Below are 144179 nucleotides of genomic sequence, written 5' to 3' on the forward strand. Positions count from 1 at the left end.
TTTTTACTTCAACTTTTTTTTAAACTTGATAAGGAGCTTTATGATGTTGAAGTCAACAGACAGTAGATGATTACACAGAAAATCACTAGTCTCTTACCCAGGAGGGTAAAGCATTGTCCCGATTTTGGTTTGGAAAGAGACAATTTTCTTCATAGTAGCTGATAAGGTGCTGTGTTTTTTACTTAGGGTGAAAATAATGTGGATAACACACCAATGTTTTAGTTGTTGCTAAATAACTCTGTCAAGGACTTTTCAGCTTCTCATGCTCCTCCCCCAACAATAAGGTTGGGAATGTATGAGAAGCTGTGAAGGGACAAAATAAGGACAGCTGACCCAAAATGGTGAAAGGGATATCCCATACCACTGTATGTCAAGCTCTACAATGAAACTGAGGGGAGTTGGCCTGATGAGCTGCCACTGCTGGGCATGAAGTTGTAAGAAACTGGGCTGAACATCTCTTTTTGTTATTTTTTTTAATTTTTATACTATTGTTTTTATTATAGTTTTTTATTATTCTTTCTTTCTCTCTCTTTCTTTTTTTATCCTTCGCTTCCTCACTTTTCCTTCCTTTTTCTCACTCTTTTCCTTCCTTTTTCTACTTTGCTTCCTTTTCACAGAGATAATCATTTGTATTAACTTGAGAGAACTCTGAAAGAAATGTGCAGATGCAGTCTATGCTCCGTGGAGGCAGAAATTTTGAGATTAAAGCATGGCATAGGAGCACTTCATAGTTTTTCAGCTACAACAAGCATCGTCTTTCAGAGGTTTTAACTTGGTAAAAAGTGGGCCATATGGTCCACAGTGGTAAGAAAAGACACACATAAGCAGAAGGGACCAAACTCTGCTCCAAAATAAAAATAAAAATTAAAAAAAAAAAAAAAAAAAAAAAATCCAAAGAATGAAATTTCTTAATTAAACATAGATTAGCGTTTTCATTCCTGAGCAGTTTTAGTTGAGTATTTTGAAATAAAGAGCTAAGCTAGTAGAGGCATGGGAATTTAACTTAAGTATTTAATTTAGGAACTGCATCCCTCTATTCAAACACTGAGGTTGAAATTGTTACCTCATTTCCACCAATTAAAAAGCTCTTTGATGTAATTGCAGTTAGTTAGAATTTGCCATGTTTGTGACAGCAAAATCTGCTCATTGTAATTCAAACCACTTTATTTGATTTGTCAAGACAAATCAACTAAGATCAATTTATACCTCTTTTGCTGTTACACAGCTGTGAGACTTTTCCAAATTAGGAATTTTTAAGATACAAAAGTTATGTTTATGAAATTAAATATGAACGTCTACATGTGTACCCGTACACTCACAAATAACATTATGTCCTATTTGTACAGGACAATGCAGCAGCAATCTTACACAGCAAAAATATGAAAAGACAGAATACATCTGCTTCTGTTCAATTACCCAGACAAAAACCTCTGATCTATAAAATACATGATAGACAATACCAGAAAAAAAGAAAAAAAAAAAAGAAAACATCTTAAAGTTTTCTAGGGGGTTGTATAAAAGACCTCCATTTTGTGATTAAATTAAAATTTAGGAGTGATGTTTGATAGATTTTGAAATTCTGCCCAATCATATTCGCTTAGTTTGTGAAAGGTTGCTTGTCAAATGCTATGTCAGTGATACAAAAACAGACAGCCAGTAAATCATTCTTCCAATATAAACACCAACTAAAAATAAATAAATGTCTGCAGTAGAATGCCAACTTGATGCTCCATTAAGATGAATGTTATAAACCATGAAGCAAACTCAATATTGATAACAAGAAATCTGTAAAAAGAGACAGTAGCTCATGGTCAAATTAGGAAACTTAGTAAGACTAAGGAACAAAATAGTAAACAGAAAAAAAAAGATAATCTTTTAAAATCAAAATTGCTGCAAGTTATATTCATTGATACTATAAGAAAATAAACTATAAATATATTAAAGTATTTATAAATATTTTAAAATTGCGTTATGCAGTGTATACTGACTTTGTGTGAATCCTAGAAGTGAATCTTTCCATGTGTTTATTCTTTTGAGAACATATTTCATTATATGTGCATGCCATTGTTTGCTTCTAGCTTGAATAACTGTGGAACTGGTTTTTCATGGTGTTAACTCCTAGAAAGATAATGAAAGCAGCTTCTATCAAACTGCTGTGACAAAAACAGAAGTAAAAAGGTCATGGGAAAGAAAAAAGAAATACAGCAGGTTAAATTATAGAATCATTAGGATTGGAAAAGATCTCTAAGATCATCTCCTCCAACCATCCATCTACCACCAGTATTGCCCACATAGAATCACAGAATCATTAAATTTGGAAAAGATCTCTAAAATCATCTTGACCTCTAATATCATCTAACAGTAGAATGGCAGGAAATAAATCAAGTACAAAAAAAAATAGGCAGTAAACTAAATGACATTCATTAGCACAGAACTCCCAAGCTTCACAAGTTACTGGATCTTTTCTCTGGGCTTAAAAATGAATGAGAAAGAAATATAATTAAGACAGGTTGTGTAAGTTAATGCACAATGTTCAAACTTCAACTACAGCAAGTTATTAGTCTTGTTATTTAATCTAAAAATTAATGAAATGGGAAAATTACTGAAAAACACAAAAGAGTAAAACAGGAGGGAGATGGAGAGCGTGCAGCAGCAGGGCAGAGAGCGGAGATGGGCATTGAGTCACATGATGATACTGGAACCTGCAGGGAGACATCAGTGGGAGAAAATGCAAAAGAAGATTGGAGATGATAAGAATTCCTAGAGTGCTTGAAATTTCTCTTTTTTGAGTCAGCATTGCAGATGAAGATGCAAATCCAAGCAGTGTGCAATAGCAGTGTGGAATGTGCCGAACACCCGCTGCTCACACTGCATTTAAAACCACACGTGCTTGCTCCTAATCAGGCCTCTGATGACTTAAGACAGTAAACAACTGGACTCCTGTGTGTAGGAACAAGGGTAATTTGGTGACCAGGCCTTGTGGAAGAGAGCTATGAAATGCCTTATCAAGCTATGACCTACAAACTGTACTGATTTGCACAATGAAAGGAATAAAAACTTAGGCATAGACTTAGAACGCACAGGCGCTGTAGGTGGGTGTAACACTGTTCTGAGGCCCCTGTTACGAAGACGTTCTAGCAGGCGCTTACGAGCGTCTTACCTACAACAGATCACCCCAGTAACACCCCGGGTGTGGGACAACCCCTCTGCGCCCACACCGCCCTCAGGCGCCCAGCGGGGCGGGCCAACGTGGCGGGCGGGGCGTCCCGCCGCCGCCAATGCAGGTGGGGCTGCGGCGCCTGCGCTGCTTCGCTGCTGTACGGCCCGGCTCGTCCGCAAGGCTGACGGCCTGCGGCGGGGTGCTGAGCCATGTGGAGCCGCTACCGGGCGGCCGCGGGGCTGCTGAGCCGCGGGCGGTGAGGACGGGGGTGAAGCAAGGGAGCGGGTGGGAGGCCCTTCATGCTTTTCTTCTCGACCCCGGGCGCTAGCCGCTCGGCCCTCGGCTCGCTGCGGTAGGCGGCCCGACCTTCCCTGCCCTGCGGGCCCCACGGCTCCTGTGCCCGGAGAAAAGCTCAGCCTAGGGGCGGGGAATGGCGCGTTGCTCCCTTGGCGTGGACAGGAAGGCCCCGTGCTGGCTGCCCCTCAGCTCCGTGTTTTCCTCAGCAGCACCTCCGCTCCCCTCCCCAGCGCCAGGTGGAGGGAACGTGCCTGGCTCCCCTTCTTGTGGCCCTGAGGTGCTCCAACAGGAGATGTGCTGTTTCAGGTCTCTGAATCAGAAGTCATGGAGGTGGAAGAGCGTTCCTGCCAACGAACGGGCACTGCTGTATAGGGTTGGAGAACAAATCCACGGCTTCACGGTAACTCAGGTGAGCATTGCCTCTTGTTTGTGTTGCTGGTGCAGGTAAATTTTCCCTTGATGGGAAAAATGTCAAAATGAGGGCAAGAGTTTGTATGCTATGCAGGTATTTGCATAGATGCCACAAGTGGTCTGTTAAAAATGATGCAGTAGTTCCTTGTATTTATCTGTCTGTGACTGAATTCTTTACGTATCATTAACACATGTCCCTAAGGGGATTTGCTGCTCCAGAGTAAATGCTGCACAATGGGAGTTTGTGTGTTACAGACATTGAGCATTCGGTGTGGCCTGCTGAAAGTTCAGACAGTTGATTGATACCCCGCTGTGTGCTGGTTTATAGGAGACATTTAAGTGATATGTTATCCCCAGAACTACTTCTGTTGCTTTACTGAAAACTCCCAATAGGAATAATATGGGGAATTTCTTTTTACTTCTAAGGAAAAAAAGTTGAAGTAGAGAATGAAGGTATTCTACGGTCATTAGTAGTAACAGAATCAATAGTAGAATTGAGTTCTTTTAGTTTCCTTCTGCTGTCCTGACCACTGATGTGTGAATATATGCCTTCTCTTTAAATTTTTGAGCAGTTTATTCTGGTCCTAATAGTTACACCAGATGAGTAAGTCCTCCGATTGTAACGTAGTGTATTTTTTAATATATTTTCTATTTAAATACATACAAATATTTCATAAATCATAGAAACACATGATCAGTGAACTGATTGTTGCTATGTCATCCTTAATTTATTTGATCTCTTAGCAGTCAGTTTGTAATACAGATGTTTTCTTCCAATACAGGTGACAGCTGTTCCTGAGCTGTTCCTGACTGCAGTGAAGCTTAGTCATGACAGTACAGGAGCCAGATATTTACATGTTGCTCGTGAGGATTCCAATAATCTATTCAGGTAAAGCATGTATATGTATCACATCCAGCATCAACCTGTGCTTTATACGTTGTAATTCAGCTTCGTAATTAGACTTTTCTGAGATAGCAAAGACAGAAGTACTTCCTGTATGGTTCTTGCTTACAGTAATTCAGATTGTAACAGATGTTACAATGTCTGTTGTTCGGCATGCTGCTCAAAACAGAACCAACGCTTAACTCAAGTGAAGTTCCTCAGATACTTAAGTGGACCTTTAAAATTTCCGAAGACAGAGATTCCACAGCTTCTCTGAGCAACTTTTTCTCAGGATTTAACTGTTTATATGTAGATTTTCTTTCTTCAATATCATGTTAGAACCTTCCTTGTATTATTTAATGGTCATTGGTGCTGCTCTTTCCATCATGTGTATCTATGCAAATAACTTGTTTCCACTGTAACCTTGTAGGCATTGGAGGGTAGCTATTGGGCAAGCTTCCCTTGTCTCTTGGTACAGTCAATCTTTTGTAGAAGGCCATTAGATTAGTCAGGCACAATTGGCCCTTGGTGGAACCATGATTGCTCTCTGTAATCACCTCCTTGTTTTCCTTGTGCTTCCACATAACTTCTAGGAGGATCTGTTCCACGATCTTCCCAAACACTGATGTGAGACTGACTGATCAGTAGTTCCTAGTGTGATCCTCATTACTAGTTTTAAAAATGGGTGTGATATTTCCTTTTCTTAAATCACTCTGGATTTTTCCTGCCTGCTGTGACTTTTCCAATATGATGGAAAGTGGCTTAACTACATCTGCCAGTTCCCCTCAGGGCACTAGGATGCAGTTCATGTCCCATGGAGTCATGGATGCTTGGGTCTCAAACCTGATTTTCTGTTATGATGGAAGGAACTTCATTCTCCAAGACACTGCCCTGAGGTTCAGAGACATGACAGATGTGGAAAGAGTGCTTGGCAGTGAAAACTGAAGGGAAAAGACTGAACACCTCTCTGTGTCTTCTCCACCTTGGTTGTCTCTAGTTCTGTCTCATTCGCTGGGGAGAAGGGTGTACTTTCTTTGGTCTTCCTATTCCAACCCATGTATTTGTATTATTATTCTTCACCATAATTTCCAAATTCAGGTCCAGCTGTGCCTTAGCTTTCCTTACACACCTCTACATTCTTGAGCAGTATTACTGTATTCTACCCAGGAATGTATGTCTATACTTCTTGTTTGTGCAGTTCTGTCTTAAAATTCAATATTGGAGGTCCTTACACGGCCATGCTGATCTCCTGCCCGATTACCTACACATGGGAATTGAAAGGTCTTGTGCTACAAGAAAAAATTCCTTAATAAGCAGCTAGTTCTTTTCTACTCCTTTATCCCTGAGGATGGTTTCCCAAGTGGTCCCATTCATTAATTCCTTAAACAGTGGAAAATTCATTTAGGATTCAAGGTCATGAATTTACTCTTCTGGCCCATGTCCTTCAAGACTGTGAACTCTGACAGGCCTGATCACTGTAGCCCAGGCTGTCACCAGTACTGACCCCTCTCCATTAGTTAGTTTATCTATGTTGGTCCAGTAATTCTGCTCCTGTAATTGGGCTTTCTGTCACCTGAATTAAGAAGTCAATCTTAACACACGCCAGGAATCTCTGGCTTGCTGTGCTATTTTTCCAGATGTCAGGGTACTTGAAATTCCCTTAGAATGATCAGAGCCTGTGAGTGTGGCAGTGCCTGTTCTTGCAGTATGAATGCTTCATCAGCATCCTCCCATTGATCAGGCAGCCTGTGGTAGACACTAGTCAGAAGGTTTTCTGTGCTGGTTTGGCCTCTAATTTTCATTCATAAGCTCTTTATGTGCTTTTTGTTGCTATTTATCAGTGACATAAGACGTAGAACTTCTTTTTTACCATAAGCTTCCACAGGCTTTTCTTGAGTGTTTTGACTAAAAAAAATGTGTGTATGTGAGGTTTTTCAGCTAATTAACTGAATAGAAGAAGAAAAAGATCGTATTTCCAAGTAGGATATAAATGTTATAAATGTAACTGTTGATATTGGCAACTGTTACAGTTTTGACAATTGCTTTGTTACATTGTTACATTGGTTGGCTTCTCATAGCAAGTAAATGCGTTCTTCTCTGTTCTCTCTTTCTTACAGTTTGCAATTCCGAACCACTCCAATGGACAGCACTGGGGTCCCACATATCCTTGAGCACACAGTATTATGTGGTTCTCAACAGTATCCCTGCCGAGATCCATTCTTCAAAATGTTAAACAGATCACTGTCCACTTTCATGAATGCATTCACAGGTGAGCCTGAAGTAAATGAATTTTGTCTTAACATGGGTAAGGTGGATCTTTTTTTTCCCCTTTGGGGAGCTATTATCATTAAGTGTGAATGAGAGGTTCAGAAACTGTGAATGAGGGGTTGAAAACTAACAAAGCAAGATGACAGATTATTTGCAGTTACAAAGGCCTGGTAGAACTAGAGCTTTATAGTACACAATAAGGCAATTGTTTCTATGCTTGCATGTTTGATAAATAATTGCAGTCTTAATATATTAGTTAACTAGTGAGCTTCTTCACCAATTGTTTATATTGGTGAATGATTCAATATAAATGAGAACAGAATACACCTCAGACTTCCTAAAATTCTGATCTTTTATGTCTGTTTGTATACAGCTAGTGATTACACACTCTATCCATTTTCAACACAAAATCCCAAGGATTTCCAGAATCTCCTGTCAGTGTATTTGGATGCAGCTTTCTTTCCGTGTTTGCGGCAGCTAGACTTCTGGTAAGCTTGAGATGAAAAGCAAACTTGAAATCTTTTTTTTTTTTAGATTTATAAACAAAAATACAAAATCAAACAAATGATCTCTTGAGCTCCCAAGCAATGTTTCCTGTTATTAATTTTTTTTCAGGCAAGAAGGTTGGAGGTTAGAACATGAGAACCCAGCTGATCCTCAGACACCTCTAATTTTCAAAGGAGTTGTTTTTAATGAAATGAAAGGGGCATTTGTAAGTTTTGTGGATTTTTTTTTTCTTTTTTCTTCAGTGAAGTCAGCAAACTGAAACTTTTATCCATGAGGTTAGACTGTTGAACATTTGTTTGCATGTAAAAGAATACCTTGCTAATGGATTTTGTTGTAAAACTTCTAAGTTGACACAATAACAGAGCTATTTTTATCAAAGTATATGGGACTATAGAGCAAATTCTAATGTGAGAAGTTCTAGGAGTGTAAGTTAGAACTCAAGTCTTACTATGGACCACTTTTTATATTTGAAATGTGCTCTAATGACTTTACTAAAATGTGGTATTTTTTTTCTCTTAAGACAGATAACGAGAGGGTATTTGCACAGCACCTGCAGAATAAACTTCTTCCTGATCATACCTATGGTGTAGTATCTGGTGGACATCCCTTAAGTATTCCTGATCTCACATGGGAGCAGCTTAAACAGTTCCATGCCTCACATTATCATCCCAGCAATTCCAGGTATCTGAAATTTGTATCTTAGTAGGTTATATAGCGAGTTAGCATTGTGGTTTTATGAGGGGAAACCAGCTGTACGGTATTCTCCAGCAACTACCACAACATCATAGAATCACAAGGTTGGAAAGAGCCTACAAGATCATCTAATCCAGCTGTCCTCCTATCACCGTTACTACCCATTAAGCTACTAAACCATATCTCATAGCACCAAACAAGAAAGGAATTTGTTTTAGGGAGAGAATTGAAAGGTGATTGGAGGCAGTGGCCACTGAATGAGAGGTGGCTAATGTACACTTTCTAGGCTACGTGTGCCTGCTTGATTTTGATGATTTCTATGGAGTTTTATTTACGGGTGATTCTCCATTAACTTATGTGTTGTGAGGAAATGAACATTGTGTAGGTACTTGGCAGTAATGCAGAATTACAGCACAAGTAGCACAGATGAAGTGGTACAGAAACAGATTCAAATCAACACAGATTAGAAGTTTATAAAGAAATTGAGAGTGCATGACTGTTCATTTGCTCTTGAGTATGCTCTACTATTTTGGGTTCTAAACATTGGTTATCCCTTTGAGTTGGTATTCTGTTGGTATTGCTGCATCTATTCTGTTGGTATTGCTAAGGTCATTAAGCTAAACATCTACTTGAAAATATGAGGGTATTCTTTCTTCTGTACTAATTCTGTGGTCGATCTAATTCATTCATGGAACATCAGCTTGTGACATGACTTTGAATTCACCATCTTTTGGGGTTTTTTTTTTATTCCAAATATTTGCTTGTACCTGAGTTTAGATTTTAAATGAGGAATAACATTTACCTGAGACATACACCATGCCCGTATTTAGTCCAATGGAAATTAGTAATATTTCTTGTAGGTATGGGAGTGTACTTTGATAGACTGACTTGCACAACTCAGCTGTGCTTTACAGGTTGGTTCAGAAATGTATAATCATATTTTATATATTATGAGTGAGGACAATAACAAATGTCTTCTGAAATGTTAGAGCACTGGAGTTATGGTTCCTAGTTATTTATTAGTGTTTTCTTCTTGCAATATTGCATAATACTGCAGCTAACTGAATTTGAGTTTTTGTGGACTCTAAAGCATAACACAGAGACTGAGAAGTGCTGTGGAATTTTACCAGTACAGCTGTGGGTTTGATGTATGTGGCAACCTGTGGTAGGTCTTAAATCTTAAAATAATGTTCCTTGTAGATGTAACAGAGTCATTGGAAATCACATTGAATTCATAATGAAAGAAAAATAAACAAACAAAAAAAAGCCCTGTAGATTTTCCTGTAAAAATCTGTTTCTTAATTCTAAGCTTCTGTTTGAAATGCAGATTCTTCACTTATGGTAATTTTCCACTGGAACAGCATTTGAAACAAATTCATGAGGATGCACTGGTAAAATTTGAACGAATTGAATCGAAGACTGACATCCCAAAACAAAAACTCTGGGAAAAGCCTGTAAGTATTAAAGATGTCTTTATATCTCTATATGTATTTAAAAAAAAAAAAATGCACATCCAGCAGTGAAATTGCAGAAACTTGAGTATAACAGCATAACATTTTAGCCCAGCCTGCTGGGGTTATTTTCTTTGTTTGTAAGTGTATTAAGTGAGCTAAAACTTTTTGTTGTTGTTGTTAAAAGGGTTAAAAAAGAATGTTTACTTTAGCATTTCAGTAATGTAATTATTCCATACCTTTGTTCATTTTCATTATTTTAGTTTTCATATGCCCTCAGCATTTAGAGAACTGGAGCATTTATTACTGTGAAGCACCTAGAACTAGGGATAAGAATGTTAATACTTTGTATCAGGAGATGCTTCTTTAATGTTACCTAAACTTTGAAAGGTTGGTGTCAAAATAACGTTTTCCATTCATTTAAAACCTTCTCTTCCCTACTTTGCCTGGAAGCTTAAATTTTAGTTTGAAACCGTGCTTAGGGTGTTGTTTATGGACAGATTTTCTTGATCCTGTTTATTTCTCCTCTTGTAAAAAGTGAAGTTACCAGTCTTGTCTTTTCAAGGTATACTGAGTAAATATTGTGTGTCTGTATGCATACTTGTGAGTAAATATCTGCAAAATCATTTTAGGTTTTTGTGAGGAGGATTTGAGGATGTAAACAGTCATTTTTTTTTTAAATTTGTAACTCTATTCTGAGTTTAGTCTCCCTCAAATGTACTTTTTTAATACTTTACAGCAAGAACACCATATAACATGTGGTTTAGACTCATTTGCTGCTGATCCTTCCAAGCAGACGACTGTCAGTGTCAGTTACTTGTTGACAGAGTAAGTCTTATCAAAAAAATTTCTTAATCAGCCCTGTGGGGGAGAACTAGACAAATCCTTCTTTAACAAAGGAGAGTTTAATTTGCTGAGAGTTTTTTCTTGTCTTTTTCTTTAGCTGGCAGAGTTAAGGAAAATCAGCCACTCTCTCACAGAATTATTCAGTGGGTTAGGCTTTGAGAAAACTGGCTTCTTGTTATTTTGGTTGCCTTCCATTTTTTCCAGTTTTTCTTTCTAAACCAATTGCTAACTTTTGTCCTTGTCTACTAAGTGAGCTTACAGAGTTTCTAGAATTACTGTTTATGATGAGTGAAAAACCCAGAGCTCTTAATTTTCTAAGTTCGGTGTGGTGTTCATAAGTCATAATTATTTCTCCCTTGCCTCCATTACATGGTTTTGTAGAAGTAATTCTTCTGAAATGAAATCAGAGACGTTTGGTGTTACATATTCATAGCTTGATGATTTTTAATAATTAATATTTTTTTTCAGTATTACAGATGTTTTTGAAACTTTCACGCTAAGCCTCTTGTCTTCACTATTGGTTGATGGACCAAATTCTCCATTTTACAAAGCCTTAATTGAGTCTGGCGTTGGTACAGATTTTTCTCCTGATGTTGGGTAAGTGTTACAATTTAACTTTCATCACTATAAAACAATGTTAGAGAAGATGTAAACCAGTATGAAGTTTGAAAAAGCTGTCTCTCATACAGACAACAGATACCACATCAGAAGAATCTGAATCGTTTTTCCCGATAAAGCACTGTCAGGTCTAAATTTTAGCTTGTCAATATCTTGTTAGAAGCTGTGTTAGTTTTAAAGAAGTTTGGTGTTAACTATTCATGTTAACAAGAAAATATGTACATAGGAACACGGTGTGCCTTCATTACTCTAATTTACTTGGAGTTTTCATCTTTTGTGTTTGGTGTTACGCAAAAGAATGATAAAAATGAGTTGGCTTTTTTGGTGCACTGTTACTGTTGTTTTCTTACTTCAATTCTATGATTAACACTAGATCAGTTTGGCAGAAATGTGTTTTAATGCAATTAGATACCATTCTTTTATCATCTCCACAGTGAGAGAAGGGTATATATGTCAATGTTTATTTATTCAGAAAGTAGTATTTGCAAGCAGTCTGCTAAACTAGCTAGTTCTGTACTGCAACCTATAGATGAGTGGGTTCTGTTAACTTCACTACAGGCTCAGCTGCTCATCATAGCTTGCCTTTTTTGTCAGCAAAAGGAAGCAATTTCAGGGCATGAACATCTAACTGATATTAGATATGAAGATGAGAAAAACCATTCTTTGTTTCCACTATCTCAGATGTTTAAGTGCAAATCCTAAACATAATAATAAAGTATGAATGTAATGCCTTGGGATAATCTGCTTGGCTTGAAGTTATCTCTTTCGGGTTTGCTGCAAGTCCTTTGTCATGAATACCAGTGCTGTGCAGATATCTTGATACCACAGGGCATGGTATCTGTCTTCAAACACTGAAGAAATGATTCAGTTGTATGTTTTGTCAGCTAAGCCTTTTGTATGTTTAATGTATCTTGACTCATACAGTAAGTTGTCTTCAGTGTGCATCAATGACTGTGCTGATGAGTCCAGAGTTTGGTATTCCTGAATTTGACATCTGAATCTGTCATTGAATCTATTCTTTTTTTAATATGAAATAGTGAATTTTTAGATTTGATTAACGCTAATTGCTTTTTGCATGTTGGCTTTGATCCAAATTATTAAATGCTGCATTTTTATGTGAGTAACAGTTTGTCTCTGTAAAGAAGAGTTCTCATAGTTAATGTCCCTGACAGCCTGAGCAAAACTGTTTTTTTCTTTTTTTTTTTTTTTTTTTTTTCTTCCATCCTCAGGTGCCATTAAAAGTAATTACAACAAAAACAAAATACTTGACCTTCAACATTTACTCTGCAAATACTTCTTTAAATGTACTAATTAAAAGTACTGTTCTTCTTGCTTGCTTAGAAGTGGAATATATATCTTCAGCTGTGCAGGTAGCTGAATTTTTCACTTAGGAGGTTTTATTACCTGAAGGTACTTACTAATGAACTAGAAGATGAACAGAAAAGACTAGCTTTCTTCTGTAACTGTTTGTCTTTCTCTAATATCGTATACTATATCATTTCCTAACTGTGCTGCTGCTGCTGAAATTGAACAAAAAGTTCTTTTAAGTTCAATTTCTTCAATTTCTTTTTTTTTTTTTTTTTTTTTTTGCTATCTAGAATTTAATAATCTGTGTATGTGAAAAGAATATTTCCCCCTTGCCTTTGCTGGCAGGTTTAATGCTTAAGTTGTACTAGTTGTTGCTGAGTTAAATGTGTTTTATTCTAGGTTTAATGGCTCAACAAGAGAAGCCTATTTCAGTGTGGGTCTACAGGGTATTGCTGAGAGAGACATTGAGACTGTGAAACAGATTATTGCCAGAACAGTTGATGAAGTTATTGCGTGAGTAATGTTAAATTTTGGAGACTACTGTTCTTTCATACAGTCTTTTACAATTAGAGATATGTCTTTATATATAACTACTACTAATTACACAAGAATACATATATATATGTGTGTGTGTGTGTGTGTTAATATGCCTTGAAATTTTAATTAAGTTTCAAAAAAAAATTGCTGAAGAAGCAGTTATATTGCTCATTACCCTTAAAACTCTTATCTGTAACTTACTCTATTGTAGCATATTCATCAGCATAACCTTCAGGAGTTCAATGACATTGGTGCTGTTTCACTAAATAACACATCACGATAAGATTTTCCTATCAATTTTAATTCAGTGTGTAAGACATCATGGTGTAATATTTCCCTTATCGATGCCATAATTCATTTTCATAACTTCACTAAGAGCAATTAGTGCTTATGGATACGATTTCCTTCTCTCTTCACGCTTTCTCAAAGGAAAGGATTTGAAGAAGATAGGATTGAAGCTCTACTTCACAAAATTGAAATCCAGCTGAAGCACCAGTCTACGAGTTTTGGTCTTGCCCTGACGTCAGTAAGTTTGTATATGTGCTTGTGTGCGATGTTTTCTGTAGAAATAAGTTAGAAATCTGTTTGGTACACCTTTATAAAATATGGGGTCATTTTTTAGGTATCAAAAGCCTACAACTTCTCACTTTCTGGCTTTTTCTTTGTCATATCATATACATTTGTTCTTTTCAGGAGTCCTCAAGCTATTGCTAGACTCTACACTGCATGGTTTAATCAGGCAGTGAACCTGCTGTCTTTGCCTGAATAGGAGCTTTGATTAAAGTAGGACTGTACAAATCAATAAATTTGATTAGTTTAGTTAGCAGTATGGTATGTTTAGGCTGGTATTTTACAGGTTTTATAGTTAGAAAGATTATTGTGGTGGAAAGAGGCAATCAAAAATGAAATGCTCACCTGTATCCTAGTCTCACAGTAGAAAGCTCCAAAAGGAGGGATCTCCAGAAAGAGATCCTTCCCTAGTGGCAGTCAGCCCTAAAATGGGGTCTAGGAAAGGTGCAGCCAGGCTGTGGCTCTTCTGGTCACACAAGTGAATTGCCTTCACCTGTGCTCCCATGGCTGACTCAGTGCTTGCCTCAGGTGATCAATCGGTGGTTCAGACTGTGATTCAACAGTTCCCATACACGTTCTGATTACTTTTTTAAGAAAGAAATGTCATGCTGACTCTTGGTATGTTTTGGCCAGTTGCTTATCTATTTATAGAAATCAAATCAAAGGACTGTATTTTTCTTTGGAATGTAGGATTGTGCCGCTGTAATATAATAAATATAATTGCTAACACTGCCACTGGAAGGATTGTACTCTGTGTGATCTCTTCATTTAAAACATAAGTAGGAGAATTCAGAAACTGGTAGCTAGCTTTTGTTTTTAGCTGTAGGTTTCCTTTTCTTTCTGAAGTAATTAAGACTGTAGAAATTGTATTCTAAAATGATGGCCCGTTCCAGCTTGCTTATGTTTTATCTGTGCGACTGTTCAAAACAATCAAACAGTCTCCAGATCTCTTTTCTTCTTAGGTTCTGCATGAAAAGTGTGTGGAGAGTCAGTTTATCAGGGAAAAGAGATCAATGTCTCCCTCTGTGCTTCCCCTCCTTTGAGAGCTGCAGAGAGCTGTGAGGTCATCTCTTAGCCTCCTTTTCTCTCAACTGGACAATCTGTCTTCTGCTTCCTCTGATAGGACTTACCTTCCAGCCCTTTTACCAGCTTTTATTTCCCTGGACATATTCAGCTACCTTAACATCCTTCTTATAAAGTGGTGACCAGACCTATATACAGTATATTTGAGGTGAGACCTCAAATGCTAAATATGGCAGGAGAATTGCCTCTGTCTGGCTATGCAGTGTTTAATGCACCCTAAAATGCAGTTTGTCCTCTTGGGTGCCAGGCACACTGCTGGTTCGTGTTGAGCCTGCTGAAATCAGCACCTTTCTCTAGACTCTGTGGGGCTGCTCTCCTACCACTTGCATCTATCTGCACTTGTCTGTCATTCTGTCATCACTCCATCCCAAGCGTGGCATCTGGCGTTTCTCTTGTTAAACTTCATGATTTCTCTGTACACCCAAAGATCCAGTCTATCTAGATCCCTCAGCAAGGCCACTTGTCCCTCAAGTGAGTCAATACTACCTCTCGGTTTATTATCAACTTGGAAACCTTTGTAAAAGATGCATTCAACTCCTGCATCCAAATCATTGATGGAAGTGTGGAACAGAACTATCCTTAGAATTGAGCCCCATGGAACACTCCTGTTGATTAAATCACTTCATCAGACTGATAGGGTAAAAGACTGTAATATTCATGAACTGTTTTGTGTCCACCTCCTGCTCTGCTTTTCCTTGTTTCTTGGTCTGAAAAAATACGTTTATTTTAAAACGGGGAAAAAGTATTGTCACAAATTTCCAGAATGCAGATGTAAACACCTTTTCAAAAAAAGAAAGTAAGTTTATTTTTTACGATAAAGTCGGAGGAGAGAATGGAGGGGGGCAAAGGACAGATGATGTTGGTGGTATAGTCCTTTAGTCTGAATAAATATTTCAGCTTTACAGTTCTATTCAATCTAATAAAAGTGTTCATCAGTTACTACATGTCTACAGTTCAGGTATAGATGGTAAGGTAATTTTGGAGCACAGATGCTGCCAGTTACGGAAACGCACACGTAGATTGTCCTGCTTATTTAACTACCCTTTGCCTTTCAGTATATAGCCTCCTGCTGGAATCAAGATGGGGATCCAGTGGAGCTACTGAAGATTGCAGATAAAGTGTCACGGTTCAGGCAATGCCTTAAAGAAAATCCCACATTTCTTCAGGAAAAAGTTAAAATGTATTTTAAGGTAGGAACATGTTCAGGAAGATAACTACAGTATTAATTTTTGAATCACAGTTCTGTGGTTTTAACTGAAGGGTACTGAGTTGTTCATACTGTCTGTTTTTAGACGTAGATAAACAGCAGTGCTTTTTAATGAAGCATGTTAATTTTAAATGGTTAAAGTGAGAACTTAAAACTGGAAAAATTGGCCACTTGGCCACTTGGTAATGCACATACCAGAACAACAATAAAATACTAGTGTTTAATTGAACTCTGATGCCTGATGCTATAGAAGGGCATGTGAAAAGACATGGATAGAGGATTATGGGCCTGGTTGTGTATTGTGTGTAGCTTTCTATTCTTCCTTGAAAAGACTTTGGCTGTTTAAATAAGATTGTTTTAGTGCACTTCACATTCCTTCACTTGTTGTCTGAATTTTGCAGTTGGCTTTCTGCTCTTTTTCATGTGTACCTGTGTATATGTTTTACTGGAGTGTTTGCAGTTTCAAGAACAGCAAAGGCATTATGACATTGAACGATTCGAAGCCCTCTGCATTAGCTAGTAAAAACCCAGTGACAGCAGTGCTGAAGTGTCTTTCTTATTTTTGTTTTGTTGTGTTTTTTTTTTTTTTTTTTATTGCTTTGCTTAAATTATTCAAGTTGTTTTGAAGGACTCATCTGTGATACTTAACTGTCAGCTCGATTTACCTTTGGGTAAATGCTTGTTCACATACATCAAAGGTGACAGGAAACAGTGGCATCTGTTTTCCTAAAGGCATTATTAGTGTATGGAAGTAGTAAGGAACTGTCAAATTTTTGGCCATTAAGAAATACAGACACAGTATTTTTGAGAATGTTCTTGACTATGCAGTTCTGCTGAGGGTTCTGAGATAAAAACACTGCTCAATAGAAGTAATGAGAATTGTTGGATTTTCTGATATCAGAAGATGATGCACCTTATGTTGTACGTTGTGCCAGAAGATTAATAAAGCAGGAAGGCTGGAAGCAATGGAGAGGATGCTGTTTATCTGTCCTTGGCATTTTACTCTTTAACTCTGTAGTCAGTCATGTTTCCTTTGTCTTTCTGTATAACCACAGGGGAGATAAGCTCATAAAACAGGGAATCCAATTACAGTGTTTCAAATTATTGGGTGTGTCTCTCAGTGTTTGACTCCTACATTGAAATGGGCATTTTTGAGGTCACTGTCTTTTAAATAGCCCCCCGTTGTTATATAAAATGGTAGCTGCTGAGTAATTTTGTTATGAGTTTTCCACAGTGCAGTATAAACAAAGAAATTTGACAGCAGTTGTGATGCTTGCATAATGCATGGAGTTCTTTAACAGCAAGACTGTAAGGCATTTTTGAGCAGGACAAGGCATGCACATTTTACGTCATTTGGGATCGCTATGCGCTCAAGCTTGGGCAGGTTGAATGAGATGTTAAATGAAATTCTCCTGCAGTTAACTGGATTCCTTATCTTAGAACATTCTCCAGATATAAGTTATGGCATGCTGCTCTGCAGTGTCATACACAGTTGTTTCACCTAGATTTAATTACACAAGTATTGTATGCTGTTTGGGGAATCAGACTCCATTCTAAAATTTCACCAAAAGTTGTTCATTCTTGTTCATGTTCTTGTTCATGAGCTGCCTCTCATATCCTCCCTAGCAGCAAACTGCTTCATTAAATGAGGAGTTTAAATAGCCTGTTTGTGATTCTTTTGATAATATGGTAGAACCAAGTAATGCATGGGCTGTTCTGATCTACTTCTGATGAAGCAATACTCTGAGACAACACAGGTGGAAGCAGCCCTCAAAATTAATAATTCTCTGTTTTGGGATGCATTTCTGCAGGATAACCCGCATAGATTGACTCTGTCGATGAGTCCAGAGAAAGACTACTATGATAAGCAAGCAAAACTGGAAGCAGAAAAACTGAAAAAGAAGGTCAATGCTCTTTCTGAAGAAGAGAAAACACAGATCTTTGAAAAAGGTTAACATACTTATACGTGGTTTCTGTTTGGGTAACTGTTTAAAATACACTCGGTTGGTTTGTTGTTGTGTGTTTTTTTTTTTTTTTTTTTAAGCTATTGCTCTGTAAACTATTTTAAATTCTTTAAATATATCAAACATGTTCCAGCATTTGTTCTGAACTGAATTTTTTTTTTTGTTATAGTTGGTAAGCTTGTGTAATACACGTGTTAGGAAGCTATGCAGTTTATACTAAACTATGTGGTTGGTGTATTCCATTACCTTTAGCAGTTAGAAAATGAAGTGATCAAAGATTTCAGCCAACAGTCAGTAGGAAGAATGTTTTAAAATTTATCTGCTTTTTCTTCCTACTAACTTGCGATTAGTACAAGGTGAATAGCACCGTTTACCTTCAAGCTCTTTGTTTCTGAGCACGTGAAGTTTGCTCCATGCTTCTATAAAATTTACATTTTGTAATTGTATTTCTTTTCTACTTAAAAAGCCAACTATAGAAATAATATTGTTTGGCTTATTCTGAGGAATAACATGAACTTGGAAACCTCGAGCAGTCATGTCTTTTTGTTAAAACGTTGATTTAGACACAGAAATCCTATAAAAAATGGAGTTAATGTTCAGAAGCAGTGTCCCTGGGAGGGGAACAGGGGAAGGCGATCTTTCAGATGAGTTTGTCTACATACAAAAATAATTTTGAGAATACTTATAGGCAGCCAGCTAGAATCTGAAAGAGGCTGAAATGTAAGATAAAGCACAATGGTTTAGCTACATCAGAGTACTGACAATACTTGAGAAAGTTTTCCTATGAGTTAGAACCAAGGTCTGCTTTGCCTAATGGTGTCTGCAGAGCTGGACAATAGGGCAGACTGACAGATATCACTTCTTCAGGGTTTGAAATACATGTAAGCAGGATGTGAAAGAAGGGGGTGTGTAGGAACGAATTTACAAAGGTATGGTGTTTTTTGCTGACACAATAGTGTGCAGAACTTGTTTCAGTGCAATATTTGAAAGAACAGTTGATAGTAAATACTAGACTAAAACACGTTTTTCTGATCCGCATCACCTCAGAAGATTTAGAAGATGAAAATGGTGAACTTTAGTATTCTGCTTTCTTTATTAGGTTTGGAATTAATTGATCTTCAAAGCAAACCTCAGGATACCTCTTGTCTCCCAGCTCTAAAAGTGTCTGACATTGAGCCCAAAATCCCATTCACTGTGCTGGAGACAACATTTGCAGGTTGGTGTAACCAGTATTTTCTCCTGTCAAGAACTACACTATTGGATTGTTATTCAGCACAACTATGGCACTTCTTCCATCTTAAAGAAGTTTATGTACATGCCTGGCTGTAAATAGTCATACTCTGAAACAGAACACAAACAGCTATAGCTTGTGGAGAAGGAAAAGGCAGTCATTTTGGTCTGAGTTGTTTGATTTTGACTGTTTGTCAAAGTCGAGGGTGTTCCAACAAGCTAAAAGCAATATCCAAAACAAACTGCAATAGCACTGTGGGTCAGGCAAACGTCTGGACCATGTAGCTCCTGCCTTTTTTGTCTGCCAAAGCCAAGCTTCCAGATGCCTTAGGCTTCAGAATTGTAGACTGGAATAAAGTTTTAAACAAGGAGTGCCTAGAATTCTTTGGGTGAAATTAATTTAAAAAAAAAAAAAAAAATCCGAAAGTGATTCTCACTGTTTGTTGCCCGTAGCTGTGAGCTGTTACCCTTTTTCTCTAGTCCACCACCTCTGCAGTAGATTGCAATGGTGTGTAGAAAATTCTTGATGTCACCTCTGAGGGGTGATGTTGAGGTACTCCCAGCTGCAATTCAGTTGCCTGCTCTTTGTTTAGCAGTAGAACACCTGACGCAAGCTCCCTGCCTCCTACTTTCTCACTGCCTGCCCTGCCCTGCAGTCAGAGAAGTCACTAGGTATGCTCAATTTTTCTTGAGCAGTCCTGCTGCTTTCCAGAGACTTAAGCATTGTCCAGGGTGCAGGAAGCATTTGTTAGTGCTCTCTTCCTACCTCCTACCTGTTTTTAAAAATAAGACGTGCAAGAACCATGGAGAAGTCGTCACTCATTGTAACTTCATTGAAAACGTGTCCTGCTTTGCTCATGGCTCTCCTTATGGATTGATAGGAAGCAAGAAGTCATAGCTCTCAATTTTGTCATGGTTGTGCTCAAATCTTGCAGGTGACATTGCTCTGTAGTATATTTTTAACAGAAATTTTTCTGTCGAAATTGTCAGCAAGGGTCAAGTACTGGATAATTTTGATACTAAAATGACCTGTGTTGTGAGAACTGTGTTTATTCTAATAGCTGTTGTTACAGTAGAACGTACAAAGTGGGAACCTCTTTTTCTCAGCCTTTGAGTAGAAAGACCAAAAAAACAACAAGTAAAAGAGAAAAACTTCTCAAGTCATTCAGGAACAAATTATCATTCCATCACTTGAGTGTTATATGTAAAATGTGTAATTTCTCTCTTTAAATTTTCCAGGCATGTCTTACTTTACCATGTACAAAACTAAACAAACAAACAAAAAAGAAACAAACACAACCCCCACTGCAGTCCAGCATTCAGTGCAATATTCCAAGTTGAAACAAAAAGTGGATCTGAAGTGATTACAGAAAATAACTCTAAATTCTTGTAAGAAGTGGTTTTGCTTTCATGTACTTACAGAGGAAACCTTTTCTTTTCTTGTTTATTCATCCCTAGCTGATGAAGTTCCTGTCCAGTACTGTAGTCAGCCAACCAATGGGGTTGTGTACTTCAGAGCTGTTTCCAGCTTGAACACTCTTCCTGAGGAGCTCAAACCATACGTGCCACTGTTTTGCAACGTCATTACGAAGTGAGACATTTACTCTGCTAGAATCTAAAGCAGTAAGATATATTACAGCTTACTGAAATAACACTGCTGCTAATGATTTCAGTGGCTGTTCTTGTAGGAAGGAGACAGTGATAAGTTGGTGTCCTTCTGAAACACTGATTCTTCCCTCTCCTCACTGAGTTGCCAACTCCTTTAGCCTTTGTTATTCTCTGCATTCCTTTGTTCCTGGGTGTCAACATGAGCATTCTCCAGATAGATGGGGAATTTTATCTGAATGGAAAAAAGCCTCACTGAAATTTAAGTTTTCATGTAGATTTTTCTTTGTCTGGTTTCACAATGTGGTCAAAGGAACACTCATAAAGGGGCAAGAGTGGCACCGGACATATTAAGTGACCTGGGCCAGAAGGAGTCTGTTCTTTTTAGTAGTGATAACAGCTTATGTGATGCTACTACTCTAGCTCCACGTGTATGTTGGGAGCAAGCCTGTACACTAAGCACCCTTTTTAATACTCCATTTTGAATTTGCAGTGGGTTTTAGCTGATGGCTTGGTGTATTACTATTTTTTTTTTCTTTAGTAAGTTGTGAAGTATTACATTTGCTTGATAACACTGCAAATTGCTTAGTTGCTGCATTGTATTTGCCTAAAAAATGTGAAGTTTCCTTCACATTTGGTCTATAAGCCTTAGTCTTGCCATACAGTGAAAATGGAAATAAATCTGATTATTTTCCACAGGCTGGGATGTGGAGCCCTTGATTACAGGGAACAAGCCCAGAGGATAGAGCTAAAAACAGGTGGGATGTCTGTCAGCCCACATATCATTCCAGATGATTCACACCTGGATGTGTATGAACAGGTAAATTAATCATAAACTTACTGATGTTAAATTGCAATAACAGCTCAATAGTTAAGGTCACTCAGGGCTCCCAGTAGAGCATCAGTTAATGTGCATTGAAAACAGTGCAAAAGGGCTTATATATTTGGGTAAAATATATATTTGACAATTATAATATCTTAATATTTTGCATTAAAGGAAGCATGTGACACAGTCATCCATTTTAAGGCAGTGTTTTGCTAACATATGACTATATTTTTAGGTTCTGCAAAACTTTGGAAACAAAGAGTTAGGGACAGAATGGAGTAGTGCTGTGCGTGGAGATTGCTATTGATGTGTATATGTCACTATTAACTGTGATTGGGAAACATTCAGTGCTTTTCAGGTTTGTTAGATCTTAGCATTGGGCACTGTAGTTTTAGCAATAAATATATGTTAAGATATTTCAGAGTTACTGAGGTCTGCTTCCTGTAGTCTGTTCCCCATTGATCATGAAGTTGAGTAAGGGAGATTCTTTGCAGGAAGATTCATCCCCAGAACAGTTCCTTATTCTTCATATAAAGAACAGCTAAAACTCTACTTCTAAGCTTTTACTTACTGTTGAGAATCAGTAATCAGCAGGCTTGCTTTGTGTGATGGTCAATCACATTTCATGTCTGCTCTGATTTTAGTAACATAGCCTGCACTGAAGTATTTTTGTTTTGTGAAATATTAGGTTGGCACCACTGCATTGCTTCCATGACGAAAATTCTTGCACGTTTCTCCATTGCTTTAGTTATTTGTCCAAAGGAGTTTTTTTGTGTATGTTTTCTTTTTTTTTTCCTTCAGGGTGTGCTCTTTTCATCTCTGTGCTTGGATAGAAATCTGCCAGACATGATGCATTTATGGAGTGAAATATTTAACAAGTACTGTACATTGTTTTTTGGGTTTTGGTTTGTTTTATTTTTTTGCATGGTTTTGGGGATTCTCTTTTTCCCTCTTGCCCCAGTCACTTCTTACAGATCCTACTTTGAGGTTTATTTTCATAACTTTATCTTTGAGTGACTCCCAGACACTAAATCATACAATGATTGAGATTGGAAGGAACCTCTGGAGGCCTTCTGGTCGAGGTCCCCCAGTCAAGCATGGCCATCTAGACTATGTTACCCAGGATCATGTCCAGACAGCAAATCTAAGTACTCCATCCTTTGATGACTGTATAATGGATTAAATGGAGAAGGTGCTCTCTTGAATGAAAGATGCAGTATTTTTTAAGCCCATTGGTGTGGTTTTGCATGAGATGTAGAGACCTATTTTTACTCTTTTTCAGCCCTCGATTTGAGGAGGAAGAGCACTTCAGAGTGCTGGTTAAGAAGACTGCCCAGGAGCTATCAAATGGGATTCCAGATTGTGGACATTTATATGCTTCTATTAGAGCTAGCAAAAACCTTACGCCTTCTGGAGAACTGCAAGAAATGTTCAGTGGGATGGATCAGGTGAAAAGTTAATGGTGTTTTTAAGTGAGGCTCAAATTCTCTACTGTGGAATGGCAGTGCTAATTTCTGTTGAATCTTTCTAATGACTTCATCTGTAGTTCTGCCCTTTTATTGCAGGTGAAGTTAATGAAGAGAATAGCAGAAATGCCTGATGTTAAACCAGTACTACGCAAACTACCACGGATTAAGAAGTACCTGCTAAATAGCGACAACATCAGGTGAGTTCTAGCTTAAACGGAAAGAAACACTGTGGTAAGAGAGAGGCCATGACCTGTCAATAAGGCATGTCTCAGTATTGTAGTCCTGTGAAACAGAAGACCTGAGGAAATACTGCAGAAATGTTCAGTCCATGTTTTATGTGCTTAAGAACTTGATGGTAGCTGTGGCTTTTGTTATTTTTAACAGGTGAAATCTACAACAAATGCAAAATTCAGATGTTGGATATTCTGTCAATATACTACCTTTTTTTTTTTTTTTTTTTTTTTTACCTTGAAAAGTGCTCAAGAGCTACTGTTAGATTGCATTGTCATAGTTTAATGTGGTTTATTTTTGTTTTATTTTTTCTCTGCAATAAAAAATAGGGATGTTTTGAAACCTGCTTTATGTATCAGTTGGGCAAAATAAGACATTAGTTTCAAAGATAGTTCAATTTGATGTTAAATTGTAGTAGATTGTTTTGCAAAGAAAATGATGAGTAAAATTGCTGAAGTATATGTGCTGTTCAAAATCATGGTAGCTGCACTAGTAAAAACAGAATACAGAGGAGACATTTCTGTTCTATGAAATCTGTGTAGTCATATTTTGTGCTGAGAAGTGGTGGATAGCTACTACTGGTTTGGGGCAAACAAAAAAATAATTAGGCTGTATTTTTTTTCGGCATATTAGATGTTGTCTTAGAGTTATTATGCTATTTTCTGCGATAAAGATTATCCGTGATCACAGGTGAAATTTTCTGATGATTTAATAGAAAGTTCTTAAGCACAGTGGTGCAAATTATAATGGACTGTGCAAATCCACAAAAAGGTAGTAAAAAGTGTTTTTTGACAGATGTTCCGTGAACGCAACACCTCAACAGATGTCGGAGGCATCGAAAGAAGTAGAGAAATTCATAAAGGGCATAACTAGAAGTAAAAAGGAGAGAAAACCTGTCCGTCCCCATGTGATTGAGGTAGGAAATCACTGTGACTAATGCGTCAAATATATCTAAATTTGATCTTCTGTAGTGGCAACTGTTCAGTCTGAAGACAAACACTATCCATACAGAGATGTCTAAATAAATTGGCCAGTCAGCTCTGCAATAGGCTGGCTTTGTGGCAAAACACACAGCAGCTTGTCTTCATCCTATAAAACAGACAACAGTAATCCTGTAGATCGCCTGCCTGATCTTATCCTTAGGTGACTGCGTACGCATGAGATGAAGGAAAATTAATTCTTCCTTTCTCTATCACATGAAACTGTAACTTCTTTTTTAGCTGTGCATTACTTGGAATGCTGGCCAAATGGAAATAGGGAGTAAGGTAAAGTTCCTTAGTTGTGTAGGAATTTGCTTCATTATTTGGATGGATGTTTGGCACAAAGTGTACTTGGTTCGATCCAGCTGACAGAGAATCTACTGTCTTAATTTCTAGAACTAGAGTAGGTTCCTTCACTACACAGTTGGCTGGAACTTTTGGGGACTCTAATATTTCTCCTGGTGTCTTTTGGTACAAAATTACTCTTGAAAGTAGATTTATTTAGCATTTGCTTAGAAATACAAATATAAAGAAATAATCAAGTAGCTTGCTTATGTTTGTGAAGACATATGGGCTGATGGTGGTTTCAAAAGCTACCACAGGAAATATGAAGGAGTAGGGATTTCAATTATAGTATTCTTAGCTTAAGTCATCTTCTAATATGAGGACTGGATCTTTTGTAGAAATCTTCAGAAGTCAGACCTGTGGGAAGCAAAATGCTTAGTAGTTTGCAGATCACAAGGAAGCTAATTAATGTAAGTACAGTATTGGTTGAGGATACCAGCGTGTGTGCCCTTTATCCTACACTGTATTGTTTAAACAGTTCCTCAAACTTCATCTGTCTGTCATCCTTTTTGTTGTTTTGCTTTTGGTTCTGATTTGGAGATCATGTAGCTGACTTCACATCCATGCTTGCAGAAAATACACTGTAAAAATCTCTGTATTGTTGCTCTCAGCTATCCCCTTCTTTTCCTTCCTTTACTTCCTAAATGATTTTCTATCTGAATGACACCAGACAAAAGAGCATCAGTGACAGTTCAGTGAAAAATGAAAACTTGGTTTGGGTGTAGGAGAGAAATGCAGCTTTGTGTACCCGAGTTCCCATGGAGAAAAGGCAGTGAAAGCACAACCGAAGATTTTTCTTGCTGACAGGTCATGCACGTGGTACTGTACTTGGCCTAACCATGCAGAGATGTGGGGAAGCTGAGGAGCTGGGGAACAGATCTCTGGAGTTGTGAAACATTTGAGAGTATTGAAATGTAATTGTAAAAGCTTTTGAGAGTGTTTAAGGCTCTGTAGTTAAGTAAGCACACAGGAATATGAGTGAAAGAGAAAACTGAGTGCTTTAGGAGCCTGGAGACATAAGAAGGATTGGAAGTTCTGATGTGAAGGGATCTGCATCTCTGAAGGTATTTGAGAAATGTGTGGTGGTGGCACTAAGGGACACAATTTAGTGATGAGGCTTGGTAGGTCAGGTTGTTGGTTGGGCTTGATCTTTTGAAGGTCTTTTCCAACCTAAGTGATTATGATTCTGAATAAGAATCAAGTTTACTGCAGGAGATCTGTGAAATTCAAGTAACTGCTGCTTGTCAGAAAACAGCTTTTTTTTTTTTTTTTTTTTTGTGGGGAGAAGTGTTGTTTTTAGGATTCAATACATGTAGTTGGATAGATGGACTCAAGTGGGATGGATGTAGAAGTGGAGAATTATGAACGCTTCGATCAGAGTAAAGATGTGACAGAGAAGTATGCATCTCAAAACTCTTTGGTAATAATGTAATGTATGGACAACTTAGAAGCTGGTGAGCAAGTAGTAGCTGATGTACAGTGTCTACACACTCTGGTTTCCTAAGGCAGTTGTAGTTCTGGATTGCTAACGTGGGCAAGCTGAATGTATTAACACTGATTGCAGTGTAAGTCACCTGGCAGCTTTAGCATATGTGTGTCTGTCTGTTTGGCAGTTTCACAGTTATCAAAAAAAAAAAAGCCAGAGCTTTCAAAAGAATAAATTATCTCATCTCTGCTGTGGCAATAATGTTTTCTTTCCTCTTAGGATCCTACATTCAAACCATGCCCAATGAAGACACATTTTGTACTTCCCTTCCCAGTCAACTATATTGGGGAATGTGTTCGAACAGTTCCCTACACAGCTACAGACTATGCAAGGTAGGAAGCAGAATCAGCAGGGAGCTCGTACTTGTGTGCTGCATAACACTAAACAAAATGGGAAGTTTTAGGTCGACCGTTGAAAATGCAGTGTCAATAAAAGCTTTGTGGTGTATTTGTGACAAATTCTTTACAGAACATGGTTAAATCTGTGAATGCCCTGTTTTAGTAAGCGCTGAGATGAGGTAACTAAGGGCTACTAACCCCTAACTTTGGAATAATAGCCCTGCTTGCTTCAATGTGTCTGTAGTGACACTCCTATCACATGTAACAGAGTTGCAGTTAGGAAGCTGTTTCTGTGTTTCATTAAGGGGAAGCAATTGGAATTAAAGGATTGTTCAAAAGTAGCAACTCTTACACCTATGTCACTTTACTCAGCTGTTGTTAAATGTTACTTAATGTTGTAGATTACAAGAAGCAGTGCGTTGTAAATTGAGATCTTTTTGAATAGTAGAGGCAGAGAATATTAGTGTTACCCAATTCACTTAATATCTTTTCTATTATTTCTGTCATTACAGTCTTCGAATTCTTGCACGGTTGATGACATCTAAGTTCCTACATAGAGAAATAAGAGAGAAAGGAGGGGCTTATGGTGGAGGTGCTAAACTTAATCACAATGGAATATTCACTTTCTACTCCTACAGGTAAGTTCATATCTCAGGGGACCACTGACTACACTTGTATGCATCTTTGACTTAGTTGCAGCTCTCCTTCAAGATTAAATGAAACAAAACAAATATTGAATGACAAGAAAGTAATTCAGCACTGAGTATGCAGTTAAGGTTAATTGCTTAGTGTGTATCAGTTTTGTTAACAAACCTCTCCTTGCTTTCTCTGGTTTCTATCCCTGGGAAAGTCTAGTTTATCTCTGCTGGTTTAGCAGTCAGTGTTGCCTTTGCACCAGGTTTGTGTAAGACAAGTTTTCATTTATTTTGTCATGGGTTGAAGAGACTCGTAAACTTTTGAGATTCTGGAGTAGAAGGGCACTTTTTCTGCTGGTCTTATTTTTGAAAAAATAAGCCTCTTTTGGTGACCGTGGCTGGAATCATCAGAGATTCAGCAAAAACCATTCAGAAAGCGTTGCTAGTAATGAGTTAGATTAGAGAAAGTATATTTTCTTTTCCATTTTCTGTCATTCTGGAACAGTTAACCTGCTTTAATTTTACAAATGTATTTACAGATAAAAGTTTGAATTGAAAGTATTGAAAACTAGCTATAATTCCCAATAGAAGTGTCATGAGTCTGATAGAGTTCTGTTTTAAATCATTTTCTTTACTAAAGATAGACTAACACAGTTCTTGGGCAAGATTCCTGGCTAAAATCTGAACAGCATTGCCTCTCTGCAAAGTTTTCAACGTGGCAGGACTTGTCTTGGTTAGTATTTCAGTAGTTGTTGACCTGTTGCACCTGTTTTACGGGGAGCAAAAAGAGGTGTAGCAGGAAAAGCAACTTAAAGATACGGTATATCATAAATACTGCTGCTGTTCTTAATGAAAGCTATGCCTACTAAGCTGCTGAAGCAAACTGATAGTGGATTATGAAGTGCTGGTTTACCATCTCTTTCATACCAATTCTCTGCACACTGCCATGAAGCTGCTTTTAGCAACTGAGCTTGCTACCCTTGTGTACTCAACAATTCAAAATACATTTGGTTCACTCTATTCTACAAAGTTTGGTTTATGTATGCATGTTTTGTATAATGCATAGTAAACTGAATGGAGTAAGAACAAAGTAATTACTGTACTTCATGCTGTAAGACTCAAGTCAGTAATTTCTCTTTTTTCTCCACTAAGGGACCCAAATTCATTAGCCACCTTGAAAACATTTGAAAAAGCAGTTGAATGGGCCAAGTCTGGAGAGTTCACACAAGAAGACATTGATGAAGCTAAATTGGCAGTATTTGCTGCTGTAGATGCACCAATAGCTCCTTCAGATAAAGGTACGTTCTCACCAGCCTCTCAGCACTGGGATATTTATTTGTTTTTAAATTTAAAGGAGAGAAAATAGTTCGCTAAACTAAATCATATGGTGAAATTTGTACTTGGTGGATGCTGATTACCATTGCTCCTTTTCATAAATGCTGAATGTGTTCAGTCTCTCTACTGAGGTATATATATTCAAGCTGCTCCTCAATATTAGGTGAATGAATACAGTTAGAAGATGAAGGTAGAATAGAGGAAAAAATTTTGGCTTGGAGTTAAATATAAGCAACTATAATAAAAAATTGCCTTTTTTTTTTTTTTTAAATAGAAGTTACAAGAATTATTTTCCAGGCATAAATGTCTTAATTTTTCTTTTTTTTTTTTTTTTTAAGAAGTTAAAACATAGAACTGTATCAGTTGCCAAAAAAGAATGAATTTTTTTTCTAGATAGGTACTTTACCCAGTCTATGATCTTTGGTTTACAATTAAATCTTGTCACAGAATGGCTGTCAAATTGTAGTCTCTATTCTTCCCTTCCTGCACAAGTACTTGTCTTACTCTGCACTCCTTACATGCAGTTGTAGCTGGGATTCCAGTACATTATTGCAGTATGTGGCTTTGTTTTCTTTTAGGTATGGACCATTTCTTATATGGGATTTCAGATGAAATGAAGCAATCACACAGAGAGCAGCTTTTTGCTGTTAACAAAGATAACCTGGTTGATGTAGCAAATGAGTAAGTCTGTGCTTAGAATATGGGGGAGGGGGGGAAGCTGCTTATTTGAAAAATTACACAAATGCTGAACTTGAACAAGTTTGTAAAAGTTGCTACAATTATGTTCTTTTCTTTCTTTCATTGGCCTTTTGTCCTACTTTTACTACTTGCTTTTGTAACCGAGAGAGATTTAATTATATCCTGTATATTGCACTCTAACACATGTAGCCTCCCTCTTACATTCTGAATCTGCAGGTGATTGTTCTACTTTTCAAAAGCCCAGAAATTCTCTAAAGAACATGTCTCCTCTGCTGTCCAACTCCTGGCTAAATTGGTTCTTCTTGACTCCTACCACTTTGTGCTTATTTAGACTTGAATTCCACTGCAGAAGTTTAAGCAGATAGGCTAGTTATGGCTACGCCTCAGTGACTGTTGTATTGTGATGGCTGGGGAAAAAAACACTGCAAATTCAAAAAGCTGTTGTAAAAGCAAGCAATGGGTTTATATCCAACAGCTTTTTTTCCTGAAATATTTTAACTTGTTTAGGAGAGTCACAGAATACTGAATGCAGCAACTTATTTGTTTCTTCTTGCAGGTATCTTGCAGTTGGGAAGAGCACTCGTGGGCTGGCTGTACTTGGCCCAGAAAATACAGATATCTCCAAAGATCCCTCATGGGTCAAACGATGAATACCTGGCTGAACATCCAAGCTCATACAAAATAAGCTCATCTTTGTGACTATATTAGCTTTCTGTATTAATTTTTAACTGAGCAGTGGCCCAGCTTCAATACTACTTAAATTGCTGCTTGTAGCAACGTCCAACAAGCCAGTTAAAACTGAGTTTAAAAAAAAAAATTCTAACCATGCAGTATTAGAGAGCAGGAACAATTTGTTGTTATAGTAATGACAGACTTTAGTATTTTATTCAAGACTCACTCCTTCCATCACATATAGATACTATATAAATTAAATATTTTTGTATATGTAGAGCATCAGAATTCTAAATGGCATTGGTTTGAAAACGTGTCTGCTGTTGGATATATAAAGTGCTATGTCTCTTTTAAATTGGTTTCATTCTTTTTTATGCTAATTCCAGCTTCCTCTCACAGGTATGCGTCAGTGCATTCTACCTTACATCAAGCCAAGTTTGTGGTGAAGGGCAGCATAGTGGGCAAATACATAATGTATTTAAATTCAGCTTTTCTCATGCCTGTTTAGGGAATCAAATTTTGGTACTACAGGTGTAGTACTTAGATTTTTGTCATCATCCAGTTAACAGAAGTCTACATGAAGGAATGGTTTTTTTTTGGCTGTATGTAACAGAATGTTAAGAACTAATTTTGCTTTCCGTTATTAGGGAGAGTAGCTATAGCCTTAAAGAAGCTATAAGAAAGGAAATGTGAAACATTATGCTTTTCTTAGTTCCTGAAATAAGTTATCCCTGCACAAGAAGAAAAGAGTGAAGACTTACTGGTCTAAATCCAAAGCAGCAATGAAAGCTGCATTACTGTCATACTTCTCTTACATACTAAGGTGTGGAAGAGAATTCTTCATGAAGCATTGTGCTCCACTTGTTTAGAAGCAGGCACTAATACAATTTGACACAGCACATTCATGATGTTTGCAATAGTACTTTATTTCACTTCAGATACAGTAAGCACATCCTGTAACTTTAACACAAAACTAGCCCTCTACACTTATTTTTGGGTGTAAGTATTCTGGAACAAAGTGCAGTGGGTGAGTAACGTTTTACTCTTTAGTAAGTGCAACACTGATCTATGCACTCTGTAAGATGGTGCTTATTCATTTAGAGGCTAGGGTTTGTTTCAAACATAACACAAATACAGGACAAAGAATCTGTGTGACATGTGAATGTCGTGTTTCACATAAAGTGCTGGTACAATAACTTAAATGTTACAAAACAAAGCTGTAACGATTCTAAAGCATTGTTACTCACAATGTGCATCTATGCCAACAACCTAAAAATGATCTTTTTAGATGGCTCCAGTTTCTGCTTCCTTTGGGCTGTGCATAGCAACGTGCTCCAGCTGGCCCGAGTCTGAAACATCATAGCTGGTCTTGTATTTGGCCAGGATTTTCATCAGTGGTCGCAGCTTCAGCCACCACTGCTCCATGGGAATCCTATGTCTGTGTAAGTGGTAGGCAGGAAAAAAAAGAAGTGAGTCATCATGTGGTAGCTAAGACAAATGCACCTCGCTCATTGGGCAATACCAATGGTAATAATAGTCGTCTTTATAAACAGGAGCAAGTATTGCTCTTCATTAGCACAAATAAGGACAGAATAATAAAGAATAGATCGTACTAGATGGTGTATTTCAACAGGAAGAGAGAATAGCATCTAAGACTCAAAAATGCTGCTCCACTTAACTTTATCAGAAGTAAGCCAATTCTATACATTACAGCAAATGTAGTAATGGAAAAGGACAGTAGGCTCCCAGAATTACATGAGATAAGTATTAAGGGAGTAGTTTGAAAAGACAAGTGAACAATCAAAGTGAATCACTGTCTGAATGTAAGCCAGAGACAAAAGCCCAATAAAACAGTTGGCAAATGCTGTGTGTCAGCACTGTAGCAAAAATGTTCATTTGATGTGGTGAAAGGTAGCCTGTTTGAGATGTTTGAAATGTAAGCAGAGTATACATACACAAAGTCTGTTTCATTCTTCAGCTCAGCTACTGGTTGGAAAACAAGGTTGCGTCTGCGCATCCCCAGCAAACAGACAGAGTCATCGGTATTGGCAAATACTTTTCCTAAAAAGAATGAAATAATTCAGCATCGTTTTTATTCACACTTGTATGGGAACAGGCAAATTATTTGCAGTTACTGTATATTTAACATAGTAGTAAAACATCAATTAGTACTTTAATAGGTTAGGAGATCTTTTTAAGTTTATCTTTGGTGATTAGCCATGAAAATAGTGTAATTAATAAACAGTAAAACTGAATTTGAACATCCAGATTTAAATTGGATTTTAGTAAATAATGTTTTACAAAAATTCCCAAAGAAGACATATTACCTTCTTCTGTCTCCCATGTAGCCATCATGAAACAAAAAGGAAGAACAAATGTAACTATGTTGTCAGCAATTCCTTCATGCATGATAAACTGTAATCACACTGATTTTTAAAATGTTGGTAAGAAAAACAGCTAAAATATCAACTGACAGAAGGGAATCTTACAGGAGAAACCACATCAAGGCATTACTGAATAGTAAAAACATAAGATGGAAAGGAATGTATCGACTAGCTAACATATGTTCACATATTTTTGTAGGAAAGTTCTTATATACTGACAGCTAACTGAAGGCAAGATAGCACTGAGTATTTCTGCACCTTTCCGGTAGGTTTCCTTCAGTTTTTTGGAGATCCACTGCATAGCCTTTGCAGAAATCTTTGTCCCAAAGTTTCTGTCAAATGGTGAAGGTGCACCACCCTGTGTGAAAATTTAACTGAGTTATTTCAGTAATCATATTTTTCTGTTTTATCGGTCCTCTCTGTTAATGGCCTGCTCTACCTTTTAACTCCATCTTCCCCATCTCAAACAAGGTTTTTCAATCTATCACAAAAAATAAGCTAAATCATTTAAAATTTTTGTTATTCCAGGGTGGAATCCCCAGTGAATCAATAATACTTTCCATTTATTTAAGTGAAGAGTGTTGTGTTTGCCTTTTCATCCTCCTTTCCCTCAATGCTGATCATAAAGCAGTACCAAGCTCTCACACTTTATAAGGTAACCTCATTTCAGCACAGAATTAAGCAGGCAATTTAGAAATTTAACTCTGTGTATCTTTGACTCTAACAATACTGAAGTAGGTAGCATAGCCAAAATAGAAACTCAGTTTGCCCCATTAACAAACAGTACAGCAAGATAAAGAGGGAGAAGGTACGAAGATCATAAGGAATAGTTAAATGTTGTCTTTTCTACCAGGATAATCCACCTGCGCATAATTCCTTAACCAAATTTTATCAGAATTCAGAAGCCAGATAGGTTATGGATGGGTAGATAGCTATGTTCTAAAGATGTCATATAAGAAAAATAACTGTAGCATCTATGGAAAAAAAAAAAAAGTGAAATTTTATTAATATAGACATAGAAATGAAAATAAGTTAAACTTTTTTATAGAATTTAAAAAAGGAATTGCAATCAAATTTAATGTTAATAAGCACCTCTCAGTTACCTACAAACAAAAATCCACACATTTTCTTTAATCTTGAGTCAGATTTACTTGACATCCTTGAATAGTGTATGCTCTTTATGCTGATAAAGTTAAGCATGTCCAGAAATGTTAAGCTCAGTTTTACCTGCTGCATGTGGCCCAGAACATTCTTTCGACAGTCAAACACTCCTTTTCCTTCTTCAGAATACAGCTGATAAATGAAGTCAGTTGTGTAGTTCTCATTGCAATTCTCATTTCTGTAACAATTCAGGCCAAATAATGTTATCAAAGCAACTATTAGTTCTAAAGACATTCCCTACTTATTGCATGACAGATATTTTCTCAGTTTCTTGATACTAACAATCATCACGTGGATATTTACATCCAATCATACAGGTCTGCTTTCATGTTTCATGGATATGTTGTTTTTACTACACCCACAACACTGACAGGTCAGCCTGATTCCATTATTGAATAATGTAGTGAGAAATACCATTTTAATTCCAACAAATTCACTATGCAGATAGAAAATGCATAATCCAAGTAGTTACATATTTTATACAGTTTATAAACACAGATAATGAGTAAAACCTGTCTGTTCCTTATGAATACTGTAAATGTCAAGTATTCCTTTTTTACCCTGATAACATTAGCAGTAGAATCTATACAACTATAATGGTTTCCTTATACAATTTACTATGGTATTTATTTTTCAACTCTTTGCCACTCAACACACTGAAAATAGATCTCTATATGAGAGAAAGAGAGGGAGAGAGAAGCTGTGGACTGATTAAGGATGTCTATGAATGTATCACTGTAAAGTATGTTTTAAGGATTACAATTTTTTGCAAAATGTTTTATCTTGTAAAACCTAAGTATAATTTTCATAGTAAAGACTGTAACGCACATATGTACACATATAGTAGTTTCTACATTATTAAGAATCTGTAGTAAATGACAAAACAGGCTGAAAATAGAATAAAGTATCAGATCACAGAGCAAATATATTTCCATTGAAAGAAGGAAGTTTTTGATTTCAGCTTCCAAACAGCTTCCAATCAACTTAATTGCCTTCTAGCTCTGCTAATCATCTTGTATTACATGGAACAATCAGACAATATAAACTTAAAATGTCTTCATGAGAGGCCAAACAGCTTTGACTGCACTGAAATGACAGACTTCCATCTACTGAAAGCACTTTTGCTTACCTCAGCACTAAACCACGCTGGATACTGGTTTTCATCTTTTCAGTCAAGTGTTCCACATTAGCCTAGGGATAACAAAGGTATTTTTTAAGAGCCATGCAGACCCTTTAATACAACTCTAATAAGCCTACATATTGTCTTATCCTGAGAATGTCTATAAAGGATTCCACATCAAGTACGTGCAAATTCAAATCAGCTCTGGAGATCTAGGAACACATGCAGTGTGTAGCTATTCATCTTGGGGTAAAAATAACTTCTTCCTCCACATCACAAATAACTTATTTTTAAATAGCTACATAAACTTATTTTTATATGTGCGATACAGATGGAGAAGCTGGATAAGCCCAATACACAAAACACATAGAAATTGTCATAAATGATCAGATGCTGCAGTTAATTCCAGTCCTTGCAACAGAGCCCGTATTCTGCTGTGTATTCAGCTTTGTATTCGTCCATGACAGAAGTTAGAACCAACCACCTCAGAAGTCTAAAAGCCTCATTGGTAGATAAGTTCCATATCACCTTACTCACATGCAGTCACATCCTAATCTGACATCTTTATTTAAATAACACCTCAAAAATGCTCTCAATGAGTTCATTATCAAAGTCAATGTCAATTTCATCACTTTAAATTTCTGATCCATATAGCATTCTAACAAATGAGCTGAGGAAAAGGTGTTTCTTTTTACATCATCTTTCTTCGGAAACTACCCAGCATTTTTCATTTATATCTAACTTGAATTTCTATCAGAGGAATAAAAATGAAACAATTCCACTAATAACATTTAGTGGTCAGTAAAATCATTTCATCAGTTAACTTAATGCCAAAAATAATGGTGTGTGTTATTTGACAGTTCAACTGGCGAGCACAGCTTTCAGTTACAGTATATATATTTTCGATTTTAGCTCTCTACTCCAAATATAGTCAGCAAGCTATGTAAGTACAACAATACAACATATTGTATATAAGTACAACAATTTGTAACAGAATGTATTTAAAAATAAGGAAAACATTTCTAATGCCACATACCTGGAGCTCTCGAATGTCAAACTGCTCTTCAAAGATATAAGCAGCATCAGCTCCTGCTGCAAGGGCTCCCATATTGGCCAGGTAACCGCAGTATCCACCCATGGTCTCAATGATGAATACACGACGTTTGGTACCACTGGCTGACTGTTTGATGCGATCACAAGTCTACTCAAACACAATATATTCAAAATTAAGAACTCGGAATTTTTATACTTTTTTGTGTGCCAGGCAATTTTGTGTCACATACTGATGAAAGACTTCATTAAAAATATATTAAGTAATAATTCAATATATCATCATCCATTTCAATATCGTAAGTCATCACAAAGTAATTTTTAAAATGTTTTGCTAGCATTAAAACATTTGTTTCACATTTGAAAAATAAATGTGTCTCATACATGGACATAATAGGTCATGATAGCTTTATAACTGAGACACTAGTTCATATAGTAGAGCTTTTTAAACAACTTGAGTATATATTTTTCTTTATTTTGACTCCATTTATTATTGAAAGTTTATATAATCTTATCACTGATATTAAAATTCTGTGTTCCAGCCTATGCTTAACAGCTACAGGCCTTAGACATGTTCTGCCCTGCGAATTAATAAGGATATTCACAAAAATACAATTCTCTCCAGCAGCACTACTGGAGTAATTGTTCCTGTTTTTTTTTGTTTGTTTGTTTGTTTTTTTTTTTTTTTTTTTTTTTTTTTTTTTTTAATTTGCATCTTGCTCCAACCAGCATAAAAAATACTCTCTACTAATAGATACAATGCTCACGCAGCACTGATAACACCAACATTTGCTACAGTTGCCCAAGAGACTGAAGAAGTCATGGAAAAAAATTTCCAGGACCTAAGAAACTTACATTGCTACATATCTCCAGGCACTTCAGCAGCACGAGAGAAATTAGCTGACAAACTCCTACTTCCTAGAATGGAAGTATTTCTACAGCAACCATTCAAAGTTATTTTTGAAGTTGTTAGACAAAAGTGCTTCCTTTCAGGAAGAGATTAAGTAATAAATGTTACATGGGAGCTGGTGACAAGAGAAACTATGTGAACAGAATGTACTGTTCCAACATCGTGTCTGTTTGGTAAAAATAAAAAATGAAGGCATCAAATCATAGAACCCTTAGAGTTGGAAGAGACCTTTAAAGGCCATCTAGTCCAACTCCCCTGCAATGAACAGGGCCATACACAGCTACATCAGGTTGTCCAGGGCCTGATCCAGCCTCACCTTGAAAGTCTGCAGGGACAGGGCATCAAATGCATCTCTGGGCAACCTGTTCCAGTGCCTCACCACTCTCACTATAAAAGATTTCTTCCTTATATATAACCTAAATCCACCCTCTTTAAGCTTGAAGCCATTTCCCCTTGCTCTACCACAACAGACCCTACTGAAGAGTCTGTCCCCTTCTTTTCTGAGCTCCCCTTTAGATACTGGCAGGCGGCTCTCAGGTCACCTCGCAGCCTTCTCTTATCCAGGCTTAACAGCCTGTTCTTTCAGCCTGTCCTCATAGGAGAGCACTTGGCAATTTCATCATCTTGAAATCTGAATTATGTTAGTTTTCAAAAATCCCCATGCCTCAATAATGTTTTGAATGAGCAGTTACAGATCCTGTAACTTTTGAGGCATTTTCAACTTCAGAGATTCTGACAACCAGATAACTAAATCAGATAACCAAAAATTGGATTTCAAGCAGAAATTTTGATTGAGTTAAAAGGGCCTCAAAAACATACCAAAACAGACCACATAACAAATATTGAAATTACATGTGAAGAAACAAATTAATAATGTTTAATACATTCAATTACTAAAACTACTAAGTATTTAAGTCCAGCTACCAGAAGATGCACGTAATATCATATGTGCATACTCCCCTCTCACCCCCCCCATACACACACAAGTGTAGAATTCACACAAATGCATTCAAAACACAGACTGATATTCTGTTATCCTGAACAGAAAGTATCTGTGTAAACTAAGAATTTTAGACTAAACTTCACTATTTTTTCAAGATGTTCTTTATTTTACCTGTCTTGGACTTGACAGTCTATTCAATCACTCGGCTTTCCTGTTCCAGATATGCTTTTCTAAGAACTGCTGTAAAATGCTAACATTTGACATATGGATATAAAAACCTCATTACTTTTAACAGTGGCAGGCATTAACTTATAAAATATATATATATATATATAAATATATATCTGCCTGGAACTGGATTGATATTTCATTTAAATTATGATATAAAAAATACTGACATTAGAGACTGAATAAATAAAAACACACCTGAAGGTTTCCTTCACTTTGAAAGACCTAAAACATTTGTTAACTCCACACTTTCCATATAAGGTTTCCAGGTGCTGGTAACAGAACAAATTTTCTGCTTTTTTATAAATTATGAGTGAAGACCTAGATTGTCCTAAGTAACAACAATCATCGTTTGTTTTGGGGATTACTCACTTTAGATTTATTTAGAAGAATTTCCATTACTGACTATACAAGATACTTGCAAGTAGAAAAACTGTCTGCTATTCTTCCTTTCTTGGAAAGGCTCGTGACAGAAATACTCAAATACCAAAATGGCACTGATCAATTTCAAAGAAATTCAGAAAGTAACTTTCTTATTTGTAACGTACAAGATATACTAAAAAGCTCCTTATTCATCCAGCAGCTCAAGACTTATAGAAAGCATTAAATTAGACTAGACCAAATATCTCAAGGCTTGGAAAGACATGTTTACTGCACACACACATGTATTTAATGCCAGTGTTGATCTTCTGCAGTCTAGCAGCCATACAGTCCATCCATATGCCTGCTGTAGACCATCTTTAAAAACTGGTACCATATTGCTTTCTAAGCAACACAATACCATGGCAAGAGGTAGCATTAGGTATTAAAACCAGAAGTCAATTCCTCTATGTCTCAAATTCCTGAATGTCCTCGAAGTTTTTGTATGGATTTGCACCTACTGTATCTTGCCACATTGCTATCTCCTTATATCCTAGTGTTTTCATGGTGAAATTTAACTTATTTCTATTGATTGTGATAAGAAAACAAAGAAACAGCTTTTTACAATGAGGTTATATTCCATGGTTTAGAAAAACTGCAAGTAAGTACTGCATCTCCCACTGACCAACCCATAATGTATTCTGATTCAGCACATTAAACAAAGCTCCTGTAGATAAATGACTACATAAATAAATCAGTACCTGAGCAGAAAGCAAATCCGCATTTCTGAAACCTCAGGATCTGCATTCAAACTTTCTTGGTCAATTGCTTCATAATTATTTATGTGTATTGATAACAGGAGTTCGGATAAAACTCAGAGCTATTCAGAGGTTTACTCACTTGTGTAAGCTATCATCCCAGATCCCTTTTCTGTTGTTTCAGCAGACTTTGTGAAATGCAAAGAATTACAGAGTTCATACAGCAGTTGTACCCAAGAGAAAAAGCAGGACTGTTCTGATCAAAATGGAAAGCTTCAATCACAGCAAGATCTGTAACAGACTAAACTGCTTGTGCAATCCTTATATTTACATGCACTTAATAAACGTTAGCCCTAATGTAGTCCATAGGATCATTCATGTGTTTAGCACTAACTACATAACAGAACATTTTAAATACACTAAGCTCACTCGCTGGCCCATGAAATGAATGTGGCATTTGTCTACGATATCTGCTTTCATCATTCAGCTATGAGGAGCTACTTCAGTTAAATAAAATAATCATAAAATAAATTGAAATTTTAGAAAAGCAAAATCTTATTTTCAGAAAAAAAAAAAAAAAAAAAAAAAAAAAAACCAAAAGCCCCTAATCACTAATGCAATAGTCTTGGATAACGAAACAGAATCTCAAAAGATGAACACCAATGAAAATGAATTATTTTAATCAGTCTTGGAAAAAAACATCTAAAACATAAAAATAACAGTGACTGAATAATTTACATTTAAAGGTCTTTAAGTATCCTGATCTTATGCATTTTATCATCTTAACTTTTAAAACATATGTAGTCTTACCTCCACAATAGCATTCAAGGCAGTGTCAGCACCAATGCTAAAGTCTGTGCCTGGCACATTGTTGCTAATAGTAGCAGGCAACACACAGATTGGTACGCAAAACTCCTCAAAGCAGGAACGTGCCTCATGTAGCTGCAGACAACTTTCATAGGCCTGAAGCAGTGGTACAAGTATGAGTGATACATTCTTGGTGTTTGGATTACTGTGCTAATGACTCCTTGCATGTGCTGGTAAATTTGGCTGTCCATTGGCCCAAATACAATTGGTGAGATTATTGGGGGTGCATCCTGTACATACCACAACAGTGCACTGGGCTTGCATTGGCACAGCACTCTTTGAGGAAATGCAGATTAGTGCAGGTTAATACAGAGTGAATATGAAGTGTGCACAGCATTAAAGGTCTGAAGCAATTTAGCAGGAAAAGGCAGCACAAATGTAGATTGGAAATCTTTCTACAAAAAGACACTTAAAGAACAGTTTGGAACACATTGAGTTCAGAAAGATATCTAGAAAAAATTAATTTAAAGCAATTTAAAGGAAATACGTAAAAAACGGTGGTGTTTTTTTTTTGTTTGTTTGTTTGTTTTTTTTTTTGGAATATTACGTTATCCTATCTAGTCAAGACACACACATCCATTTCCACTGAGAGAAAGAAGAAAAAAAGTTACTACACTTCCCAAGATTCTATTAACACACGCATCTGCTTCTAGGGATGCAGACTGGACAGAGGTCCAAAAAAATCCAAGAACGTGTGCACATGGATGCATTATAGTTTACAAGTAAATTTCAAAGATACTTTGAGAAGCAGCTGTAGGTTCCTGCGAGGATTCCAAATACTATAAAATAAATTAGCATGTGAAAAGGACTAGGTATTCCTAACAGCAATCAAAATACTTGAAGTTCAAGCTGATTTTAAGTAACTTTAAGTTACATTATTCCAATTCTATCTAATTTAAACTAATTCAGTATTTCTTATGTGTGGCAATTTTTCAAACTGCCTATGTAACAACTCTCAATGAGAAAGCCTAATTACATAGTATGTTCCCACTTTGTTAATGTCTTTCTCCCAGAAAAGAATGATGCTCACAGAAGTCTCATCTCTTCAATTTCTCAGATCAGTTCAGAAAAGCAAATCAAATTATTAGGACCTTATCTTCACAAATATCTGCTTGGCTGCCAATTTAAGCAATAACTTGAAAGAAAGTAATGGGGAAAAGATTCACCCATGCACGCTCTGCTTACAGACTCTTTCCTCCAGATAAATCAGATTCCATTCAGTGAAAAGACTTGTCATCTGACAGTACATGAATGAAGTGCAAATTGAGTTTCTAAAGTCTATGCCAACTTTAGGTATTATTTTGGAACTTTTCAACTAAGTTCAGTGCTAAGAATGCATTTCCCAAATGATGTCTGGAACGGTCTAAAATGCTGCTAAAAATATTGCTAATTCAGTCCTGTAGCTCTGATACTGAGAAGCAGCATAGGTAGAAGATACATATATATATTAAAAACATATAATCTATTTAATTTATTTATTTAGCAAATGAGACTTCACTGAGAATATTTCAGTATGTAGGAATTGCCTAGCTCAATTCAGTCAGTTGGAACTTTTGTCACTACTGAAACAAAATGGTGATAAAACCATAAGGCTTCCTGAAGAAGTAGAAGAAAACACCGATAAGTTTCTCCAAAAAGTTTTGGAATGAGACTTTTGGGAAACTGAGTTGAAGGAAAAATTTAGAGCAGTAACTAACACAATTGGTTAGTTATGATATGTAAAGATATGTTTTACTTGCATTAAATATTGCCATTTCATTTGATGCAAGTGATTTTAGCAAACATATCCAAAGATTGCACCTCCACCAAGCATAAGGATTAGGTAATTATATCTTAGCATCACTGCAAAGTATATGAAAAAAATAAAAAAAAAATAAAAAATAAAAAATGAAAACAGCTTAACAATTATGAAATGTAAATAAGAAATTGGTGGTTTTAATATTAGCTTTACAATTCATTTTTAAATTATTTTTATATGAGGATTACAATAAGATCATAGAGGGATACTGTACCACGTAAATAATATGGTTTTTTTTTTTTCCATATGCTTTTATTACATTCTTATTACTTAGAAGGGTACAGGAAGAATCAAAGATGCTTTATAAAAATACATGCAGTCAAACAGACTGCAGTTTGTTTACTTTATGTTAAGCTAATGCAAAAAGGCTATTGAAAAAGGCTGGATTTATTGCCAGATCTCCCCAGCTACACTGCTAGGACTGACACAGATGAAAATTTAATTGGATAGTTAGTTTGGAACTAATTTTCAGCTGGTTCAGCTGCCTGATTCAGATTAATTCAGTCACAGATGCTAGTATCAACACTAGGAAAACACAGGGGAGCAGTCAATCCTTGTCAAGAAAACTGCAAAAAGATTGCATTAGGACCATTTAACAAGCTTTCTTCACTCCTCAATGAGTAAGGGTCTTCTTGAGGCTGTTCCTTTTCTCACAACCAGCTGATCACTTTGTATGCATTTCCCTTTGAATTAAGTTAAAGGCAGACTGATTCTTTGAGCATATCAGAGTTTTAGCCTTTTGCATTTTTAGGTTTTTTTGTCCTCCATATCTAGTTCATCATACTGACTCATTTCCTCATTCAGTTCTACATGCCCTAAATAAAATATATATTCTGCCATTCAATACATAGTTTCAGTTTATTTCTCCCTCCATCAGTAGGCTTTCTTTTCAAATTAAATTTTCATCTTCCCCATATTTTTCCCCCATGTTCTATAGCTGAAAATTTTAACTGTGTATTTATTCTTTTACTTACAAAGTAGATTTCTACTTACTGGTTTCACCCACAGCATGTATAATCTCCGTTTTAAATGGATATTAAATAACAGCAATACACAGCCTTCACATTTGTGTGGAAAAAATGGAACACTTCTTCCTTGTCACGTTCCAGAAGTCTGCCATCAGCAATAATACTCTATTCATTTCACTGAATTACTAATATGAATGTGAGGACATACATGTTTTTATTCAAATAATTACTTTCTTGCTGTTTCTGTTGACAAAACTCCAAATTCATGTTCTTATCTTGCAATTCTAAACAATTTATTACACCTACTTTGATACATAAGCCTTAAGCATACCCTATTCACACAAAAAACCCTCCAGGATTCTCAAGCTATTTGATATTGTTGAGTTTTCAGTGACAATTTTTCCTCACTGATCTTAAACTAATGATAAAATAGAGCATACAAGCAAATTTAAAATGCTGCTCAAAAGAATCTATGCTCTACTATTAAGATGATTAAAAGCCTACATACATACAAATGGGAAAAAAAAAAAAAAATGAGTCAAGAATCTGTCATGTAATCTGAATTCTACTTGTTGACAAACACACTATCCACTACCCATGAATTAGAACAAGCCAAGTGTCATGGTCTCACCTAATCTCTTATTCAGAAATTCTGAAATTATTTACACATTATGTGCTATCTTTGCTAAATCCACCTAGAAAGAAACAATTAATGTTAAAAGTAAGTTTAAGACTGGTTGATATCTTCGTTAGTCTGCTTTCCCTTGTAAAGGCAACACAATAACATCTTATTTGCAAGTGTCTCTAGGTAACACTTTCATGCTTTGGTAATTTTCAAGCTGACAATATACTGACAAATATCTAGCAATGCCAAACACTAACAAGGCCTCGTTAACCAGCAGAGAAGAATGTACTTACCTTACTGAAAGTTGTCGATAAAACAGAAATAATTTTTTAAAAAAACTAAGCACGATAACATTTAGGTGTGCTAATCTGAAACCTCAGAAATGCTAACCTGAAAGTGCTACAAACTGTGACACGTTTATTCATCTAACAGCTGCAATAGGAATGAAAATAAGACTTGTACTGAGCCTAACAGTCATACAAGGGAGAGCATCGCTATCGAGACTGATTTGAACATGCGACAAAAGAACAAAAGGAGGCACTTTTCATTATCTCTTTAGAGGATCACTTTCAAACAAACGAGGGAGGCAACTGCAAATATATTAACCAGAATTTTTTCTCCAGTGTGAAAGATTTCTTCCCCCCTCTCCCCCCCCCCCAAAAAAAAAAAAAGAATATAACAGTTTTCTACTGGCTAGAATCTAAATCCTGAAATGTCATTACATTTCATATTTACTTCAGAGAAAATTCTAGGCAAAATAAAAAACAGGAACAAGACAAAAGCTATTGATATAGAACAACATATTGAAAAGTTCTCAACTACTGCATTGAAAATATGGAGTTACTGACAGTTTATTGTCTAATGGAGTCATATGATACCTAGGAATCCAAGTTTAAAGCAAAACACAGCAACAGCATGGAGAAAGGGAGAGAGAGATCCTGCTCTACATGAAATAACCTACGAAAAGAAGGCAGTTACGTAAACACACAGATTATGAAGGAAGAAAGAAGAGAACAGAAGGTGTCATGCACAGTCACTTTACTCACCTCAATCATTTTGGAGAGATATTTTTATATACCAGAACTGGAAACAATGTTAATCTTTATAAAGAGTACATTCAAAGCAAATTTTGCTTAGCTTGTAGTCCATCAAACTATTGCCTTGAACAAGATTGAAATTTGTTAACTCAAAGGTTTATTTTTCTGAATATAAAAATATTTATATTGGTATGGTAAAATGAAAATAACAGGTGAAAATTAGGTAAGTGCTCTTAAGGCTGAAAGCATTTGAGGAATCCTTGAAATTTCTCAAAATAATGGTTTTTAATTTTTACAAACACATTTAAGTGATAAGGAACTGTCAGTTCAGCTTCAAAATGAACCTGAGATGTTATTCCCATTTAAAATGTACATCGTGTTCCTTGTTTTTAACTTTAAAAAATACAGCTCAATATGTACAATTAATGAAAAAGTTCATTACAAAGACGAAACAGAATTACTTTGTAAATGAAAATGTAAATTCAATTTTAAAGAGGAATGCTCTATTAAGACTTTCTTGTGTTTTAAACAAACTACGGACAATCTGCAAACGTATCTGTGATGCATATGCATCTACAGATTATACTGAAGAGAAAAAAAACCTGAAGGAAGTGTTACATTCCCACTGGTGTTGCATAGACAAAATTATGTCAGATTATATAGAAGCAGAATTTCTTTTCCTAGCACAGGTACAACAAATTAATGCTTCGTAAGTGATTCAGGTGAACTGTAAGTATACTTTATAATGTCCTTTGTGTGATATTTGACAATTCTCATTCTATCCAACTAAGTTCAGTTTTAATTGATGTGCTTTCCATTTACATTACTGATTATTATTTTTTTAAATACATCATAGTATGTCTCAGCTGTTTATATAATAATCATTTGTTCTATTATTAAAGTACCCATAGTTAACTATTATTACAGAAATGATTTCATAAATAAGGATCAATTTCTGAACAGAATAAGATTTGCTTGGGACTTGTCACAGCTGGTTGTATAGGCACTTTATATATAAAAAGGATTTCTTCCTCTACAATATATCAAATGATCACTAAGTCCAAGCTTTATATTTTTCTTCTCCTGTAAACAATGAATATCCATAATCCTATTTTATATTTTAGGAATTCAAAGGTCACTGTAGTTTCAGAACTACTTTTGAGACCACAAAACTAGTCTTCTAAACGAGCATCGTAAACACAGCTGTATCAAGTAACTACATCATTTCCCAGGTTAGATTTCCAAAGTTCTGGTCTATAAAAATATCCAGCTCTTGCCAATGTAGTCAGTTTTAAACACAACTGCTTTGTTAGTAAGCGCATACACCAGAATAGACTTACATCAGTGATAGTGTTCAGAGCAGTATCTGCACCAATGCTGAAATCTGAACCCGGTACATTGTTGGATACTGTTGCAGGAACCATAACCATTGGAACACAGAATTCATCATATTTCTCTCGGGCAGCTGACAATTCCAAAAGTCCGAGGTACGCCTGTTGGGCACAGGCATCGGGTGAAAAATTAGGATGAATACAATAAGGGCAAGGTTAGAATGATAAAATGGAACAGGCCACAGGGAGAGCCATTTCTACCACGACACACTTCAGCAAGTCAAAACTGTAAGGATTCACTAAAATATGATACACACACAAACACACAGGGTTAAAAACACATACGCATCTGAAAATAAAAACAAACAGAACACTTAAGCAAATACATAATTCTGATATAACAAAGTTGCTTTGCGCAACACAAAAATACTGCATAATAGATAGTTTCCCAATCTTCAGGTACTCCTCATTAGAAATCTTACTATTCTTCAACTATATCAACATCCAACAGAGTGGGAAAATAATAATAAATGATGATTCATTCCTTAGGAAGAAGCATTTAAGCACATTATTCTCAACAAACAGTTGAGTAATAAATACACAGCGGAAATAAGGCCACTGCTAATGGTACCATTTTGGTAAAATGCGATCAACATGAAATACTGGGGCAAAGAAGGGGAAGGAGGGGAAAATATAAATTATAGATTTTGAAATGCATTATGTGAAAAGAATGCCTTAAGTCCATAGTATAATTACTACTACAGCTCAAGAACTTTATGAGTATAATTCTAAGTACTGATACAGATTGGAAAACTGCTGTTTTTGTGGGTTTTTTAAATGTAAAATAGCATAATTCAATACCACCTAATTTACCCATTCAGTGCATCTTGTTTTACAGTTACTAGTCGTTGTCTTAAATGTCAGCTTCCCACAAAAACAATCAGTGATAATAAAATTTCTGATCCAAAACATTATTCAAGTTTTTTTTTATAAAACAGAGTTATAAACAAATTCATTTTACATGAAGATTGGGTTAAAATTAGTGTTTTTTTTTTTTTAAACAGGAAATGCATTCTACTTAGACATAAGTTTAATCTTTAGTGTACCTCAAATCCACCAATAACCATAAGAGCATTAATGTTGTTAGTGCGCATCTGGTCAGCAATCTTCTCCAAATATTTTGCAGGAAGAGTACTGAAAATTATTAAACCAGAAGAAAAAATAAAAACACTTCACAAACACTGCAGCAATAATGACTAGTTATTAAGCAGTAACAGTAAATATAAGGAAAAAATATTTTTTCATATTACATATTTTATCCATACAAAAACTTCTTTCCTGACTTGCTGATGAGTAAGGAATCATGTTCAGGAATCACGAGGAGAATACAGGTTGTTAATCCTCCTAAGAAGTAAGTACCTTAGTGAATTTTTCAGGTGAGGTCCCAACTCCCATTTTTATTCTCTTTTCAGAGTTGGTATAGTACTATCAGGATACCGAAGTTTGAATTTAAAAATCTAAAAAAAATCTTTACTTTTTATAAAATAAGAGATTTAAAACAGTGAAAGGGGAAAAAAGCATTGAATTACACACAAGTTATAACATTATAGAATTCAACATAGCAATTGGGAAAATATTGCCATTACCGTTTAGTACCAAGAATTGATCCTCCTTGACCAGTCCAGCCTCCAACATCTCCCCAGCTGATTTCCTTGATCTTCAAAACAAAAAAAAGGAGATTATGTTAAGTGATTATACAGTCACTTCTGGCATGCAACAAACAATGGGCACCATATGTAAAGTTGCGGAACCAAGTCGTAGGGCACTTCGGCAGCACCAAAAATGAATTCGGCAATAATAGGAACCAATACCAAGAAGTTAACTTAAGTTCTCTTGATTTCTTACCAGTCTCTTCCCATTCTATTTGTTCTCTCCTTCTCCAGATCGTGATAATCTCCGCCCCCTTGTTTCATATGATCCTGTTTTCACATTCACTTTTAATGAACATGAAACACAAGCACCTAAAGCTAGCTTTTTTGATATTAGTTTTGGGATATATGGCTCCAGCTGGGCAGTTAAAAAAAGAAAAAAAAAAAAAATCACTGAACTAATTTCATAGCTCCTTAGCAAATAAATAGTAGAACTTAATATAAATGAATGTATAGGCTCAAATAGATCAAAAAGATACAATCTGGGTTTTAGGAATTTATGAAATAAAAGAACTTCAAGAATCACTTCTCATGAGAGTGCCAGAGAAGACAACTTCCAAGAACATGAACAAAGTGGTAGAGTGGGATGGGATACACAATACTATACTGACCTTCCCTCTAGCAAAACCTTCAAATCCATCAATGACAGCAAACATTTTGTGGCCTTCAGTTATGCCAACTCTCACTGCAGCCCTCACTGCAGCATTCATTCCAGCTGCAGGTGCACCAACATTTAAGACTGCTACATTAAAATTGGTCTGCAAAAGAAAAACAACAAATTTGAATAAGGACTTCCATTTCTACACCATGTTCTATTTTTCCATCGTACGTAGATGTTAAATATTGGAATACACGAAAGGAAATTGCAAATCACCAAAAACCATTAAAAGTGTCAAGTCAGAAAGTACATACATAAATCTATTCTCATTTGCACAACATCCTTTAAGACTGTCACATTTTCATTTGATTTGCAAGTGGTTAATTCAGAATTCTGTAGCCTGGCTCAACTAAATTCAAGAAAAATAAACAATAATGCCTAAGCTATTCAACTTATTTCATATTTCCACCCAAGTTTTCGAATATACAACTAGAATATCTCAGAAAAGAATAAAAGCTGATTTTGTTCATTCTAGCACCATAACTGTTAGGCAAATGCAATCAGTAAAGATGCACAGCGGCAACTTTTAAGTCAGAAGTACCAGCCTGGCTTCTAGAGCAGCTGGAAGTATAGCACGAAACAAGATTGTTCAGCATCTTGATATGATAATATAGATTTTCAGATTATGGCAGATTTTAAAGAATTTCTTAATGATTCACAATTGATTGTCTATATACACTGTCATCCTCTCCTGCAAGTTTAATAGGTGTCCCATGTAAATGTCTATCCCATTCAAATGGAAAAGTATGATACATCAAGTATATATTTTTAATCTAAAACACAGATAATGTAAGAGAGAAGGTTCTGCTTAAAAACAAAAGTAATAAATATTTTGGTACATAACGTACGTGAACATTTAGTCTCTCCCTTTGTATTTGTTAGTTATCAACTGCATTCCAGATGAAACAACTGTGTAAATGGATGCGAGCATTTCTGACTGAGCAATAGAGGTGACTATATTCATGAAACCGAGTGACAAAATAGGATGTTAAACATCTGTCTTGTTGCAACAGACAATTCTAAGCTGTGAGAGTTTTCAAATTAAGAACTCTTTTTTTAATGGACTTACATTGCCATGCTAATACATACATGAGCATTCAGACCACAGATATTTTTCAAAGGGGAAAAAAAAAATCAGAAATAAAAATATCCACATATAGAATTGCTTTGTAAAGATAAACAAAGCATGGGTAAACAAACAAAGGTACTCTACATGAGTAAAATTCTAGCAAGCATCTTTGGATTTAATTTCAACTGTAAAATGTGAAATGTCATACTACTGTACATGAACAAGCATTACTTGAAATATAAAACATTACCAGTTAAATCACAGACCACTGTCCATTATTAAGAAAAAGTCAGACAATAAGAATCACTGACACCCAAAAAGAATTATATTTTTATTGTGTATAAATAAGTATCTATTTCAATCTAAGACACTGTAACTTATCTATTCTGTTTTATACTTACAACTCTGAAATTAATACCGAGAGCAAAACATAAGTAATTAAAACTCGACATGCCTGACCTTTTAGAAAACATGCTTAGCAAAACAGAACTTACATGATATCAAATTATGCAAGAAAAATGCAAGAAAATCTGACAGCCTGTGCTTATATACTGAAATTTGCCATGCTTTACACCAACTGAACAATGTTAATTTTTTTTTTTTTTTTTTTTTTTTAAATCATTAACATGACAAATTTGTAGCAATTTAATATTGGAGAAGGTCTAAAAGTTACTTGGTTTACTCTGGAAGATGGGAATACAAAACAAAAACAAACACACAAAACAACAAACAGACAGCAATTGTTATACAACAATCAGACAAACAGAAATAAAAGACTGCATGCTCTTTGTTTTGTTTACTTTAAACTTCAGTTCAACCAAAGGACTGTAAAAAAGGCAAAGGAAGCATAACAGTAAAATATTTGTACACAGCAAAGCAGAATAGAGCATACAGTAAACTCTGGTGATGATCAGCTAAGTCTTTTCCTCAACAGTTTGTCTACTTTTTAATTCCCCTCCAACTCCTTTTAGAGAAGCAAACAGATTTGGATGGTGTGATCACATCCAAGTACTTGCTATTTATTCCAAATGACCTACAAACTCCTAGTGTCATCCATCATTAAAGGACATAGCAAAACTACTATAAAACAAAACAGGCTCTTGTTCATCACTGGCAGAAATGCATAGCTAATGGTAGTGACTATGCTGAAAGATTGCATTCTGTAGTTGAAAATTTGCTCTATCAAATAGCATTTATTGTGCTACGCTGTTACCATATTATTTATTGAAATAAATAGGAGGCATTATTTCCAGAGTGATGTCTCTCCCTTTATTTTTTTTTAGTTATTATTGTAACTAAATTGTTTGTTACAAGCAATTTTTCTGCCAGTATAATAATTAACCAATTTTATAAAATATTCTACAGCAAAGATTTGAAGATAATACTAAGGGAGCAGGAGAAAAAAAGTTGATTTGTTATGAAAACCCAATGGCAGACAGGTATTGCACACATTAAATACTCCTCACCTTTGGAAGCTCAGCATCTGGCTTTTTTTGTGACAGTAATTTGTAGGTGTTAAGGTTGTTTTCAAAGCTCCTAAATAATGAATAGATAAAATAAACATTACAAAGTTTTTGAATATATAGTTATTTTCAAGAAATATCAAACTTTTCCCTAAGCTGTCAGAAAGTATCCCAACTTAAGATATGTTTTTAAGATTGTATATCCTATATATAATAACATATTTATTGACTAACATGTAAGTATATATACTATAGGAAAACTAACAGCTGCTTGCAAACATACTCATCTTAAACACATTTGGTTTCAAAGCTCTAAATAAACAGGCACATGGTTGCAATCAGCCAGCTCATACATAACAGCAGCTCTTTTTTCTGCAAGTAGTTATCTTAATATCAGTCTTTAGTACTACTGTCTTCTTTGGTTTGTGCGGTGTTTTTTTTTTTTTGCTTATTTTAAACACAGATAAGAGTTTCAATTACTGTTTTAAGCAACTCTTCCTTTGTCTTCTAAATACACAAAAACAGATGAAAATAAATTATGTAAAATAAAAAAAAAATTGTTGGTAGAACTGCAGAAAAATGTAGCATTTTATAGAGAAAATAAACTGATATGAGTGGCAATACCTCCCACGAAGCCTGACAGCCTCAACAAATCTTCCTTCATCCATGGCTTTCTGTACTTCTTGAGTCTTGAAAGAACAATTTTATTATTGGACATGTTTGAAAAACACAGAAAGTTATTCATCTAATATTTCTGTAAACAGACATTCTGAAATAGCTTTCTAAAGGGAAAAAAAATGAAAATTTTATATTTCAAACATAAAATATCCAAAGCTACAAAATTGGAGTAAAGTGGCTGGAAAGCTGTGTGGAGGAAAAGGATCTGGGGTGTTGGTCAACACTTGGGATGCCAGTAATGCACCCAGATGGCAAAGAAAGCCACAACCATTCTGGTTTGTATCAGAAATAATGTATTCAGCAGGACCAGGGAGGTGATCATCCCTCCGTACTCAGCTCTGGTGAGGCAGCACTTTGAGTATTGTGTTCAGCTGTGGGCCCCTAACTACAAGAAAGAGATCGAGGGTCTGGAGAAGCCTGGTGAAGAGGAGGCTCAGGGGAGATGTCACTGCTCTCTACAAATCCCTGAAAGGAGGTTGTGGCAAGGTGAGCATCATCCTCAGAGTATACAGTGCTCTGTTATAGTTAATGAATAACTGTAAAATATATTTTTGCCAGAAACTCACCATCTGCACACACTCCATCAAAGGCAGACGGACAGCTTGGTTTCCAGACAGAGACACAACACAGGCAGGAGTATCTGGAGTAGCTTCTAAAAGTGCAAGCACAGCTTCCACACCCATTCGGCTTGCCTGAAAATAATAAGTGTTCTAGTGCTCAAGCAAGCATTTAAAAGCAAAATGCTTCCAACCACAGAATTACTCAAGATTTCTCTGCAAATCAAGTTGAAATAACATTTTTTTTCAGAAGTAGCAGCAGCCTGATACCACATCAGACTATAAAACATGCAAGATTGTTCTTGCAGCTTTGCTTTTTAGCCCTACTGCAGATTTTTTTTTTTATGCAAAGCTCTTCACTATTTTAAATTTGAGGTTTCCAGACAATTTGATACCTCCTTCACCCTAATAAGAAAAAAATAAATCTATGCAGATGGTGTAGCTCAGCTTATCAGTGTGAAACTACTACAAATGATCAACTGTGAAGAAAGTAAAAACATACTATTTACTTCTACCATTTGGTGCCAAAACAAGTTATTCTAGGTTCACTCACCAAAATTCTATCAAAAGCTGAAGGAGTTCCACCTCTTTGCACATGACCCAAGATAGTCACTCGAGTGTCAAATCCAAGCCGCTGAACCACAAGCTGCAAAGAATTTCAAAATGGAATGGTTTTATTAGTGTAACTACTTCATGAACTATGTTCATGCATTACACTGTTTCAAGTGTTACTGTAATAATAAAAAAATCTCACATACTCTCACATATTGTCCATTTTTAACATGTCAACTTTTTTTTCATTATTGTAGAAGAAGGACATGGAGCTGTTGGAGCAGGTCCAGAGGAGGACCATGAAGATGATCAGAGGGCTGGAGCACCTCCCCTACAAGGGTAGGCTGAGAGTGCTGGGGCTCTTCAGCCTGGAGAAGAGAAGGCTCCAAGGAAACCTCATGGTGGCCTTCCAGTACCTGAAGGGGGCCTACAAGAAAGTTGAGGAGGGACTTTCTATAAGGGCAGGTAGTGACAGAATGAGGGGAAATGCAGTTAAATTGGAAGAGGGTACATTTACACTAGATATCAGAAAAATTCTTTACTGTGAGGGTCTGGAACAAGTTGCCTGGTGAGGCTGTGAATGGCCCCTCCCTGTCAGCATTTAAGGCCAGGATGGACGGGGCTTTGAGCAACCTGGTCTAGAGGCTGATGTCCCTACCTATAAATAGCAAGGGGGTGGAAGGAGATGATCTTAAAGGTCCCTTCCAATCCAAAACATTCTACGATTCTATGATCAATTTATACTATAGAAATGCTATTGTTAGTAAAAAAACTCCCTATTGTGAACAGAAAGTGCATCTTAAGGATATTGACACTATTGACACTTACATCTTTAACCTTCTCTGATGTTATAGGTTTGTTGTGGCAATCAATAGCGCCTTCAGCTACAATAATAATATTCAGCCTTTTCTTTCGTGCACGGTTCTACAGTAAAAACAAAAGCATATCCACATATCAGCAAAAAAAAAAAAAAAAAAAAAAAAAAAAATCACAGCACAATTTTAAAAGCAATTGTTATACATTAAGAAATATTCCCCATCTTTCCAGCTTATACTTGATCACTTCAGAGTTCTCATACATTTCATTTTCATACAGGGCTTTTCATTGATGAATTGAAATACCTTTCATCAAATGAATAAGGAAAGGTACTGAAAGGTCTGATTACATTGCTAAATCACGGTGTATCTGCAAAAAGTCAAAACACAGTAATACATTACCTCTGAAAGCTTAACACACATTGAATCCTCCCATCCTTCCTCTGGTGGGTATTCAGGAATAAATACCCAATCTGCACCACAAGCTAAGGCACTGACAAGAGCTAAATACCTAATAAATATAACAAAAATAATTAGACATTTATTGTTCAGATTTTTTTAATTTTTCATAATTATATTTGTACAAAATACAAACTACTGAAGACAATACATACCCACAGTGTCTACCCATAACCTCCAGAACAAATGTCCTCTGATGGCTATTTAAAAAAAAAAAAAAAAAAAAAAAAAAAAAACAGTATGAAAGAATAATTCACTGCAGCTCAGAAATCTAAAATCTTCAACAGCTGGTATCAAGAAATGGTCTCAGTTTGCCAGGTTGCCAAACACAGAATTAATTTGAAAAATAAAAGATCATATTGATCTACGTATTTAAATTGCATATCTTTTATAACTTAATTTGTTTTCATTACACTTTACTCTAAAATAAATGAAAGTAGTTAGGAGAGAAGAGGTAAACAACCTCTAGAAATGTAAGTGATGCAAAGGCATAATTAAGAATTTTAGGATACCACAATAGAATTTCCTAGTCTGATTTTTAAGTACATAAAAATATAATTTAATTGCTTAAATTTCGTCTGAGTAAAGGTAACATACAAATGGATACCATCTGAATCTTCTTTAGAATATTATGTCCAGGAAAGATCAAAAACATAAAAACCAAAGCCTTCTCCTAAAGCTGATATTGCCTCTACCATCAAATACTTGTACTACTGCCATGATGGGAGTGGTAGAAAAGCTGCAAAGAAACCAAGATATGTATTCACACAATAAATACTATGTATACCAGTTACCTAACATCTTAAGATGACTATATACCCTCCGTTACTGTATAGCAATAGGAAACAAGATTTGAAGCATAACAATCACACACATATTACAGTCTTTCCTAACATGCACAATTTACCTTTGTGCAGTGGTCATGATGGCATCCACAACTTCAATGATCCTGTGCAAGGCTGAGTCTGTTCCTATGGTCATATCGGTGCCACAGAAGTCATTGTCTATGGACCCAACCATTCCCACAATGTTAAGGTAAGCATATTTCTTAACAGCCTCTTCATCAATCTTTCCTGTAAAAAATTACCCAGAGAAGGATCTGGATTAAGTTAGATTAAACTTAATAAAACTCAACATTATCAGACACGTTGCTTGGCTGCTCTACAAATTAAACATATCCAAACGTAACTGCTGTTTAGATATTTCACGTAACAAGGTTAGTCAAAAGCATAAGGGAAAACCAATCAAACAACCAACCAAAAGAATCCTGCAATTAACTCCTATGATAAGGAGGGAAACAAGAGCTTTTCAGTTCACTTCAAAGTGTTAACAGACTATCATGCCTTATAACCAAACTTAAAATTGATGGCTGGGATATAATAGCATTTAATTTGGAGTATCAGTGTCTGACATGCAATGAAGAAGCAAAATGATGCAAACTGGATGCGAGTGGGCAAATGTAAGTAATCGTAACACTTCATTTACACTTTTGAAGACTTTTGCATCACTGAAATGCTCTGATTTCACAATTAATAAGTAAATAGAATAGAAAAGCTCCTATTGGCATTTTTAGTATGTGTCTCCTCACGCCTAAGAGAAAATGCTGAATCACTCAAGAGTTCTAAAGGACCTCAAGGACAAATTAGCTGCTGCAGTGCTTAGAATTACCTCAGTATCTATGGTGGGGATCATAGTAAATGTAACAACAGATTTTTAATGTGAGATTCAAGACTATGGATTTGTGTGTTTGATGTCTATACCAAACAAAATATTAGAAATCATAACAGAAAATATAACTCATTTTCTTGCAGATAAATATAGCATTCTGAAGAAGAATCAAAATGTTTTATATCAACGTATATAACATTTTACAAAGTGTTCTGTATTGTTCTGTAAGTGAAATCACACAAATAAGGGGCATTTGGTTGACATAGTCTACCTGGATTAGGTAAAGCCAATAACAAGGTGCATCCCCAATGGATTTTGGAAAAACTGATTAGTCATTGCATGGTAGAGAAGGCTTTTGCATGGAATAAATTATATGAAAGAGAGTGAAAAAATAAAAAACAGAAAGATGTAGTAAATGCAGATTCTTGCATCAGAGGAAGGTAACCGATGGAGTACTATAGAGATGTGTACTGTTCAGTATATTCAGCAATAACCTAAAATAGGGAATGAGCAGAAAGTTGCCTGAGCTTACTGATCAAACTGAATTATTTGGGTTCTAAGGGTACGGGGTGTCTGTGAAGAAATAAGGAAGACTAGCAAGACAATGACCAGTGAAGTATCAGGTGGACTTTACTGTAGATAAATGTGAACTAATCACATGAAAAACATATCCTAACATCAAAAATAAAATAATGCTGTTTTCGTTAAGGAATCAGCACCAGTGGCCAGTAGCAGTAAAAATAAAAAATAATAATAAAAAAATCTAAATATTAGGAAATATTAGGAAAATAACAGAAGAAAACAAAGATCATTATACTACTGTGTGGATCCATGGTTTGCCCTCATCTTGAATACTGGGTGCAGCTCAGGTCCTCCCCACCTCAAAAAGGATATGTAGAACTGGAAAAGGTTCAGAGAAGGGCAACAAAGATGATCATAGATACAGAACTTATAATATAAGGAACAACTAAGAAAGGACTCTTTCTTCTAGAAAAGAGATGAAAAAGTACAACAGCTGTAAAGTCTCAACAGGCAAACAGAGAAATCAGGATTGATCATTCAGTGCTTGTATTAAGTCAAAAACTAGAAGACACCAAATGAAACTAGAAACCAGCAGGATCAAAATAAATAGAAGATTCTTTGCAATCTTCACAAACTCCTCGAAGCTGTAGAACTCATTGCTACACAGTGTGTTCAGCAAAAATCTGTATGTGTTCAAGGAGACGGTATACATTCAGGAAAGAAAAATTTGTTAAAGGACTGATGTTCTGGTTCAGTAAGTCTCAAAGCCAGAAATTGATGGAACCTAGGAAAAGAACTAAATATTCTGAATAACTTATAGCATCAGCACAGCATTATACAAGCCTGCACTCTTGTACTTTTTTATTGTACTAAACATTCTCTTGGATGCTATCAAAAATGATTAACGGGCTGTATACATTTTTACCAACAGATACAATGTTCTGATTTTGAGCAATGCATATAGGCAGGAAAACTTCATAATTTAACAACATCCAAATGTGTAACTTGTAGGAAAGAAATTACCATGTCAGTTTGTACTTGAAGAAAAGGGCTTTTCAAGTAGAAGGTTTAAAGGCCCTGAAAATGGTTCATCATGGGGAAAAAAAACCGAAAACAAATCATACAGACACTTGTCCAGTAGTTTATTTGGTCTTTCTCAACATTTGTGGTGTACAGGAAAGGATGTAGAGAAATCAAGAACTATTAAATTATGAAGAGATACGTAATTATGTAGAATACACGGATTTCATTTTTGAACACAAGAAATACCCTCTGAATATAGTTTGTGAATACATAGTTACAGCACAAAACTTCTCTAAAGACTGAACTGTGAGTTTGGTGGGTCTCAACACAAACTTACCTTTCTGTGCCAGTTCTTCTAGAAGTCCACTCCATTCTTCACGGAACAGATTGGCACCAGTTAAGCTACCATCTCCACCAATCACACAAAGATTAGTGATTCCTCTCTGAACCAAGTTGCAGGCTGCCTGCAGGCGACCCTCACGGGTACGAAAGGATTTGCAGCGTGCACTACCAATGACTGTACCTCCCTAGATAAAGGAACATAAAGGGAACTTAGTTTACGTCTATAATCCAGACTATTACTGAATATTTTGTTTGTTTTTAAGTTGCATTAATGATGAGTTGTTACTTTGCAGCATAACAGCCATTTTAATTCCGCAGTGAATTAAAACTAATGAAAACAATTACCAAGCTCATGGGAAATTATGTTCTCAGGAGTGGATACATACACCAGGGAAAAGAGAAAACACTCAAATATGACTGATAAAGAGCTACTCTTGAAACAAAATATTAAATTATTTGGGATTAATTTTAGTAGCACTCCAATTAATTACTAATATCTGTTAATATGTGATAACAGAAGTAAATGATGCAACACTAAATAGTCAAGATTCAGATGAATTTGATCCAGCACAACTGTTTTTAATTAACATCATGAAACCTATGAACATGCACAAAAAAGATGTATCCATCCCTAAGGCTCTAAATTAGCATTTATTGTGCTTCCACAGAACTTTTGAGAAGAACATACAATTTTCTATTTCATTGATTTATATACTGCATATATTAATCTGATTAAAAAAAAAAAAAAAGATCTTCCACCAAAAACCAGAGTAGCTGTTTTCAAAATGCCAAAAACATCTCTGTGTACATGTAGGCATTCTCAAAATATAACATGTAATATAACTGAGAAAACATGCCATGCTAGATATTTTCATACTTAAAAAAAAATAAAAAATTGTTGAGAGTGGAAAAGAGACTGCATTTGAAACAATGTACTACAACTTAGTAGGCTGAGAAGTCTCTTATCAGAACAACTAAATACATTCTCAGCTTCACTGTTGATGCTATTCTTACAGTATGTATTCAGCATCACATTCTGCTCCTGCCTTTGCTCATCAATCCCTGACCACCTCAACTTTCTTTTAATCAAAAGGCCACAGATTATACAAGATGGACAGAACATAAAACAAACATACAAAATACATGCACATATAACATCTTTTAATAATTGTAACATTCCAGCTTTTTTTCTGTTTGTTTTATTAAAAAAATAAAAAGCGTGTTTTTCTCTGCTTTATGTTTATTACAGTAGCTTTACATAGCTAATACCAGCTTCCATATATTCACTTGCCTTACAAAATATAGTTATTCCATACTTCGACCTTATAATATCTTTGCCAGCATGTCTTTAGGAGGCTAACAACATGATATTGAAGATTTAGAACAAAGGCTTTCAATATGATTTTTGCATACTACATTTAAGATCCTTAAGTTCTTCTTTAGAAGGTGTCAGGCAATCACACTATAAAAAATAGGTACTGCTGTCATCACATAAATAAGATTTCATAACTGCAATATTAGTTCATATTGGGGAAAAAAAAGAAAAAAAAAAAAAAGAGAGAATTAGATTTCACCCCTACTCCCTAATACTTACCACTTGCAGGATACTGGATACACTTTCCCAAGAAACTTCAACAATATTATCACCGCCATCAACCATTCCTTGGTAACCCTAAAAAAGGAAAGCATCTCAGAAGTCTTATTTGAAAAGTGGTAACATTTCCATTGTAATAGTACTCCCTGTGTATATCTTAATGTAAGTGATTAAAAGCAATGAATTAAAAGATATACTTAAAGGATACAGCATCCAAGCAAGTATCTCATTAGGAAATATATAGACATACGTATGTTTAGAAGACAGCAAAACTGACACTATAAACTAAAAATACCTAATTTGGGATGATCCACAGCAGACAAAGGTTTTATCCAATAAGAAGTAAATTGGTAATACTAGAGTACTGTATAATAGATTAGTATATGAATATTCTATAAAACTGGGAATCCCTCACTAACGTAATAGGACGGGAGGATAAATGAAATGTGGCCTCCACAGAAGTTCAAGTTACTCAAATTAAGCTCACAAGGATTTCAGTACAGATGCCAAAGGGCACATGTTACAAGCTTCTGCTCAGTGAGATTAATTAACTTACACTTTAGATGACTGAGTAACAGCAAAGAAATATCCAGGTAGAAGATGATCAGTCTCAGATTTCTGTCATTCAACAGATCTTTTCAATATTTTGTGCACTCTCCATACACCTCTAGTATGTATCTAATGTATACACATCTAAAATAGGTGTCTTGAAGCTGGGGCATTATTTGTATAATTCCTTCAAAATTGAAGGCCAAGCTGGGAAACTAAAGACATGTAATCTACATAACTTCAGTGTACTTACAAATATATGTATGTCCATACACAAGATATGTAACAATATTTTTCTGAGAAAGAACATATCTTTCTGAGAAAGTGCAAAGATTCTCAGTAAGATTTATTCCAGTGTATACAGCTGAGCTTGATGAAAGCTAATAAATTAAGTGCAATTATCAAAGAGGTATTAAAAGAAAAACAAGCAAGAATACAGAGAGTTCATTACATCACTCAATACTGGATAGAAAATTTTTCCTACTCATCTCTATTTTGGCAACCACAGCTGAAAACAAGGGCAATAAATCCTGAAAGAGTATCACAATATTGCATTTGTAACAGATTACAGGAAGCTGCACTATAAACTCGTGAAAATACATACAGTTGATATATTTGCTTCAATTATTCACCTTCCATTCTTACTTGAAAGAAAAAATAATCAAATTGCATTCAAGAAGGTATTACAGGCATATGCAGTAAAGGGATATTATATTAAAGACATAAAAATTGCTAATTCATATCTTATTAACCAATCTAAAACATAGGAAAGAGGGAAGGGACAAACTTCCACTTGAAAGTGGTTTTACATTTTGAAGCACAGCTTCAAAAAAAGATGAGCTTTATTGACTCAGAATTATAGGATGGCTGAGTTTGGAAGGGACCACTGGAAGCCATTTTGTCCACCTGCAGCCAGTCCCAACTTCAACCAACCATTCTGCAATTTTGTGATAGTTTCTCTATATAGACATGCAATAACAAGGGCTGTATTAATGATTTCCCCACCTGTAGAGCAAAGACAGGGAGCTTTTGGAACAAGCTAGATCCATTTTTGCTTTGTTTACATTAGCTTTTATTAACTCGGTTCTGCTTCCTAAATGGTGCATTTAAGCTCACTTTAAACACTTTGACTACAATTTCAATTCAACAGGCAGATGCAAAAGACACAGAAGTTTTCAAAGAAAGCTTCTTAGAAAAGATATAAAGAAAAAAAAAGTATTAATGAAGAGCATGATTTCCATTTAACAGTTTACTTAAATTCTGATGCCAACTTGAGGTCTGAGCAATTCATTGTAAAGGTAAAATTCAACTTGAAATATTTCATCAGTACAGCAAGCATCATACTTGAAAATAACGCTTTTATGTTTCCTTCCTCTATCCAACATTTGAGATTTCAAACATTCACAAGATACATACACATACACCATAACTTCTGGAGAGAGGGGCAGACAGTAAACGCTGCTTCTCATCTTAAGTCTACAAAAACTTCTGGAAAAGAACAATCTGTCTTCTGATACCCTTCATTCAAGACATTCAGGGCTTCAGCAGTTGTTTAAATTTCCTTATTGAGCTTTTTTGGTTATTACTCAATAACATAAAATACTATTACCACTGAGGGCACAAACCATTATGTAAAAGAGAAATTTTTCCTCACAGAAATCCATGGCTGCAGTACCACTGCATTTCTACACTGGCCTCTTGAGAAAAAGACGCCTAAAAGCAAGGTGAACAATCTGAAAGTTCCACAGCTTAGTGGTAAGAGCGTGCATCCATGGGGAGCTATGTGCTTCAATCCATGAAAAAGAAACATCCATTTCTAAAACAAACTCCCACAGAGGAGAGCTACAACTTTTACTTCTCATTCTCATTTAAAGAGAGTCATTTTTGGTAAAATGAAAAACAAACAAAAAAAAACTTAAACTAGTCTCCCACAGCAGCCTGGCACTATGCTTTCACCTCTTCAATTTTCACAGGATAAGTGAAATAAATCAATTGGATTCCAGCCTTAATACCCATCCGGAGGAGATTGGGAAATAAAGTGATGCTATTCCACAAGGATACAATGTTACAATGCTAAGATTAAATGCGAAAAGATGTTAACATGATTGTAATGTGAAATCAGGGCAACAGTGTATAAAAGTACTATTTCCACAAATGAATAGAATGATTTTCAGATGTGCCCGCTTCAATGAAATAAGACATGTTTGGCCTGTTAGGGTTCTTTCTTAATTATGATTTTCATTCTAAAACTAGTTTTAATATTTATAATATTCGGGTGGGCTACTTATTCATATAACACACCTCCACACACTCCCTTTTGGGAATCAAAGTCTGCCTATGTAGCATAAGAATTCCAGTTTCTTTCACAAGATAAACTTAAAAAAATATATACACACATACACGTACGCACGTACGTACGCACGCGCACGCACACACGCACACACACGTATATATATAAAAGTAGTCAACTAAGAGCGATTTTTATTTGCAATAATAGTCTCTCTCCTACTTCTGAATGAAGCACAGGAAAATGGAGTTTATGTTTTTTACTTCAAATACTGACCTAGTTTTGGTCGCAGCTGTAGAAGATGGATGATTTTAAAGTGCAGAAGTTTTTATGAGGGAAGACAAAAGTGACAGTAGAACAAAACAAGTGTACTATGATTACAACAAAGTAAGTTTCAAAAGGCTGAGACTTTTTACTCAGTTTTTGACCCCAAATAAGAAAACATTTGTCATTAGCCAACAAAGACGATGAAAGAACTGGAGGGCATGACTTATGATGAACAATTGAGGGTATCTGGTTTGTTTAAGTTAGAGAAAACGGAGAGCTCTCACAACAGCCTATGGCATCCTCCGGAAAGGATTTCTGCTCTCTGATGATAAGTGATAAGATGAAAGCTGAGTCAGGAGAAATTCACATGAAATATCAGGAAAAAGTTCTTTACTGAGGGAGTAGTCAAGCACTGGAACAAGTGCTCATAGCTCCAAGCACAGTTATTTGTACAACTGACTCTCGTTCCAAAAATTCTGTGATTTTGATATAGGCTGGTTTAGTAATGGGAATGGGCATATTTCAGAGGACAATGTCACATTAGCAAATTCTAGTAATTATTACAGAAGCACTGTACTTCGTAATGGGACTTTTGAAGTTCAGAAAAACAGAAGCTTCTCTGGAAGTTTATGACTAAATACACTCCATTATACAAAACAGCTTTTAGAAGGTAACAACTCTAGGACAATGATGATAATTCTTAGTGCAGAGCTAACAAAAATAATAATTATTATTATTATCTGTCCTTTAAAGGCAACAAAAAAACCTCCTTCCTCAAAAATATTTGACCCAATTCAGCAAGCCTTCAGCACAGCTCAACACTGAAAGAATTCTAGAGGTTGGTCACATAACTAGCACACACTAAGTATTCAGAGCTACTTGCTGTAGCAGGGTAGTACAAAAGAATTTCGGAGCACAGTGCTTTACTTATTTGCATTTCAATACTTCACATCTCTTTAGTAAATGAACCCTAGGAACAAGCAGACCAAGAAAGAAGATAGATAAATTGCTGCCTTTTAAAGCTAAATTGTATATTTTGCATGCACAAAAAAGAAAACAAAGTACTTTTCTGTTGTTTCTATGAACTTCTTTTGATAAATCACATTAAAAATAAAGAGCACATTCTGTTAGAAACACTAGATTTTGCCCCATATACTTTTTTTTTTTTTTAATGATTTCTAGTCACCACATTCTTCTAAGTAGGTGTAAAGGAATTCAAGTGTAAATAGAATGATTGTTTTGCTAAGAAGTATTTACTGAATTGTGTAATCTGCACATTTTAAGTGAAAGTGTATTTCAGTCTATCAGGCTTAGATAGTATTCTCGTAATTTATATTAAACTTCTACATTTTTGTGTCAAATAACTGTGAAAATCATTATTCAGGTTAACACTCTTCACGTAGGCAGGCAATCAACAGGCAGTCAAAAGCTTCAACCACAACATTTTTTTATGTCTGAACACACTACTGATAGAGAAGGCTTTCAGTACTAAAGCCAGGAAAGACAGCACTAGCCCCACAGAACTCCTGATAAAAATGAGTTGTAAAAAAGCTCTTGGTGTTACCCATGAAATGGGGACAACAACCCCACTTACCCCGGGAGGAAGCCAAAGAGTTAAAAATTAGTAGTTTAACTAGGCTGAAGGAGGTAATTATAAGTTACAATGATAGGGACCAGACAAACATCTAAATAGTACACAAATACATCAGTGAGTATTAAAGTTCGAATTCACCACTGAGCAACAATTGAGGAACAACCACCTAGTTTCTCAACATTCTCAGGGTTATGGCAGCACACAGCGAATTCAATACATAATAAAAAGCAGCTTTTAAATGAAATAGATTTAATCATACAACATATAAAAAGCAATTTCCAGAAATAAGTATGAAAATAAACGTTGAGGTAATGATACATACAATATCTTTTTTTATTCTATATTACTTGCTCTTCACAATCTCCACAAGTATAATCAGATTACTCAAGTAGAGGCAGAAGATAAATACAGAATGAATTAAAAAAAAAAAAAAAACCACTAACCTCATAAACGAAATAGACTTTGGCTTTCACATATATTCCCATGCGTACTACTGCACGCACAGCAGCATTCATACCTGTTAAGAAAAAGCAAAATCACATTGGTATTGATTATCTTTGCATGCGCACTGTGCATTTTCAGTGCTTTTGAAAACAAATTTAAAAGCCCAAAACATTAACTCATTCCTAATGACAGACAATGATCAGCATGTATTAGTCAGGAATTTGCTTAATGACAGTGCTATCAGCCCATGAATACAAAAAGCACAAAACTATTTGCTTTGATGTAACGATTGTCTTAGATTGTCAATGGGGATAGAATCAAAGACAATTACATGAATGCTAGTATGCACACTGATCAGTGACTGAACTGTTGCTTATTGTAGAACAGCATCATAAAAGTAAGAGCAACTAAACTAGAAAGGGAATGGAAATTCTCATCACAATTAAGTTTTCAATATGAAAACATTCAATCAATGTAGCTCATTCAAAAGAGGAATTATGCTGCAATAGCTTTTTCCTGAGCTCTCCAAAATAATGCAAATCTATACAGCCAGTGATCTGTTGGGAGCACAACCAAAACTCCCGACATTGACAGGTGTCCAATTAAAACGAAAGAAAAAAGTAGTAGTAAATCAACACAATAAATGTTTGCATTTAAAAAAAATTAAAATTAAATTAAAAATGCCTACACACTACTTCGCTTCCTTGAAATGCAATCTCACATGGGAATTCTCTCCTCACACATCTAATAAACGATTATTAATATGAAGTCTTACACTCAAGTTGAACAATCAAACACCTGATCTTCTGAACACTAATGAAAGTTTGACTGGTTCCCCTACATGTGTTAAATGAATTTTTACCATAATACATCCCTTCAGATATTGTGTCATCTCACTCATTAATTAAGTTCACACAAAAATATACTATTTGCTCCTTACACTGGCATAAGGGATTATGCAAAGCCTGGGTACAAAAGCAGCAGCTATGCTACACTGAAAGAAATAATCAAGCACATCCGTTAAAAAGGGATGACAGAAACATTAAAAAAGAAACAAGAAACCACTCTAAACCTGCTGCATTCAGTAATATCAAAGTAACAAAATAGTAGGTGAGCTTCTCTGTTACCGTAGGCATTAAATGCTCACTAATACGGAAATACAAAAATAGGGTAAGTAGAATATATAACCCATAACACAGTATGCCAAAAAGGTCTACCCCTGCAACTTCTATCATCATTGGAAAATGAAAAGAAAAGAAGGAGGATAAAACAAACAAACAAACAAAAAGAACGAGACTGAGGTTTTCTCAAATATTTCAAAAGTTACTGAAGTGGCTAAACATAAAACATAAATTAAAAAAAAAAAAGTCTGCCAAAATCAAGAAGTGTGCAGTCTGATTTGTCGTTTGTATGCTGGCATTTTTACTTAAGAATAAAATCCTAAGTTAACTGCTTTTCCATAAATTCTGAACTAGGAAGTAATAGCAAGAATCCTCTTACTGCCCCTCAGCCCTGTGCTGAGCACAAAAAAAAAAAAAAAAAAAAAAAAAAAAAAAAAAAAAAAGCAGCAGTTTTGGAACAAGATCTGGATAATGCCATGGAAAAGCTGAGAAATTCTTTCGACATGCTGTGCTGAAAAGAAAGTCAGCATGCTAAATTCCAGATTAAAACAAGTCTACTACGTACAGTGAAACAATTTTCAAACAAACAATAAAGAAAACAAAGTAACATAAACACACACCAGGTCCTCTGGGAAACACAGACAAAAACCCTTCATTTTTCCAAATTATAAAATGAACTGTCATTGCACTGCCATTTTCTGCAAACCAAGACAAGACAAACACAAGCTACTCCTTTCATTAAAGTCCATTGAGTACTTCAACTCATTAGCTGAACAACTGTTTGTTGTTTTCAGGTTTTTTGCTTGTTTTTAAGAGGTGAGAACAAATTTTTAAATTATCCATATCACTGAAAAGTTCTAGGAGAGTGGCTAAAAAGTTCATTTTCTGAAGGAAAGACATACATTATCACTGAGGACTACTCAGAACTGCCTTGCTTTAAGAACTTTCTGTTCTCGAGGTTCAGCTCTGACACTTCTCATGTTTGGCACAGAAGGGGAAATAGGAAATAGTAAGGCATGTTCAGCTACAAAGACTGTGCTGCCTCACTCGTTAACCTGTGCTAACTTTTGTCTTTGTTCTCCAAGTATTCAAGCAGAAAAATAGAAAAGGTGTCTGATTCAAGCAACTTAAAGCTCTGTCAGCAAAAAAAAAAAAGACTTGAAATACAAATATTACAGTGTCTATTAAAGACATACGTTCATCTTTCTACTACTCATATTTCGGTATTATTGGTCATGTATCACATCTTTGTATGTTTAGGATAAATCTTCCAAATAGTGTATTTTAAAGAAGAGTAGCTCTCACTCCAGATTTTCTCCCATATCACTTTTTCCCTAAAAATTAGCCTGCAAATGTTGAACAGACTTAACTTTCACACTTGTAAAATAGAGTTTATTTCTCAAAATGAATTTTTCGCATGAATATATTCATAATATCATCACATACTTTTTTAGTATTTCTTCATTTCCCTGTGTCTTACACGAAAAACTGGTAAGGCTCATAATTTACCTGTCTGAAAAGAGGGCAAAAATCCAGGAAAAACTAGGAGTTACAGACAGAAAGCACTTCCTCAGTACCGACACTGAAACTCAGTAAATTTATGCAACAGACATTGTTATTATTTGGTGATGTGTCTTTTTTTTTTTTTTCGTACAAAGAAGATTTGGGCATCTACCAGCAAGCTCCTGCACAAGTGGCTAGCATCACATGAGGGCTGAGGACTAAAGCATATTATGATTTGGTATCTTCAAAATGCAGGTAAAACAGTGAAGCTTTAGACCTTCATATCTTGGCTATCTAAATCTGAACACTGTGCTGCTTGCAGCTATACAAATATGTAAATACCGAGCATTTCACAAAGTTTCTGCATAACTTATCTAACAAAACACTGCTCTATTTCATTATCTATGGAGTCCTACAATAGCATTTATGAATTACCACAATATCTATGAAATGTAATTTTACGCTTACGACTGGAAAATAGATTTACCCAGTTAATCATGAATTTAGTTCTGAGTAATAAATACTGCACCAATAAACACATACTATTAGAATAGCAGCTTCAAAAGTAAGCCACAGACAAAAACATTATTTTTAATAACAAAAGAATTATTCAAATTCTTTCTCAATTATCATTCGCATTTGCATTAAAGCCTTTGATAGAGGAAATGATTTATTTTTGTCCTTTTGGACTCAGCAATGTTTAAGCTATCTGCAATTACTTGAATTAATTATAGGAATTATGTAAAACCATCTAGGAATTTATTGTCTATTCAACTGTCTTTGAAATTACTAGTTTTTCACAGCAGAGTTACAAACAGAACTGCTGAAACTTTTAAGTGATTTCCAAGACAATCCCTTCCCTCAAAAAAATATTTCTGTACCATGGCTGCATCCTATTTCATATACACAAACAGAACTACAACAGAGGAGTTGAAATAAAACTAGGACACTATCATGTTGAGCTAATTTTTTTTTTTTTTTTTTTAGTTTAGTTAACTAAAAGAAGCGTTTATATAAGTAACTATAATACTAAATAAGGAAAAGTCAAAAACACGTATTTTGGTCACACACCAAGAAATCCTTAAGTGCTACCAATTTTAAAGATAGGTATTGGCTTAAACATGTTTGATAAACCACAAAGAGTGTACTTAAGTACTATCTTGAATAAGAAGCCTGAGTTAAAAGATTATAGAGAAAAACACACAAACTACAGGAACTATACAACTATCTTAACACTATCAGCCAGAAAGACTTTATTCAGAAACAAAAATGGATATGAATTAGGAGACCATATGGTAATGAATCAAGAGACTATAATCATCATACTGAAAGATGAGGAAAAACAAAATTCAGAATCTGAACAAATCATTGAAAAAAATAATAATTGGAGTTTTCGCCATTTATCTTTAATCATGTCACATTTTATTGCAATCACAGTAATGACTCTAGATATCTGAATACCATAGACTTTTTCTAACAGTAACACCATATTAGATCAGAGCCTTGTACTGCACAAATACTTACATAACTACCATACCAGATACATATCTCCTTCAAGATTTAAAAAGCATCCTAACAGCCTATTTTCAATCTTAGAATTATAGATGCAGTTCCTCCAAAACATTAAATGTCATGAAAAAGATACACTCATCTATTAATAACTGTAAGCCTTGGCTTTACTTATATATGTGTGCATGCCCATAAGTTAAATGCTTTTTGCACATGCCTATGTCTGTAGAAAAACAGAATCCTATTTTCTGAGACAGATGTCTCAGTGATTATCTTCAAAGCGTTAGCAAATAAACTCTACAATTGGAACATCATAAAGGAATGCATTTCATTAATTATTTTATTATTCATCCAGCAATCACAATTTATTTTTCCAGTGTAACCAATCGTGACAAGAGCAGCACATCTATGCTACCACATTAAATATGCCTTGAAACATCACTGGTAAGTCTGTAATGCTTCAGACAGAGAAATAGAAGTCTTTATTTCTATGGCATTCTAGGACATTATCAGGTAATCCATATTCTACCTCTCTTAATTGTTATCTGCCACAACACTAAGCCTTTTAGTTTGTCTCAAAAATAATGTGATAACCTTTAAAAAAATAATAATAATAATCCCAGGTGAGTAGATGGGCAACAGCCACAAATTCAGTATTTCCAGTGACGCAAATCTGTGTTCATTAGCTTTCAGATGATATGACTCTTCTTGCTGTAGAGCCATACCTATCATGATCCTAGAACAGGAAGTCTGATTGCAGGTTGTGCAAATGTAAAAGTAACCTACAGCTGTCAAAATTATCAGTGGTACCAGTAGCCACCATAAAACACTACCACTGTACTTAAAGCAGATCATGGCAAGTGTTGCAGCGTGATGACAGAAGAGTGACTCAAAACCCCTTTTCAGCTCACCTTTATGAGCGGCAGTCACCATCATTTAGAAACAGTGCACAAACCAAATCGACTCCTGAACTCTGAGAGTAACTGTCAGAACTTCTTTTCCCTCTCAAGGTACTTGTGATTAAAGAAGAAAGTACTTGCTTTAGTTCACTATTGAGCTGGCTAGGTAAAGTAATGCCTGCAAAGCTTAGTACTTGCACACATTAGTGCATAAACATAAAATAAGTGTAATATTTTAAGTACTGTATTGACGTAAAATAAACCACTAATACATTCTTTAACACAAGCGTATTGTTTATGGTGGGGTTGGAAATGTGATGACTAAATCATAATAACCTTAGTATGGAGCATACATATTATATAGTCCTTATATTCCACAGTTAGTCAAAAAGACAAGCATAAAACCCTGCAAGAAAGTACCACAAAAGTGAGGAAGTAGCTTACGCTTTAAAATATCCCATAAATAGAAAAGCCTGTGTATTTTACATAATGCTACTCCTAAATTATTCAAAGGTACAGCAGCTGCAAAGGCAGTAACTTGTATTCTAAAATATCAAGCATATTTTGTTCTAGGCAAAGATTTACTGCCCACCTATCTAAACCAAGGCATCTACTAGGATGAAGACTCATGTTTATTGTAACTATAATTGATGCTCTTTCCACTGCCTTTCCTGCTGAGGTTGGTTTGCATTAGAGATCATCTGAATATTTCTGATGTCTACCTAAAAAATCTGAAAGAAAACAGGAGTCTGAAACTATTTTGTTTTCACCTTTTTTGCCTACTTCAGAGTTGGTAGTTTTGCCTGCCCTACAGTTTTGCTCAAACATGCGTCTTCAAAGAGTTCTGCAGCAATAGCACTCTATTTCCTTCTGCTCATAGCTCACAACTTCTCTAGCACATTTGCCCTACAGAAGGCAAATGACCTTGACAAGGCATGACTCATCTTGTCCCTAGTCCTACGCCTAACCCAGCATGCAAACAAAACAGAGGTTGTATTTTACACATCCACGCTGTTCTCAAGATAGTAAGGTGGAAGTCAGCTGTGTTCTGTCATTCAGTCCAAAGGACCAAATTCTAAAACTACATTTTAATTATTCTAAGTTAGGTCAACAAAGCTGCCTACAAAATATCTTGGAAGCCATCCAGTTTGCTTTGTTTAGTCTTCGTAACAACCTCATTCCTCAGACAGCGACTTCCACTGTTGTTAATCTTTACCTTGCCTCATTTGCAATCTGTTGGATAATAGTCTAGATGCTACTTGCAGATTCTGAAAGTCCTTTAAGTGTCTTAATTCACATAGTGGCCAGCAGAGATTAATACTTTATAAAAAAAGAGATGCATCTGCTGGTGCATTATATAATCGCCAGACACGCGGAAGCGAGTCAGCCTCTTGCTGAACACGCTACTGCTGCTTGAGGCAATGCCCTGTCACACTTAAAAGTTAAAATGGCGATTTGGTGACCAGACCATCAACACAGAGAAGCTTTGACTCACAGCTCCTTCTGGAATCATTTAGCAGTGGAAGTAATGATACCGAGAGCAAACTGCAGATAAAACTTGAACAAATGTAACCCGACTGAGGAGCAAGAGAGAAGCCATTTAAGGTCATCGATTTGTCTTTTTTTCCTCAGGAGCTACAATGTTTTCCTCTCCGATTGGTACTAGAGCCCTCGCATCCCGATTAGAAAGATTCCCGATAATTCCAAGTCTAACCGGGGACTCCCCGTTATTCCTGCGGGGAGAGGGCGGGAGGATGCTTCTCCCATCCCCGATGACGCAAGGAGGCGGAATCCGCAGCGACTCGCAGCGGATCACGTACACACCGGCGGCGAGGAGGAAGCGCGGAGGCACCGCTCCGTGGAGTTGCCGGGGACACAGCGGGGAGCGGGCACCGGAGAGAGGGGCGTGCTGCTGGTACCGCTCAGAGGTTGGAAGAACCGGGAGGATGCCCCAAACGCGGCGGGAGCTGACACGTGTCCACGTGCTGGGCAGCTAGTTCTGGTCTTTAAACTACCGAGCCCATGCACAAAGGAAAGAATTTTTTGGTTTGCTTTTTTTTTGTTTTTGTTTTTACCCTTGAAAAACGTGTTAAAGGAACATTCCTTAAAATATTTCCGAATCACTCTCCGGTAATAATAGTACTAAAATAGTTGTGGCCTCAGCAAAGGAAGCTGAAAGCAATCTTCACTTAACTGGCAAAAGTGAAGAGTCCACATGAAAAAAAAAATCGGATATTTAGAACCTTAATCAACTGAAATTTCAGACTTAATTTATGTAAGGTTTTCTGGTAGAAAAGGGGAAATGAAACTGCGGGAAAACAGGACTCAGAACTAAGTATTTGCGATCTAGGCTCTTTCTCTTTTCTTCTAACGTCCATAGGTCTTTTGTTCCCCTTCTTCACGTTTGCACGTGCAAACACGTTTGCAGCATGCTCCTGCTGGGCTGGAGAGCCAAGCACCACCCGAAATTTTAAATCACGGGTAGGAACAGGAAAGCGCTGTCGGTGCCAACACGCAGTGAGAAGCGGATGAGGCGAGGGCTGGCAGCAGCCAGGCAGCCTCCTCTGGTTTCCACCAGCCATTCCCCACCATTTCCCGGAGTGAAGACATTTTGGTAGTGAAAGTTCCCGGAGCGCCTCTATCCTCTGCCCTGCCAGGCTCAGAGGAAGCCACGCTTTGGGAAACGCGATGAGAACGGGTAGGACGGATGAGAGGGTCTGCCTGCAGCTCGGAGGCCGCGCAAAAACGATTTTCACCGGCCTCAGTACGAGAGGCAGCGAGGAAACAGGAGCCCGAAGACCACCGCAGTCCCTCCAGCAGCCTCTCCCCACGCCGAGCTTCCCCCGCTCCTCTCCCCGGCCCCTGCTCCCCGCATTGCCTCCCACATGGGCTCCCCGCGCTCCTCCCTCTCTCACCCCATCCCCCGAGGGCTTCCCCCAACCTCCCCGCTGCCCTCTTCCCTTCCGCGCCCCAGACTCCCTTCCACCCTCCTTGTTTCCCCCTGCTCCCCCATAGCCACCTTGGGCATCGCCGCCGCTGGTCAGTACCCCGATGGCTTTTCCGGTGCCGGAGAGGTTCTCGAAGAACTTGGGCTGGTGATCCATGGCTGCGGGGGAGGCGGGGGGCGCGGAGCGAGGCGATGAGAGCCCCTGCGGCTCGGCCCTGCTGCCCGGGAGAGCGAAAGCAGTTCTATCAAGTATTTGGCCTTCAATTAAAAAATAAATAAATAAATGTTTAAAAAAAAAATCAAAAACAAACAAACAAAAAAACCGGTGCTGGAATGTATTTACAAAACGTGTTTCAATAGGAGAAAAAAAACAAAAAAAAACAAAAAAAAAAAAAACCGGAAGCAACACGAGAAGCCCAGAGAAAGGAAAAGAGACGAAGAAAACGCGAGCGAGATCAGACGTGCTGCACCCACATCGCACCCCGCACCTCCCGCCGCCGCCGTTTCCTCCGGCCGCTCCCGCTGACAGCCCGCCTGGCCCCACCTTCCACCTCCCCTCCACGAGCGGCGGTTGATGGCCGGCTCGAGCAGCCAGTGGGAAGACGCGCTGCCGTCGTGAGCCAAGGGTGGGCGGTTACGTTTGTAAGGAAGCGGGCGGGTCGGGGGGTGTGCGCGAGGCGGGGGAGCGGCGGAGGAGGGGCCGCAGGTGGGAGCGGGAGGCGCCGTTGCGCCCTTCCCCCCTTTCCCCCGCGCCGCCGGGGCCCGGCGTGGGGGCGATGCGGAGAACATGGCTGGTGTCTGGGCAGGGGGGAGGCGCGGGGGGAGGAGGGAGCTCTGTCGGACGGAGTTAGCGCATCATCCCGGCGCCGGAGTGCTGAGTAACAGCGTGGTGTATGTAGCCAGTGCCGGGGTGCCCCTCCTGTGAAGAGCTCTCTCTCGGGCCCTCCCGCTGTCGGGGTTTATCTCTGCGGGGGGAATCCCCTTTGCGAGAGCTCAGCCTTCCCTTCCTAGCCTGTTCCCAGTGCTTCTGCTGCTGCCCGGGTCCTCTAGTGCTGCGGCTGTTTCTGTCTCTCGCTTGGCTGCTGCTGAAAAGACTTAGCTAGTGAGGAAAGCAGCTTTGGCTGAAGGAGCAGAGGGGGTTATTTCGGCAGTGGTGTGGCACAGTTTATGTCACAGGGCCTGGTCGTTGTCTGCCTCGTCTCTGTGCAGCGTCTTGAAGCACTGCAGGCATTCAGGCACACGTAGGAAAAGGAAATCCCTTTCTACAAGTATTCACAGCTTGGAGACACGTGTTGAGTATAAGGGAGGAGGAGAGGCAAAGCAAATGAGAGAAACTGGATGGAAGCCCTGTTCTGCCATACCTTTTGTTCTGCTTCATTGTGCGATGTGCCATGTGTCACAGCAGAAACAGACCCTTATTTTATTAAGTTAAATAAATATTAATGTGCTGTTCCAGAAACAGTTCTTTGTGGAATAAAGAGAAACATAAGTAAAAGCATTTGCAGAATCAGGAACTAAGTTACTCGCCCAAAATTACAAAGTCAGGGAGAGTCAGGAACAGAAGCAACATGCTGACTCAAGTTTTATACTTTAATTGCTGTAATAATTATTGTTTTGATTCAACAACTACATCACATTAAACAATTCTTACTCAAAAAATACGTGTTCTCATCCTGTCAACTTTCACACAGTCACAGGCACACGTACAGTCATTTGAGTAGTTCAGTCAATATTACTCAGAGATAAATGCTTCCAGAAACTGTACGTGCAAAGAAATGTCTATGCTTATTATGTGGCCAGTTCTATATTTGCAAATCTCAGAGGCTAAGATGAGTGTGTTGACAATGGAAAAGACACATTTCCAAATAGATTGCATACTTTGAGTACTTTTTTTCTGTACAAGTAGCTGCAGTAGTGATAATGTAGGGAATGTATTGTGTTATTTCCCTGTATTTGAAGATATCCCCAAGTAACAAACAGTAATAACAAAGGTAAACTTCTTGTAGAAATATATAAACACCTATAAACTCCCACTTTGAATGATTTCAATATGAAATGAAATTACATCAATTTATTTAAGGGTAGCTCTGAAAAAGCTAGTTAATACTTATACACTGCTTCTAATATCAATTGAATTAGGCTAGGAATTAGGTTAATATGTACTTTTACAGCAGCTTCAAGATAACAGGCATTTGATAATTTCTCATCTGAGCAATACTTTGAGGAAGCTTTGCACTGATTTGCTTTGGTACAGACACTTAGCTCATCTTTAGGATTGACTTATTTTACTCAGTTTTGTTAAACCATTTACATTTGGTCTTGAAGTAGACATTTCCCTTTTAGTTCCAAATGTACCTGTGGTGCTATGGAGCTATGCTTTCTGAAAGTGATTTTTTTTGTTTTTTTTTGTTTTTTTTTTTTTGGTTTTTTTTTTTGTTTGTTTGTTTGTTTGTTTTCCAACTGCTCTTTGGTACATAAAAATTTGGTCCTTATAACTGATGTAATTGTTTTCCCACATGTCTAATTAGGATATGGCCTACAATTTCACTGCTTTTAGCATTTATTACAGCTACTCATTTTTCTTTAGGACAGCTCTCAGGAGAGAACTGTATTTTGACTGTGTAAAGGCTAATGACAGAGGTGGGAGGAAGGAAGGGACATCGAACTGTTTGTTCCCGAAACAGTCTTAATGTGCTTTAATATCTTACGGGGCTACAGTTGCCAGGATTGAGTTCTTGGCTTGAATATTGAAGACTGTTAGGGCAAACAATACTGTTTAACCTTGTGGGATATAGTTGCAATGCAGTTGGCTACAGGTGCATAAATCATACTGACACTAAGAAAATAGGCTTTTTGAGATATTCAAACTGATAATAAAGAAATATATGAATAAACATCAGCAGCCAAGCTGCACACTGCATTAGGTGCTCTAATTTTCCTCTTACTATAATACCTTATTCAATCAGTTTATGTAGGATAGGAACAGCATGGGTGGATTTCAACTGTTCCTGGATATTCACCACTGTAGATATATACTGCATCCTTCTTATACCTGTATATTCCCTGTGCTTCATCTAAATCAAAGCCATCTGTCCATCTTTTAATCCTCACATTTGTTTAGCTACAACTATTGTTAATTTAACTGTATTTTTCTATGAGTTATTTCCTCCATAATGGGCTAAGGAGCATCTCCATCCTTTACTGGATGTGGCAGGGAATGTGGCCACTGAGGATAAGGAAAAGGCTGAGGTTCTCAATGCCTACTTTGCATCTGTCTTTAAAAGTCAGAGCAGTTATCCTCAGGGTACTCTACCCCCTGACCTGTAAGTGTGGAATGAGGTGCAGAATAAACCCTCTGTGATTCAGGTGGAAACTGTTAGAGACCTATTACTCCACCTGGACTGCCACAAGTCCATGGGGCCAGATCAGATCCACTTGAGGGTGCTGAGGGAGCTGGTGGAGGTGATAGCCAAGCTACTTTGTATCATCCATCAGCATTCCTGGTCAACTGGAAAGGTCCCAGAAGATTGGAGATTTACCAATGTAACTCTCATCTACAAGAAAGGTTATAAAGAGGATCTGGGGAACTACAGGCCTGTCAGCTTGATCTCTGTGCCAGGAAAGGTTTTGTAGCAGATCATCTTGAGGGAGATCACACAGCATGAGCAAGACAACCAGGGGATTAGGCCTAGTCAACACGGGTTCATGAAAAGCAGGTCCTGCTCAACCAACCTCATCTTCTACGATCAAGATAGCCATATGGTGGATAAGGAAAAGGCTGTTGACATAGTCTACCTAGACAATAGACACAGTGTTCTTCTGGAGATGCTGGCAGCCTGTGGCTTGGGCAGATACACTCTTTGCTGGGTGAAGAATTGGCTGGATGGCCAGGCCCAGAGAGTGGTAATATATGGAGTCACATGTAGCTGTCAACTGGTCAGGTGTGGTTTTGCCCGGGGATGGATACTGGGGGGCCTGTTCTGTTCAATATCTGTATTGTTGACCTGGATGAGGGCATTGAGTGCATCCTTGCAGATGATACCAAGTTGGGAGAAAATGTTGATCCACCTGAGGATAGAAAGGCCCTACAGAGAGATCTGGATAGCTGGACTGAGGCCAATTGAAGTTTAACAAGTCCAAGTGCCAGGTCCTGCACTTTGGCCACAACAACCCCAGGCAACACTACAAGCTTGGGACAAAGAGAAGACTGTGTAGAGGAAACTGACATGGGGTATTGGTTGACTCTCAGCTGAATATGGGACGACAGTGTGCCAAGAAGGCCAATGGCATTCTGGCTTTATCAGAGATAGCATTGCCAGGGAGAGTAGGGAAGTAATTGTCCCTCTGTACTCAGCACCGATGAGGTGCACCCAGAGTACTGTGTTCAGTTGTGGGACCCTCATTACAAGAAGGACATTGAGGCACTGGAGTGTGTTCAGAGAAGGGCAATGAAGCTGGTGAGGAATCTGGAGCACGAGTCTTATGGGGAGTAGCTGAAAGAGCTGGGATTGTTCTGTCTGGAGAAGAGGAGGCTCAGGGGTGACCTTACAGCTCTCCACAGCTATCTGAAGGGAGGTCGTGGTGAGGTGGGAGTAGGACTCTTCTTCTGTGTAACTACTGATAGTACTAGAGGGAATGGCCTGAAGTTGCACCACGGGAGATTCAGGCTGGACTTTAGGAAGTACTACTTCTCTGAGAGCATGGTCAGGTGCTGGAATGGGCTGTCCAGGGAAGTGGTGGACTTCTCAACTCTGGAGATGTTCAAGAAATGTTTAGATGTTGTACTGAGGGACATGGTTATTAGGAAATATTTATGATAGGTGGATGATTGGACTGGATGATCTTAGAGGTCTTTTCCAACCTTGATGATTCTATGGTTCTATTCTATCATAGATGTATGGAAAATAATAGAATCATAAAATGGCATAGGTTGCAAGGGACCTTTAACATGATGATCTCCAAGCCCGCTTTCATGGGCAGGGCTGCCACCCACCAAATCAGGCTGCCAGAGCCCCATCCAGGCTGGCTTTGAATGTTTGTAGGGATGGGCATCCACTGCTTCTCTAGGCAGCCTGCCAGTGCTTCACCACTGAGTAAATTATTTCTTCCTAATATCTATACTAGATTTCCCCTCTTTCAGTTTAAAGCCATTCCCCCTTCTTCTACCACTATCAGACTGTGTAAAAGGTCACTGCCCTTCCCATTTTCAAGCTACCTTCAGGTACTTGAAGGCCAAAGTGAAGTTTCCCTTTTCCAAGCTAACCAAGCCCAACTCTCTCTTTCTTTCTTCGTAGGAGAGGTGCTCCAGTCATTCCATTTTTTTTTTTTCCCCAGTGTAAAATCACGTTTTCTTAAATGACATATATGTACTACAATTTGTAATCTATGCTCAATGGGTTCATTATTTGATTTTTTAAATTATTTTTTGTATTATTTTTTCTTCTTTCTGCTTCCAGCTTGTAAATTCATTATTCATTGCCACTATCAAACAAACAATATTAATGTTATATGTATTTCTATGTAACCTAGCTTTCAAACCTTGTTTTTTTTTTTTTTTTTTTTTTCAAAAAAACACAAGTTTAAAAAAAACAATATTTAAACCTCAAAAATGTTTTTTTTTTTTTGTATTTTGACATGATCCTTATAACTCTGGTCTCCACATTTTAAATTAAGAGTGTGTTTTTCTCCTTTTATTGGATATAAAAATTCAACACTGAGCTAAGCATCACTCGAAATAATGCAGATCAAAGAGGATTTGTGTTATGAAAGATGGATTGTGTCAGATATACTAGGCTTGGGATGATTGAGCTGTGCTAGTCATACATGTATCATAATTGTTTCGTTTAAAAGACCACAGAAACAGAAAAAGCTGCTTCAGTCATTTATTTAAGAGCAAACGTACTAATTAAATGGGTAATGAATCATAAAATTGACTGAATTATTTCTCCTTTTTAAGGGAAAAGAATATGTAAGTCTGTCTCACTTTGAGAACTTCAGCATTGAGCCATCATGTTGTGCCACAGGATAATTTGTAAGCTTGCAGTACTATGACCCACAATACGTGCATGTGTAGCTGTGAAATGAGTAGGGCCATGTATAGAAATTCATAGTTCACATGGAACGATTATAGATTAATAATGCTATTCTCAGAAGACGGTGCTGCAGATGTTTTATTTTAATCAGTATGAATTGTCTCCATGTGCTGAGAATTCTTGCTAGTTGTGTGATATGAATTGCTTGTTTATGTAATTTATTGCATAATATAGAAATATAAAAAATCCTTACAATATTATCTGGTACACATAACTTCTTTTTCTAGATATGTGCCTTAAATACTTATCAGATAGTATTATCCTTTGTACATTATTTCTGAATTAGTGAATCCTTGTAAGAGCTTCAGCAGGAGAGTTAAAGCATGAGCATAAAGTATCCTCATTACTGACAGGACAGATTGTGGAAAGCTTCCATGAACTTGGGCAAAAGAGGGGGCTGTTTTTAGGAGTGCCCATTTCTGGTCATGTGCAACAATTGGTAGGCTGTATTATATAAAAAGTGAAAACTGGAGGTCACTTCAGCTGAAGACTTGATAGTAAGTTATCTGAAAATTTGTTCTATGATATTCCTAAGAAAAATCTGGTTAGAATAATGCTTAGGCTTCAGCTTCTGACACAGCATGAATATAGAGACATCAGCTAACTGCTTATGTGGACTGGGGCCAAATGGACCATTTGGCATCTTTCCCTTAGCAGACTTGATGGAAAGGGGAGAAAAAATCTGAAAGACCTAGGTATAAATCAGGAGTTTTTTAAGGGAAGGGTTGCCTCTCCCAGTTTATGACATTGGGTATCAAAAAACATATAAACAAAAAACAGAAAACATTCAAAATACACACGCACACACACAAAACAATTACAACAACACAAAAATACCCACAGATAAATACTGAAATGTTATTCTCTGTTGTGTTGTTTAAAGCTATGTAATATTATTATGCTTCAAAAAATGGATTATAGTAAGTAATGATCTGACCTAAACTAATTCAATTGGTAAGTGTAACTTCATTTTTTCTTTAGTATAATCTCTGTTTCTCTACAAATATCAAAATGGCATTTACCTGTCACAAAGATTTCAATTTTAAAATATTGAATTAACAGGACAATACAATTAATATATATCAGTCACACCAAAAGTAATGCCTCCTATTTATTTCCATGGAAAATACAACAGTACAAAGCATACACTATTTGACAGATCAAATTCTCAGCTACACAACACTGTTTTTCAACATATCATTAGCTATTTTCACCACTTATGAAAAAGGTTGAATTGCCGCTCTTGTAAAAATCTGCATGTCTGTCCAGAACTTGGCTTGCCTTTCATGTCACTGTTGCAACTGATGAAACGCAACGCCCACCACATCACTGTGCTCACATCCACTTATTATGGTCTTCATAAACTTTCAGTAAGCATAGATGAATGTCAATTGGTGCTCTTTTTTTATTTTTTTTCAATATAGAGGAATTCAGTTCCACACCTTTGTTCCATACACACTTTCCTGCTACAACTTTTGCTCTTTGTTTTTACGTTGCTCCTTATGAAGAGAGCATCTATCCCCTTTGTAGCTTCTATTTAAGTACTGAAAAACAGTGAGGAGCTCACTTTTTCTACAGGGTGAAAATACTTAACTCCTTCAGTCTTTCCTACAGCCCTACATTCATCTCTGTGGCCCTCTTTTGGACCCTCTGTAATCTATGCCATTTTTGAATTGTGGGTACCAGAACTGGGTGCTGTAGTTCAGATATAGCCTGTCAAGAGATGAACAGAGTAGGATGATAACATTCCAATCTCTACTAGTCGTGCCCCTGCATATCCAGCCCAGGGATGATTTGCTTTTGTTTCTACAGCAGTGCACTTCTGACTGGTGTTCAGCTTGTTCACCAGGACCCTCAGGACCTTTTCTATAAGGCAGCTCCTCATCCACACAGATTCTAGCCTACACTGGGCTCTTCAGTTATGTCATCCTTTGGGTGAACCCTGCTTATGACAGGTTGCCAGCCTCAATAAAAGTGGAAGATCTAGCGTTACGTATAATGTAGGTAACTGTGCATACTTCAGTCATTAGTGATAGATTGTCGAGAGAAATGAAATTATATATGACTGCTTTTTTTTTTCCCAAAGTTTCTTGTTATTCATTGTGTGGTCTTACTGCTGGATTGAAATAGAATTCTGTATTCAAAATGTCTAAACAGAAACACTAATTTGGGTATTGACAGGTGGAGGAAGAGCATAATTGGTCAAAATGAAATACATTCCAGTGTCTACAGGTCACCTTTGTGTCCTCCACAAAATATTTGTGTAGCAGAATGTTGTGAAGTTTTCTTTCTGCAGGACTTAGTGAAATAAAAAAGGATTTTTTTTCAGTGAAGCAGATAATGAGGCTCTGCATTACAGCTTGTGTGTTAGCAGCCAGAAATTTCTGAGAGAAATTACAAGTGCTTGAAGAAATCAATAATGTTAAGTATTTGCTCAAAATTATTTGCATTCCAAGAAACAGTCTTTACCTTTTATTTTTGTTATTTTGCTATGGTGTCATGAATAATGCATAATAGCAAAGATTGATTCTTCAACAGAGTGTCATAATTTTGTGTATACTATTTCCTAGTCAGTCAGTACTTTTTGTTCTTAAGCATATGCTTTACCTCTTGCTCCTTCTCCTCCCTGTTTCAGTTTATCTTCCAGGTTTTTTTGTTTGTTTGTTTGTCTACTTGTTTTTGTTTGTTTTATTTTTCAACCATCTGTTTTCCTTTGTTCCTCCTTGATTTCTTTACTTGCAACTTCCTTCCCATTTCATTCTTCCTTACTTCCTAACACTGAGGGTAAAAGCTTCAGGAGATTTCTCTCTCTGTGGATAGTACTATACTTAACTGGTACTAATTTCATATTCATAGATCTTATGTTGTCCCTTCCAACTTAAACTGTTTCGTAATTCTATAATTCAAAATTATACTCAATTTTGTAAATAACTAAGATAATCAATGTATGTAATAGGTGAATTAGAAAGTAATAATTATTTTATCTTTTAGTTCATTTATATATAAGCGAATGAATGAAGGCATAAATTTCTGACCAGTTCTCTTTTGGAAAAGATGCAAATCTTAGTTATGAAAAGTATTCAGAAAATATTGTTTTCTTCTAGTTTTCAAAATTCATTGCATCTGAGTGCTAGCATGATAAATGAGCTGCAGAAAAAAAAAAAAAAGAAAGAAAAAAAAAAGAAAGAAAAAGAAAAAGAAAACACCGAAAAACAATGACAACAACAAAAAAATCAGTAGTGCAGAAAATTATTTCCAGGACTATCAATAAACTACTGCTCTGAGTTTTCTTCTTTTATGCTTCTTGTTATTTGCAATTTCCTTCTGAGAACAGATTTAGTTATTTCACTGCACTTCAGACTTTAGCTACCATTGAATCCAATGGTTTCAAAGCCAAATTTAAACAGAGATTTGTTATAAGAAACAAATAAAGATCCCAGTCCAATACACCTAATTAAGCACTGCTTTGTCTGTAAAAGATCTAATATCTTTCTTCAACAGCAACATCATGTGCTTCAGTCCCTGAAATACGGAGAAACCTTCTCTAGAACAGAGAAAAAGTTCATCTACCCGTGTCACAAACTTGGTGTGGCAAAGCTTTGGTTCATTCATTCATTCATTAGAATGATGACACAGATTACAGAATATTGCTTTCATAAGTGGTATGATAGAGCCACTATTTTTTTCCTCGGGAAGTTAGAAGATCCATGCATGGAAATTATTGACTTCTTTCCCTGTGTTCCAGTGTAGCAAGTGACAATACATGTGGTTATGACATAACATCTTGCATGGAAAGAAATAGTGTCCATCACAGGATGAAAGCATCTGAAGGGGTTTAGACATATGATTAGGATGCCAGCTGAGTGGTAACTACTCTGAAAATCTTTTTGTTTTAAGAAAGAACCTGTGTAGTTTTAGAAACTTGGAATCCTCATTGGAAATTTACTGTGCAGTCAGAGGAATGAATAATGTATCACTGCAAGATTGCAACTCATGAGTACACAGGGAACACTTAATAGTTTGCATAGAGTAAATCCAAGGGGCTATCTTGATTTCCAGGAGAGGACGAGGGAGAGGCCGAAATAAATGTAATCGTAGTCACTTTTTTTTCTCAAGAAGGTATGCGTGCCAGGAAGAGGCCAGTCTGTACTGCTGTGGATGCAGAAGTGATATGATGTTGCTATAGAGACAGGTTAGAATTGAAAATGAAACTCAGAGTAATTTCTAGAGTATGTCTGACTACTGCAGCCAAGTGTGGAGCAGCAATGCCTTACATGGTATCCTCTGGCAACAGTAACTCAGCAAACACTTAGACAAAATTTAGTAACAATCCTTTTTCAGGAATAGTATTGGAAGGAGAGATGTGTTCAGGACAAGAACAGCAGAGCGAAGACATATGGGAGAGATTTGTCATCTGTTAATTTATAATCAAGCTAATTCAATTTTACAACCATTCCACCCTTCTTGTGAATCATGTCTGAAGAACAATCTGCCCTTTGATGTGGGTTAGGACTCCTAGTGAAACTTAACTTCAGTATATAAGATAACAGCCACTTACCTGGAAGTTATAAAACATTTTTTACTATTCCTTTTTCCCTTTGGCATTTGCAACAGAAGTTTCTTTTCAGCCAAAGCATTGTTTGTTGGTTAGTGCTGATGTACTTCAGAACTTTTTTTTTTTTTTTTTTTTTAATTGAATGATAGATAATGTATTTTGATATCAATAATTTCAGTGATTTCATTCACCATATTTTGAACAGTATTTGTAGCTACTAAAAATTAATCTCTTTAGTGTAAAAAGAAAAAAAAAAGATTATAATCAGATAGATAACAAAGCCAATGAGTAAGGGAAAATTATCTTATAATTTGCATTTTTATAGGTCATTATTTAATTTATTTAATATTAAATGTTCATAAATTTGGTGAACTAAATAGCTTCTGGATTTGTGTCTAGGAATGGAATCTGAGTACATAAGAATGAATGAGTACTAATTATGATTTAATGAAATGCAAGGATATGAAAGACAATTTTGAAAGAGCTTTGTAAGTTACTGCAAAATGCTATTTTCTGTGCCAATCTTGAATAGTCATTACATTGTTATTCATTGAAACAGAAAGATGTAAAACACTTTATTCTTTACTTTTTTTATTATTATTATTTACTAGTTATCCATTGAATTAAGCTTGTATTCATTAAACAAGACTTTTCCCCCTTCAGTTATGTCTGAATAATCTACTAAAATAAATTGAAGTGCTTCTCAGAAAGCATTTAATGCTGGTTCTAGCCAAAACCAAACAACCTCTGCACCACAAAGCATATGCTAGGTATTATTGAAAGTATGGAAGCTTTAGCATTCAAAGGGTGTCCACCAACCTGTTTACATAAGGATGGAAAATCCTTATGCATCGCTTCAGAAATACTCTCACGTGTTAATTGCGTGAGAGAAGCAGGTCAAATCACAAAATGCTAATGTACTGAGATGTAATGAGGACAGTATGCTGCATTTGTTTAGAATATTGGATGGCATTTTTTTCTTTTTATTGCTGTATTATCAACAGACTGTGTAAGTCGTGAATGAGTCTTGAGCAAAGCTAGCAGAAACTATGGCCTTTATATTTCTTCCTTTTTAAAATCTTTCTCCTAACTGCCTTTGTTTTGTTCCATCAATACACAATTAATGCATTAGAAAACAATGACTATTTTTTCTCTTTTGCCAAAAAAATTTAAAAGTTTTAGAAATTCAAATGCCACTTTCCAGAAAAAAAGAAACTAAACTCTTCATGATAATTGCACGAGTATTTTTTTAACTCATGTTGCATTTGTGCTGTATAAAATCAGAGTTGTTAATCAGTTCTTCATTGCCTAAGTGAAAAACTGGTATCGGTATGTCTGGTCTGCACTTTTACCCATTATGTTATTATCAAAAAAGTTCAAAAGCTACCTGAGGTATTACCTTGTTTCTTCAGAACAGGCTTTAACGGAGGCCTTATCTTTGCTAGTCCATAATGTTTGTTACCACCTGGCCCAAATTATGTATTGCAGCAATCTTTGTTACTATTTTCCTCCAGATAACACATATAGACATCTTAGTTTCATATAGTGCTTTGATTTACCCACATACCTATAAATACAGGGAAAAAAATATGCTCACACGTAGATGATACAAGTTCTTTTTGTTGAAAAACTAAAGACGTTAGAATTTGCCAACTTCTCCAGCAGGAATTAAAGTATCTTTCTGTAGGTGCTGCTTGGAACTCATGGCAAGATGCCTAAAAAATTCCCAATCCTGATAAATCTTCCTCTGTGGCAAAATATTTGGATAGATATTTTAATATGAAAAATGAAATAATTAATTAGCTGAGGATTTAAGTCCAGTGCATCCGTTAACTCCTTTACTATTGCAGACTTGTATTTCTTCATTTATATTTTCTATGTTGAATATCTTTTGTAAACTGATTAAAATGGATTCTGATTAAACATTCAGCACAATAATTGTACCCTCCTAAGCTAACTCAATTTAGAAATGGCTACTCTTAAGGAATAAAACTATTCAACAAACTCATTGGAAAAGCAACGGAAAGGGAAATTTTAAGATATTATTTATCATTGCTATAAGCACTATCATTACATATAATGTACTGGCAAAGCACTTTCCATGATGAAAAGTTTGATCCATGTCCCAACTATTGCCATATGTATCAGTATAGAATGTTGCCAGGGACAAAAGCAATTTCTCAGGTCAAAATTGTGTTGATTTTTGTTTGTTTCTTTTGCATTATTTTACTTAATTATTTGTCCCAGTTTAATTCATTAAAGAGGGTTTATTCTTGTATGGATAACTGATTTTGAGATATTAATTTGCTATTGGAACGTTGCACTCTCTGAGCAATAATCTTTCACAGAGAGGCAAAATCACTTCCAATTCCAAAAGAGAGGGAATCATTTCCAATTTCAGTGACATATTAATATGTCACTGAATAGGTGATCAAAACTGTGTCTGCCCTTGAACTTGAAGATATAATGTAGATCTAAGGAGATTTTGGTAATGTTGATTGTCTGATAGCTCTCTTGTTTGGAAAAGATGTAGGGTTTTTTGTTGTTGTTGTTTGCTTGCCTCTCCCTTCCCAAGCCATTTTTGAAAAGAGAGTTGATGAAATATTGTCAATTTGGGAAAGCAATTTTAGAATGAAATACTGGGCTACACGTGAAGGCTTGAAGTAGTTTAAATAAATAAATAAATAAATTCAGTAGTGGAAAGGAAATAGGGCAGATATGGAATTACAAACAGATGCACAATAAAACAACTAGCACAACTGTTTACATTCAGTGTTTATCCTAAATAAAACTTTAGAGTGCCATACTGATTTTATCTTTTTTATGAAATGCACTCCATTTTTTTAGTATAATAAGTAAACATCAACACATTTACATGCTTTATTGCATCCTTTTAATGCAGACTAAAGTTATTATAAGTAGGCTAGAAAAAATATCTTGACAATAATATCTTGACAAAAATAAATTAAGTAACATATCTTTAAATAGGAACTATGTATATACTACTTCCTTTAACTTTTTAAAAAAATAAGATAATTTATCTTGGTGTGACAATATATCCTCAAAATATTTGATTAGAACTGACATTCTTAATGTGTTGATCTTCTCCTGAAAGAGTAGTTTTCAATTCTTTGAAGTAGCTCTCTTGATTGTGCATGGATCTCTTGCCAAGTGCAGTGATCATTTGTCTGTGAAGTAAAGGTTATTAAAAAGTGTTTTTTAGCTGTATTATAAAAGATGACATAACATACTATGGAGAAGGAAAATGTAAATTGAGAAATAGCTTACTTACCTTGGACACAAATGTATCCATTTTTTGGAAGCACTGTTTTACTATAGATTCGTGGATGATGTTAAGTTTGGGCTTTAGCTGTTATTTTTAATGGAAAATAAAAAAAAAGCTATTAGTTCAAAAACTGATAATAAAAAATGAACATAAGTTGGTAAAACTGGTAGACATGCATTGTAATGTGTTTCTCAGACACAAGCCTTCTGAAGGGGTCAATGTGAAAGATAGCATAGTGCTGACAGCTTATGAATATACCCAAGGAGATTCCACAATCATTCTGATCAACCTGTGTCAGTGCTCAGTCATCTGCACCATACAAAAGTACTTTCTGGTGTTCAGATGTAACTTTCTGTGTTTCATTTTCTGCCCACTGCCTCTTATCCTAACACTGGGGAGCACTGGAAAGAGTTTGGCTCTGTCTTTGCATATCCAGTCAGGTATTTATAGGCATTGATGAGAGCCTCCCTCAGCCTTCTCTTCTCTGAGCTGAAGCTCTCTCTGCTTTTCCTTATAGGAGAGATGCTCCAGACCCTTTTTCACCATCATGACCCTTCACTGGGCTCTCCAGTACATCCGTATATCCAATACTGAGGGCCCCAGAGCTGGGCACAGTATTCTAGATGCAGTCTCACCACCACTGAGTAAAAAGATTATTATTAAATATCATGCTGTGGAGTAAGATATTATACTTACACAAGTCTTGAGTTGGGCATGAGCTTCATATATTTCTCTTAGAAAAATGTTCTTATTTTGAAAAGGTGCATCTGTTCTCTTGAAAAACTCAGCAATTTCATGCACTATATGAACAATGGCCGTGTGATCATATTTAACCTACAAAGAGAGAAAAAAAAATAAATTTAGGGACAAACTTAAGTTTGCACTTAAATTTTGGCTAATGGTACCTTTTCAAACTGCCTGAGACCAGATATTATTAATTCTTGCACAATTTTTATCGATTGCTTGTATTCTCCAAAAATTTAAATAGAAAACACTATAGGAAGTAATATGCATTAAATTGACATTATTTGTTTGAAAATCAGAAATTGTATGTGCAATTTCCAAATTTTCTTTTTCACAAACTTGGTCTCTGTTTTGTAAAGGAAATATATCTTGCATTTTTGGCCTGCTTTTATATACTTGAATGCATACAATATATGAGGGATAACCAATAAGAGAACAAAAGTCAAAAATAGATTAAGATCCAAGCCAAGGACTAGGAATGTGCAGAAGGTGGAACACCAAAAGTGGCTAACATTGCATTATATCTTTTTTGTTCTCTATGAACTTTGCGTCTTCATTAGAGGTGAATTGGAAATGGGCAGAATGAGCTGCTTTCATATGGTGACACTCTCAGCCAAGCATCCTCTTACTTTGCAGCACTGAAGACCTGAGCTGAATGTGGACTGTATGCATAGAGTACACTCATGTGTGGAGTAGTATTTACAATTACTTCTATGCTACTTTGGAGTCTGTTTCTGACTGAAACCAAACCTGACATACTAATCTGGTAGATTTCAGAACACCAGATTAATTACAACTAATTTTCTACTTTAGACAGGATAGTAATAAAATAGCATCTTCTGTTTTTCTTGTATTTAGGAACATACTTTAAAATCTAGGAAGCACATAAAAAACATTGGCTTTCCTTTTTTGCTTTCTTCCTAATTCCAAATACCCTTTATATTTTCAGGAATAGTTTATGAAAGCAAATGAGAATTCATTGTAATGGTAATGATAGGACTGCAGAGTTTGAAATTGAAAAGGTTATCATTTAGCTTACTTTATGTGATCTCTGCAGACTTGAGCAAAGGGAAATCGCAAAAGAAGACAAAATGGGCAAAGAAATGTTCCTTTATAATATTTCTGATTTCCAAAAATGTTTTCCGAGATCATTTGTGCCAAAGAAAAATTTCTTTGTGATGTTGGAAGTACTCTCTTTTCAGAAGGACTGTTTTCTTGCAAAATAAACTGGGGTATTATGTTTTCAGCTGATGCCAGATAGCAGGGAGTCCTGGTGGATTCCAGAGTATGTGACTAGGTCTATTTCATTAGCCAGTAAACTCTCAGGGAGAAGAATTTGGAGTGAAAATTCAAGAATCTGATTTCCCATTTAAACCTAGAAAATTGTTATGCCATAAGTCTAATGTGAAGTCTTGTGTCAAGGTACATATCTATGTGAAATAGAGATGTTACAATGAAGAACAACCAAGTACATGTATGTTACTACTTACTGCTTTTAGCATTTTCTCAGGGAAGCACAATTCTTCGTTGCTCACTTCATCACAATCCAAAGAATAGCTTCTAGTGTTCTTAAGGAAAACATTAGTGTCATCATTTTAAGTACATATAAAATTTTTATTGCAGGAAAAAAAAATCATAGAAGGCTTTATTAAATGATTAATTGATCTCTTATCAGTGAAAGACTACATTCATAGAAGACATTATATATCTATCTTGTGATGTTGTGGAGATTCATTTGGCTTATGCATTCCAAAAATCAAATAAATATCTGCTTGTATAGCAGGACTCTTCACCTATTTCAATTATTTTCAAATATTATACTTGTGTGAGGAGATGTTCAGGAAAAGGCAGGCCACAAAAATATCACGAATGTCATCAGAAAGCATTTGTTTCAGTAACTTTTCCTTGTGACTGTGGAAGCTCCTTTGCAGGGGTGGGATTATTTCCTGTGAAATTATGGTGTTATGGCTTTAACTGATGCAAGTTAGCAGAAATCCCTGGAGACCGTACTCTAAAACATGTGACTTCTGTCACTCCTCTGTGGAGCATGTGGAGCTTTTCATGGAAGACACAAAATTGCCAGATATTGAGATGAAAATTTGTATGCAAATAAATAAACATAAGATTTGGGTTTCATAGAAAAAGGACATTTTGTTACATAACGTTTTTGTAATGTGAAAAGATTGCAACCACACAATTATTCAGCATTTAATAAATAACTTAAAATATCTTACACTGAAACTGAAAAAAAGGAAAGATTGAAGACTACATCTACAGACCATGATGGTATTTTACACATTACTTACAAGTTTCTCAATCTCATTTAAAAGTTCACTCCACTGCACACTTTCAAAGCATTTGTGGATGTTGCTTTGTCGATTACCGAGGGATGTAGCAATAAAGCAGACAGTTAAGACGAAGAAGCTTCTGGGGCAATACATTGTCTAGCTCTGAAACAGTGAAGAATTAAACAGTAGGCTAACATAATCAGGATGCTTTTGTAATTTTGTAAAGTCATAAAAGAATAGTTGGTATCACTTACCCCTGATTGTTCACTTTCAATCTGTAGTATTTCTAATAAAGATACAGATTGTAACTATACCTAAACACTGACTAAACTCTAATCAGTGCAATTATATCCACTTTAACCTGATAGGAATTTCACTCAGAACTTCAGCAATCATTATGTTTCCAGAGGGCAGAAGATAACATTGACAATGATTATGCTGTGATGGGCCTAATGAGCTAAATTTTTATGGCATAATATCTTGAAGCTAAGCATGTTATTCAATGAATAATCAGAAAAAAAATAACGTTAAGAGAACTCTTAGTGTACTATCCATACAACATATGAATGGTTGGATGTGTTTTGTTTTTGTTAATTGTATTCCAGTGTTAGGAAACATATTTTCCCACTGTTTCTTTATAGATAAAGAAGAGTAGTACATAGAAAAATTGCATTGTTTACTATAGTAAGTTTGACATAATATAAACTACTGCCAGGTCTATTAAATAATGATTTAAAAAAAAAGATTTCTTTTTAAGAAAAGTTTGCTGTATAGTAAATATCTGCAACTTGTAACATGGTTTAAAGCCATTGCTTCTAAATACAAGGGTTTTTTGAATAAGATGCGATGCTAATTTGACACTGCAATTGTAAAGGAAAAATGAAATGAGTAAAACAAAATTCAGCAATAAAATTTAAGGGACCTACCTTGTGGATAATATTCAGCTCCTGACAGTGCAACTTCTGGAGTGCTCCTGAGGTCCATTCTGTCAGCTATCCCAGCCCCTTTTAAATACTTTACCTCTACTTTAGAAATATGTGACTGCCTCCTTTTAGCAGATGATGCAGAGTGAAACTTCCTTCTTTCATTATTCCTTTTCTTCAGGTGCACCAATTTCCAGGCAAGAAGGTAGTTATATGTAGGTGGCATGGAGGCCACATTTTAAAGTTTTTATTTGGTCTGATGAAGTCTAGGTAGCTGAAGAACAAAACAGTAAAGTTTGTTTTACAAGATTTTTAACCAGCTTAATAAGTAACAGTAGCAGTTTGTAAATGGTTGCATACAGTTAATAACATATAAAACTTCCTATTCTTCTATTTGAATAAATAATATTTACTGCATTTACATTATTATATATATATCACATTTTATATGATTTTATTTTATGCTTGTGTAAGTAATATAAAACAGAAAAAAAATTCAATGTGAACATCCATTATACAGTTCTGTAAAAATTATATTTCCCTATAAATACAAGATGCAAATGGGCACACACGTACGTATGCATCACGCACATATACGTGCATATCTACAGACACATCTGTATAGACAAAATCCCTATATTGTACCAAGTACTATGAAGCAAACTGCAGAAGTCTTTAATCGGCTGTAGGTTGGAGTATTTAAAGGTACTGAAGAGAATTGATGTCCCAGAGATAATCTCCAACAAATTTAAAAATGTTTTAATAATAACAATAATTATATTGTTTCCTTACGTTTTCTCTCTAAGGCTTTTAAATCCTGTCAAAATTCAAAGCAACTGTAGCATGTTAATGTATTGTTCTTATTATTTCATACTCCTCTGAGCTTTTTATCCTACTGCCTGAAGTTTTGCTATAAAGTTTGCCCAAATGTTAAGCTTTGTTACTTGCAAATTAAGCATCCTGCCACCAAGTTTTTAAAGTTTTTATACAAATATGTAGTTTTAAATATTCTCATGATATCTAATGCCTGGCTTACTAGAAAGCTCATTAAAACTGTATTTCTATCATTCATTTTGCCCCTTTACGGATGAGTTGTTTTTTTTGCTAATTTTCCTTTACAAACGTTAGCGAATGTCTGTTCTACACTTAGTATTGACAACTCTCAGGAACTGCCATAGGATATCTAACATCTGGGCTTAAGAAAGATTTTTGTCTCTTTTCTGTGGAAAAGCAAAATGGCTGGATGGGTATGAAGAGCTGACGTCCAAACAGTGGATGATACTACATTCAGGTGGTTTGCGGTGCTTTTCAGCAGTGATTGCATCTATGTGAGAGGCATGGCCATGCACAACTGTCACACCATGAAATGAAGAGCGTCTTGATCCACTCATCCATGTCAATGGGCTAACAGTGGTGACTGTTGGAAACATGGAAAACAATGTTTTTTAGCAGAGAATTTTCTCTGTTATTATGCTCTTCGTACTTGTTTATAGTTTCCATGGAAATAAATAGGAGGCAGTACTTTTGCAGCAACCTACATGTATTACTCTCTATATACTGAAGCATGCTGGTTAAGTTTCAGGTTCTAACATACACATAATGTTAATACAGACATCCTTAAACAGTAGCGCCCTGAACTTTATGTGTGATATTTGACTCAGGTTAGCTTTGTAATTGACATCAGTAAAAAGTGGAAAATATAATCTATATGGTACATCTTCCATGGATATTCCATGGGAAAAATTCTGAAAAATGTTTTGCAAAGGAGAAGAATTGCATGCAAATTGTCAGTGCTCCTTATCTTTGTCTTCCTTTTCTTCCTTTACCAATAGAAGATGTAAAATGGTTACTGTGTACTATCTTGTGACTAAATCATAATTATTCTTCCTAAAAAATTAGTGTACCTATAATAAAAGTTGTCTCACAGATGTCTGTGTTTGAAAACAGACATCTGGTTTTTTTTATCTCTACTTAGCTTTCAGCATTAGGTTTCATACTTCAGGGTAATTCTGTCATTTTCTTTTGTGCATTGGAAGTCCATTACTGACTAGGACAAGGCTTTAGCTTTCTTCCTTTAATGCTTTCTCCCTCTATTGTGGTTTTCTTTTTAAAAAATAGCAGCAATGTGGTAAAACTTCCATTCTGTTGTGTTTCTAATTATAACATTTCAAACAAAAAAGGCCAGAAATAGAATTAATTAAAGATAAAAGAGTTACAGAAGCTTTACTGAGGATAAGAACTGCAGTTTTTGTTGTGTTATGGCCCTTTTGTGCTGATTTGCCAGAGGAAAATAAACTAATTTTCTCAAATGAGGTAATTAAATATCGCCACTATTGCTATGCAAATATAAAAAATTGTGCTAGAAGATCACATTCTGGTAGGGTCTGAAGTGTGGGGGATAGGTGTTTCCTGACCACTCCTTTTTTATTTTTTTATTTTTTTTTTTATTTTTTATTTTTATTTGATGTGGGTGTGAACTTGTTAATTTTTTTTTCTTTTTTAAAAGAGCATACCTTACTGTGTCAAGTCTATCCACTGAAAGTGAAAGCCACACCCAAAAGAAAGTAATTTCCTACTGATCAGGAAAAGTAATCTGAAAAGACTTCTTGAGGTTATAAGGTTAAATATCTAACCATACTTAGAATTTCATATGGCATCCTGTAGATGAAAAGGTAGCAACATGCCTCTCAAAAATTTTACTTTCACTTGTTTGAGAAGGTGGATACTGTGGAAATTATGAAACCTTGACTTTACTATCTACTTTAAATCTTTATCCTGATACAAATTTAGCTTATAATTCATCTTTAAAACACTAAAATGGAACTTATGGTAAAGTGTGGCCATGGAAAATCAGTATTGTATTGACTTGGAGGAATTTAAGGTTTTATATTTGCTGAGAGTTGTTATAAATCAAAGCAGAAATACCTAAGCTAGAGCTTAGCCAGTAACACAGGAGACTCAGAAATATGAAATAGGTAGAGCCTTTCCTATTAGAATTATGTAGCATTCTTAGTTGAGACAGTTGCAGAAGGGTGTATAAACCGTGTACACATTTACACGCTATACACTGTACTTCTGGTTCTACTAGATGTTCTGCAAATTTGTCATAGTTTATGATAGATAAAGGTAAAATATCTATCAGGAAGTATAGAAAATATTAACATTTTGTGACAGATATATGTATCTATTTATTGGGAAATATATTGAAATTGCTTAAAAGCATGTTTTATGTCACTTGAATTTAACTTAAATGAAGTTTTGTAAGAGGATGTAATATTTTAATGAATATCAGGATATTAGACATGTAATACTGAGGATGAATGGTGATGACTAATGATGACAATAATTCACCATAAAGAAAATGTTTTTAAAATGATATTAGGCCCAGTGTCAATATTGTTCTGATCCAGCATGCTACAGTTTAGTGTAAAAGAAAGAGGAAATTTAGTGGTGATAAAGTATAATTTGCACTAGCATACAAACTTGAGAAAAGGAAAATGTATATCAGAGTTTGAGGCTGGATTTGGTGATTTTGGGAGTTATAGTTTTTTGTAAAGTGTGATCTAAAGAAAGTATTCTCTAACTAAACTAAATTGAATTGTGGTCTTAAATACAGAAAAATAAATAAATAAATAAATAAATATAAAAATAAAAACTGCTTCTTTTTCATGTGTTCTCACAACTATATCTCCCTCAATTAAATTAACTGTAAAAACTATTGGAATAGTTTAATATTCTAAGTGAACCTGAGAATGATTCCTCCTTATCACTTTTGGTATCATTTCCTTCCATAACTTTTAATTCACATTACTTTCTATTCCTGAAGGTTATGCATCTGTATTAGAATTCCCACTCATTTCTTTCTCCTCAAAATATTTCTTGCAAAGATCCTGCTCTATGTCACAGACATTCCTGAGTTAATGTTTGAAAGCACTTTGTGGTTTGTATAATCTGTTTAACAATATTGTAATGTGAAACATTCAGTCATGATTATTTTGGCATCCAGGCTGAGACATTTTCAAATGACTTCCTGCAAGTGCTGATCACCCAGTGAGAGTGAGAATCTGTTGAGGCTGAGCAAAAGGAGAGTTGAACTGAAAACTGAATGGGCCTTGAGAATGGTGGTCAGCTTCACAACAATTAACTGGATCCAACAAGTGGTGGTGTACCCAAAGGATCAGTTATGGGTCTACTGTGGTTTAACATCTTCACTAATCATCTGAATGATGGGGCAGAGTGTACCCTCAGCAAGTTTACAAATGACACAAAACTGGGAGAAGAGGCTGAGATGTCAAGGGTTGTGCCAACCAGAAGGATCTGGGCAGGCTGGAGAGATGGGTTGACAAGAACCTCATAAGGTTCAACAAGGAGAAATGCAGAGTCCTTTACCTGGATACGGCCAACTCCAGGTACCAAGAACATGTTAGGGGCCAGCCAGCCACACAGCAACCTGGCAGAAAAGGATCTGGGAATCTTGGTGGACATCAAGTTGAACATCAGACAGCAATGTGCCCTTACCACTAAGAAGGCTCATAATATTCTGGGCTAGACAAGGCAAAATACTGCCAGCAGATCAAGGAAGGTAATCTCTCCTCTGCTTAGGACTGCTGAGTCCACACCCGGAGTACTGTATCGAGTTCTGGACGTATTGTGAAAGACCACAGAATTGCCCATCTCTTCTATCAGAAGAGACTGAGAGAGCTGGGTTTATTCAATCTAGAGAAGAGTAGGTTCAGGGGAGATCTTATCAGTGTCTGTAAATACCTTAAGGGAGTGTGCAAAGAGGATGAAGCCAGGCTCTCTTCAGTGATTCTCAGTGCCAGAACAAGAAGCAAAGAGCACAAATTAGAATGCAAGATGTTCTATCAGGAAGCATTCTGTGCTTGCCCAGAAATGCTGTGGAGTCTCCTCCTTGGAGATATTAAAAACTAAGACATTGTCCTGGGCAACCTGTTCTAGGTGTTTGCTTGATCGAGATGTTGTATAGGAAGACCTTCAGAGGTCCCTTCCAAACTCAACTTTTCTACGATTCTTTATTTGAAAGCAAATTATTCAGAAAGTTATTGGGAAAGAGCAATTATTTTTCTTCACGTAGGAGAACAAATATCAGTGCTTTTCTCTGCTTAGCTAAATGGAACCTTGTAATCCAGACAGTGGAAGCATAATTTGTCATAAAATATTTTAGGTTTATTGCACTTGTGCAGGTATGCTTAAATTAGGGAGTGATGCACGCAGGGCAGGTATATTAATATGGTATTTAAAACAGATTTCTCAAAATGTGGTAAGTGAACCAATTTATTGTGGGAAGTGTTAATATGGGGTTTTGGAATACCTGCACCCATTGATTTTATAATAAGACTGAAAACATTAATGAGATTTTCACAGGTGTTAATGCTTTTAATCCCTTGCAGATGGCAAAATTATAAAGGATAATTTTTAAATTGCTACATATATTAAACTCTCTGCAAATTCTGTTTCCATGCAGCCATTGAAACTTAATAGTATGAAGTCTTCACTTCTGAACAGAAAACATCATAAAACAAATGAACTGTCAGTGGATTTAAATTTTTAGCACAAAGTTGCTCAAGTAGTTGAAATAATCCTTTTATTATTTTATTTATTGGGTATTTTTAAATCTCTCTTATTTTGTACAATATTAACAGTTTACTACAAATCCAATTTTCCCCAAATTCCAAGATCTTTAAAATCATCACGACATAGCAGATTTACTTGTCTCTTGAGATTTAATGAGTCATTCTTGTTTATTTTGATTCCTGTTATACTCACAATATACTCAGGAAGATATTTTAAATGGTAAAAAGATAATTGCTTGATATTTTAATGTAGTGTGTACAAATGTATGACTATATAAATATATACACTTATATGTATAAACATTAGTTGCACTGAAAAGTCAGTAAGTGTAGTTTAAATAGATGATGCTTTTAAAAATATCATAATTCTAAGTAGAAAACCTCATGTTTATGTAATAAATATTTAGAGAGCTTACTATGGGCTTCGGAAGCCACAGCCTCCAATGATATTGATAGTTGAATACAATCTCTCTAAATTATATAACTAAAATAATTTACATTGCACAACTGCTAATTTTTTACATTTTAGGGTATTCCAGCTGTTTAAACAAGCTCTTTTCACTGCGCAAAATCATAATGTTCTGTTCCTAACTTTCATTTTTCTTACTAGTAAGCACTAGGTTGTTTCACTTTGCACACTTCAGTGAGGTAGGAGATACTCTCCACCCTTCCTATAATTAAGTTAGAGACCTCATTTTATAATAACTGACAACGGCTTTTTAGTGGCTAGCTCAGTTTTTGTTTTGTTTCGTAGTTTCATTTCAGGAAATAGACAATTATTTGTACATTTCTTTGCTGCCAATTTCAGACTGGATTTTTTCTTTTTTTAATGATTTGTTAAATTCCATTTGTGTTTCCTAGCAACAAATGGAACCTCTCTAACTATAAACTTACAATGAGAACTGAGGGTTTTCACAGCTACCCCACACTTCGTGCCTGTACATTGAAATGAAATCTGACACACTTTCTTTTCCTTCCTTTCTCAGTATCCCAGGCCATTTCCTTCCTATGTTCAAAAGGATGGACTGAGCTTTGTGTTCTGGCAGGAAGCCTTTTTACCCTTAAGCCAGTTGCCTGATTTTGTCTGTGAGTATATCTTTAGAATAATCCAGCAGATGTTACAGATTTAGAAGAGTTGCAATGTGTGACACTACAAATTAATCTCAGAATTTCTACTAAATTCATCTAAATTCTGGCTTCAAAGCTGCCTTTCAAAAGGCTGCTTTTCACAATGTGTTTGTCACTGGTTGATCTTGGAGTGTACAATTGAAAGTTACAATAGATGACTGTTGTTCGTATTCTTATTATATAACTGACATGAAAGTGTAAGTCACTTAGGTTTTACTTTACTTTTGTTCTTTTGTTAGGATAACCAATCCAGTTTTCACAGTTGCTAGTTACACATTTTGTGCTTCAGTCCCCTAATCTTATTTATGGCTGTTTTGCTGAATTTGCTCCAGTATGACAATGTCATTTTTTTTTTTTTTTGTGCTAGAAAGTTCAAAAGTGGACTCAGTATTCTAGATGAGTTGTGACAAGTGCTGTATAAAGAGATAACAGTTTCCCTGGACCTGTTTGCTGACCACAGATAACAGAGAGAGGCAAGTAAGTCTTCTTCACTGCAGAGGCTCAATGTTGACTCATTTTCATGTAAACCAGGACCACAGACCTTTTAGCAAAGCTGCCATTTAGCTGGTAACACCAGCCTGTGCAGCTGAGTGGTGTTATTCCATCCAAACTACAAGAGTTTCTATTCGATTTTTTGAAGCTTGCAAGATCTGTCCATAGTTCAAGTCTGTTGAAAATCTAACAACTGCTGAATCCATCTTCCAGTGCATTTGTCCTAGCCCACAATTTAATATTCTATACACACCTGTTGAGGCTATATTACTTTTAATAGTTCAGGCCATTAGAAAAGTCATTTAGCAGACTGACCTCAGCACTGACTCTTGAAGAATGCTTATTGGAACTCACTTTTAGGTGGCCTTCATGCTGTTGACTGCAACACTTTGAGCCATCCTAGACCATTCCTACTCATGTTATAGCCAACATATCCAGACTGTATATCTCCAATGTGACTATTAGGATATGTTGGAAGAAAGAAAAGATAAAGAAAAAAAACAGAAACCATTTTAAATGTGTCAGGATTGTATGTTAATAGCATCTTGGTCATGAATTTGGATGTGTGATTTTCCGACTTAATTAAGAGCTTATCCTGTTAAGCTGAAGATGATGTATTGCTTTCAACTTCTTAACTCTTTAGTGTAATTTCTAGATGTAACTGGCCAAGACAGGAGCCCCAGATAATTTGGTGCCTGGCTACAATAACCAGTATTGTAAAAATCTCATGGTTATCATTGGCTACTGCATCTTTTCCTGTACAGTTTCTTGTTAGAATGGATTGAATGAATTACAACAGTAGTTCTTAGTCAAAGACTTTGACCTCTGCAAGCTCCACAGTGTAATCAGAGCTGGATAGGAGGTCAAATGTATTACTTAGAATGTAACTGGACGAATTCTGGAACTAGTATGTGGTCACTGTGATTTTGCCATTTCAGTGTTCTAGAAAAATGAAAATACAACTAAAGACTCAACAAAACATTCCCGATGATTCATCTTTAGACTTGTCTCATCTTGCATCGCCCAGTGTTTACTGAGTGATTTATCCTTTTGTATATCAACAGTTTTCCCTTCTTTGAATACCATTAAGGGTGGAATATGCATTCCAGGTGAACAAATAGTTTCAGTCAGGAAATCATTTTCGTTTATACTTATATCTAATAAAATAGGACTTGAAACTTACCATACAGGAGCATTCTTATTATATTTAAATAATTAAAAATATAATAATATCCTATGTTTATGTTTAATGGTCTTCAGATTAACTGGGACTTCAAGAATTACAAGCAAAAGATTTAGTATTTATATGGCGTATTCCATATTTCAAGTTAACAACATTTCCACAGAATTTGTACTCATGTATATCTCGGGCTGCGTTCAGACACCTCAGAGTAATTACTTGTTATTACCTCTTACTGCATGCCTTAGCCATGTTGAAACAAGAAATTAATCTGTACTGGGGTTAAGCAACACCTTTTCCCTTTCTGTTTTTAAACTCTTCTTTCCATTAGAAGTTGCATTCACAGAAGCCAAAACTTAAAGGCCATCTTTGGATACAGCATACTTGAAAACTTGATTTGGCTTACCCCACAGTAATTAAAAGCCCCATGAGAATAGTGGTTTATTGAGGCAGAACATATCTCCTGCTGTTACATGCTATTTTAAACCCTGGAAGAATAAGATTAATTTTTTTTTTTCTCTGTTTAGTAAGACATGTCAATACTTTCTAGACAGCTGTAAAATCTCATCTCTAACCACTGTCTACAAAAATTATCAGATATGTTTCTCCCTGAAGTAGTACTTAAGACTTACATTTCCCTGTCTGTCCAAGTGGATCTAATAAGGAATAAATATTTTTTAATGAGTTGGAATAGAGTGGGATATGAAACAATTTTCTTGAATGCTGTAAAACTTGCATTATTGTAGGAAAAGACATAACTCTTACTAAGTCTCATTAGATGCACTGATAATAGTTCAGAAAACAACCGAGTAGCAAACATCCAGAACTGTTTCTGTGCTATTCCTTGTGATGTCTTGTGAAATCCTCCTGGAAATAAGATTTCTTATTCTTTAAACTAGTCCTCTATCATCCAAGATACAGTATTTAGTGACAGAAGACTTCTCTCAGCTCTTTTGTTCCACAAATTTAATATAAATATTTTCTCTAGCTGCTAGAACTGATAGGGAAAAGTGTAAAAGAAGATATTTTCTTCACAAATGAGAATCAGGTAAAATGCTTTCAGAAACAACAGGCTATTCTTGAATTTTATTTACTCATGAACTTTACAACCAATGGCAGAATATAGCTATTCCCTGCGTGCACTATAATTTCTAGAAACAAACATATCTTAGTAACAAGTTAATGTGAAGTTAACAACACCTAAAAAAGACATCAAAGCGCTACTGAATTATGGTGTTATTTCCAGTTCTTAAGTGAGGACCAGCAAGCTTTCTGCTCATCTCTTCTTTTGACTTTTTTCCTCTTTCGTAAGCTGTTCAAGGTGAAACGAATAAAACATTTAGCATCAAACAGGAAATGAGAGCTTAGAAGATATTTCATCATGGTTGTTGCAATATGTAGAAAACCACAAGTTGTTTCTGAAGGAGAACAGGTTGTCTCTGAAATGACAGGATAAAATGAGGGAAATGAAACTTAAACTGCTGTAAATAGATGGAATGAGCCATATGTTGAAAGGGAAAACCTCAGTCTAGTCTGTTGAAACATGCAGGTGAACTCTGGCATTCTTTTTACAGTGCTAATTCACTGAGAGTACATGACCATCACCAGATCAATAGTTTCTTGTGGAGAAGCACTTCAGGAAATGTTTGGAAAAACACAGATATACACAGATATACACAGAACAGTTTAAAGAATTCCACTTGCTACTTTGCTTCAAATATATACTTTTCCTTTTTTACATTGATGTACTCTTGAAGGTACTTGTCAGTGATAGTAATGAATCCTTGCTACAGAGAGTCACACACTTCCACACTATGCTTGGGTTTCTCTTAGACGTTTTATAGATCATGCTATAGCAGTTGGCAGATCTCAACTTTTCTGGATTTGTTACTAGTGTACTCTGGTCACAGAAACTACAAGATTACTCCTTCTTCAATGCTCTTAAGTTAGTAGTGTGGTTAATTCAATTATCTAAATTTCTTCTGAAATAAAGACACCTATTTACTGGACTATTTTTGTTTGTCCTTTGTATGTTGTCTTCTTGCCTCCAATCATGACCATTTCCAGAAGACTTTATGTGGTAGCATTATGGACAGTAGAATCATAGAACGGTTTGGGTTGAAAGGGTCATTAAGAACAATCTAGTTCCAATCCTCTGCTGTAGGTAGGTACACCTCTCCTAGGTCAGGTTGCCCAGAGCTCCATCGAGCCTGGCCTTGAGCACTTCCAGAGATAGGACATCCACAGCTTCCCTGAGCAACATGTTCCAGTGCCTTACCAAAGCCTGAGCAAAGAATTTCCTTCTAAAATACAATTCAAACCTCACTTTTTTCAGTCTACAGCCATTCCCACATTTCCTATCATTATCTGCCCATGTAAAAAGTCAGACTCCCTCCTGCTTTTAAGTCCTCGTTAGGTACTGGTATGCCTCAATTATGTCTTCTTAGCACCTTCTCTTCTAGAGGCTAAATAAGCCCAGATCCCTCAACATTTCTTCACAGGAGATGTGATCATCAGTTCACAGTCACAGCCATCCTCTGGACAGATTCCAACAGCTCTATGGCTTTCTTGTGCTGGGGGCCCCAGACCTGGATGCAGTACTGTGGATGGGATCTTACAAAAGCAGAGCAGAAGGAAATATGGCCTTCCTCACCCTGCTGGGCACCTCTCTTCTGATGCAGAATACAGTTGGCCTTCTGACCTGCAAGAAATCACTGCTGTCTCATGTTCAGTTTTTCATCCTCTAACACTCCCATATTCTTTTCCTCAGGGCTGCTTTCAGACCATGCCTTGCAAGTATTCAAGTTCGAGACTGCTCTGACCCAGGTGCAGGACCTTGCACTGTATCTCTTTATCTGCATGTGTCTCTATTCCTAAAAAATCTATTTAATAATTCTGTTTGTTTAAATTGTTTTGCCACAAACCGATGTCTTTACTTATGTTACCTTTGTTTGTTTTATTTTATTTATATACATACATACATAGATTTTTTTTAAATTGTACACTTCTACTACACTTCTGTGTTCCAGTTAAGACTTCTTTTTAACCATTTCTTAATCTCCTAATTTTCTTACATCTTATCATCAGGACTGTTTGGTCTAGCATCATAAAGGTTAATTCAGCATAACAATATTGAAATTCCTTTTGGAGTTTAGATTTTGGGCTGTTAGGAGCTGATTTAGATTTTGGGCTGATAGGAGACACAAAAAATGACCCTGATTTCTTGTGTAGGCTTTTATAGCACTTGAAGGCTGAATACTCAGTCTCTGACTGGAGTATCTTAAGGGCTCAGCTAACACGAATTCCTTTAACATGGTGGTTTAGAAGCACTGCAACTTGTATAAATGTTCCTAAAGTAGAAATCTAGATGTCTCTATTGTAACTCTAATGCATATGAATTTTGATGATACATTTGCCTCAAAAAAGGCTGCATTAGTTTGCTCTCTTCCATTTCAGTGCACATTACAACAATGCAAGAATGACTATCATCAAACTAGGAAAAATGCTAATTATTTTGATGTTTCAGAAATAGTTTGAACTAAGAAGAGTGAACTTTCATATGCATTTTATTTCAGAACTGAAATAACATAACATTCCAGCAGAGGGAACTCTCATTCTTTATAATGCATGACTAAGGCTTGCTTGAGTAGCTTGTCCCTGGATTAATATTTTATTCTCACAGAAATGCTTAGCTTTCTAGTCTGTGTAAAAAACAAAGTCTAAAATGGTGGACTTCAAGATAGCATGTGACATAAAAAAAAAACCAAACGAACAAACAACAACAAACAGATAAAAGGAATTTGTACTAGGGATACACAATCTCTAGCATTAAATATTCCCCAAAAAGCTGTCAGTTCTACAAATAAAATATTAAACATACATTTTTACCTACCCATGAGTAGAAGAACTATTCTAAATTTTTTATATGTTTTCTTGTTTGAAATCTAGAGCCTATATTTTAAATGCTAACTCTAAAGAAAGGAAGACCCTAAGAATTTATATTCTTTGTAGCTTTTCTTCTACCTATGAGAGATTCAACATTTGGCTTCAGTACTGCAGATGAGTCAAGTTGTCTAAGTAACAACCCATTCTCATTGCTTTACTGAGCATACATTAAGTATTTCTCATACTGATCCAATGTTTTTTAATCAAATCAATGTAGAGCCTAATGATATTGCCATAAACCTGAAATACTTTATATCTTTCTATTAATTTATGCATAATTTGGGAAGCTATCTACAAGCTTGTTTGTATAGTGTGTATTTCAGTTGTACTGATCCTTATGTTCACTGCAGGCAAAGACTGAAGCAAGGCTTACAGAATGATCAGATGCTTCTCAGCAGCTTTTTATTCTGTTTGACCTGTACAGTTAACACTTAAATATAATGGATCCATCCCCATAAAGTCTTCCATTTATGCAGTTAGTGGCTCAGCCCTTGGGTCCTTCCAGATTCTGAAGTTATAACTTCCTACACAGTCCAGCCTGAAGGTTACTAACAGCATGCGTACACATGCACATATGCACATCCACAAAGTAGAGAACATCCTTGCACAGAAAATATGTAGAAACAAAACTTACTACAGAGTTCAGGTGCAGGGCTTGCCTGCAACTTGCACCTTTGACTATCCCTCCCCTTCACACCAGCTCCTGCCCCACCCACCTTGCTCTCTGCCACTGCCTTTGGCTTTTTCCTTAGTTATCCTGTAATAGGTTTTGCAATTCTGTGCAAAAAACTTCAGAACATCCCATAGTAAAACTTATGCAGTCCCATAGTCCTCCACAACTACCCTATAACAAATTCTGTCTTTCTTATGAGTCCCTAGTAGTATTTGTTTGACTGATAACTTGTTCTGTTCCTTGCCTTTTTCTCTTACACTGGATACAGATGAACTAAATATATTTCTGAATCCTGAATCCTGTAATCCTTATATTTCAGCAATGTCTGCATTGCAGAAGAAACTTCCTGATTAAATTCTTTGTGTCATCTTTATGGAGAGAATATTCACAGACTAAAAAAAAAAAAAAAAAAAAAAGAATTCTACATTCATTGGGTACTGCTCAATGAAATGGAGAAATTGCATACAGGAGTAACTTCTTAATTTAGGCAGGTACGAAGCATTTAGCTGCTGTTTTTCTTTCAGTGAGTTGGATTCCATACCTGTCACTGAGGTTTTTCATATTCCTTAGCATGGTATAAAAAATTTCTAGCCTCAGTCCAAGCTACAACAAAGGAGAAAAGTATGAACTAGCAAATAAATATTACTGCATCATGTGTAGAATTATGTCAGAAAATAGAGCTGAAAGAGGATTGAAGAGGCTATCTGTTCCATCCCACTGCCCCAAGTCATCATTGACTCCATCTGAACTTTTCATTTGTTAACTCTAGTTAAATTGTAATAAAAAGGCTCCAATTATGAAGCTTTTCTACAACTGCCATATCTAATCTATTCCAATCTTAACTGTTTTCTTAACTGATTCTTTTTCTTAACTGATCAGACAATTTCTCTTAAATTCTTAAGTAAATATCTCTTAATGCATATTAAATAAGTTATAACAACCCACCAGACTCTTTTTCTAGTGCTGAATTATTGCTTCTATTTAGATTGTTGATACCAAAGTACCCACACTGATGATGTCAAAAGGAGGCTTAGCTTTTGTAATCTTTGACAAAAGATGTAAGTAGCAGAGAGTTGTAATGGGAGTTAAAAAACAAAACATTGGAGAGAGTGGATTCCACTCTGTTGATATAATTATTCTTCATTTCTGAGCCTGGCTTGTAAAGAATTTGTGTAATCATTTCACTTGTCTGTCACGCTGATAAATTAGAAAAGTTGTGACATGCAATAAAAAAACACACGGTATGTATAAAGCCAAGAATTCGTTATTGGCATAAGTGAAGTCTCATAAGAAGAATCAAAAGTAAAAAAAAATCAAGCTAAGAAATGCGGAAAAATGAAAGTAAAAGATATTAGTCCATGTAGTAAAATAAAAGTGAAAATAAAAGTTTCAGTAGTAATTATATGCTTGAAATCTTTATACACACCTGTTCATTGCCCATCTGGGTCTTGGTCCTTTCTCAGAAGGAAGTCAGGCAGAAGGGGTTGCAGAAAGTTTCTGTGTCTCGCAGTTCTGTTGCTGTCTGGAGTGATCCTGGTGGTGATTTTTCTTCCTTTTTCCCAGAGTAATATGAGGTTCATGATTTCTTCACTATGGGTTCACTTGAGGTCATTCAGTTTTTCTGACAGTTTTGCACCATTTTCTTTGTCAACTGTTCTGCAACATAGTTAATACTGCCACTAAATTTTGTATGTAAGGTGTGTAAGGAGCTCTGTAATTCCATTTCTTTAACTCAGCATTGATGAATTGTTTATCTTTCTGGGGGCTTCAGTGCTATCCTGAAGCCTCTTGCTACCCTAATGCCTATACTCCTCTACATATTCTCATGTGTGCTCAGTGCTATCATACCTCTCCTGTGCTTCTCTACCACTACATCATTATGCTGAACTCATACTCACTTCACTCTACACAGAGGAATTACACAGAGGAATTATTAATGTCTACATTAAAAAATATAGTTATACAATAGAACAAAAAGCAAAATTGACACTAATTGGATGTAACAGGATGGTCAAGTAGAAGAATCACTATTACATCCAAATAATCTGAAATAGGCAAGGTCCTGAGACCTTGGAAAAGCTAGTTCAAAGCCTGTGCCCGGTAACGAGCATGGGCAGCGATATAGTTATGGGAATACTAGGCTATGAGGACCTGCCAGGACTTTATTAGCTCTTGAATTTCAACTTATAGGTTAGAAACTCAGAAGCATGGCAAGAGAAGAGTACCAGTAATATACAGTGGGAATAAGATTATGTAGGTGGTACAAAATCATGTGCCCTCCATAGTCTGCCAGATGATCACTCAGCCCATGTTTGCTTGCCAGAAGTGTGAACAGCTCTGAACCAGCCTCTGGGCATGTAGAAGCTGGCGAGATATAGAATAAGTCAGTGCTTTGTGGGATGGTTTGGGAAAACCAGATTTAGATTGCTTGAGCTACTGCACTGAGAAGGAGACACAGGAATTCAGACACTGAACAACAGGAAACTAAGCCATAATGGCTTTCTTTGCAAGCATACATATTGTGCTATTGAGTAGCATCAATCTGAATCACAGTCACATACAGGTTTGAAAGAAAAATACACAAGCGTCCATGGAATTATACAACACATGCACTTTAAAGTTTCTGGGGAAAAGCAGGCTCAGATAACTTGTTGCCTGAGGGAACTATAACCTTTAAAGAGACGGTTTTTTTGTTTTCTTTCCTTTTGTTGAACTGCCAGAATTCTTTGTTTGACTGTGAAATAATTCCATCAGCCATCTCAAAAGTTTTAAGGAACTGATTGCCACAGTATTTGATTGCTTCATCATCAACAACACATTTATTTTTACATAATTCCTGTGACATAGATAAATGATTGTTCTGACGTTAAGTCTGGGAATCTTAATCATGGCTTCTCAAAGACACTGTGGGTGCGTAACCAGATGCCATTCCAGAGGAAGTAGATATATAGATACTTTGGACTTATGCAAGGTTCCATGAGAACTGAATCCAGTTTTTACATCCCAAGATAAGCAGCCAACCACTTATTTCCAGACAGGCAGACCTCTCGCCTTATGTTCTTTTCATATTCAAGGGACCTCTGTTTTTTGGCTTTGTCATGCACTTGATTGCACAGGCACTGCTATGGGAAATTTCACAGCTTTAAACAAACAATGAGTTATGGCTGCGTAATCTGTCCTTAGGTGACTGACTTCATGAGTCTTAGCGTAGCACATCTTCCTACTACAAGAACATTCAATTTTTCTCATGTGCTTTTCAAGACACTATTTTTTAATTTACTTTTTTAACTGGAAGCTCTTACATCTTTTTGCTCTCTCTTTCCTGCCCTAAGTGTTTGAAATCTGTTGCAAATCAGCGGACTGCTATATGGACAGTGGGATGGGCACACAGTACAGCCATATAAACCTTATCTTCCGACGTGAGGAAGAAACAAACCTGCAGAAATCTCTCACAATCATATGAGGATAGACAACGTTTATAAAGGTAATTAAGATTAGTCCCAGTAAAATTCTGTTCTGAATAGTCTTAAGCCTCCAGTGGTATTCTTAAAACTCAACTGAATCAGTAAGAAATAAAATCTTTCCTAAAGTTGTAAACTTTCTTTACTCCTTATTTCCTTCATTTCCTGAAGTATCATAGTAAATCTAATCATATCTGAGTAAATACAACTTATTTGAACTTGAACAGAAACTGAAAGTTTTTTTTCCTCTTATATTCATTATTGCTTTTCTGTTACAATGTTGTCTATGTTTTATGAAGATCTGAAACTTCACTATTTCAGCAAGTACAAGAAAATACTGTCTTCATGAAATTCCCAGACTAATATACAAAGAAACAGGAAAAGCTGGTAGTACAGCAATGTGTTATTTAATGTCAAGTCAAATTTTCAAGTGTATTCTCTCTCACTCTCAAATGTACAGACACTCATATGTCACAAACTTGATACTCGTAGACCAAGTTATCAAGAGCCAAAATAAGCATTAACATAAGGCAGGTCCTTATATACATTGCTATTGAGAAGCTTATAGTATTCAAGTCCTCAAGTATATTTTGTGGAAAGAAAATGATAATCTTACGCAGCTGAATATCTGTTGAGAAAAATATAATAATTTCCACACAGTGGAAGTTTAGTTTCTAAAGGGAAAATATGAATGTATTATTTTGCTTTGATTCAGATTATTTTTCATTTTGTTGACCTGAGCTGATGCATGTAATTATGATTTAATTCAAGAAAACAATAAAAATTGTTGCTCTGTCAACACACTGAATTTGAACTGCTTTAAGTCATGCTTCTGAAGGGGCCTTGGTCATCAATTTGCCTGGTGAAAAGTATCTGGAATAATATCTGAAATAATGCGCACAAATATCACTCTGAGTTGCATGAATTAGCATTTATTTGTTTGTTTATTTACTTACTTACTGATTTCCTCAAACTGAATAATAGAAATTTCCCTGGTGAGATGTTCAATCAAAAGAAATAGGAATCAGTCCACTGGTTTGTTGAGCATGGCAGTCATCTGACCAGTTAACTACTTTACACAGAGTTGTTTGTAATGATAATTGCATTTGTAACTGCACAGTAGGTGTCTAAAAGAATTAAGGAAGAAGAAATAATCTGTCTGGATGATTAAAAAAAAAAAAAGAAAAGCAGAATGTTTAAAACAGAAGGAGAGGAAGTGAATAGTGGTTAAACTTTGATACAGTAATAGAGATGTGGAAGAAAAAGCATTACATTGCAGTTCGATGGGGGAAGAATTTAACTGTAAATAAAATGGTCTGTGAAACTGATCCTACATTATCTTCACCTGGAGTCTCTGTTTGACGTACTGGGTGTAACCACGGAAGAAAATCAACATACACTCAGGCCCACGGGTTTAAAAGATCCAACGTAGGCGAGATATTTGAACACTAGAGGGAAGCACTTAACCGGGCTACAGCTACCGGCCTTGTAGGGAAAGCTGGAACAGCTGCTGTAGTGACAGACTCTTCTGCATTTAATGGCAACGTTAAAATTTTGCAGGGAGAAAACACAGTTGTTGGAATAAGAGAAAAAGAATGTAGGTTACAAGTCTTAATTTTTCTATAATAGCTATAAATGTACTCTAAAACTTCAGTTGCTGATATGGATCATGGACAGCAGAGCAAATTATATATTAAACTAATCACGAGTAACGTTTGTATGTCAGAGTTTCATCTTTTCTCTTTTTCTTCAGTGGATGTTTCCTAATTTAAACCTGTTCTTCCTTTACTTCAAGTAAAAGGGAAAGATCTTAAGGGTCTGAGTCATTACCTTCTGTAGTTTTTACGTATTTCTGGCTTGACATGGTAAAAGAAAGTCTTGTCTCTGAAGAAGCTTTTTTTACCTTATGCCAGAGTTAATGACTATAACATATTGGATCTCATGCACAATTCATGAAAGCTGATTTAACATTAATGCAGGTGCACAGAATGGCTCAAGCTGTTCACCTGCTCTCCCTGATGGAGGCAAAATGCTGTCGTGATTTCTAACAAGTAGAAACGAGGAATGAATCAAGGAGATAAAATATATAATGTATATAAATGTGGCTTAGAGTGCATTGTAAATGATTTTACATAGCTAGTCACATACCTTTCTCTAATGGCAGACAAATTTTCTAGAGGATGCTAAAACACGAGGCTAGATTGTCATCCTGTTGGCAACCCTTGGAAGTAAATTAGGACTTAATCCTTCTGCCAGCGGAATCATTGGCAGGCAATCATATGCACAATATGCTGCTTCAAATGTAATCAAAAGAAATGTGCATTTGATCTAGCTGGATAAAACTCTTCAACTGATAATCGCCTACTAACTTACAATCTTAACTTGCCATTTCTCTAATTTTCTCCTAAAATGTAGAAAGAAATTCTATCAAAGTGAGACTTTTCCCACTGCCTGTTGAAAACAGAACAAGGTTTGCTGGTTCCAGTAGCTTTCACAGCTACCATCAAAATTATTTTTCTTTTCAAGTGGTCTCATTATAGAATTACTACATTTATAGGAATTATTTTTTTCCAAAATTAATATTGACAGCCATTCACCATTTCTCAATACTGTAAGTGTGCAGAAAGCATTCATTCACTGTACATTGTTTAGTTTCTCACTTCTGCTTTTAAGCTAAACGGGGAAAGATTAGCCCAGGTACTCAATGTCCACATGAGTTGCTTAGACTAGAAATTTAACTTTTTCATGCTAATGTTAAGTAGGTTGCATTCTGTGAAGAATTATCAAGTGGAATCTTGTTAATATATATACATACCTGAAGGGAGGATGCGAAGATATTGGAGCCAAGCTATTTCCAGTGGTGCCTAGTGCCAGGACAAAGGACGATGGGCGTGAGCTGAAACACAGCAAATTCCAGCTGAACATAAGAAAACATTTTTGACTGTAGTGGTGACTGAGCAGGGGAGCAAGTTGCCGAGGAAGGGTATATCTACATCTTTGGAGGCGTTCAAAAGCAGACTGGACATGGTTCTGAGTAACTTGCTCTGTCTGAGCCTCCAATAAGTAACAGGGTTGGACTACACAGACGTGAGAAGTCCCATCCAAGATCATTTATATTGTGATTCTGAGTTTTTGTGAAATGTACTGTATGCAATAAATTATCACCTACAAACAATTTCTGGGTATATTTATATAAGAAAAACATAAATTATTTTAAATGTAACATGTATACGTAAATTAATAAATAGTAATTTTTTATATCAAATATCTACTTATATCTTCCAAAATTTCACGTAAAAGTGATTTTCATATTATTGGAATTTTCAAAAATATTATATATGGGATTAATACTAGCTATAAGCTAGTAGCATCATTTCCCCAGAATCAAGCTTTCAGAATGTCAGAATGTCAGTGACTATCAGACAGTCATTCCAAACTTTTCTGATAGATAATATTTGAAGTTAATTAACCTATCACTGCCTACAAGATTCTATGCTACAAATTTCATGGAAACTTGCATTTGATGTCATCATTTATTTTAAACGAGCCTGTACTTCAATTGAAATAAGTATTTCAGAAACCACAATACAGGAATTATTTTAGAATTATCGCCTAACTTCTTTACTATCTGAAGAAGACAGTGATATAGGTCTGTCAACTAACACACTGTATTGAACAATAAATGGTACTGCATAGTCTTTCAGGGAGTACAGGTTTGTACAGAGACTTTGCCTATAGTATGCTGTATATGTGCAACTATACAGACAGCTGGAGAGGTGTCAGAGCACGTATAAAGAGAGAAGTTTCTTACAAGAAAAGACATTATTTTCTGTTGAGAACTGATATTTTTTTCCCCAGAAATTATTTATTGGAAAATTTAATACATCCTGAGCATGATAGTTATACCTTTTATAACTTTTAGACATATCCAATAGAGAAGGTAGTGTATGTATGTAACCTATGGTAAGTTGTGGTCTAACTTGACATTGCCACCTGCAACTGGGCATATTAATAACTTTACTACTGCAACCATGATTTCCATTATTTCTGCATCATCTTCTGTGGCTCCAAAATAGCTGTGGAGAGACAAGATGTTATCAACAATTTATGAGTTCTAAAGACTTTATTTCAAATTACTTTCTACAAACTTAACTTCTAATTCTATGTTACTGTTTGTGGATCTCTTAGTTTCTTTATGTACAATAAGAACCTAGTCAAGCAAACATATCCAGCTATATTGCTGTTTACTGTGACATGAAAATAAGTCCTAGGCCGTTCTGAATGACTAAGAGGGAACTTACAGAACCAAATGCTTTCTTAAGGCAGAAGAGTAAAGGATTTCTTAAAATGTCTTTGATTTATGTGCCAAGCATTTTAGGACACTGTCTCACCTAGAGGAAACTAACCTCCAGGAAACTAACCTTTTCAGTGGTGCCCAGCAACAGGACAAGGGGCAGTTCTGGAACACAGTAAGTTCCATCTGAACATGAGAAATAATTTCTTTGCTCTGAGGATGACAGAGCAAGGAAAGTTGTGTAGTCTCTTCTGGAAACACACCAAACTTTCCTGGATATTTTCCTGTGTAATCTACTGTAGGGAAATTGTTTTTGCAGTGAGGTGGGGCTGGATAATCTACAGAGGTCCTTTCCAACCCATACAGTTCTGCAACCCTGTGACTGTGAACGTTCAGTCAGGAAAGAACATCTTCATTTCTCATTTTTGATTTGTCTTTCTCATGATATAAACTGAGAATAACTGTGCCTAAACTGAGCTTCAAGTGTAAGCTTCCAATATGAGATGAAACTGGAGAACTACAGGATGCATGGATTGTCTTGCACACTATATTGCAATAAAATAAATGGAATAAAATATCACTATAGAGTAATGCTTAGTATCCTACAGCCTGTAGTTTACAAGCCTAGATAAGAAGGTAATAGGACAAAAATTAAATCAGAGTTGACTCAATTAAAGGTCTTAAGATTGTTTTGCGCATATTAAGCTGGGAACAATGCTATGAATAGCCTAAAATAATCATCCAAATGTAAGTGTATAATTTAGAGTTCACTGAATAGATCTTTAAGGTTCACTAAATGTATCCAATTAGATCTCTACTGATGATAATGAGAGCTTAGCTTGAGTGTAAACAAATAAATTTAGATGTCTTAATCAGCGAGCTTTACCAATCAGGATGACTGTATTCTAATGAAAGGACCCAAGGTAGCTTTAAACTCTCTGACTTGGGCAAGTCCAATCTAATTTCACAGAGTTTAGTTCAGAAGTGTATTCTGACGTGAGGGATGGCTATAGTACAGGCTATTTTGGAGACCTGTAGCATGTAATTTACTTTGTTTAAAAAATGTTTTACTGTTGCCTTAAATGGATGTTATCTGGTAATCAAGTTTTTGCCAAGCTGTGCTGCAGAACTTATACAAAAAAGTATTTATTCCTTGGATACTAGTACTAGGGATACAGAACGAGTTAAGCTCATGAAATCTTGTCCAGTTTGATGAAAGTATGACATATTGTAATGACTTTATAATAGTCTTTATTTCATTTTTTATTGTGTAACATTGCTTCATTTTCCTTCATGGGTACAAAACTTGACTGAGGTCATGCAATGACACATAGCTTATTACCATGGCTGACTTCTGTTAAAATATAATTCATAGAGCATTAAAATATTCAGCATTTAAATATTCAAAGTTATTCTTGTCTTAAATGTTCAACAGTAACATTACAGCTACAACATTTTTTTGCCATCACCTCTTGTTTTCAATAACCTTTTTAAATACTTTTCTAAAGAACATTTCTTTATAATTTTATCTAGTACTAATTAAGGACATGTTTATATTTGTATTTTAAACTATTAATAGTAGAAAGATTTCTAGTAATGGAGAAGTAAGTCATTGAATTTTTTCCTTTATTTTATTTTGTTTTATTTTTTTTACTGTGAAGATGTGCTTTGTGGCTTTGTATATCTTTCAGTGTGGAAAGGTATACAAACTCCCACGGCCTATTCACATTACCTCTAACCTCAGATGATGCCAATGATAATTACAATTCATTATTAACTACCTGATGTGCTAAGAGGTACTTCTGATTCTGAGGCTCAGGTATGCTATACACTGACACAAAAAGTGACGATTGCTTTGAAGACTATGCAGTAAACATACAAAACAGATAGGCTGGAAGGCAGAACACATGTACTAAAAGATTAAAGTTGTGAGCCACCATGAATGGATATAGATGTCAGAAAGGTACAGATATTGCCTAATAGATGTCATCAATGGAGTAATGAAGTCCGAAATAGGATTCTTGATGATTTTTTTTAGAGCATTTAGACTTCCAGCAGGTTATCAGCAAAGCCAAGACTAGATTTTAGGAATAAACTCACCTCATCTTCCTTAAACATATGTAGCATTGACAGCTATTGCTGAAACTCCCTTTATATTCATTGTTGAGATGTAGGGTTTTTTTAGGATTCAATCCAACTGATGTATTAAAAATGTCTATTTTGAAGTGAGAAGAATTCTATCTTAGACTCCAGAGCCTATAGTAACTATGTTTCTAATGATTATACATGGAGACTAGAATGACTCACATAAAGAACAGACTTTCACATTTAGTGGGATGAATTCTCCATAAATCCTTCAGGTGAAGTAGTAGTGTCCTTCTTTCTGAACCATGAAATCATCCTGAATAAGATAGTAAAGTATATCCAAGTAACTGCTGAGCATTTTTTAATAAGTACAAACAAATGTTTCCCCTTCATTTAAACATTGAAATTCTGGAGGTACCTGGCTCAGGTGGCTAATTTGTACTCATAATCAGTACTGCTCTGAGTTCTATTCCCTACTATTCAGAAATACAGGATTTCAGAGGATTTCACACAAATACATTATTTATGATTTCATATGCATACAAACGGCACCAATCATTGTCTAGTGAAGGAGGTCCCAAAAGGTTAGATATTTGAGCAGTTTCAGTTACTGACTTAAAAAAATCCCTTCAACCAGAAAAGAGTTGCAAGAATTCTAACCTGTAACTTGTATTCTCATTTTATTTAACAACCCTGTACACAATCCATCTAGGTCAGTTTAAATGAATGCCTTATTGCTACTTAGATGATTATGGGTTGCAATTCATTTAACGTGCCCAATGATTCATGTTTAGTTTATTGAATTTAATGCAGTACCTGAGTAACTTACGCATGTGTAGTACTTTAAATGCATGCACAATGGCACATAGAACCCTATGCAGGGTTTTGCTGAAGTAATCAGCTTATTGATGTATTATAGTTTGAGATATCATGTTACATTTTATGTCACTTTAATTTAATGCTGTTTGCACTAATGAATCTGTCACTACAGTGATGTGTAGGCACGTCTGCCTAACTCTCAGAAGTTCACCAGTTTTTATGCAAATAATGGTTCAGGATGTGTCTAGTTCTATGATTTGTTACCTGAACATCTTATGAGCCACTAACTTGTGTTTGCATCTTTTTTGTATTGCTGTTTTGAAACTAATTAATGAATGTTCTTTGTTTACAGCAAGAGGTTTGAATCTTCCTTCAGTACCAGACAAGTCAAAGGACATTTACAAGTAAAACTCAATTTCTTCTGTGGAAATGATTTTCCTGTACAATAAAGCTGTGCAGGATATACCTGCATGCTTTCTTGAATCTTCTGTACTGAAGCTTTTCATTAATAGGAGGAAAATGGAGTCTGCCTCAGGGATATCTGAGCTTTTTTAAAATCCAGAAGTTAAGACCATTACTTTTGGCAGACCTATATTTTTATGCTGCTTATTAGCCTATTCTGTTCCTGATAAAAGACTGTACTTACAGTTCTCATTGTGATACTGAGTCCTTATAAGACAGGAGGATAAAAAAATCATGTTTAAATTATAGAGAAAAAATGCTCTTGTCTTGATGGAATCCACATTACCAGCAATGTTTTTTACCTTAACCATACTCTTTTCTTATCTCTAAAGCACAGTGTACAGGTTTGTGCTTGAGATTTGTGATATCAATAAAGAGGAATTCTATTTTGCATTCTTATCACCAAGTTTGAGGTTCTTTTCTTTCTTCCCTCTGCATAAATGGACAAACTATACTTTTCTTATTCCCACAGTCCTGTGATAAAATTTTATATGCTTTTTCTTGTGTTTTGACAAGTCCTCCTACCAGGATAACTGACAAGGAAGACCTTGCTATAATCGACTTCTAACTTTAGTTGAAATGACACACAAAAATAGTTCAGAAGTAGTTATATGTAAGATTTTGTATATTTTGCCTCTTAAATATTTGGATTCTAAGCAATGAAATATAGTTCTATATAAGCTTTTCTTTCTAAATAGTTGTTAAGTAAACATCAGTGTGCACGGTAGTGACAGATTACTGGACAAACTAGTTCTAACTTCATGCTAACAAACTGCAGCTACTCAAGGAGCAATGGTAGTTTGATACTCACGTTTAGACCACTTACATGAAATTATATACTTATTATATAGTAGTAGGTCAGAAGATGTAATGTGCAAAGAAATATGGTTGACTGTTGGTACATCAAAGATAACTGGTGAAAGCATCTGCCGAAGAGATCCTAGAATAAAGTTTCTTCTTTAAACAAACAAACAAACAAATAAACAAACGAACGAGAAAAGTACATTTAGAACAAATACCAGCCCCAGAAACATTTATAGTTTATAAAGTAAGCAGTTAACTTTATCAGAGAAGATTTTTCTGGCATAGCAAATTTTTCATTTAAGTTTTATTTTCAGGATCCTTTTAACATTTGTCTAGCAGAGATAAACATAGTGTAGTTCTGCCATTGGAGTTATGATTTATATCAGCTGATATGTCATCCTCTGTCTTGGATTTATTTCCATTGATTTCATTCTATCTGTTATTTAGAAACATTTCAATTAGTTTACATGTTCATCTACCTAAAATTAAGATGAAGTTACATAAACCCACAACCAAATGCCTACACATAAGATCAGCTTGAAATTATTTCCTTGTCTTTAGCTGTAACAATTCTCAGGAAAAAAAAATGGGTTCCCTTATGGAAAACTGATGAGAGGTTAAAAAAAATTCCTGTTGCTGTTGGCTTCTCTGGAAGTAATGCCTTCTACTTTATTATACTGGCCCACAAAGTTAATGGCAGATGTTGGTGGTATGAGAGTCAAGATTGAATCTTCCCAATAGTATTCTGCTACATTTTGTTGCCATGCAACAGATGGCAGCAGAGGAACCATGACAGAATTGTGTCTGATGTGCAAGTGTACATGAAGCAAAGGTGTGAAACTGAATTTCTCCGTGTGGAAAAAATGGCACCCATTCACATTCATTGATGTTTACTGAAGGTTTATGAAGACCAAACAGTGGATATTAGTGCAGTGAGGTGGTGGGTGATGTGTTTCAGAAGTGTTGATAGTGATGTGAAAGACATGTTATGTTATAGATGGCTGTGAGGATTTTACAAGCACAGCATGCAGACTCTTGTTCATCACTGGTGAAAATGCATAGCTATGGGCGATGACTATGTTGAAAAATAATGTTTTATAGCTGAGAATTTGCTTCATCAAACTGTGCTATTGTGGTCTTTGTATCTGTTGTAGTTTCCATGGAAATAAATATGAGGCATTACTTTTGGTGTGTCCTATGGATGTAATGCAGTTAAAAAACAATAAGATAATGGCAAAATTCAGTGTCATGAATACTCTTGTGAGATGGAGGACACTTTCTTGGATATTACTATTGATAATAAAATCTGAAACATGTCATTTTGATACTTTTCAATTTCTCTTAAAGGAAGATAGGGTATGAGTTTAAGATGGAGATTTCTTCAATAAATTTTTTTTTTTAATGATTTTCAGTCAAGTTCTCTCTTTTGCAAAGGAAGTTTAATTGAGTTTTCTGTATTTTTGAAGAAGTAATTTAAGGTTAGGGAGGACAGTTATGGCAGTTGTTACTACTTCCAACTGCACATTTGTGTCTTCTTCAACAAGCTTGCATAATCATATCTGTAGGGCATGCCTCTTCCTCACTTTATGCAGATTTGTCAACTGTTCCCCTATAATATCTTGTCACTCCCTAATCTGGCTTCTGCAGATTTTGGTGTTCCACGTATTTAGGCAAATACTTAAAGACAGTGAGCTATATGCTACAGTGATTCTGAGAGCAAAACTCTCTCTGATATTATCCATGCATTAAGGACTATGAAATTAAGCTGATCAATATTAACCATAACGAATTTGCATCTACTATATGTAGACTGTCATTCAAAGACCTCAAAATTATTTTAGATGTGAAGCATCCTATGTCAAATCTGAATTGTTTCTTTTTCAGTTACAATGATCACACTTCTTTTTGGCCTTAATCAAAGTTTGGATAGTCTTAGATCACAAATATTCTTCCTCCAAGACTGAGAAATACAATGGTTTTGTAATGAATTTAGTAATGACTTGCATCCAAATGGTTCACCAACAAGCAAGTATGGGCTAGAGACCACAACATATCCAGCAATTAGAGTGGTACATTGCTATCTGACCATCTGAATGAAATTATTTGCTATTCTGTCAATTTCCTCTAGTATCTAGGACAAGTTCCTTAACTAGCTGGCATTCTATGTTACGCTTGCAAAGTGAAGACAATAGTTCTATTAGGTTCTGTGAATAAATGCATTACAAATTTTGTATATCTCAGCTATTATGGTAATAGAAGAGATAGGCTTTCCATAAAGAATCAATTTCCTTGTTTTGAAATATGATTTATGATGAATCCATGACTGAACCTGATCTTTAGAAATATCTTTGAAGCATATTGTACCATTTATTTCTGCCAGCTGTTGTGGGAGTTCTGGGTTAGTTACCTAAATTGCTGCTAATGAAGAGTTTGTAGTCCTAAATGTGTCTTCACTGGCAACAACGCTTCCACTCTGAGTTTCTTGGCAGTAAGCTGCTGATTTCAGAAATTATGTATTTCTATTTGTGGAAGAGATGGTCTCTAATTTCCATTCCTGATAATGTCAATATGTATGTATAACATATGTTGATGTTAAATTGCTCAACAAATCTTTGCAAATCCTGTGCATATGCACATATCCTGTTAGTAGTCACTTTCACTTCATGCTACACAGCTTTTCTGCTTTCTTTAGTTCTGTACAATGGCTTAAATCCCTCTCCACCTCTGTGTGCCGGAGTTGTGTGATCAGAACAACAGCAGATGCAATCAAAATCACAATTAGACTGTGATTCACATTATGTAAAAGATTCATCATGCCAATTGATGTGAAATGACATGTGAGCTCTGGCACTGATTGCACAAGGCTTTAATCTCTCCATATGCCGAATATTGTACCTTCAGTGTTTCAGCAAAGCTTGGTTGTAATCATTTTTCAACTATTGCTTTTCCATGATTTCATTATGAAGAGTATAACAATTAGGTCTTTATCTACTACTTTTAAATGTCAGAGAGTGCAGATTACACAGTTAGCATCCTGAATACAGTTGACCTTTTGGGTAGAAATGATATAAGACTAGTGTTTTTTACTATTTGAGGGTTAGGTGACAGGTAGCATTTTTTTTTTACTTTATCCTAGCATCCCTTTTCACTTCGTGGCTCATGGGGTCAGTCACTCAGAAACTTTTCAAAGATAAGTAAATAGCAATTTTTTTAAGAGCTAAATCCAAAATGTAGACATTTTTGTAATTTTTAAGATGAAAGGCATCTTAGATGAGAAGATTCTTCTAAATGTCAATTTTCAGGAAAAAGTAAATCCTAAACATAGCCTACATCTTCCTCTAAAATACTACAGCTACCAAAAATTAGACTTTACATTTATATCTCTGTAAGAATTCAGGTGTTACACTTCTCTCTGGTCTGGGCAGTGAGATGCCATTTTATAAGTGTATACGATGAGTGAGATGTAGGGGAAAAGTGTTAACTATATGTAATAGTTAACAATTGGAAATTGCGCAGTGACTGAACAAGCAGGGGTTTTCCAGACTTGAATCTTAAGTGTTTTTTTCTTTAATGCCTGTGAATAACAAAGAATACGTAGATATTTATGTGCCTAACTAAACTCTTTCAAAGAACTGAGTATGACTGAAAAAAATGAGTGGCACTCATTTTTTATTTCTGAAGAACATGAATAATATGGCCATCCATAAGCATGTTAAGTCATGGAATAACTCTATAATGATTTCTAAGTTTCCCAGGGGAAGCACTTGGTATGATCAAGTGTACATGTCTGCTCAGTATAAATCCCTGTGGGGGAGGAAAGGAGTCTCAGTCTGCCAACTGGTTCCGGTAGCCATAGTATCCTTCTGACTTGTCTGCAATGCTATCTTCCCCCCAGATCCTTCTACCTTAAGCCTTTTATATACCATTTTCTTACTTCGAGGAGGAGCTTAAGTGACTCTAGTCAAGCATACTTTTGTTTTGAAATGTGTATTCAGAGAATATTTTTGTCAGAGAGGTGGAAACTGCTTTTTTAGGACTATCTGTGGAAACAAAATAGTTTGCTAGTTCCAAAAATATCTCCAAGTCCCCATCCCTGCACAATGACAGGGTTTGCCCATTGGACCTCCACTCTGCTTTACATTCCATGTTGTATATTTCTCACAGTTAGCATATCAGGCTTTCCTGATATTTGCTAACAATCTAAAGTTTTCAGGTCCCATATTTCTTAGGGAACTCTCGTGGAATGGATTATCCAACACATTCCACCCTGGAGGTTTACCATCTCTTAAGGGGTGGACCTTTCACTAAGCCAGCTTTGGTAAATGTTCCACATAATCCACCTATTGAAGACTATTGTCACTCAACCTTCACAGTATTTAGAAGGAATTGGGGAGGTCACATACAGTCTCGTTATTAAGATTAGACCGCAAGGAACTTTCAGGGTGCTTACTATTTATGGGTTAAGATGACTGACTCATAGTATTTGGCATGACTGTGTTACCAGTCCTGATTAGGGCTTTGGGTGTAATGGCCAGGCCAAAGGAAGAGACTGGGAGCAAAGGGGAGAATACCATTACAGTGGTAATGGTACAAGAAAAACACTTGGGCACCTGCTCAGCTTAAGCATTAGATACCACCATTGAAGTCTATGAAACTAATCTGCAACTACTATTATTATAATTACCACAGAGAAGATTAGATGGTCAGAACATTAGAATTAATAATTTCAGAGAGGTTCACTTGTATCTAGAGAGTGATTTTATAAAAAGTAGTACTTGCCTACTTCTTGGATTACTTGATATTGTGCAATGCCATGCAAAAAATGTGTAGTATGTTTCCTCTTGTGATCTTATAGTACAGCTTCAGTGCTTCTAGCCTCACATATTTCCATTTTCAATTCCAGTCTTCAGTAAGGGAGAAAATAGGATAACTGCTGACATAGACATTAGATAAATCACTCAATCTATTTAACATATGTACAAATTTTACTGGTAAAATTAATGGTCAAAATCTATCCCAAGGCCATTTCCAAGATTTCAGCTGGCCATTCAATTTTGATAGATGTAATATTTTTTTCTAAATTAGCTTGATGTTCATTATAATAGAAACCTATGTTGGTGTAACAGTATTGAGGGCCATGTGTCAACACTCTTCTGTTGCTAGTGATTTTACTGTGAAACCCTGACTATACTCAGTCTGCTTCAAGACAGGGCTGCAGATATTGATTTTTACTCTTCTATTACTGAGTGATAGACATGTTCAGTTATCCCTGAGGCTAACAGGAATCTTATACATATGTAATTTATTTTTTAATCAAAACAAATCAAAAGATGGAAAATGAGATTAGAAGACCATGTTTTGTGTATGAACATATATTATTTCTTTCCTATGTCTATCTATTCATGATTTGCCTGTCTTCTCTGTTGATTGCAGCCATCTGTTGCACCGTCCCTTTGCTAGGCTCTATCTTTAGATACATAGAATGATAGAGAGAAACTTATCTTGGCTTTGAATGAAACAGCTTTTGTTTTGTTTTGTTTTGTTTTTGTTACACAAGCCAACAAATTTGTACAAGATAGTTGAGCACAAAGTAGGTACCTCTGATGAAATCCTGTTGCCAACTTTTGTCACAATCCCATAGTTTTCAAGTGACAATTTAGCTTAGAAATCTACAAAATAAAATGCGTAGTACTTTTCCGTGTAGCAGGAAGTAACAGTATTCTCAGAGGTGCAACAGTCTGACAGTTTGCTGGCCTTGTAATATTTCATGGATGATGTACTTATTTGCCCCAGTTATAGTTGGTGGGTTTTTTTGGACCCAATAGCTGATTAATCAGGAAGTACAGTGCACATATAGAGAAAAATTAGACTGATTACCCTATGGGAAAGCATAAAGTGGGGCTGGAGTATTGTTAAACATTTCCCAAGAATAAATTTTTATTCTTAAAAAAAGAAAAAAAAATCAAAACCCACACAAAACAACTATCGTGATCTGATCCGTTCCCCAGAATAAGGACTTTTTTTCTCTTTTTTTCCTTCTTCACTAGACAGATGCATTAACAAACAGTAGGAGAGCTGGCTCATCTCCACTGATAATAGCATGCAGAATAATTTTGTCATGTGACTCACTTTCTTCTTTGACGCAAAAAGACTTTTGAAAAATGAGTGGCATTAATTTAAATAGATTTCCCATAAACAGGATTTACTAAAAAACATAAAATCCTTACTTTAATCTCATCTTTAAAAAGTATAGGAAAAGAAAAGCCTCATATAATTTAAAAATGTTACTGAAAAAAGTAAATATTCTCTTAATAAGTAAATAAAACACATCTTGTGGAATATATTTGCAGTAAAGGATTGTTATCACTGTGCACTTCACTGCTTTCTTAGTCAAGGAAAAATAATGCTTCTTATTACCTCTTGCTCTTTTTGAGCTAGACCCTCATCTAACCTTGACCAGGGTCATGGCATGGAATGAATTGATAAGACATACTTCATTTAGGATTAAATAGCAACAAGACTGACAGAGCCTAGAGGGGCTTTCAGTCCTAATGGAGAGTTTATCAGCACTCTTATGGAGAAAAAACAATATGACTTGGATTAGTCACTTCCTATGTGTCGGTCACACAAAACAGATGCACCCAGAAGGCTAATCTAATCTGTTCTCCCAACACTTTAAAGAACATCAAAGTTGCTAAATTGTGAAATAGAGATGTATTAGTTGGTTGTTACTGCTATATGTGTTGCTCCACTTTTTGAGCTCCCATCCTTTGTTGTTCTTAATCTGTGCATTCTCTCCTATGACCCAATGAATTCTGATATCTTTGCCTGGGAAATTGCACTCTGTTTCCCTTCTGTGGCCTAAAATAATTAATGGACCATAGTTATCTGTCTAATAATTCTACAGGAATCTTCATACTATAGAGCTACCCACCTGTGATCTCTCTCTCCTGACTTGCATTGCCTTGCTTATCTTTTAACTGAAAATGATATGCCTTTCCAAATATTTGTACTCATAGGTTTCAGTGAGTTAGTTCTGCTGAGGTCTTTACAAGCCCTTCTACGAATAATGTATCTCCTTAATTTAATTTTCCAGGCATGTACCTTCTATGGTGACGAACTCATAACCAAGATTAAATGACTTGAGCTCAACTGAATGAATTAACAGTTGTACTTTTTCTAGGAACTCCAAGGCTCCCTGGATTTCTGCATACTTGGTTTTCACTTGGTAATTCAAATATTGCTGTTCATGTTAATGCAGTTTTTTTGTCAGTGACTTGTGGTCAAATAGTTGTACGTTTCCTAATGTAATCAATATAACAGTGATTACTGGAAGCATTATGATCTCAAATCAAAACAAAATTATTTCTTTCACTCTAATTAGTCTAAAATTGGATTTTAAGAATTTCAGATATTAGTTGCTCATCATAAATATAACACATTGTTACTGACTCAGTGACAATAAGCAATATGTTTGAAGTTTCAGTTAGCTCTTAACTGCCAAGAGTTTAGTTAGATTTAATCATCTATTTATGATATTGTCCTGGAGAAGAAAAGATTTTGCTGAACACTGATCGTTGAAACTAATTCTTCAATAATTTTCATCTTAATAAAAATCCCTTCCCTTGACATTCTCTAATTTTAGCCTGTGTTCCCAAGAGATATTAACGATTCTTCTGAAAAACAATTGCAATGAATACTATTAGGTAATCTAATAAACAGATTAGATTAACAGCAGATTAGTAACATGCTTCCAATTCTTACAAAATAAAGATATGTATGATATTAAAATAAAATAATGAAAATGTATATGTTTGGGAATGTTTCTCTCCAATTAGCAATTGGAATTCATATTTATTGTTTTTTTCTTGGTTTCTTGAGAAAGCTAAAACAAAATAAGCCACTATTCTGTTGTTTATTTTTTTGCTGTTTTTTTTCTTGTAAAAGACTTCTAAGATCTTTTAATTCAATTTTAATTTTAGCTTTATATGAAATTATAAATGGTACCAAAATATATATCTTTTCATTTCAGTAAATAAGTGTTATTGCTACCTATTTCCACTAGAGGATACTAGAAACATGTCTAAAACTGAATTCTTGCCTTCACTTGCGAAGAAATGAATGCTTCTTTCAGGTTGGAATTTCTTGATCATTTTCAGTGATAATAAATTCTGTGTACCATCAGATATATTTGCCTTGCTGAAAACATGAGTGTTTTCTGTAGACTTATTAAAAACATTATAAAGCAAACTTAGTAACTTAGTAAACACTAAGGAGTCTTTTTCCAAAACTTCTGTCTGTAAAATGTCAGTGAGGATGGAAGTAAAGGACATTTCTTGTGTACTGAACCTCTTATACATTTTGTCAGTCAAAATATACTTTCTTTCATTGTAGATACAGAAAGCAATTCTGTCAGCATAGGCAAGGCTTGAAAACCTGCACTGGTGTGCTCAATATGTCGTGTACAAGCTTGTCTTACAGAATAGAAACAGTCACCTGCAGGCGAGGGGCTGGCCTTGGGGAGCTGCTGTTTGTACATCAGACATTGTTCAGTTTCAGACATGGGTTATTCGTCCTTGTACTTCTTTTACCTTATTTTCACAGTGGCTTTCTATTTATGTAACTGCTTCAGGTTAGGTCGTTCTCCATGAAAGCAGTGAAAATTTGTAAGCCAAAAACCATTATTCGTATGCAAGAAGGACATATTTACTATTTGTTTTTCTCTTTGTATTAAATGAAAATGTTTGTTCTTTTGCAGCTTGTCAGACATGCCAAGCATCCAGGCATGACAAAGGAATAATGTCGTGTATCTTTGCTGGCCACAAATAAGGAATAACAAGAAGTTAACAGTTAATGAACAGGGAGAGAAGCATGTTGGCATTGCTGTTTAACAGGTTTCAGAGACCTACACGGCAGTCAGGTCCTGTCCCACCCCCAGCCAGGAACAGGGCTGTTGAGGGACACCCCAAGCACTGAGGACGGGAATGAGTTGAGACTACTCTGGGACATGAGCCTTTGAGTGGGCCAGGCTGGGTGAGGGCCATTGGTGGGCAAGGCAGGGCTATGGGGGGCTGGAGATCAGCCATTCTGTGGCCTCATTGCAGCAGGGGCTGATGGCCTGAAATGGGGTCCTGGGCCAGGGTGCAGATAACCCGAGGGGTTGCAGGGACAGGGAGGTCTGACTGTGCCGTCAGCCCTGAAAATAAACTGCAGAGAAATCATAGAATCATAGATTCATTGTCAGAAAAGGTCATAAAAGACCTCTAAGGTAATCTTATTCATCACCGCCATGCCCACTAAAGCACAATGACTCCACCACTTCCCTGGGCAGCTTGTTCCAATCCATAGATTTTCATGCAGAGCAGGCTAATTCAAAACATGATGGTAGCCTAAGGAAGCCTGTTTAAGATGATTGCTGATAACTGTGTAACCCAGAAGATAAGCTCAGACCTCTTATCCCTACTCTTCATCCTCTTGGGCAGCAAAGTCTGCTCTGGATTGTGTCTGCAGTTCACAAATTGAATGGAGTTTGGCAGTAAAATAAGTAATAAGCAAAATAAGTAAATATTAGTGTCCAAGATTAAAATACATACTGCACGAGTATAAGAATTCAGTTTGTTTATTCTGTGTTGTTAACAAGAAAATGCTTACTTTTTATCAGATAAACCTGTGTGAGACTAAGTGTCTGTCCATACTGCTTTAATTCTGTCACAATTCAGGTTCTATTTGTAGTTCCACACTGAACATAAAAGAAGCATAACTTCTGTTTTTGTGTGGTCTGGCTAATTTAACAGAAATTGTCTTCTTATTCTGAGAAAAGATTGTTACTGATATTACTACTGTAATGAGATGATTGTTTATAGGGTAGTGTGTTATTTGCCTTGTGGATACTGGGATCTGGTGCGCAGAAGTCAAACTACATTTGCATGGTTCATGAGGAGACAAGACTTGAACAGGCTATGGAAAGCAACTTCAATCAGACAAGAAATCTGCCAGTAACAAGTAGAATTCACTCCCATTTTGTTCACATTTTAAAATTATAAATCCAGTTCTTATTTGCATTAGATCTGTATGCAATACATGTGGGGTATTCACAACCACTGTAGCAACTTTCTTATGTCTCCTTTAAGCAAAACAAATGGCTATATGCTCTTGTATGTGATATAAGGGAATGCCTATTTTATTTTCCTATATATAGAACAACTGTTTGGGAGATGGGTTCTGGAATAAGCCACACATTTTTAACATCACGGAGTGGCCAAGGTTGGCAAGGATCTTTGGAAATCATCTACAACAATGCCCCTCAAACTCTCAAAGCACACAGAGTCAGAAACTCTCAAAGCTCATAGCTCCAGAGCTCAACTACTTTTTCTGTTAAAATGTTTTTTCCTTTTCTTTAAATGGCATTGTCTATATTTCAGGAAATGCATCTTCAAGTAAAAAATCTTGAGATGCAGCTAAAGAAAAGCAGCCTCGTTTAAAATAACATACAGTCACTTTCTATTTTCTTATTATTCATGCTCCTATCATAACTTTGTAAAGAAATATTAATCTGCAAAAGAATGACTCACACTGGTAACAGAAAGTTAGTAGAATGCTCATAGAGATGACTTTTAAATTTTCTGTTGTTTAGTAAAATTGTATAGTTTAATTTTCTTAGGTTGAATTATTAAGATGGCATACAGACAAGACTGAAAAATCCTTTGTAGAGGAGGTTGAACTGTTGTGTTTTTTAATTAAGATTAATCCTTTCTAGTCTGTTTTCCTTTCCTTGTTATGACCAAAGTCATTCAAACATTGTAGAAAAGAAACTGATGCTGAATCATTGTCTGGTTGCATATTTTATGAATGATTAAATTGTTAAAATATTCATTTAGATATGAAAAGTAGCATGTAATTAGAATATTTTTTATATAATGGTGAGTGTGATTGTATCATAGACTAGAAAACTTAAATGTCAGCTAAAACATATAAAAAAATTTCACTTCCAGCATGTAATTTATGTATAGGTATAGAAATACATTAAAAAAAATACATTAAAAAAAAACTTATGTGTAGATATGAAATGCATAAATATGCATCTATCTAAGTTACACAATTTTTTTATGCAGGTAAAACTACCTGCCTTGGTGAAACAGTTCTCAGGAGTGACATGGTAAACATAAGCAAATCAGAAATTGATTCATTTGAAAAATGAATAACAAAAAACAACAACAACAACAACAACCCCCCCAAAAAAAACAAAACCAAAAAACAACATAGCCTGTTTTTTAAACAATGGAGACAAAGAGAAAAGTGGTATAAAAACTAACAGATCTCAGTATCTGAGTATTGGGGGCACTGATGATGGGTGTCTTTTTAACCTTCATTTCTGTGTGTGCTGAACTGAGGATGCTATTCTCTATACTGTGTTCTGATTCCACTGAAATAAATAACAAAACTCCCATTGTACTCAGTGGTGGAGGATTAGTTCCTCTGTTTTTTACTGGGGCAGAGGCTTTTTCCTTACTATAATTGTATCTTCATATAAATATAGCAACATTATTGAAAGCCTGAAGTTTCAAGCCATTGCCTTGCTCATCTTCTTAAATTCAGTACCACAAGGCAGATTTCTGTGGAGCCTTATCTCTCAAACCAAAAAGAAAAGCATGATCACAATAGTCAGCTTGGCTTTTCTTCTCATCTCTATACGCACTTCAGTGCAGGAGAAGTTCAGAAGCCATAGAGCTTCAAATGGTTTCTTTCAAAGGCATTAAGAAAAGAAAGGGAAACAAATATTGAGCTATTACAAAGAAGTTTTCAGCCAGTGCATGTTTATTAAGCTTACTTTATTCTACCCAGCATATTCAAAGACATCTGATTAAACTATCCCAAATAAAAAGGACAAAGCTTTCTTCAGTCTGTGCAGTACAGATAAATAATTTTGTGGGAGATTTTTATCATCTCTCAGTCTCTGTACTGGAGACTTGTTGAGACATTTCAAACAGGCTATGTGCATTGCCAAATGCAGTCCTGTTCAGAATATGCTAAAATATCTGGATATGGGGAGATAGAAAATATTGTTTCTAATTATTACATGACATATTTTGCAATTCTTACATGTAGGCAAATAGTCTATATGCCTTGCTTCATATATATTTCCAGTGAAGTCCCTCGGAAATGTCACAAGAGTAAGGGTGGGAAACTTATCATAGGAACTTGCTATACAGCCTAGCATACAGTGACCATTCAGACCTTTGATTGAGTATCCTCCTTTTGACTTCACATTCTCTAGTGTTTCAGGTGTGTGATAATCTACTTGTATTTAGACATATTTCTGAAAGGCACCATTCAAAGACAGACAGAAAACTCAGTGACACTGACTTCATTAAAATGGAGACACAGACCTGGACTCTTTCGCTCACATCCTTAACTATAAATTCTCTTGAAGTCAGCATCTATTATTTTTATCTTCCTGATTATTTAATCTTCCTGATTTATTTAATTATTTCAATAATTAAATTTGTTCCATACAAGAAATGTTGATTCTTATTGAATTAGGGAATTTAACTGCTCATTCTTCCCACTATGCTTCAGTGTGAAAATCAATAAGCCCGATCACTTTTTATCTACTTGCACTCGCTTTTAAACTGGTAATTAGTGAACAAATAGTGTTACATTCAAACCACACGACTAAACAGTCAGTGCTGTTCCTTCCAATCTTCTCTTTTTTCTTCCATTTAATCTTATTCAGTTGATCTAAGAGATGGACCAGATAATGATATAGCTTCAGTTCTATGCAAAACCACCGTAGCTACACATTATGCTGTTCTGCTTGGAGATCAGAACTTAGAAGTAGCTGTAGAGACTGAAGCGATAAGTCCTCAATAATAAAAGAAAACTATAACATCATTTCAAGAATGAAGCTAATAATTCCTTTTATAATATTTTTCTCATTTTGAAATGATGTATGTGAGTTTAGGAAACTTCAAATACATTAATGAAAGATGTGTTTTGTAGATACATAAATGTCAGTCAACATCCATGTGAATCTGCAACTAAAAATATTAACCAGCAGTAAAGTCCCTTACCAATAAGTATTTAAAAATTGTTGATTATTTATTTTTTTTCCCCATGAGTCTCCCTTTCTATATTTCCTCTTCTAAGCACTTTCATTTTGTTTTACTGTTCTCCTGACTGTCTCTACATGATTACCAATAGTATCACACTTCTTTCAGTTTGTGACTGGCATCCTGGCAGCAACAGAGCCTGTGGTTATTCACTTATTCTCTTTTGTGACATTTCCTTATCATTTTGTTTGTTAATAGAAGAAAACAGTCCCTAAAAACCCATTTCTGTTTTCTCTGAAGGAGAGGCAAAGTGAATCCCACTAAAGGGAAGAACAGCCTGAAGATGGTGTCTTCACTGAAGAGTAATTACTTTAAATGTGGTAAGTGGATCCCAAATCCACAGTTTTCTGTTGCTCCCTCTCAGTCAGCACTACTTGTAGCTGTCACGCTTCCCCACTGTCCCTAGTTAATACAGCTTGCAGCTCTATATGAGCAAGCATAGCACAGCTTATGCCTGATTCACGCTCACCAAAGTAATGATTATCAGGTTTCATTTCTCCCTGAACACATGTAAATGCCTCTTTAACTGCAGGTACCCACATTTTTCTAACTTTTTCATCCTGTCTTTAGAAGATGGAAAATAAAATTAAATACAGTGAGTTTTATTACACATTGGGGAAAGTGATGTGCCCTTGTGGCACTGGATCAGCAGTCTCTGATTTCATATTTGCATGAAGTTAATAAGAAAACAAGATAAATGATATAATACCTTCTACAGACAAGATTTCTGTTACTGATGGCATATCCTTTATGACCACAATGCTGCAATGCAATAGCTTATCACTGCAAGTGGTGCTCCTTCTCTTTTTGCCTTTATGGCAAAATATAGTTCCTTTCTACATGAAGAGCTTATGACTCTCATCTGCCCAATGCAGCTGCAGCTTGTATAATGCAATTTTAATCTGAGTTGTAAAAACTGCTCAGTTCTTTTCCCTTAATATTTGAGCAGAAGGTTGTAACAAGCTTCTACACGTGTAACCAGATAAGAAATGCAAAATCTTGTGTTTAGGATGCTAACTTACTCTCACGTTAGACACTTGCTTTTCTGGGATCCAAGAGTCATTTCCTCTCTGTGGTCCTAAGCACTTGTAGTACTGCAGACAGACAAATTGAGTGTAGACTTCTTCCTGGATGCACTGGTAGGCAAGAATTGGCCAGCAGATCATGGGAAAAGCAGATTGTCAGGGTGCATAGTTTTCCCAGTGCTGAGCTTGTACAAAGACTGATTATACCACATGCTGCAAAATCCCCTTATTAAAGCAGTAACCAAATCAGTTTGGCATTTGGGGTTCTTTTTTTGCTCCCAGCAAAGTCAATCAGAGCTCTGCAGCAGACTTCAATGAGAAAAGGATAAGGTATTAAATAACATGCTGCACAGCTTTTGTGTTACTTGAAAAAAGTCCAAGCAGAACCTTGCCAGAGTGATTGTGAATGTGGTATTTTTCCAGAAGAATTTGGAAGGCCTCAGGCTTGGCCAAAGGAGTACAAATCAGTTCAAATCTAAAACTGTGCTAAGTTTCCCAAAACGCAAATGACAAACAACAAAAATGCATGAGAAAGCTGGAAGCTGTAATTCAAGTTAACATCTGAGCGGAGTACAAAAGAGAGATGCAGCTGGTTAAATGAACTTTTTTTTTTCTAAAGAAACTTCAGTTGTAATTTTTTTCATATTGAATTTTAAAAATAGTCTCCACTTTACCCTTTAAGTGATCTGGAAAAGAACAAATGACAATAGCATAGTAATTTGGGGGACAATTTTCCTTAAATACATGTTCTATTCGATATTGAACCCTTTAGATATTTGGAAGCTTCAGGACTCAGATATCTGAAAGAAGCTGCATAAATTGAGAAATTCTGACAATACCACTTGGCCTAATAGCTACTTGATCATGATTCCTCAGTGGATCCCACTGTTCTGGCTGATTGGAAGGCTCTCAGTTGCATACAGTATTACTGAAATGCCAGTCAAACTGCCGTGGTTAGGGTTATGCATGCACTGTCATTGTTAAGCCCTATTGTCAGTGTCTTTGTAATCTGGATGTAAAATCATTCTTAGCTGAGAGGACAAGCCTGGAAGCACATCTACTTGATTATTTTTACATAATTTTAAAATTGTCTATTCTCTTTCTCCACCTGTTCTTTCTTTCTTTCTTTCTTTCTTTCTTTCTTTCTTTCTTTCTTTCTTTCTTTCTTTCTTTCTTTCTTTCTTCCTTTCTTCCTTTCTTCCTTTCTTCCTTTCTTCCTTTCTTCCTTTCTTCCTTTCTTCCTTTCTTCCTTTCTTCCTTTCTTCCTTTCTTCCTTTCTTCCTTTCTTCCTTTCTTCCTTTCTTCCTTTCTTCCTTTCTTCCTTTCTTTCTTTCTTTCTTTCTTTCTTTCTTTCTTTCTTTCTTTCTTTCTTTCTTTCTTTCTTTCTTTCTTTCTTTCTTTCTTTCTTTCTTTCTTTCTTTCTTTCTTTCTTTCTTTCTTTCTTTCTTTCTTTCTTTCTTTCTTTCTTTCTTTCTTTCTTTCTTTCTTTCTTTTTCTTTCCTCACTCTTTTTTCTGTAACAAGAAAAAAAATGAAAGCTTGTCTCCCTAAAATTTAATGTTCAAACTGGAGTGGGGTGGGTTTTTTTCAGGGGATTGGATTTTTTCTACTGGTGCTGCTGGACTACTCTTACTGCAGGGTACTTTTTGTCTTTTCACATAAGAAAATATCTTTACGATACTTAGGGACTTCTGTCTTGGTCAAAGCCACACTGCCAGATACTTCAGAACGAATTTGCAGCTGACCTGCCTGTGGCATTTCCTTGATGTTGGTTGCAAACTAGTCAGGATCCACTAGTTCTGCACTGACTCATTCCTGATAGTGCCATACTGCAATAGTTATCCCATTGAATTCATTTGACACTGTTATAGCAGTGCATGAGAAAGGGCACTGTGACCGATTCTTCCAGAAGTAACTGAAATTTAAGACAGAAATTCGGAGGTTTTGTGCTGTATCTTTTTTCTTACATACTTAAGGCTTTTTCTTTCATAAGAAATGAGAAATTCATATATTTGATCTTTCTAATTGCTTTTAGTATTAGACACTATTGTTTCATGTTGCTTTTACTCTCTTCCTTTCTTTAACTACCTGATTTGTCTTGGTATTTGTATCACGCTCTGCTTACTGATTTGGGAATATTAGTCAAATTCAGTATTACAAAACAATTTCTATGATTTACATTGATATTGTTAGTGTATTTGAAACTAGTAGTTCTGCAATCTGTTTAAAATAATACAGTGATTCAAAAAGGAGCTGTATGATTCTTGATTACCCATCATATAATGACATATCATTTATTAATCCTTTACAATGGATCAATCAAACTTTTTTACTTACTTTATTTAAAACTTTGGCAAAATTATGCTAAAAAGAAAAAAAAAAAGAAAAAGTAAAACTTATTTTGTTCTTCAAATAACATAATTCATCATTTTTCTCAGACTGTCAATAACATAGTTATACTGACAGGGGCTCAGAAAGTCCCTACATCAGTCTGTATGACTTCATGCCAGAGCAGACCCTTGGCTAAAGAGACTGAACTACATCTGTTTCTTGACTTAGGTGCATAACAAGACTTAAATGTCAGGCAGGTTTTTTATGCCAGCATCCATGATCCAGTGAGTGCTGTTTCTCCTCAACACAACTGTTTTTCTGAGGAAGATGCTGGGGTGCCTTGTTCCTGTTACAGAGTGTAGGCCATGGTACAGGAAAAGGAAATGCAGTAACACTCAGAATCAACTTTCAGTCTTCACTTTCAGGTGTCAGCAACTTGCATTTCTTACCCATTCATCAGCTCTGCCTCTCCTTCTTTCAGAGCAGCTCTACTAAATAGCAGAAAACTGCTTCTGACTGCTTGTGTTCTTTGCCACCCTGTGTCTCTGCTTTTTCTCTAAGTCTTGTGAATGAATCTTGCAGTCTGTCTGAGGATGTCTGTGTGCCCATGATAGAGCATGATTAGCAGCTTCTGGAGATTAAGATTACCACCTGAAAACTACACACTACAATTCAGAGACCTTCTTGGGAGAAGAATTTATGCAGTACCTGATGGCAATTTGCCTGGCTTCAGCCAAATATATTGATTGCTAGATGCATTAATTTTAGGAAGCAGACTTTCTCTGTTTTTATCAAAGAGCCAATACATAGCTGTGAAATCATTTAGCTGGCTTAACTAAGATTATTTGACAAGGAGAACAGTTATATTTATATAACTGACAATGTTTTTGTTATTGCCCTTCTCTTTCAAACAACCCTGTTACTATCAAATGGAAGGATCCTAAAACATTGCTATTGCTACATTAGCAGGCCTGCAGAGGAAAGATGTAAGACAAAGTGGTAAAAATATCTAAAACTGGCTCAGTATTAGCAAGGAAGTCTCTTTTTTTCGAACCATCTCTACCTCTTAGTGTGTTTGCCTTTGTTTTCCTTGCAAGTAATCTGTATAGAGTTTGTTGGTTATTTTGTTGCTTAATGTTGTCTACCTCTCCTCCTTCACACAATCCTCAGTTCCACATTTGTCTTTTCAAAAAATAAATAAAGTTTCCTTTCCATACTTCCTTTTTAGGAAATTTATATCTTCCAAGAGAGAGGACAGTCTTTGTGATCTCTGCAGGCTGCTGAACGGTTCTGAGTGGTACAGACAACCTCTTATCTCTACATGACAATAAAAATAAAAAAATAATGATAAAAAAAAGTAAAAAGCTAAGCAGAAGCTGACATGCTGACATGCCAGGGTGGCAAAAGTGTCTCTGATCACACTGATGATCTTCCAGATGAGTGACAATAAAGAAGGCTCAGAGTGCCACAACGCAATTTTTTCTTCTGGGCATTGTGGCTACACCCAGCCTTGTGTGTGAACCTACCCCTCATTCAGCATTTAGATTTAGCATTTGGATGAAAATCCATTGTATGGCAAGGTTCTGGTATTAAGGGGGCTGCAATGGAAGCCTCTGTGAGGAGACCCCAGCACTAGTCCATGTCAAATCAAAGCCAGCTCCAGCTGCTCCAAAGAGACCCAGCACTGGGCAGAGCAATGCTTGGTGTCCTCTGGAAGACCAGATTTAAGAAAGGGAAAAACATATTGCATAAAAGCAGATGGGAGAGAGCAGTGAGAAATGAGAAACAGCCCCGCAGGCACCAAGGTCAATGCAGGAGGGCTGGAGGTGCTCCAGTGTTGTGGTTTAACCCGACAGCTGGCTCAGCACTACACAGACCTTCACTCACTCCTCCCCTTCTCGGTGGGGAAAGAATTAAAAAAGAAAAAAATAATAATTAAAAAAAAAAAAAAAAAAAAAAGAGAACAGAAAAGAACTAATTGGTTGAGATAAAACTATTTACTAAGATAGATACATGGAAAAGGATAATAGTGCACACCTAACCAATGCCCAGCTGAATCTTGAGCAACAAAAGAGAAAGAGATGAACTCCCACCCCTCTTTAAAACTCCTCCCATTTAATGTCATATGGTATGGAATATCCCTTTAGCCAGTTTAAGTCAGAGGTCCTAATTCTGTTCCCTTCCAGCTCCTTGAGTCCTTCAATGAGAATGGCCTTGGCTCTGTACAACACTGTTTAGAAGCAACTATGAACATTGGTGTGTTATTAGCATCTTTTTTCTCCTAGAACCAAGAACCTTCCACCAACATAAGCACATGGCATCTGTCATAGCAAGTTTGTGAAAGTGTGATATAATCCACCTGTCAGACCACCCTATATTTATATTTCAGCCATTGTCTTCCATACCAAAGAGGTTTTATCCACTTGTTTAACTACAGTACTACAGCATTTGTTTCACTTTTATGGATAACCTGTGCAATTGCATCCATAGTCAAGTCCACCCCTCAATCCCAAGCTCATTCATACATTGCATTTCTTTCTTAATGGCCTGAAATATCATGGGCCCATCAAGCTGGAAATAGTTCACCCTTATGTTGCCAATCCAGATCTACCTGAACCACTTCTATCCTGGCATCTTGATCCATCTGCTGGTTGTTTTGATCTTATTCAGTGGCAAACTGTTGTATACGTGAGCATCTACTTGATGTATCTTTACAATGATATATCTTTCTCTACCCAGGCAGCAACATCTTTCCATAGTAAAGCAGCCTGGATGGGTTTGGCTCTGCGCTGCCTGTTGCTCTCTTCTATTACCATAACCATCCCCGTGGGGCATTTACCACCATCCAGGAGTCTGTGTAGAGGTAGAGCACTGGCCACTTCTCTCATTCAACAATGTCTCTCTCGTTCATAGCATCATACAAGAAACTCCAAAGAAAACAACTCAATCCTGGATGAAATTAGGACATTTAGGCACTGAGCAGAAGCTCCCTGCATCTCAGGAGAGGTCCGTAGAGGAATAGGCTGTCCCTCTGCAGTCCATGGGCACCACAGGAAGCAAATCTTCATGTGCAGCCGTGGAGATCAAGGTGTAGCAGCAGATGTGTCCTGGAGGATGACGCAGACTGTGGAGAGCCCCCACAGGAGTGGATCCTGGGCTGGAGTTGCAACCTGTGGAAAGGAGCCCAAGCTGGAGCAGATTTCCTAATAGGAACTAAGGCCCAATAGAGTATCAACATAGGAGCAAACTGTTCCTGAAAGACTGCACACTGTGTTGGAATTGAAGCGCAATATGGGAAGGATGCTTATTATATCAGGTCAGTACTGACATAGGTACCTCCATGCTGGGGCTCCAGATGAGCATAAAGAGGAACAGGAGGCAGCAAAGCTGTTATGAACTGGCCACAATTCTGATTCCCCATCTTCTTTTACAACTCAGGGCAGGTGGAGGTAGAAGAATCAAGGCTGAAGATGAGTTATTTTACCAATTAGTTTGCTCGTGATGGTAAATATTCCTCTTATCTTTATCTGAACCCACATTTCAGTTCAGTTTTTTTCATCATGTTTCCTTCCCCTTTTTTGTGGTCTTGTGAGTGAAAGAGCATTGTAGTGGGCATGTGATGACAAGCTAAGTTGAAACCACCCTGGTCATAAAATGAGCAGGATGTTGTGTCAGAAGATTTCTTTCATGAGTTTGTCTACAATGTGCTGTAACTTGGTACAAATAAAAATTTTGAATGTGCAAGAAAAGTATTTCAATTTGTTGATCATACTCTCAAGGTTTCTGCTACTGAAGTATTCTTTGCCTTCTACAATTATATTATTAACATTTAGCTTAATTAAAAACAAACAAATTATTCTACCATCATGGAAATACTTGATAGAAGGAAGTGAAAGATATGGGATATGTTATCAAACTCATAGAATGACAGGTGATAAAATGCCACATGAAAGACTTACCAGAAAGTGAAAAATTATTAAATATGTGGGGAAAAAATGTGATATAAGAATTCAGTAGAGAAGAGAGACTGGGAGATATGATTTGTCATTGTGTCTGACAATAAAAAAATAGTACTCCTGATTCCACTAGGGAGTAGTGATATTCTTTGATACTCACTTTTAAGACAAGTTTTCTGCTATATTCAGTACAAGTTATTGGTGGAAATGGGAGGAACAATCTTATAGTAGACCTTGAGAATATTCCAGTGTAATAGAAAAGACTTTTGAATGATAAAATCTTCTCTCACATGACACAGAGAAACCATCTTAACTTCAGGCTTAATTTAAGGAATTTTTTCACAAGTTCTTTGTGGCAGTGGTCTGTAAAGTTCAAGGAGTTTATACAGATCACTATAGCTGATGAAATACAGAAAAAAAAAAAAAAAAAAAAAAAAGCCAGCAGGCTTGTGCAAACCTAGGTAAAAGCAATGGCCAACAATGAGACCAACAGTACTCCACTTATAAATCTGAACTTAGCAAGGATTGCTGAAAAGAAACCTTCCCCAGCCAAAAAAAAATTGACACAGATCAAAGAGCACTGAAGACAGCCATAAAACATCTTGTGTTTGGGAAAAAAAAAAGGAAAAAAAGAGAGAATGATTTTTTCCTAAAATACTTAACATTTTCTTTCTTATACTTCAATTTCTGCAAAGTTTAATCATGTCATCATCTTCTTGGAAATGGCATAGAGAATGTTCTGCCTTTTACTATTCCCAGATTTCTATGGATTTAATACTGTTAGATGTTCATGCTATATACTAATTAATTGATTACGTTGGAACTGAATTCCTGATTTCAGTGTTCCCACACATCATGTTATTAAAATGTCCTTAACTGTGAACACAAGCATAAGTAATATTGTTAAATATTCTTTTCTCACTCTAGTAAGTGGAATTCCCATTGCTTTAGACAAGGTCCAGGAAAAATTCATTCTATTCCAGATTTAAGTTCTAAAAACTTGTGATCAAGCAGGAGTAGAAATTGTACTTTGTACTGTGAATGCACATGGCTGTGAACAAATACAAAACACTACTTCAACAGAAAGTATGCAAACAGTATATTTTCACAAAAAAACTTTTGTACTTTCCTGTATAATTCAATAATATTTCACACAAAAATCACGAGTTAAAAAAAAAAAAATGAAAAAGAAAAAAGCTTTTTGCACACGTGAGTTTGTGAATGTGTCAAGATGAATACCAATCTGATGTATGTGTCCATGAATATTAATATGGTTGTCAGACAATCCACTTACAATTCAGCTATTGTCTCTGAACAAACGACTAGGGATCTGAAGTTCTTATCCTTAACCCTAAGAGTATAAGGCATCCATTTTTCTACAGAAGTTCCCAAAATCTCAAGTACTCCATAACAATTCATAAATCATTCTTAATGAAAAGATACAAAAGGAAAAAGAATACAAAAGGAATACGTAGAAATTAAATAAGCAAACAATATTTGTCCAGACATTTTCACAACTGTCCATTTAATTTTCTGAATTGTACTAGAAAGAATGTCCCATATTGTTTCCATTCTACTCTTGAAAGAATAGCAACAGCTTAGAATGGATAGTGAGACTGTACAAATTTTAAATCTGTCTTTGAAATATCTGTCAAATTTTGCCAGGATAACTAATGCCTTATTAAGCTTTGGAATGGGAGGGTTGAATAAAAAATCTCACAAGTTTCCATTAAAGTCAGTTTTGCTTTTCACATCTGCTTTCTGCAAGCCTGTGGCATGAATAGAAGGAACTACTGAATTACCTTAATCTCTTACATAGTTCACTTTCTGGACATCATTTCCCTTCCTTGCAGAGTTTCCCTGGGAAAATCTCTCCCATCCAAAAGTCTGAGTTTATATAGGCTTATAAGAATGTGTTCAGTCACTACATAAAATGTGGTGCTGTAGGGCTACAAGTGGGTGAAAGGCTGGAGTGCGCACATTTTAATTCTCATTAATAAAGTGAAGGAGTATGTGTTTAAGTTCTGCTTTCTTTTATTTTCCCCAAATATAAATTTTCTATAGCTAATAAAAGCAATTTGAAGTTAAGCCCACTGAAATTTTGCCATTTATTTTCAAGAGTCTGTGCTTTTACTGGAAAGGGAGAATAAAGGAGTTCTTTGCTTCTTTTCTCTAAATACTATATACAGATTTTGGTGATTCTTGGTTTTGTAGCAATTAAAAAACAAACAAAAAAAGACCTTCTAAAAATCTCCCTGTACTTAGAATATTTAAAGTCAGAAAATCCAAGCTGTCCATTTTAAATCTGTGAGAAAATCAGGAGATTCTATAGTTCAATAACATTATTAAGGAAAAAAAAGTCATAAGCAAAAAAGAGCAGTGATGTTGACAAAGAAATATTGTGAACATTTAATGCCAGTTCCAGTAGCTGCACAGTGTTTTGTAGTTAAATAGTTTTGTCAGCTGCTTATCTTGTAACCATTGGCCATGCCATAGTTCTCTATAAACCTTTACATGAGATAGAATCAGCTTTAATGAAATCTGAGTAGCTGACATATTAGGCAATGCATTATACTGGAAGAAATGCTCCTTGATATTTTTCCAAAGGACTCTCTCTCGACTCTAATCACTTTTTCCTTACCATGCATGATGTAACTGAAGAGTTAAAGAAACTAATTATTTTGACAGTGACTGCAAAATAGTTTAAGAGCATCTGAGGCTCTAGAAATTATTTCCCTTATCCTGTATTGATAAACATGCTAAGAAACAGCACAAAGCAGAAGTTGATTTCATCATGCCTACTAGCTGCTGGACCAGTGAACTGGATCCCAAGCAATAAGAAAATCTTCCTTATTTTGCTGCTCCAACAACTTTGAACTCCCCCATGCAAAAAACATTTTAGAAGACAAGTTACAAAGCAAATTTATTCATAGATATTTTAAAAGAGCATCTGTTTAAAATTGCATTTTTAGTTCATGTATATCACTTCAAATGCTTTAAATACCATAATGTCAAACGCAGGAGTTGTTTCAGCTCAAAAGAAAATAATCACAGTCTGTGCTTTGGTGGTGAGTTTAGGAATCACAACGCCTGAAAATTCGGCCTAGTAAGTTGACTCAGAACATCTGAGATACCTACCCATCCTTACAAAGTCAGTGGAAATGCATAAATGCAATCAAAAACAAGGTGAATGTCTTAGACACTGAGCAGGGGAGTCTTAAAGCTATTGAAAGAAAATGAATGTCAAACCATGAAAAGGAGTAAAGAGAGTAATACACCCAGACTCTCTTACTGGGATCAATCAGGAAGGGCTAAAGGCAGACAAGCAAAAAGGACAAATGTCTGCAGTTCAATGGTTACAGAACTCTGCTCATACTGAAGAGCAGGGGCTGTCTTTGGAAAGAATGAGATTCAGCTTCAAATATTTGAGAATACATTTCTTTTTTTTAGAATGTATTGTTATTCTTCACAGGATCACAGAATCACCAAGGTTGGAAAAGACCTTCAAGATCATTCAGTCCAACCATCCACCTATCACCAATAGTACTAAACCATGTCCCTCAACACAAAATCCAATCTTTCCTTGAACACCTTCAGGGTCGGTGACTACCACCTCCCTGGGCAGCCCATTCCAGAGACTCACCACTCTTTCAGAAAAGTAGTATTTCCTAAAGTCCAGCCTTAATCACTCCTGGCACAGCTTGAAGCCATTTCCTCTAGTCCTATCACTAGTTACTAGAGAGAAGAGGCTGACCCCCAGCTCACTACAACCTCCCTTCAGGTAGTTATAGAGAGCAATAAGGTCTCCCCTGAGCCTCCTCTTCTCCAGACTGAACAATCCCAGCTCCTTCAGCCGCTCCTCATAAGGTCTGTGCTCCAGATCCCTCACCAGCTTTGTCACCCTTCATTGAACCCGCTCCAGGGCCTCAATGTTGTTCTTGCAGTGAGGGGCCCAAAACTGGACACAGTGCTCAAGGTGTGGCCTCACCAGAGCTGAGTACAGGGGGACAATCACTTCCCTGTTCCTACTGGCAACACCATTCCTGATGCAAGCCAAGATATCATTGGCCTTCTTGGCCACCCCGACACAGTGCTGGCTCATGTTCAGCAGAGCTTCAATCAATACTCCCAGGTCCATTTCCTCTACACAGTCTTTCAGCCACTCTACCCCAAGACTGTAGTGTTGCCTGGGGTTGTTGCAGCCAAAGTGCAGGACTCAGCATTTGACCTTGTTGAACCTCATCCCATTGGCTTCAGCCCAGCTATCCAGCCTGTCCAGATCCCTCCATAGGTCCTCACTACCCCCCGGCAGATTGACACTTCCAGCCAACTTGGTGTCATCCGCAAACTTACTGAGGCTGCGCTCAATGCACTCATCCAGGTCATCAATAAAGATATTGAAGAGGACACGCCCCAGCACCAACATCTGGGAACATCACTCGTGACAGGTTGCCAGCTGGATTTAGCTCCACTCACCACCAGTCTCTGGGCCTGGCCTTCCAGCCAGTTCCTTACCCCGCCAAGAGTGTACCTGCCCAAGCCACGGGCTGCCAGCTTCTGCAGGAGAATATGGGAGACAGTGTCAAAGGCTTTGCTGAAGTCTAGGTAGGCTACATCAACAGCCTTTCCCTCATCCACCTAGGTCACTAGGTCATGAGCTCACTAGACCATAGAAGGTGATCAGGTTGGTCAAGCAGGACCTGCCATTTGTGAACCAATGCTGGCTAGGCCTGATCCCCCTGTTGTCCCACACATGCCACGTGATCTCCTTCAAGACAATCTGCTTCATATCCTTCCCTGGCACCGAGGTCAGGCTAACAGGCCTGTAGTTTCCTGGATCCTCCTTATAGATGGGAATCACAATGGCAAGCCTCCAGTCTTTTGGGACCTCACCAGTCAACAAGGAGCGCTGATAGATAAAAGCGAGCGGTTCGGCTCTCACCTCCGCCAGTTCCCTCAGTGCTCTCGGGTGAATCCCATCCGGCCCCATGGGCTTGTGACAGTCCAGCTGGAGTAGTAGATCTGTGACTGCATCCTCCTGATTCGCGGGGGGTTCTGTCTGACCCCAGTCGAGACTACCAGGTCAAAGAGTGGAGTACCCTGAGGATAACTGCTGTGACCTTTAAAGACAGATGTAGAAGGCATTCAGAACCTCTGCCTTTTCCTTATCCTCAGTGGTCACATTCCCAGCCTCATCCAGTAAAGAATGGAGATTCTCCTGAGTCCTCCTCTTACTGTTGATGTATTTGCAAAAGATTTTCTTGTTCCATTTAGCCCCAGCAGCCAGGTTGAGTTCAAGCTGGGCTTTTGCCTTTCTGATTTTCTCTCTACACATCTTAACAATCTCTCTGTACTCTTTCTGAGTTGCCTGTGCCTTGTTCCACAGGAGGTAGATTCTCTTTTTCTTCCGAAGCCTCAATAGCTCCCTGTTCATCCATGCCGGTCTTCTTCCCTACTGGTCCATTTTGTGCCTTTAAGACTTCCTTCTTGAAGAGCGACCAGCCACCTTGGACCCCTTTACTCTCTAAGATTAAACTCAGGAGATTCCCCCTACTAGCCTTCTGAATAATTCGAAGTCTGCCCTCCGGAAGTCCAAGGTAGCAGTTCTGCTGTTCCCCCTTCTGGCTCCACCAAGAAGCAAGAACAACATTCTTCTTTAATATGAATTAAAAAATATATTATTTGACTGGCTACCAACAATTAACTTTAAATTTTAATCTTGATTTTCTCTCCAAACTATTTAAGAACTATTCTATCTTCATTTGAAACAACGATTTGTCTAAATTTTTTTATTGTCCTTGGATGACTTGAGGATAATATTTCCTGTTCTATATGAAGGCTTATTTTCTTCCTAACTGCCATCTTTCTATTTTCATATCTGATTAAGACTAGCTTAAAGCCTTTGTTACAAGTGGAAGGAGATCTGTATTCTCTGTGAGCTAGCACTTCTTCCGTCTTAAATTGGATGACTTCAGTGGAATTGTGCCAAATTTCAGCTTCTGAATCTGGTTCAGCATTTCAGTTTGCAATTGGAATGTGAGATGACAGCAGTTTTACAAAAAGCTTGTCTAGCATGGTCAGGGCTTGCACTGCAGATGGAAGGATTTCAGATTCTTTGTTTACATTATAATGATTTTATTTTGGCTGTGTGCATACATTATTGTTACTTTTCAGCTTTATGATGTTTCTTTTCTGGTATGAAGAAGGTGTATTTAAAAGGTGCATGTAAACTCATGCAATGAAATTTACATTTACAAACACAGATATGGACGGTACTTATATACATCAATAAGGGAGTACCAACACCACTAGATGATGTGATCTCTCATAGATGTGCAGCATATTTTGAATAGAGAATTTTCTAATAGCTATTTGCAGTCATCTTTGCAGTACTTCAGTGTGATCAGTGCCAATCAACATATGTCTATAGAGAGCAGGTCTCATCAATGGACAACTTCAAATAAATTATTGAAAAGATTCATGTTTGGTTGGTAGGTAATTGTCAGCCTTCTGTAAGGATTTGAATATCTTACAGTATTCAGAAAAAACAAACAAACAAACAAACAACAGAACAATGTTAAATAAACATAGGTTATTTGTAAACTATATGGATTAATTGCTCAACAATAAAACTCAACAGGGAGTTATCATAATGGTGTGATTTTTCAGTTTGCAGACTATTTGTATTTTGACTCCTTTTTGTTATAAGCATAATTTTTTTTTAATCTGTGACATTTAGTAAATATAAAATCTTCATCAGTATCAGCTGTAGATACTAGAGAAGGTATCATCAACACTTGTTAGACAACATAAATAAATCATTGTGTTTCAGTACATGTAAATATAATGTTGCACTAGAACCAGTTTAATTAGGAACCCAGAGAAGGAGCAGAGAACTCTGTGCTTTTTTTTTTTTTCTTCTGATGTGACTAATGCTGCACAGAAGAGCTTGGAAGTGTTCAGAGGAAAATATGTCTCATAGTAAGGCCTGGAAAGAATCCACTTTATTTAATAACAGAAAGAAAATATTAAGTATAACAAATGCAGTCTGTAAGTAGCGTAAACAAAAGAAAGAAAGAATCTGAAAACTCCTGCCAGAAGGTTAGTTAGCTGCTGGTGACAGCATCTCATCATGGACAGTGGGAAAGTCTCACTGAGGACTTTAAAAAACAAATCTGAACATTTTTGTAAAATAATTAATTCAAATAGTATTGCTGAACTGAGAGCAGAAGTTATATCTTAAAAGTCCAGTAGCCTGTCTCAAGCAGAAGCTCAGTATGCAATAACAATAGTCCATTTTAAATGTAATATTTTTGTGATGTCTGCTAGCATGTCAGTATCACAGTCAATATTCATTTATCCATGTAACGTGCTTGCCAAACACATCTTTTATTTTATCACTCTATTATAAATGATGAGCTGAGACAAAGATGTTTGTCAGAGATGTACAATCCAGTTTAGACTTGTCTAATGCTATAGATATTCCAGTGTTGCTAGCACCATTGTGCTGGTTGTTTTTTTTTTTTTTTTTCTTTTGCCTAAAGAACCAATTTTTCACAGAATCACAGAACCACAGAATCATACAGTTGTAGGGTTTGAAAGGGAACTCAAAAGATCATCTAGTCCAAACTCTAGTCCAAACATGCTACAAAAAAAAAAAAACAAAAAACAAAAGCAAGATGGAAAATTCATGAGTTGCCTTAAGCTGACTTCTAAATTCAGTTTTCTGAAGTAGTCTGTAGCAGCATGTATCGTGCAAAAATGATCCATTTTATTTAATTTGGCTAAGGTAGTACCCTTATACTTTGAAGCAAACCAAGAGAGTGATAGGACACCAGTGTAAAATTTCACGACCACCACCAAGACTAAGTTCTTTAGAGAGAAACAACCCACATTTTATTTTTTAATAGGTTTCCTTTTGATTACTCGCAGTAGTTGTCTCTGTCAGTACACTTCCATTAAATTTAATTTCAGAGTAAAATACTGCTTTGATGCATATATAAACGTATACATTTCTGTGTATGCATTATGTGATATACTATAAAATGATGTGCACCTTCATTGTATTTCACTTCAAACGAATATCTCTGAATTTTGATAATGCATGGGTCAATTTGATATTAAAATCATTCCAAAAATAGTAAGGAATAATAATAAAAATAAATACCTCACTGAAACTGACTTTATTGTAATTAAAGATTCCAGAAATGCATTTGCCTTCAGCAAACAGCCATCCTTTCTTTTTTGTTTAGATCTTCACACAATATTTCTTTAGTCTGTACATAGGCTGCCATGCAGTTCATACCCTCTGAATTCTCAGTTTGGAATGGAAATAGTCACACTTCTTGTCCACATCATGTTTGCACTGACAGTGAACCTTGAGGTCTGGTTTCTTAGGCTGCTAACAGTTCTCCTTGCCTTTTCTGATCACACTGAAAATACTGTGTATTCTTTTGTGTTTCATCCTGGATGCTAAACAATAGATGTTTGTGCTTCTACAAACATTCATTATTTTTTTCCTGATAAGGCCTTACAGGAAATGTATTGGTTTATTGATACTCATTTTGATGATCATTTTCTACCTTCTTTTCTTTCCTATACTAAGAAAGAATAGTTAGTTAAAATGTTTTGCTAACACCAATAGCAATTTTTATAGGCTTTCCCCTGACTAAGATAGCATAAGCTCCCCCCTAAGCATTCCCTGTGGGTTCATGTGATACATCAAAAAACTCCATGCCTTAGACGCTCTTCTTTCTGTGGTTAAACATTTCTTTCTTCAGGGGATGAGTCAAGGAGGACAAAATGTTATGTTACAACAACTCTTTATACAAACATTCCAGTTTGGGGGCAGCCTGAGGCTGTTCCATCTCCTTTCACAACTAAAAATGTTATCTGACAATAAGTCCTTCAGACTGCAGTCAGATGTACTTTGAGACCTTTAAAGGCTTTCACTCACTTGAGTGGACTATTTAAATCTAGGAGTGGTTCAAAGAATGTGCAGTTTGCAAAAAGGCAGAAGATGATTGCCAGGGAATAATGTTATGGGCCCGAGCAAGTACTTCACATTTCTTAACAAAGATATAGTGCTTTAAACGGCTTTGTAAGTATCCCACAGCTTTAGGTTGTAGGTCATTTGATGTCATGCAGTATTTTTTCTCTCTGCTGTATTCACTTATTCCACAAGCATGCTGAATTGGATTCTTGGGCTGGAAAGCCCAGTGCAACTTTTGTTCCACAATTTAGTTGTTCGCAGATGTGATTTTACCACTTACTGCCCATTTCAGGTTTGTAGCCATTAGAGGGCAGACCATAACAAATTGTTGCTGAACAGTCATGCACTTTGTCTCAGTAGTGTTATTTTTGCCAAACAGAATTCTTGTGTTACCTTCAGCTTACTGTCAGGTAAATAAGCCACAGCAACAGTCCAAGGATGAGTGAAGCAAATTTTTCTAGCATTCTCATATAGCATAATCATCTTTTTCTGAAGACAGACTTTGCCTCTCCAGCATCT

At 36.2% G+C, this 144179-nt stretch overlaps 2 protein-coding genes across 4 annotated transcripts; one reads left to right on the plus strand and one right to left on the minus strand.

Moving 5' to 3' along the window:
- Nucleotides 1–3369: 3369 nt before the first annotated feature.
- Nucleotides 3370–29632, plus strand: PITRM1 (pitrilysin metallopeptidase 1; the record flags this gene model as incomplete). The annotated part of the gene is made up of 27 exons (XM_079538352.1): nucleotides 3370–3416; nucleotides 3764–3866; nucleotides 4651–4757; nucleotides 6869–7020; nucleotides 7393–7507; nucleotides 7635–7731; nucleotides 8047–8207; nucleotides 9547–9673; nucleotides 10410–10498; nucleotides 10985–11113; nucleotides 12842–12955; nucleotides 13409–13505; nucleotides 15688–15822; nucleotides 17651–17789; nucleotides 18903–19019; nucleotides 20492–20624; nucleotides 21338–21458; nucleotides 22266–22342; nucleotides 22747–22912; nucleotides 23030–23130; nucleotides 23960–24080; nucleotides 24828–24899; nucleotides 26195–26307; nucleotides 26826–26951; nucleotides 28101–28246; nucleotides 28862–28964; nucleotides 29539–29632. 27 exons carry the CDS (start codon nucleotides 3370–3372, stop codon nucleotides 29630–29632), a joined length of 3102 nt encoding a protein of 1033 aa, XP_079394478.1.
- A 1306-nt stretch (nucleotides 29633–30938) lies between these two features.
- PFKP (phosphofructokinase, platelet) lies at nucleotides 30939–71580 on the minus strand (the record flags this gene model as incomplete). 3 transcript variants are annotated; one of them, XM_079538611.1, is made up of 23 exons in its annotated part: nucleotides 30939–31092; nucleotides 31610–31715; nucleotides 32297–32396; nucleotides 33266–33377; nucleotides 34329–34390; nucleotides 35356–35520; nucleotides 39379–39531; nucleotides 45204–45356; nucleotides 46301–46388; nucleotides 46841–46911; nucleotides 47515–47661; nucleotides 50097–50166; nucleotides 50718–50782; nucleotides 51338–51463; nucleotides 51882–51974; nucleotides 52709–52804; nucleotides 53098–53206; nucleotides 53310–53354; nucleotides 54062–54227; nucleotides 56705–56894; nucleotides 58304–58381; nucleotides 63444–63517; nucleotides 71496–71580. In XM_079538611.1, 23 exons carry the CDS (start codon nucleotides 71578–71580, stop codon nucleotides 30939–30941), a joined length of 2508 nt encoding a protein of 835 aa, XP_079394737.1. The 3 variants fall into 3 exon arrangements, with proteins under 3 accessions (XP_079394737.1, XP_079394739.1, XP_079394738.1); XM_079538613.1 differs by lacking the exon at nucleotides 45204–45356; XM_079538612.1 differs by lacking the exon at nucleotides 39379–39531.
- Nucleotides 71581–144179: the final 72599 nt, after the last annotated feature.

Source organism: Tetrao urogallus (genome assembly GCF_951394365.1).
Source record: "Tetrao urogallus genome assembly, chromosome: 7".
NCBI lineage: Eukaryota > Metazoa > Chordata > Aves > Galliformes > Phasianidae > Tetrao > Tetrao urogallus.